The sequence below is a fragment of the Cupressus sempervirens genome, chromosome 1 (assembly GCF_028749045.1).
Source record: "Cupressus sempervirens isolate cs-2001-9-10 chromosome 1, ASM2874904v1, whole genome shotgun sequence".
NCBI lineage: Eukaryota > Viridiplantae > Streptophyta > Pinopsida > Cupressales > Cupressaceae > Cupressus > Cupressus sempervirens.
Genome location: NC_143118.1, coordinates 236,108,841 through 236,253,019, shown reverse-complemented (window position 1 = coordinate 236,253,019; position 144,179 = coordinate 236,108,841). Strand labels below are relative to the sequence as shown.

The following is a 144,179-nucleotide window of genomic DNA, read 5'->3' as shown; positions in this document are numbered from 1 at the left end:
TAGATATCTATGGAGGAGATCAGAATGTTCAGAGAGCAAAGAGAGAAAGCCTCAAAGGAAAGTTTGATGACATGAAAATGGAGGAAGGAGAGAATGCTACTCAATATGGATCCAGAATGAAGGAAGTGGTAAGTGCAATAAGAAGTTTGGGTGCTCCATTGGAAGAACAGACTATTATTAGCAAATACTTGAGAATCCTAATCCCTATTTATGCTATTAGAGTTTTAGCCATTCAAGAGCTAAGGTGCATACAAGGAAACACACTATCCTTTGAAGGAATTGTGGGAAGACTTACTACATTTGAATTGTCTAACTTTGCCAACTATAGACCTGAGAACCATGAATCTTCTTTCAAGGTCAAGTTAACAATAAAAGACACTAAGGAGGTGACATTAAAGAAGAAGAGTAGAAAAGGAAAACATGCATCCAGTGATATCAAAACAAATGAGGAAGATGTGGAACATTTGGAAGCACTACTGGCTAGAAGATTTCATAGAGGCAAAGTTAAATTCAAAGGTAAGTTGCCTATCATTTGTTTTAATTGCAATGAAGTAGGTCATATTTCTGCAAGGTGTACACAAAAGAAAAACTACAAAGAAGGAAACAAGTACAAGAACAAGAGAGAAGATGATAGCAAAGATTATAAAGAAAAAGGCAAAAGATGCTACATTACTAAAGAAGACTCTGATGAGAATGATGATGAAGTAGTGTATGTAGCCATGAAGGATGAATCAAATGAAGATGAAGCAAAAATATTGGTAACCTATGTGAACAAGAATGACAAGTGGATCATAGACAGTGGATGCTCACATCACATGACAGGAGACAAAAGTAAGTTTATTACCTTTACTCAATATGATGGAAATAGTGTTAGATTTGGTAATGATGCTCCATGTCAAATCAAAGGAAAAGGTTCCATTAAACTTATAGAGAAAATTTCATGTGATAATGCATACTATGTTGAAGGACTAAACTACAATCTGTTGAGTGTATCACAGTTAGGAAATGTAGGTTACAAAGTTGAATTTGGAAACAAATCTACCAAAATCTATGACACTGATGGAAATTTGATAGGAAAAGGTGAAAAAACTAGGAGCAATTTGTTTTACCTAGATATGGAAGATGCAACTTATCTTGTTGTTAGACTTGATGATGTGTGGCTATGGCATAAAAGGTTGTGTCATGTTAACTTTGACAATCTGATTAACATCAGCAAAAAGAAGAAAGTTAGAGGTTTTCCTAAGTTAAAGAAGCCTAAAAACACAATGTCCAAACAATGCCAACTAGGGAAGATGAATATATCTAGTTTCAAAAGCAAAATAGACACTTCCAAAGAAGTACTAGAGCTAGTCCATACAGACTTATGTTGTCCAATAGAATTGCAAAGTTACCTAGGAGACAGATACATAATGTTATTTGTAGATGACTATTCCAGGATGATGAATGCTATGTTCTTAAAGAAAAAATCTAATGCATTTCAAATGTTTAAGTGGTATTTGGCCAGAGTTGAGAAGGAAACAAGAAAGAGTCTGAAATGTCTAAGATCAGATAGAGGAGGAGACTTTACATCAAAATAATTTGAGATATTCTCCAATGATAAAGGTATCAAAAGGAAAACATCAGCACCAAGAACTCCACCATAGAATGGTATTGTTGAAAGGAGAAATAGATCAGTGATAGACTGTGCAAGAACATTGATGATGGAGAAAAATGTTACTCTAAAGTATTGGAGAGAAGTTGTAAGTACTGTTGTTTACACCCTGAATAGAGTCCAAGTCGAGAAAGGTACAAATGCAACACCTTTGAATTGTGGTATGGTCACTCACCTAATGTAAAACATTTTAAAGTATTTGGTTGTAAATGCTATATCTTAAAAGATACTAGAAATGGCAAGTTTGATGCAAAAAGTGATGAAGGCATATTCCTTGGATACTCCACTAGAAGTAAAGCATATAAGTGTTTGAATACTAACACTAACAAGATTGTGAAGAGTGCAAATGTAAATTTTGATGAGAATGCAAAAATCCAAATTGATGAGTCCAAGTAACCAGAAGATTATAGATCATTTGTATACTTCTATGAAGGAATGATTGTTGAAGATAATGCTACCAATCAAGTTGGAAATTAGCAAAAAATGTCAATAGTAGCTAAGTTACAACTAGTGAATGTCAAGTTACATTTAGAAGCCAAGTTGCAGAATGAATAAAATGCACATTCTGACTTTGAAAATAGTATACATGAAAGAAATGAAGTACCAAAAGGAGAAGAGAAAAATGACTCTAAAGCTAAAGAATCAAATATAGAAAGAAGGAAAAAATCAAAGTTAGCCAAGTATGTGAGAAGACATCACCTTGCAGATCAAAAAATTGGTGACAAGGATGCCAAACCAATGACAAGAAATAGACTCAGGAATGAATCATGTCTTCTCAACAAGGTTGAGCCCAAAATAGTAAAAAATGCACTACAAGATGATGACTAGTATAAAGCTATGGAAGAGGAGATATATTAGATTGAAAAGAACAAAACTTGGACCCTAGTTTCTAGACCAGCTGATAAGAATGTAATTGGTACTAAATGGGTGTTTAGGAAAAAACTTGATGAGAATGGTGAGATAACTAGAAACAAAGCCAAACTGGTTTGTAAAGGCTATGCACAAGAAGAAGGACTGGATTATGGGGAAACATTTTCCCTTGTTGCAAGAATGGAAGGAGTAAGAACATTACTTGCATTTACTAGTTACAAAGGATTCAAAGTCTACCAAATGGATGTGAAGTCTACTTTTCTGAATGATATACTAGAAGAGGAAGTTTACATAGAATAACTAGAGGGATTTGTTGATGATAACAACAAGGATATGGTTTTCAAACTGCATAACGCACTTTGTGGTTTAAAGAAAACACCTAGAGCATGTTATGAGAGATTCCACAAATATCTTGTGAAGATACGATTTGAGAGAACAGATGACAATAGCAACCTGTATATCAAAGCTAAAAAAGGTAAAGACATTTTGATATTTAAAATCTTTGTTGATGATATAATATTTGGAGGAAAAGATGTTCTATGCAAAGATTTTGCTGATCAAATGAAACATGAGTTTGAAATGTCAATGTTTGGAGAAATTAAATTCTTTGTTGTATTGCAAGTACATCAATTGAAGCATGGGTGACCCAATCAAAATACATCAAGGAGATACTCAAAACATTTGGATTAGAAGACTCAAAACTAGTCAGCACACCAATGGTGACAGGACATAAGTTATCAAAGAATGATGAGTGAGCTGAAATGAATCAGATAATGTATAGATCAATGATTGGAAAGTTGTAATATGTTGTACATAGTAGACTAGACATTGCATTAGCTATTGGAATAGTGGCAAGATTTTTTGCAAATCCAAGAGAAAATCATCTGATGGCAGTAAAGAGAATACTGAGATATCTAAAAGGAACTGATGACTATGGTTTGTACCACAAAAGGAGTAAAAAGTTTGAACTAAGAGCCTACACTGATGCAGATTGGGGAGGTAACATTGATGATAGAAAAAGCACCAGTGGAGGAGCACTTTTCTTAGGAAAAAGATTGATTACATGGACCAGCAAAAAGCAAAGTTTTACCTCACAGTCCACTACAGAAGCTGAATATGTTGCAATTGCTATCAATTACACCAATATTGTATGGATCAAACATTTTTTGCAAGGCATGAAGGAAGAGGTAAATGAGCCTATGATACTTTATTGTGATAATACAAGTGCCATCAACATATCAAAGAACCCTATAATGCATGCCATAACCAAGCATTTTGCAATCAAGTATCAGCATGTGAGAGAATTGGTGGAAGACAAGCAAGTGAAGATGGAATATGTTAGTTCAAAGGAATAGATTGCTGACATCTTCACAAAAGCACTACCTAAAGATGCTTTTGAGTATCTTAGAGGCAAGTTAGGGGTGATACCCTTAGCCAAGGCTACTTGAAGTAAAAGTAAGACTGCCTTGCATCAAATAAGTTAATTGTTGAAATAGTACACATTGATGCAGAGGATACTTACTTTAGGATCATTCCTAAAATAATTAAAGTGCTAAAGTTCCAAATCAGTCACAAGAAAGATGACAAAGGGAGAAATTAAAGAACCTACAAATCCTACACTTGCATAATGAGATGCTAAGATGTTAATATGTCTTTTGCATTGTTGTTAAAAAGGGAGAAGTGAGAAACTGATCAACTAATCAACATTTGATAGAAGAAGAATGAAGCTGATCAGAAAATATGGAAAGAGTAAGAAATGGATAAAGATGAGCAATGCATACAGAGAGAGTGAATGCAAGAAGGAAGAAAGGAAAGAAAAAGGATACATCAGTTAAGAGGGAGAAGTAGAAATGAAGCAATTAGGATAGTAGATCAAAAGAGGGAGACATGAAAACTGATGGTAACACAATTACTTTTTGGCATTTGACTTACTATTCTAACCTAGTTAGCATGGTTAAATATTTTGGTCTAATGGTTGATTAGTTTGGTTTTCCATCACTGCCAATGAGGGAGATTGTTGAAAATCTTATTGAAAAGATCATTAATGAAGAAGATTGATTGAAAGAGGGAGATTGTTGTTAAAAGAATGTTTTCAATCATTATTTTTTAATTGATGTCAAACCTGCTATTTGTAGGAATGACAATTGCTTATAAGATCCAAGTACTATCACTTAGTTGATTGATGAAGAGGATTTAATCAACAAGATGTAACAAGAGTACCTAAGGGAAAGGTTGAGTTATGGTTTTGTAATGAAGTGCAAGGATCAGCTAAGAAAATGGTGAGATGATGTATTGATAACATACTGAAAGATACAAAGGTTGGCCACACTTAGAAACATTAGAAGTATAAGTTGTAAAAAGGTTAACTACAAAGCTTAAACTAAGTTCATCAGTGGGTGTTGAGCAAGCTAGTTGAAGCCAAGAAAAATTTTCAGTTGGAACCAAGCAAATGAAAAATCTAGTGTGTGTCAAGTGAACTTCAGGTGCCGAGTGAAGTTCAAGTGCTAAGCAAAGTAACAGGTGTCAAGCATTAGAAAATCTTAGTAGGTGCCAAGTGAACTTTTGGTGCTGAGCATCAGTAAAAACATAGTTGATGCCGAGTAACATTGTATGTGTTGAGCATCAAGATTTCAATAGTGTTGAGCTGCTGCATTATTTGAAAAGTTGAAGATTTGCCAAATCTAAGCCAACATAGTTGTTACCTATAATTTTGTGAACCATTTGAAGGATAAGGATGATGAGCTAGTGGCATGAAATTTTATGTAAACCATTTTTGAGAAAGTTCAAGAGGATTCTTCATGATATTTCTAGAAGGAACATAATGTGGGCTAGATACAATGAATCCTACCTAATCCATACAAATTAAATTTAAATGAGGGAAGAATCAAGCAGGAAAAGAAGTTCCAGACTTCTGTTTAAGGAGTCACAGACCAAGAACCAAAAGCTACTAGTGTGTCAAATTGTGAAGTGGTTGAAAGGGTGTCAAGGGGAAGGCATCTAGAAGGAAGACCAAAGTACAGAGACTCTGCTTTAATAAGTGGTCAGAGAGAGATGATTGCACTAGTACATTGAGCATGGAGACTGAAGGAGACTAATCTTGAAAGGAGGGCAAGCTATCAAGAGTTGCAAAGACTAAAAGCTAGGCAATATTGTGAGTTGAGAAGTGATTTGAAATCTACAAGTTGAGTTGTATTTTATAATCAAGTCAAAACCCCTTATTGTTACTCTCTAGCAATTATATCAATTAGGGTAAAAGAAAATCTTATGGACTTAGCTTGGTTTAATAGCCATTTGTAAATCCTTTAACAGGGTGACATTCCAAGTGAATGATCTGAAGTCCTCTAACTAGGCCCACTTCTAACAGGGTGTTTAAATCCTTTAACCAAGTCACATTTAACAGTGTGTTGTAGCCTTTAACAGAGTAGGCCTTTCACAAGGCATCACTTAAAAAAGAGTGAGAATTGAGTAGCATGTTACTGATGGTTTTTCCCAAATTGGGTTTCCACGTAAATCACTATTTTATGTGTTGATCTTTTCATGTGTTATGCTTGTATGCTGATTTATAGTAACTTGTTGAATAGGAAATGTCTAAGCTTGGATGAACAAATAGTTTAATGGGCACACTTTACTTGATCAAAGTTTGAATTGGAGATGTTGGACCTTGAATAACTGATTCACCCCCTCCCCCTCCTTAGTTATTCTAAAGCATTTCTAACAACTTCACCATTATATTTCTTTCCATCAAGAGATGTGATTCTTGCAACAATCTTAGATATTTTTCCAACATAGCTTCTTATAGATTCATCTTCCATCATTCTAGAATCTTGGAATGTGCAATGAAAATTTTGTAATCTAACTCTTTTTGCATGTGTATCAAGAGTCAACTATCCTCACCCCATACACCTGAGCAGAATGGGATTGTTGAAAGAAGAAACAAGTCAATTGTTGAAGCAATAAGAGCTATGTTATTTGAAAATGATGTACCAAAAACTTTTTGGAGAGAAGCAGTCAATACAACAGTATACACACTGAACAAAGTGTAGATTAGGAAAGGTATAGAAAAAACATCCTATGAGCTATGGTTTAGTCACTCACCATCAGTCAAATACTTTAGGATATTTGGAAGCAAATGTTACATCAAAAGAGATGATGATATCGATAAGTTTGATCCAAGGAGTGATGAACGTATGTTTCTTGGCTAGTCATTAAAAAGTAAAGCTTACAGATGTTTCAACTATAAAACAAAAACTATAGTAGAGTGTGTAAATGTTAAAGTTGATGAAAGTTTGGCACTAAGGAAAAGATGATGGATTATAACTCTGATGGAGATTATTATTCTAGGATGATCAACAGATGCAATGAATTATTTGTCAAAACTAACAATGACTTGCAGAATAATGTGCAAACTAAAGTAGCAAGAGAAGAACAGAGCATAGTACCTGAAATAAGAATTGAAGCAGCAACTCCTACCCCAAATAGGAATTTGATAAGAAATCATCTTGCTAATCAGATTATAGGAAATAAAGAAAAGGGAGTAATGACAAGAAGTAGAATTAATAAAGAACTATGCCTAATATCTCAAGTAGAACCAAATGCAAATGAAGCAATCAAAGATGATCATTGGATAAAATCAATGAAGGAAGAACTTCAATAGATAATTAAAAATGACACATGGGAATTAGTTCCTAGAGCTAAGAACAAAAATGTGATTGGCACAAAATGAGTATTCAGAAATAAAATGAATGAAAAAGAAGTAATAAGAAACAAAGAAAGACTTGTATGGAAAGGTTACTCTCAACAAGAAGGAATTGATTATGAGGAAACATATGCACCTGTAGCAAGAATGGAAGCAGTCAGAATGTTCCTAGCATATGCAACAAATAAGAATTTTAAGGTATATCAAATAGATGTTAAGTCAACATTCTTGAACGGAGAACTTGAAGAAGAAATTTACAATGAGCAACCAGAGGGTTTTCCTTTGAAAAAGAGAAGGATATGGTTTGTAGACTAAAGAAAGGCTTGTATGGATTAAAGTAATCACCAAGAACTTGGTATGCAAGGTTGGATAAATACTTAGCAAAGCTTGGATTTGCTAAAGGAACAATAGATAGTAACTTTTACTTGAAAGAAATAGAATATGGTTTGTTGATAATTATTGTATTTGTTGATGATATCATTTTTGGAGGAAATGATGAAGCCAGTAACAAATTCTTAGAAGATATGAAGAATGAGTTTGAGATGAGCATGATAGGAGAAATTAAATTTTTCTTAGGATTGCAAATTGTTTAGCACAAAGAAGGTATCGTTATTTCTCAGACCAAGTATTTGAAAGATTTTTTGAAAATATTCAACCTAGAAGATTGTAAACTTATTGGAACTCCTATGGTAACTAGTCACAAGTTATTAAGCAAGGATGAGACACCTACTATTGAACATAAGAAGTATAGATCTATGATTGGAGGATTGCAGTATCTCACTCAGTATAGATCAGATATAGCTAATGTAGTTGGAATTGTGGCAAGATTTCAAGTTAATTCTAAAGAATTTCATTATGCAGCAGTAAAGAGGATATTCAAATATCTGAAAGGGACATCAAATTATGGCATTTGGTATGATAGAAGCAATGATTTCACTCTTTGCACTTATACAAATGTTGATTGGGCTAGAGATAGGGATGATAGAAAAAACACCAGTGGTGGAGCATTCTTTCTTAGTGGAAGGTTGGTTTTGTGGCTCAGCAAGAAGCAAGATTGCACCTCACAAAGAACTCTAGAGGTAGAGTATGTTGCAGCAGCAAACAATTGTAATCAAGTCATATGGATGAAGTAGATGATGAAGGATATTGGAATTACATTCAAAAAACCTATTATCATTTACTATGATAACACAAGTACTATTAACATGTCTAAGAATCCTATTTTGCATTCTAAGACTAAGCACATAGCCATAAAGTATCATGTGTTGAGAGAGAAAGTTGCAAAGGAAGAAATTAGACTGGAGTACATCAACACTAAGGAATAGATTGTAGACATTTTCACAAAGGCCTTACCAAAGGATACATTTGAGTACCTGAGAGGCATGCTTGGGGTTATGCCCCTACCTAGTTCAAAGTAGAAGATGCAAAAGTGCATCAATCTAGGGTACATAACACCATTGTTAGACTGGACTAAATGGTGATGTTTCCTCTATGAGGGAGTATCTATGATAAACAGAGTCAGTCAAGGACTCTTGATGATTGATAATTGGTATGCAATAGTGTCTTTAGACACTTGTGTTGTTTATAAAGTAATATACAAAAGTTGTAAAGAAATAGATTGGCTTGTGGTCGTGCTAATAGATTATCGTAATATCTTTGACATTGATGTCAATGGGGGAGAGAGTGACATGAAAAATATTGGAGAGATTTTTTACTATGGGGAAGAAGTGTTGCAATAAAGGATTTGCATGAAGCAAGATCTAATTAATGAAGAGATTTTTTGTTATTCTGGAACTAGATGTTTTTCATCTATATTGCCATCAATGCCAAAGGGGGAGATTGTTAGCATGTATGATGATGCTATGGGGGAGTATTTATAATTGTGTTTTTCATTGATGACAACATAGTAATGAATTTGTAAAAAAGATTGCCATAGTAGCAGACTATGATTTTTGCATTAAGGATAATATATTACGTATTTGCTTATGCATAGTTATCAGCACATACTACAGTATGTATTTGTCACATGGACAAGTGCGCAGAACCTGAATCGATAGCATATAGAAGATATTGATGATCTACAGAGAATCACATGGAAATAGAGCATTGCAAAAATAGTTCCTATTATATGATCAATACAGAGCATTGTATTTGGAATGAAGGGTTGTGTAGTTAACTAGAGGTAGTACACTTATCACTGATGATGTTAGCAAGTGTGCAGGTACAAAATTCACACGTGTAAAAGTTTGAGTATAACTGTGAGCTAAAAATAATAATTAAATATGTATTTTTTTTAATTAACTTATTGTAAAGTGTGAAACTGACTCAAGGACTTAATATTGAGTGTGGTATAAAGGAAAGATGTTTTCCAAGTTTTAGATATCATCAAGAGATTGATGAGTAGAGAAGAATTGTGAATTGCAAAGCAACAAAGAAGAGTGATTTGATTATGCATGTAAGTAACCTTAAGGGTTACTATTGCTAAATGCAGAGTTCCAGATCTGATTGCATGATCTAAAGGTGAAGAAGTCTGATGTACTAGATAGAAGAAGAAGCAACAGATTGTCACACATCTATTATTCTAAAAGGAATAGTACTGAGATCAATTGGAAAATGGGTTCATTGATCTGATCCTGAAGCCATTTGGACAGTGGGTTCAACTGCCTTCTATAACTCCTAACAAGGATTCAAAGTCTCCTAACAAGGACTCTTTGTACTAAGTGTTGTAACAAACTCCTAATAGGGTCCATCCTCTAACAAGGAATATTCATATTAGTACATCATTTTGTAAGCATCATTCCCATTAGGTTTTTCCCTTTGATCAAGGGTTTCCCTAGTCAACATAGCTAGTGTATTTGTGTATGCGCATCTCTTTTGGTTGTTGTTTACTTTGATTGAATGGTTAAAATTGCTCAAAAATAATAATTTTTTTTAGATACTTATATAGCTAATTCAACCCAACACCCCCCCCCCCCTCTCAGTTATATTGGTGAACTATTATTTCTAACAACATTAGCCTCATGACGTGTCTGAGATTGATCACCTCAGTAAACTCTTATGTACTCTTTCGTGCATCTTGCTTGTGGTTCCTTGACATGCAGTTCTTTTGGCCCACTTTTTTAGTTGCATGTCAGCTCACCCTTGTCTGCATTGGGGTTCTTGTTGTTTCTCATGCTTCCTTGGTTTTATTGATCAACTCTTTAGGCTTTGGTGTTTTATGTCATTTGTATTTTTGAGTTTAGTTGTTTGTCTTTGTTTGCCTCCTGATTCAATGCAGATTGCAGTCTTCCCTACCTAGTCAAGTCCTTTTTCAAAGGAGTTTCTACAAATCAGCAGTTTCCTTTTGATAGATTTTGTGGCTTCTTCATGCTTCAACAATTTTCTTCATTATCACTCTTTGTTCCTATTTTCTAGAACATTCCTCTAGTTGGAGGCTTCTACAATCCTTCACTAGGTTTTCAGCTATCTCTTTTTGGACTAGAATTTTTCCCACTGGGTTTTTCTATTTCTCCATTTCATAGAGATCTTTTTGTGATTGGGTACCTCATCAGCCCTTGTTGCTAGGACCCAAGTTTGCTTTCAGCATTGTATTGTAGTTTCCTTGCTCTTTTTTCATTGTTTGTAATTGCATTGTTGCTCATTCTAAGGGGGGTATTAGAGAAAAAGGTTAACTTAATTTCATTAATTAAATTACTTTTTCTCCTTCTTAAGATTTTACTTTATGCATTTTTTTCTTTCTCTATTTGATAATTAATTAGTAATTATTAAATAGCTTTTACCTTTAGGTTACCCTTTGTAACTTATTAGGTTACCCTTTTCAGGTTTCAATCTCCTTTTATAAGGATTGATCTCTTTGTAGTTCTTCATCTTTTCTTCATTTGAGACTACAACTTGCATGTTTTCAAAGTAAACCCTTGCCTCTTCTTGCCTTTTTTCTTCTCTATGACAGGTTTTCTACATGTAAGTATTTGAGGACTTTGTGGATTTGATTTGCATATTTGCTCAAATCCTTCAAGATACTCCTTAAATTACTCAATAGTTTGTTTGCATTCATCATTCCAAGAGAAAATGGTATCCTTTCTAAATGAAGGAGGTAAAATGAGTTTTTTGATTAGCTAACTTAGAAATAAAGCAACAAATAGCTTGTATATTTCCTTGTAAACTACGTAGCTAAGAAATATTCTTAGGAGGAGGCATATTAATAATATCATCAATCTTTTCAATAATAACTTCTATGCCTTGCTTAAAGATTATAAATTCTAATAATTTACCAGAGTCTACTCCAAAAACACACTTCTTGGGATTCAATCTCATGTTATAACTTCTAATCCTTTCAAATATTTGTCATAAAATAGTATTATGATCTTCTCTTTGTATAGAATTTGCTAAAGTATCATCTACATAATCTTCAAGGATCTTATAGATGTAATCATGAAAAATCAAAGTCATAGTGTGTTGATAAGTTGTTCCTACATTATTTAATCTGAAAGGCATCATGACCCGACAAAAATTCCCCAAGGTATTATAAATACAATTTTAAATTGATCTTTGGGAGGAATAAAGATTCGATTATATCTAGAAAAACCATCCATAAAAGATAAAAAAGAATGACCTATTGTTGAATCTACAATCATATCATTGTTGGGTAATGGAAAATCATCCTTTAAGGATGCATAGTTTAAATCTCTAAAATTAATACACATCCTTATCTTATTTTTCTCCTTTTGAAACAAGCACAATGTTTGAAATCCAATCTGAGTAATCAATAGAATGGATAAATATATAATCCAATAATATTTTAATTTCACTTTTGACTAATAAAGCAATCCATGGATTCATCTTTCAAATTTTATGTTTCATAGGTTTCATATTTGGTTTTAAAACAATATTGTGAGTAACAATATTAGAATCAATACCTGGCATATTTAAATATGTCCCAACAAAAATATCCTTGAATTCAAGTAAAAGGGAACTAAATTGATCTCATTCATCTTGATTCAAACATTTCCTAATTTTTATTATCTTCTCAAGAGTATTCTCATCTATTTGAATGTCAATAGTCTTAGTTATTAACGAATCACTCCATATTGGAGGATCCATTGGTAAAGGAAGAATATTTTGATTACCACATTCTTCAAAATATGCATCTATATTTAAACAATAAGGCTTCCTTCGTTTATTATGAAACTTAGGTAAATCTTCATAAACCCCTAAAAATTCCATTAAAGTTTCATCTTCAAGAAAAATATCCAAAGCAAGTGCTTGATTCATGTCAATGAGAAGTTGGTTAACCAATTTCAAGTAACCACAACATATATGATTAACATTAAGAGGAAAAGTTGATGGTTGTTTATATAGATAAAATCCTAAACCATATGTATGATCATAAATTTCATTATCCAAAGGTACTTGTATACCTTACTCATATTTACTACATCTTTTCCCATTAAATCCTGATTTCTTAAGAAAATGATAACCAAAACCATACCAATTAGCCATTTTATAGATGGATTCCAAGGAGTGGCACATGTCACAACGTCAGAAAGATCAAGTTTTATCATTTCAATCATTTCATTAGTCAATGCAGCAACAAAATTACTTTTTAATTCCTTAGAAAGTGGTGAAGAAATAAAAACTTGTTTCTCAAATTCACCCTATTGCTTCATGAATTCCAAATCAGGGACCTTATATTCTCTAATGCAAGTAGAATTAAAATCCAATGTTCCCCAATCATCCTCAATCAAAGAAGAAGATTGATTTTTTATTTTTGCATTTGAGGTTGTTGTATCTCAACTTATTTTTCAAATCTCTTTACTTGGTTGAAGAGGCTCAGAGATATTAACATATTATACATTTAAGTAAGGATTCAGTGCATCATCGACATGTAATGTATACATTAAGTTGCTATAACAAACTAAACCTTGCCATGAAGAGTTGAAGGAACTACATGCATAGTATGTAACCAAGATCTTCCTAAAAGAAGGTTATAATTGAGAGGTCCAAGCATAACATGAATAGGTGTATTTAGGATGATCAAACCTACTTTAATCGATAAAGTAATAATGCCCAACATTCACTTCACAATATTATCAAATCCATGTATAGGGACATTATCAGGTTGAATAGTAGTAAAATCAGCCTTAATTGCTTTAAGCATCTCCATGCTACAAACATTAAGCCTAGATCCATTATCAATTAATGTTCTTTGAATGATACTCTGATTAATAGAAACATCAACCATAAGAGAATAATATTTATTTTGCACCTCAATAGAAGGTAAATCATTATCAGACAACATAATAGGAGGCACAGAAGGCATAGCATGCATGCAATCTAAAATAGAATGAATGTTCTCTTGATTAAGAGGAAAAGAAGGAATAGTAGATAAAGATTTCTCCAATGCTTCATAATATGCCAAAGAAGTTTAAAGTAACTCCCATAAATATATCTTAGCAAGAGTAGCATGTAATTGATCAACTAAGTTATACTCCTTAAAGGTAGAAGAAAACTTAGGAGCTTGAGGAAGAATGGGTTGAGAAGGTGGTAAAGAAACCAGAATAGTAGGTTAAGGGTTATTCCATGTGTGATAAGCATGTGAAACAAAATTAGTATTATCAAATAAATCCAAAGGATCTCTAGGTTTACCCTTAATTATTATTTGATGACATCCTTTTATCATGATTAAAGGTATAGGATATATCATCTTAGGTTTATCAATGTTACATATAATGGAACATGAAGGTAACCATGCACACACCCTATGGTAAAGGTCAATTGGAGAGGTTGTGGAGGGCAATGAAATAGGAATAGGATCAATACAGATCTTATTCAGGCCATTTTTATCCTCACTACCATGTACCCCATTAGGGAATCTATCATCTTTTACAATAAAAACCTCACCAAAGAATTCCAAACAAGAATCATACATATTGATATACTAAAAGCATGAAAATGTAAATGTTAAATTGTATTTTTAAAGAATTTTTTTTTAAAATAAAAATTTTGAAACATATAAATAAAGGAAATCTAATGCAACTTTTATATCTGAATTCAAAAAGAAAGAGTTGTCAAGTTCACCAAAATGAATAGGGTAAAAATGAAACTTTAACAATGCTTATAAATTTCACCACTATTCATTTATAATTTGGAGTAAATATGTAATAAGTAATAGAAATGCTTGAATTTAGACAAGACAACATGCATACCTTGAAATAGCACCAATTTGGAAATACCTACTTTTTGATGCCTGTGCACAATTTCTAGAAAATCTGCAACCTGTTCCAGACTAGAAATGTCAAGTTGGAGAAAACCTTGAAAATTTTCATTCTTTTGAAGGCAAGTCAACCTTGACCCAGATAGTGGGGCACAATCTTATCCTGGGGAATGATTGTGCCTCAAAAAGTTGACCCTTACTTGCACTACTCTAATGAATTTTTTGTTCATAGATCTCAAAAGTTTGTTGAAAAGGGTATCCAAATCTATACTCCAATCTTCAAATAAACACTTGCATATATCTAAAAATGGGGTTTTGGGGTGGCTATATAGGGTTTTTCCTTAGTCAAATCCCTATTTTGGTGATTTCTGCCTCTGTGAATAGCTGGATATAATAGAATGTGTGTGTGTGTGTGTGTGTGTGTGTGTGTGTGTGTGTGTGTGTGTGTGTGTGTGTGTGTGTGTGTGTGTGTGTGTGTGTTGAATGCATAATGTCAAGAACTAATCTACTAGATTGAAACACTAGCATGAATATGTATGAGAAGGAAATGCATAGACTTGAATAAGAGAAGAAAACATACCAAGCCCCCAACACTAAAGTACTCCTCCCAAACTCATAATCTATAATTTCTACTCCATGATTGTATCTTTAAATGCTTGAATATTGATAATGGTGGATCAAGGAAGATAGGTTCTCTCTTTCTCTAAATAGATGTTCACAATGGTGTATTTATAAAAATGCTTGATATCCAAAATAACTTGATCTTCTATATCATTGTCTTGCAATCTTGCATCTTCATAGTGTCATCATGTTCTCTTGTTATCTCTTGATTCTAGTTGTCTTGTTCTAGTTGTAAATAGATGCAAATGAGAGTCTTTATATAGAGACTTCAAGATAAGACACCTAGAGTAATGTGAGCACCCACAATTCAAATTTCACCTCAAATTATGGTCCAATCAAAATAACCAACTAAGAAGGGAAAATAAATAAATGAATTTTGAATTAAAACCCTTCCACATTCAAATCTGAAAGCTTGACATTGATTTTGGGGCCCTCTAGGACCAAAATTTGAAAAGGGGGATCAAATCCCAAAGAAGGTTAGCGACGACCTCAACACTAACCTAGGTTAGGTTTGACCTTGACCCTACCATAGGTCGAGGTTAACCTAGTTGACCTTTCCCTAGGTCAAGGTCAACCTACAGGTCAAAATCTAGTCAGAGTAGAAAATAAAAGGTTTCAAGGATGCCCAAAAACCTAGAAATGGTACCAGAATAGGACTAAATGACAAAAATAGGCACAAAATATTATAATGCATATAATGAAGGATAGGAGGACCTATTCCTAAATACCTAGAAAATAGAGCCATAAAGAAGGGAAATTAAGGAGAATATTCAAGATCCTAACCCTAATTTATCCTAGAACAAAGGAATCAAGTGCAGAATGTGTCTTAAATGCAAATATATCATGATAAATGTACTAAAAGAGGGTGCTAAACCTACCAATATGGAAGTGCTTGTATTTTAAGATGATACATTTAGTGCTCACTTTAGTTCTGATATGACACTACATGAATATGCAAGCTAAACCAAGAAACATCATAGTAAATAAAAAGATATAGCCAAGTCCTCGATGTAGAGATCTTGCAAAAAACTGTTAGAACCTACAACACACAAGATTAATGAAAATCCATAAATCACCTAAAGCTTATTAAATGACACTTGAGAAGTGCATAAATCCCCTTATGCCCCTTGTTTTGGCTTTCTAATTTTGAAGGGTGAAACAAGGTGATAATGATAACTCTAGACACTAGATATGTAGTTTGTTGAAAAGATCTTTCTTAAACCAATTAGAAGGAGTCATAACCTTCCTAAATTGATTCAAGGATTTAGATATCTAAATCACAATTCCAATTCCAATAATGAGATTGAAAACAAAGTTGTTGAACTCAAGTTATGATGAAAATAATGAATGTCTATCTAAATGCATAAGAAAAAAGGAATCTGAGATTACCATGAGTAAACCCTAAATGAAACCCTAAATTTTACCTATAAATAATGAAAAGGAAGTCATAATTACTCATTCTTACCTTTTGTATATTCTAAAAGAGGAAACAAGATGTCAAGGAGAGAAGAACTTCAAGTGACACACATGGAGCTGCTGTGACAGTGCCTAGCTACTGGACAGTCACTTCCTGAGGTGATTTTGATGTTGTTTGTTTCTATACTTTGTAAATTTTTTATTTCTATAGGCAAGGTTGACCGTGACCCTTAAAGGTTGACCTTGACCTAGTAATGTCAACCTTGACCCAAGAAGGTCAACATAGACTAGCAGGTTTTCACTCATTCTAGGATGAGGTTGTCCTTGACCCAAGAAGGTCGACCCTAACATAGAAAGGTTGACCTTGACCCAAGAAGGTTGACCTTGAACTAGGAAGGTTGGCCCTGACCTTAGTGAGGTTGACCTTGACCTAGTCAAGTTCAATTTGTAGATTTGATGATACAAAATACTAATATGTTGTTTATTTGTGCTTACAGATATGGTTCGTCTCGGAGAGGATCCCTTTGGAGAGTTACTTGTTACCATCAAAGAGAGAATGTTTGAGCTTGATGAGGATGAGATATATCTACTCAAAGATGTAGGACTATACTGGGTAGTCCTCCTACCATAGATCAGGCTACACCAAGCCATGTCATCGACTCTGATAGAGAGGTGGGATGAGGATACATTCTCCTTTCATCTTCCCTTAGGAGAGATCACAATGAAATTAGAGGCTGTCTACAGGATCCTGTAACTTCCAATCCAAGGTGATACCATAAGACCTAGAGCACAATGATTTTATGAGGATATCCTTATAGATAAGGAGTATTGCTTGGAATAGTTTCCATAGATGTGGACCCGATTAGATCATGTCATTCTATCATCCATACTATTAGGACCTACACCTTTCATACAGAGAGTGATGCTTGGTATAGTATCCTTGGTTGTGTTACCCAACTTGAAGGGTACCATATTTTTGACACCTCTTACCCATTTTGTACTGAGGATGGAGAGCGAGAGGATTGTACTCTCATGGGGTTGTAGCATACTAGCTTAGTTGTACCACGAACTATGAGAGAGAGAGCATGTCAATATGTACACTCTTAGAGATTTGGTTGTTTGAGCACTTTACATGTATGCATCCATAGGGTATCACAGTGATAGTAGATGCGAGAACATTGAGAGTTTTTTCTTATCCACTAAAGAATGCCTGGCATTTTGGAGATATCTTGTATTGGAGAGTATTTCTATACTACATTTTGAGTGTGGATATGATATGGAGACCCTACTACTGGATGATAATGGACTAATACACAATTCCAGATGAGATACTCACAATGGTGAAAGCTACTAGAGTGTCATCAGAATCATATAGTGATACCATATTACTATGATAAGGTAATGAGATAGCATGGCCTAGTATAGGGAGTCCCTAGAGTAGTACCTCACTATGTGCATCTGGCAAGGTATTATCAAAGACTCGGTGCCATACGTCAACCATTGACAATAGATATAGAGGATAGTAATGCCAATGATACAAAGGTACCATCAAATTTGACCTATTCACGTATGAGCCAAGAATACATCAGGTACTAGAATCTATAAGGGTCCCACCCCATCTTCCCTAAGGATTAGCGTATAGGTGATCTAGGTGTTTTAGAGAGAACACACTGGGATAATGGTACAATAGAGGAGGATGAGGATATTAGAGATGAGTAGGAGCACATCTTTGAGGGAGATCCCATGAAGGAGGAGAGAGAGGAGGAGAGAGGAAAGGAGATGCCCCTAACTGGTGATATTGGTGCAGATGTACAAATCTATCACATATCACCACTGATATCTCGATGGCCCCAATACACCCAAACAGAGACACCACTGGAGAGGCCTAGACATAGCAAGAGTGGAGGCAGTAGTGACTCCATGCCCCCACCAACTAGACCTTTTAGTGACATCTAGGAGGGAGACCCAAGTATGAAATATGAGATATGATTAAATATGTAATTTAATTTGAAAAAGTATGCAATTAATAAATGTAATTTTTGTTCTATAGCTAGCATAGCAGAGTGGAGGATTTTTGTATCCAAGATTATAAAGGATGCATATCCTACTGACTACTAGCAAGTGAGTGAGAGTCCTCTCTTGGCCACAGAGATCTTGGTAGGCATGTCGATATCTTTATAGTTGTCTAGTGAGAGTTAAGGATGTGTAGAGAAAGGGAGAAGAAACTGATAGCTAAGCTATAGAGTGCCCAAAAGTGCTCACATGGTATGAGCATATCTAAGAGTCATATATGGACACACAAATCTACATCTTTCTATTATAGGCCAGAGAGATCTAGTAGCCATTGGCCATCACAGTGCAATGAAAGGCATAGTGATAGATATGGCTATTGGCCACATATGTATCAGAACTTTAATCACTTTTTGATGAATGAAAAACTTTCTTTACTAATTAGTTCTATGTTTGATATAAAACTTAATAGAAAGAAAGAAGGTGCATAAATGTATTCAATATTTAATAGGTTCCTTAACAAAAACACCATCGATATTAGCAAGTTTATAAGTGCCTAAACCAAAGTCTTCAATGACAACAAAAGGTCTAAGCCAATTAGTGCTAAACTTTCCTTTTTCACCAGGTAAAGCATTCACATTTCGTTGATTCTCATATAAAACTAAATCACCTACTACAAATGTTTGTTCAATTACCTTATGATTATATTTCTTCTATAGAGATTTATGATAAGCTTTTATATGTTCTAATGCATGTATTCATTGTTCATCCAACATGTATAACTCTTGTAAGCATTGTTCCCAAAATGTATCTTTGTCAATTATCCAACGAAATAAAACATGCAAAGAAGGTATTTCTAATTCCAAAGGCATAATAGTATCAGTACCATAAACAAGATTGTAGGGAGAGTACTCATGGTAGTATGAACACTCATTCTATAATCCCATAAAGCATATGTTAATTGAGTATGCCAGTCTTTCACATGCTTGTTAACTATTTTTCTTAGAATCTGCTCAATGATTTTATTTGATGCTTTAGCTTGACATTTAGATTGAGGATAATAAAGAGTTGAAAATTTATGTTGAATTCAATATTTCTTGGAGAATTTTTTGATTTCTTTGTTTTTAAAAGAAGTATCATTATCCGAAACTATCATTGAAGGTATACAAAATCATGTTATGATATTATTAATGATGAAATCACAAATAACATCTGTAGTTGTTGAATGAAGATGGATAACTTCAACCCATTTCATGAATTAATTTGTAGCCATTAGAATGAAAGTATGCCCTTGAGAAGAAGTTGGTGAGATTTTTCCAATAAGATCAAAACCCCAAAAACTAAAAGGCCATGGAGAAACTTGATTACGAAGCACACGAGAAGGAGCATGAATCAAATTACTATGTTGTTGACATTGAGGACATTTCTTGTCTCATTCTAAGTAATTTATTAACTAGAGATTTTCCACCAAAATTCCCTCCACAAGAACCAGAATGAGCTTCTGCCAAAGCTACCGAAATTCCAGTTCTATTGAGACATCTTAATAATAATCCTTTGTAAGAGCATTTGTAAAGTGTATGTCCTAAAATAATTTAACATGTTGCAAGCTTCCTAATACGGTTATGCGTGTTTCATGTTTTTGATTCAGGAAAAGTATCATCATTCAAAAAATGAAAGATGTGGGAATACCATTCATCCAAATGAAAATTAAAACAATCAAAGGTAATCTTTTTAGAAATTGCAGGGTTTCTAAGAGTCTATATAGTAAATTGAAAGTTTTTAGCATTATTTCAAGACACACCAAAGAAGTTGTGCTTTCCATGGCGTTCGTATGTCGATTATCTTTTCTTGGTAATATTTGAATCATATAAGAAGAGAATTGTGAAAGAACATCAAGAACCAAACCTCTATATTGTGTAATTTTATCATTCTTAGTTAGATAACCTCCTTTTATTTGTTCAACAATCAATTGTGAATCTCTATATATTTGCAAGTGTTTGATGTTAAGGGATGAAGCTGCTCATAAACCAGCTATAAGAGCTTCTACTCTGCAATGTTATTAGTACAAGGAAAAGTTAATTTGTAAGGCAAAGGGATTGGCTTTTTGTTGGAGGGATTAAAATAATACCAACACCAAAACTTCTTGTACATTTAGATCCATCAAAATTGAATTCCCAAATATCATCTTGTTGAATAGCTAGAGTATTATCATCAGGAAATTTCATAGAAGTAAAAAATGTATCCGAATGAGGACAAGTAGCTTCAAATAAATAATCTGTTAAAGCTTATCCCTTAATATACTTTTGAGAAATGAAATTAAGATCAAATTTTTTAAGTAAAATCACTCACTTTTCAAAATGGTGAGAGAGATTAGTTTTTGAGAAAAGATGTTTCAAAGAATCAAACTTGACAATCACATTGACCTCATCATTTATAAGATAATGCCTAAGTTTCTGACATGCATGAACTACAACTAGACATTGTCTTTCCAAATCTGTGTATCTTGCTTCATAATCAAATAAAGTTTGACTAATGTAATACACAAGTTGTTCAATGTAGACCTTTAGGTTGTTCAATGTAGAGACCTTACTTCAATGTAATCTTTCATACCATGCTCTTAGTGCTTACTTCAATTCATATAGGATTTTTCTCAGTTTAAATACAAGGTGCTTTTGATTTTTCTCCACAAATCCTTTAGGTTATTCAATGTAGACCTCTTCCTCCACAATTCCATTTAGAAAAGAAAAATTAACATCCATCTGGTAAACTTTTAATCTCTTGTAAGCTACATATGCCAATAGTGTTTAGACTCCTTCCAATCTAGCAACAAGTTCAAAGGTCTCTCCATAGTCAATTACTTCTTCTTGTGCATAATATGTACAAACAAGTCTAGCCTTGTTCCTCACAAATTCTCCTTTCTTATTCAATTTATTCCTAAATATCCGTTTGGTTACAATCACATTTTGATGAGGGCACAACCGAAGACAAAATAAACACAACTAGAAAAGAGACTTTTATTATCAGAAATGATATGCTATTGCATCCATTACAACAAAATAGACTCAACTATATGCCCTATGGGGTTACAATATTATCAGATTCTAGAGAAAAACCCTTCTCACAATACTTTCTCCCAAACTCCCCAAAAATTTCCTTTACATCGCAAGAATTGACCTTAAGTAACCCCAATTAAGTTTAGGGTTAGAAATATTTTTTATTTTGTCATTTGGCAGCCACTTCCAAAACATAAGGTTATAGAAGTCACATTAGAAGTTAGTGCAAAATTAAAATATTCCAAAAATGGTAGTCCAACTCTTGGGAAGCATAAATTTTGATCTAGGACTCCAGTTGACCTCAAACTAGGCTTTGAGGAGTTCTTGGGAAGTCTCTAGGAAACTTAAAACTACAATAACTTTCAAACCATGAAATTTTTTGACCCAATTCTTTTTCTGGAGTGCTTTATATTACAATTACAACCTTTCCTCCAAATTACACCCTCTAATTCATCATAATTATGGCTCTATAAAAAAATAAAAAAATAAAAAAATAAAAAAATAAAAAAACCCATTTTTGTACTAGCACATATCCCTAGGTGTAAAAATACACTAACCTATAAAAGTAATAATGGAAGTATGAGAGTTGGAAACTCTATTTGGCCCAAAGTTGGAAACTCCATTTGGCCCAAATAGGTATCCATAAATACAAATGCATTAAATAAAAACTAATACTAAGCATATTTTTGGGTGATACAAGATTCCCTTACACTACTCGATGCTCTTGCATCACATTTTTGTCTCTAGGTCTCAGTACTAGTGTCCATGTGTTATTCTTTTCAATCTAATCTTATGGCTCGGTAATAGTGTTCTCCAACCAATGCCTTCTACTTCCATCTACTAACTTTTGACACTAATGACAATATGAATGTCCATATGAGTAACAACCTAAACATCTTCATCTCTATTCTTTGGCTCTAACGATTCTCTATAACTTCATGATCTCTATATTAGGTTCTCTTTGCTCAGTCTGCAACATCATATGCTTCCCTTTGGATAATCTTCTCTTTTTAGCTTCTTTGAAAATAATACATCTTTTTTTTTTCATATACTTCATCACTAATTACTCCCTTATCTGCTTCTCTATTGAGTATTCTCCCTTCTTAACTTAATGATACTTCATTTTTGTATACACTCCACCAATCACTTCCTCTAACTCATACATCTTCTCCTAAGGGTATTATTACCCTTATTGATATCCTTCCCCTATGATAGTAATGCAAAAGGTAACTATAAGATTCAATTTAGAAACTTATTAAACCTTGTAGTTATACCTTGTACCTTGCATGTACTAAATATATCTACTTCATCACAAACATTTTTACAACCCTATGATTTCTCCTAAAGAGTGAACTCTTGCATCAACTCCATAAAAATATTATAATCATCCATGAATCAATGAAACATGCATCCTTTCTTAGTGAATCTTGGATAGGGAAAGGACCCCTAACTTGCCTCTTAAATACTCAGAAGCATTCTTAGGCAATGGCTTTGTGAATATATCAACAATTTTCTCCTTAGACTTCACATACTTCAATTTAACTTGTTTTTCTTGAACTTGTTGCCTCAAGTAGTGATACTTAATAGATATGCGCTTTGTCTTTTCATGCTTCAAAGAGTTCTTTGATATGTTGATAGCACTTTTATTGTCATAATAGATAGTAACAAGTTCAAAGACTTCCTTTGCATACCTTCTTACAATTTCTTAATCCATAAAATATTTAAATAATTAATTATAGTAGCAACATACTTATTTGCAATAGTAAATTGGCAAATACAACTTTGTTTCTTACTTATCCATGTAACCAAACTTTCTCCTAAAAAGAAAGCACCAATATTGTACTTTTTCTGTCATCGACATTTCCAACCTAATCAACATCAATATAAACTCTTAGCTCAAAATCAACTTCTTTCTTATACCATAAGCCATAATCTTCATTCCCTTTCAAATATTTGAATATTCTCTATAGTGTAGTCATATGTGTCTCCTTGGGATTGGCTGAGAATCTAGCAACTATACTAATTGTATGTGCAATATCAAGTCTGATGTGTACTACATACTGCAACTTTCCAATCATAGATCTATACCATGTCTCATTTACTTCAACAATGAGGTCCTCCTTCAGTAATTTACATACTGTAACCATAGGGGTGCCAAATGGCCTTGACTCATCCATACCAAATGTCTTCAATACTTCATTTATGTACTTAGACTAAGTTTCCTCCTTTTGTTTGATGAACTTGTAGACCAATTAAGAACTTAATCTCACCAAGCATAGACATTTCAAATTCTTTACTGATTTGATCTACAAATGACTTGTACAACAAATAATTACCACAAAATATTATATCATCAACAAATATTTCTATAATCAATACCTTATCTTCAACTCCACTCTTCAAGTACAAGTTATTGTTGTCACTTATTCTAACAAATCCAATTCTGATCAAATATGAATGTAATCTTTCATACCATGCTCTTAGTGCTTACTTCAATTCATACATGATTTTTCTTAGTTTACATACAAGGTGCTTTTGATTTTTCTCCACAAATCCTTTAGGTTGTTCAATGTAGACCTCTTCCTCCACAATTACATTTAGAAAAGAAGACTTAACATCCATTTGTTAAACTTTGAATCTCTTGTGAGCTATATATGCCAATAGTGTTTAGACTCCTTCCAATCTAGCAACAGGTGCAAAGGTCTCTCCATAGTCAATTACTTCTTCTTGTGCATAATCTTTACAAACAAGTTTGGCCTTCTTCCTCACAAATTCTCCTTTCTCATTCAATATATTCCTAAATATCCATTTGGTTACAACCAAATTTTGATGAGGGCACAACCAAAGACAAAATGAACACAACTGGAAAATGGACTTTTATTATTGGAAATGATATGCTATTGCATCCATTACAACAAAATAGACTCAACTATATGACCTATGGGGTTACAATATTATCAGATTCTCCCAAACTCCCCAAAAATTGCCTTTACATTGCAAGAATTGACCTTAAGTAACCCCAATTAAGTTTAGGGTTAGAGATATATTTTACATTGTGTCATTTGGCAGCCACTTCCAAAACATAAGGTTATAGAAGTCACATTAGAAGTTAGTGCAAAATTAAAATGTTCTAAAAATGGTAGTCCAACTTTTTAGAGGCATAAATTTTGATCTAGGACTCTAGTTGACCTCAAATTATGCTTTGAAGTGTTCTTGGGAAGTCTCCAAACAACTTAAAACTACAATAAATCTCAAACCATGAAACCTTTTGACCCAATTCTTTTTATGGAGTGCTTTATATTACAATTAAAACCTTTCCTCTAATTTACACCCTCTAATTCATCATAATTATGGCTCTATAAAAAAACCCCTTTTTTGTACTAGCACATATCCCTAGGTGCAAAAATACACTAACCCATAAAAGTAATAATGGAAGTATGAGAGTTGGAAACTCTATTTGGCCCAAATGGGTATCCATAAATACAAACACATTAAATAAAAATTAATACTAAGCATATTTTTGGGTGATACAAGATTGCCCTTACACTACTTGATGCTCTTGCATCACATTTTTGTCTCTAGGTCTCAATACTAGTGTCCATGTATTGTTCTTTTCAATCTAATCTATCTTCTCATTCTTAGCATTCATCTAGTCATCATTCTCAAGTGCATCTCTTATAGTTCTTGGCTCAAATTCAACAATCAAACATGTATTATTCTTTAACTTACTTCTTATCATGACTCCAATGCTCTTGTCTCCAATAATTTGATCTTGTGAATGACACCTTCTCACATTATTTTATAAAATAGGCTCAGTTATACATTCTACAACATTATCATCACTTGCTTGGGGCTCAATAATCTTCTTAGGGTGCTCTATCTATGGCTCAAATAATGCAAGTAGTTGCTCGACAACTCTTTGTTGTTGTTGGGTTACTCTTTGTTGTTGTTTGGTGTACCATTGTAATGATTTAGTTAAGTATACGAGAACACTATCAAGTGCATCATCTTGAATATATAGTTTTTTTTTGTAATCTTATGGCTCCTTCTTTCTCTCCTTATCATTCTTATCTACAAATTCATCAATTCTTACATTTGCACTTTCAAGCATTGTGCTTGTCACTTTATTCAAACATTTGTATGTCTTTCTCCTAGTAGAGTAACCTAGGAATATACTTTGAATCAAACTTTCCATTTATTGCATCTTTATGAATATAACACCTACTTCCAATAATTTTGAAATAATTTATATTCAGTGTTTGACCATACTAGAGTTCATATGGTGTCTTATTTGTTCCTTTCTTTAACTAAACTTAGTTGAGGGTGCAAAGAACAATGCTAATAACTTCTCTCTAGAACATTTGTGCAACTTCTTTTTCAATCAGTAGTGTTATAACACAATAAAAAAAGATATATTCCTTCTCTTTGTGTTTCCATTATGTTGTGGTGTCCTCAATGCAAACAACTATCTTTTAATTTTATTTGCAATACAATAGTTAGTAAATTCATCAAACATAAAGTCACTACCTCTATCAAGTCTCAAAAGTTTAAATTGTTTATCACTTTCCTTCTCAACTCTAGCCATGTACCACTTGAACATTTTAAATACATCATATTTAAGTTTTAGAAACATAACTGGCATCATCCTTGAATAATCATCAATAAACAAAATAAAGTATTTATCACCATAATAACTCTCAACTTTCATTGGACCACAAAAGTAACTATGAACCAACTCAATAGTATCGTTAGATGAATGTGACTTGCTTGCAAAACTAGATTTAGTCATCTTACTGAGTTGACATTGTTTACACATAACATTATCAAGTTTATGCAAGCCTAATAAACCTCTCACTTTCTTCTTTCTACTCATTTTAATCATATTATCAAAGTTCACATGCCAAATTATTTTATTCTACAACCATAAATCTTCAACTTTAGCAAATAGGCATGTACTTATAGTAGGATCTAGGTAAAATAGATCACCTCTAGTTTGTTCTCCATTTCTAATTAGTTTTCCATTGGCATCATAGATTCTCACCTTTATGTTCAGAAACTCCAATTGGTGACCTATATTATTTAGTTGTGCAACACTCAAAAAATTGTTTTTCAGAACTTGAACCCCAATATGCATCATCACATTTGATCTTATTATTCAAAATCAGTGTCCCTCTACCTTTCATAGGACATGGAACATCATTTCCAAGCTTAATAGTTCCACCATTATATTCTTCAAACTTATCAAACTTATCAATATCACTAGTCATGTGATGTGAGAAACCACTATCAATAATCCATGGGTTATTTTTATGAACATGAGAAATAAGATATTTTTATGTTCTCATGCCTTTCCTCATCTGAATCTTCTTTCACAACAACATATATGACTTCCTCAACTTCATTTTCATCATTTGATCCTGACTCGGTGTGCTCTTCCTCAGAAATATAGCATGACTTCTTTCCTTTACCTTTGTAATCCTTATTCCTTTGGCATTTATTTTCCTTCTTGTCATTCTTGTCATTCATGTTCTTGTTAGGACATCTAGGAGCAATATGACTAGCTTCATTAAATTTGAAACACATCAAGGGCAGTTTATCTTTGAATCTTCCTTTACCTCCCGGTAGCCTCATAGCCATCAATGCTTCAATTTCATCCATCTCATTATAATACGAATCTGAATCACTCTCATATTTTCTACACTTTTCTTTCTTTGAACTTCCAATAGTTAGTGATGCCTTGAAATCATTCTAAACTTTAGGTATAATATTATCAAAATTACTCACTCAAATGTAGTCAATCTACTAACGAAACCATCAAGAGTAAGAACATTACCAGACATAGCTTTGAATTCCTGAATAGTAGATACTCTAATATCATATGTAGGTAGTAAGGTTCTCAGTGCTTTACTTACAATGCCTTCATCACTAATGACTCTTCCAATAACTTTGATGACACTAACAACTTCCTTGATTTGGTTATTGTATTGCATAATATTTTCTCCTTCTTTCATCTTCATGTCATCATACTTTCCTCTTAAGATTTTAGCTTTAGCTCCCAACACATTCAAATGTCCATCATGCACAAGTGTATGCTTATCACACGTTTCTTTTCCAGTGTCATAGTTTTTGATATCATCAAAATAAACATCAATAAGAGAAGAAGAAATCTCTACCTTTAGACTATTGTGATCTTTCTCTGGTCTCATTTGATCAATAGTCATAGGTGGGGTAGGAGGTACATATTGATTATCTAGATAATGCAATACATTGTCTCCAATGCCTAACGGGTGTAGTCTCATTCTTCTTTTCCATAATGTGAAGTTTTCCTTGTTCAACCTAGGAACCTCCCTCTCATATATCTTCAGATCTTTAGCTCAAGTTCCTTTAAACTTGTATGTTTCAAGCACTCTGCTTTGATACCAATTGTTATGTAATTAAGAGGGAGGAGAATCAGTTATGACTAGTTTTCCTATAGGCCTTAAAACATTTTTCACTATCTTAAACTCTTTATACTTTCAAATCACTATCTTGGTAACCAAATCTAACATTCAACTTAATCATTCATTAAAATGTCAACTTCATATATTGAGTATCAGAGCAAACTTTCAGCTCATATATCAAGTTTTAGCAATAAATAGTAATCATGAAAATAACATGCAACACAATAAGCATTTACACAATTTTTAACACAAGTATTTAACATGGAAACCCTATTAAGGGAAAAACACCTAGGAATTGACAACCCAAAAATTTTAGTCTTTTGAAGTGAGTTGTGTTAGGAGCCAACCTTATAAAAGGTTACAAACATATTCTTAATGTGACCTTGTTAGAGGATTTTTACCAAAGATCATCTAGACCTCATCACTCCTGATTATCTATAGAGTGGTCTGCCTTAAAGAACTTACAAAACATTCACCTAAATGTCACCATACATAGATTTATATTCAAGATTATTAGGTCCACTTGGTTAAGAGATTTTCTGGTGCAATGGTTAGAGAGTAACAATGAAATGATTTATTACGTTTAGCACTATCTTTGCTTGTTCAAATCTCTGTTTCCATCAATTTGTTTCCTTTGTTCATCCTCTTTCTTCCTTCTGCTCTCTTCTAGCTAATCCACTCACTAACACATCAACTTAGCACTTCTCTTGCTTGGTCCTCACAATGCAGTTTTGCTTGGTTATCCTTTGGCGATCACCTTCCTTCTTAAACTTGATCAACAACAACAAATAATGCATTCATTCCTTAAATACATTTTTTTGCCGCTCCTCTAGAATCTTTCGAGTTTTCTTGCTTAATCACAATAGGTAGATCTTCACTCAACTAAGATTCATTGAATCTAGACACTCGAGTAACACTCCGTCACGTTAAATTTTGTGCTTCAATTCAAATCATCAAATATCCTTCATTGGATCTTCATTGAATTTCTCATGTTGTAGATCTCTTAGCCAACTTCATCCTTATCTTTGAAACATCTCAAATAATTTTTATTTTCATCAAATGTCAGCCTTAGATTAATTCATTTCCAAACTGTTCTTCCTTTTTATTACTCAGTTAACACTACATCAGCTTGGTCAATATTATGCTTGGTTAACATTGTTCTTGCTCGGTCAATATTATAGATTCTCCATTTCTTCATCAAGTGCTTAGTGAGAAGTATAGTAGCTCAGTTAATACTATAATTCTTCATTCATCAACCAAATTGTCTTGCTTATATATGATCTCAACACTTAATCAAATCATGTAAAATAATTTAACCAACTTTATACTATCAAAGTCTTACTTATTCAAGTCCCCATTGGATAACATGTACACTTATCAACACTTACTTCATCATTATACATTTTTCAAATCCTCTTCATCAATCAAATGATATGGCACTCTACTAAATTAGCATAGTGTCTCACCATAAGGCTTGACATCAATGACAATAGAACAACTAATATGATGCTTTCACATATATTAACAACATTATCAGTTGGGCTAACAATTATTACTACTTCCCTTGTTAAATCATTTTAGGCACCACAATATTATCTCTATCCCGTTCTTCCTATTACATGACTTAGAGGCTATTGTTATGGATGTTAGAGAGAGGAAACATAAGGGCAACAAAATTGTTATTTTGCATCAAGGGCTTATTCTTCATCTATATAATTTTCATTTATCTACATGTCCTCCTTGTTACATTTCTATGCAAGATGATCATGACCTGCCTAACCCACCTAGTATCATGGGAGGCAATTGTTCTACGACCCCTACCACCATCCACCCTCATCATCTACCCCCTCTAGGACCTTTAAAAAGTAGAAAAAAGACACTGTTAGGGCTCAAGTGAATGCTAAGAAACTCAAAATTGAAGCCCATGTTGATGTTGGACTTGTGGAGTTTGAGGAGGAGCATAATGGTGACTGTAAGAGGTTGGTTAGACTGACAAAGAGTAGGGCTAGGTGGAAGAAGATGACAAATAGGTGGACATATATGGAGGAAGAGGAGTCGAGGTGAGGTGTGAGCACTAAGAAGTAAAGACCCAAGTAAAAAAAATAGTGAAAGGTGTTAGGGATAGGTACATTGAGGAGGAGGATGAGGATGAGGAGACTATACACTCAGAAGTTGCGGAGGTGAAGAAGGAGAAAAATCCTAGCTTGGACTCCACCCATGTGTCTGCTAGCTTCAACATTAACATTGTGAGCTTCAGCTCCCTTGCCTCCCTCACTCCCCCTACTATGAAAGATACAACACCTATGATGGCTATGTCATCGACAAATGCAATGAAAATAGAAAAGGAAAATGTCTTTTTCTAATCCTATTATACTACATGTTCAAAATGTTGACTAGCCTAAGGGCAATTCTATTGGTTGCTAGGAACTGGAAAACAAGGTGGATAAAGTCAGAAATGATATTGAATCTATATAAGTAAAATCCACCTCTTTGGACAAGAGCTTTAATGCATTGATTGAATTCACTGCAAAGGTTATGCATGCAACAACAACTACACAACAACCCCTGCAACATGAGAAAGAGGATGAGACTCTGGAGAGTGGGGATTCAAATGAACTTAATGAATTTCTGGCAAATGACTGGATGAGGATTCTCCTTTTGAGACTTAGTAAAGATGTGGCAAAAAATTGGTTTATTTTTTTTATTCTACTTTTTTTATGGTGTTGTGGATCTAACCCACTTCTTAATCTTTTAGTCTAGCTTGTGTGACCTTTTATGTTTCTAAAATTTTAATTAGTAGTTTTAGGAGTATTTTTACTTCATTAATGATGTTGGATACTCTTATGGACATTTATAGTTTAATGTTAAATAAGTACTTTAGCCTCCCTGCTGATAAATTTTTGATATTATATTCTAGAGTGTGAACTTGTTGATTATTTGGCATTGGATTTTTCCTTTTTAAAATTGAATGCACCATTCATCTATCGATTGACCTATACTTTTATCAAATTTGACATATGCTAATTTATATTGTGAAGAATTAAACCTTCACTCCTTTTTTAAGTTAATAAAAATTGGGAATGAAGATTTAGAAGAATTAAAACTTGAGGACTTTTGGTAGATGTAGAACTAGGAATAGGTACCGTGCAACTTATGACCGTAGACGGTACCGTAGAACTATGGCCCATGCCATAAATTTAAATCCGAACGCCATTTAAAAACACTAAACGGCCATAAACCGAACGGAGTCAGAAATCCGTACACCCGTACTCACTACTCGGACAGCATGTGACCTCCAAATACGTCAGATATCCTGTTTTCTACTGCGGGAGAGATTTTATTGTTTCTTAATGTGGTACAGATATCTGAGAGTATGGTCTTTTTACACCAGTTTTCTTGGATTTAACGAAATAAATATAAAAAATCGTTTATAAGATATTAAATTGAAAACTACGAGAAAATCTTCCGAGTTGATATTGTGATTTTTCCTGAACCCAAAGAAACAGAAACGACTTCCTCAAGAACAAGCTGGAACTCTCCGTAATTTTGTTCTATATTCAGTTGCCAATAACAAAAACTACAATTCAAAGAGACCCATAATTCAGAGCAGAGCACAGAGCGTGCATTAAAGAATTAATTCCTTATGCAGGTGAATTTCTTTACTTTCGAATTCCAATCATCGATTCTTGCATATCTGTCCACAAAAGTTGGGAGAATTTGTTTTGGAGATCATTATTCACTGATAGGCTTTTACAGATCAAAATCGTTGGAATGCCTAGTGGAGGAGCATTATTTAGACAGAGGCACAATAATTCTGGATATTCGTTAAGCGGTGGAGAGGGTTTAGAAGAGGAGGATTCAGCTGCGTCTCCAATGGCTTGGGCATCCTTTTCTTCCTCCTATGGCCGGTGGAATAATGGGCGGTGGCACCACATTAAAAAGCTTATTTGGGCGACTTCAACTACCTTCATTTTATACTTTGGAGACTTCAAGTCCAATTTCATTTCGCTATTGCTCCGAGACAGCCGAATTAGGCGGTTAGTATCATTCATTTTTGTTAATGATTTAATATGCATTGCAGTTATTGGGTCATCTTTTATTTGACAGACCAATTATGCAGACTGATCAGTATTATTGCTTCGTGCTCTTCAATATGTAAGCGTTTTCTTTATGTGCATTGCTTTTGGGTCTTGGCTTTGGATTTGAAAATGATTAAAACATGGGCTAGGCATCAGAACCAATTCACTGCTTTGACATAGTGGGAATGCGTTTCAGAGGAATTTTTTTTCGACAAGCGGGTTTGATCTTGTATCACTCTCAGCCATTTTTCTCGTCCGTATTTCTTGGTAAATCTTGCGTGCAACTATGGACTGTGCTATACGCTTTTTGGAATATGTTTTGCAATTATTTCAAGACATCAAACTGAAATGTTTACAGATTTATTCCTGTTATTCCTGTCATGAAATGTTTACAGAGGATAGTTTGAACCTGGGTTACACCCTTTCTAGTATTATACAGCGAACTCTTTAAACATTTTCTCCCTTTTCATGAACATTCCATTTGGGAGGGCTATTTTTGAGCTTTGATTATGAAGAATGTTTTGAGTCGGTATAAAAACAGAATCACGTTTAAACTGAAAAATTGGGGCTTCGGGTTAAAGGTAAGGAATGTATTCGATCATTTTATACGTTTGCAAGAATCATTAAATAATGAGTGCTACATCGGAAAATGGTAAAATACAATTAGTGTCCCATACACTAATATCTTATCCAGAAACATAGTTCATGGGTGATAAATTACTAACATTATTTGATTTGGAGAAAAACCTTTAGTCTTACATATTTTCAGTTTCAGTACTACAAAATGACATATTTCTGTCTACACAAACACACATATATAAAGCAGAAAAATTAAGAAACGAGACGGGATTGATTGACCTGAACAACAGTTCCACGGACAGAGATGTCGTTGAGAAATGGAATGGCCACTGGATAATGTCAGAATTAGATTTTGTTTTTCCTAAATGTATTTTTTGGTTCTGATTGAACATCAAAATGTTGCAGGTGAGAAATAGTCTTAAGAAATAGCAATTTCTAGTAGGAACACTTTCCAATCCGTTTCTGGTGATCCACATTCTCGATATAAATGGATAAGCTGTTCGGATTCCTGCAATCAACTTGATAGATACTGGTGACCTCAAATATTCTGCTTAGACTGCGGAAGCTCCATGCCACAAGAAACCTTGCAATTTGATTGCCTCTATCCCAGAGGCTGCTGGCTGATACTGGCACAAATCTTATTGCCAATATTTTTTAACCTTGACTATGAGGAAAATGGAGTTTCGTCAAGGTTTTGTGCATTTTCACTTTTGGCTGTGATATCGTTTGGTATCTATCTCAGTGCCCTTCTGTATCTCATCTTCCTGTACCCTGCTTTTGCATGCTTTGTTGTTGCTCTTCACTAGTTTGTGCCTATGGCCCTATTTGATCTAGGTAAACCATCTCACCCATGATGCAGAACTGAAGTCTGATGTGCTAATTCCTGGGTCACAAGGATTGTCCGACATCCAATGAATGATCCAAATCTACTGCTGAAGAGTTTCTCCACAGTCGATCTTCCAACTTGGGCATCCTAGTTAAGCATGTATTTTCATTTGGCTTTGAGCCTCATAAACTCAAAAAGTAAAGACAAATCAAAAGCATTTTATGTTCTAGTCTATGTTACTGGATCTGCCAGGACCTGGTGATAAACTTAGCCCAAGTGTCCCAGGCATGCCCGAGGCAAGTCATGGGCAACTTGTCTACATCTGAGATGTATGTGGGCATGTTTGTGTTACTCGTGCCTCTCCATAGCCATAACCACCCATAAAAGGGTACGATTATACAATTAAAAATAAAAACACTTAATTCAATCCTCCTAGCTGGAATTGGAGGAGGCATATTGAGAATTTGTAAATACTTCTTTGTGTAGGGAAAAGTTGGGCATTGAATAGTCTATATAAGCAAGGCATTTGGCCAAATGATTTATGCTTGTTAATTATCTCATTTCCCTCAAATAGATTGGACATCCTTGTCATTTGTTATGGGAGATTGGAGGATGGAAAATCCCTGATTTCTATCATTCGATTAGCAGATGAAAACAGACTTGGGAAATTTCATTCAAAGATTGCATTGGAGCATGAATGTTGGTACATAATTTGAAGGTCATTGGTGAATTCATTTTTAGTTATCTTTCATTGTTGAATCTCAATAATTTTGGGTTCAAGGCTGTATGGGCAAGGCCAACTCGCAAGAAAATGTATTGTTTGGGCGGCTTCTTTGGTGCCATGGTTGGTAACAGTTGGGCAGCTTCAAAATTGTCCTAAATTGATTTGTCTGGCAGTTAGCACAGCCCAATTCTGCTGTCATTCGGCAGCTGGTATAACACCAATCTTTGTTAACTGCATCGTTGGTTTTGTAAGTGTGTAATTGAATTACTGATGATCTTCGGATTCTGATGTGTTGCAGCGACCTGTCATAGATTTGCAGATTAAATAGATAATATTGTCCTTGCATGTAGCTCTTTTAGTACTGATTACAGATTACTGTTGTGTGTGCTATTGCTAATAATTGTTGTGAGAGCAGTCCGAATTCGCACTGTAGGAAATTACAGTTGTCTGGCCTAATCAATTCACAAATCTTTTTCTGTTTCTCTTGTAAATTCTGAACAAAAAACTAGTGAGACAGTGGGATGCTTGCCACCAATAGTTGTAATCAAATAATTTGTTCCTAACTCATTATTTTGACTTCTGACAATAATTCAGTCAATATTTTGTGGCAACAATATTAGAATTGGAGTTGAATATAAGATAATATTCTACTTGAGATATTACTTACAAAAGGTGCTATGCTATACACCTATGTTCCCCTGAGTTTCTGGTATGGGGATGGCAGGGGATGGTAGGACAGGTTTCTGGGACGGCAATTTTTTTGGCCATTTTGGGGATGGGGGGGACAACAAACAGGGACATTTATATATATATATATAGGGAAATTTAAAAATATACATTGAAATAGTGCAAATATACATGTCATTCATATGAAACTAAGCACAAAGCATGCCATTTAAACATTATAGAACCATAACATACAACATTTGAATGCCATCTAGGAAATAATATCCGATTTTAGTACTCAATTATCAAAATGCATATCAATATCAGTTAACAATATCATAATGATAAACATGATAAATCTGAAAATCAAAATCTGAATATGCCCAAAGCTATAGGTCCAAAGGCTACAGGGCTGCCATAAAGTAATAAGTATCAATGTATCATAATCATGTTCAAGTTTAACATAGAAAAATGAAGCAGATTGCTGCTCCTATTCTACCTCTACCCCCATGGCATCAAAATCGGAGTCCTCACTATCATCCTCCACAGGAAGCGTAGTCTCATCTAATGGAACCCCAACCAATCCTGGTGTTGTGTCATCCTCATCTATTTGGGCCACATCCTCAGGCTCAACATCCCACCGCAAAGCTAGTGTTTGCCTATACTTTGGAGTCTGACGATCTGCAAGTTGAAGAGCATGATGCACTGTCACTAGCTTCGCCGCTCTTTTAGAGGCAAGTCTATTTCTCTTGATAGAGGGGATATTTGAATATGTGAACCAATTCCTCTTTGCAGATGAGAAATTAGCAACTTGTGCAAGGAGGCGAGTGGCAAGTATTTTTAACTTAGGTGTATCTCTCCCATGCTAGGTCCACCATCCAATAGGATCTCTCTGTGCGAAAACAACTCTATTCAACCTTGCTTGTGGCTTACCCAAGTTTGGGCCATGAAGGTTGGTGAAGTCAAGGAATTGTGCACGAAGAGTAGAGGCATCTTGAGCTGAATACATCCTATCAATTGCTCTTGTGAATCCATCCAATACCTTGGGATCATCACACAGGAGGCCCCTTCCACCTAACTGTGCATACCATTTTGGATTTAGAGCAAAGGCTGCCATATGAAGCGGGGTATTCATCATGTTCCACCTTCACGTCACAATAAGCCTAATATGCTTCTCATAAAACCCCAATGTAGGATCTTTTGCTGCAACAATTCTCTTCATCTTCCCCAACATGCTGTCAATAGTCTCATAGATCTCTCCCAAACTAGGAGCGTCAGTATCAATATATCAAATGACATCTATAATGTGTGCTATGATAGAGAAAATATATCTGCAAGATGCAAACAAAAATTAAAATCAAAATTAGAGATTTAAGAAGTTTAAGATTGTTAGCAGGAAAATCAGCAAGCAAAAGACTAACATTAAATTTAAAAATCAGTAACTTACCTCATTGTGGACCACCAACTCTCATCAAGGATCCTTTGCTTTATTGCTTTTCCTTCAGAGGACTTAGAATTAGACCATCGTCCCCACTTTGGATTCACCACCATCAATTAAAGGGCCTCATACACCTCAATCATCCTCTCCATCAAGATGAAATATGTGCAATACCTATAGCAACAATTATAAATTAAAATATTAACAAAGTTAAACATTAATGATTAAAAACATCACAGGTAAGTTTGTAACACTTATAAATACATTTTTAAAATAACTTAAAGTTAAAACAAACTAAAAGTAAACTATAATTACAATTGACATACCTTGTCTCGGCTGGTTTGAGAAATTCCTTCTTAGAGAAGGACTTGAATAGAGCAAGTGAAGTCTGGTGGTTGCAAATAAATATTTGCACTTCTCTAGCTTCTAGCATTGCTCATTTCACCCATTCAATCTTCCCTATGTCTTTCAATGCATTGTTCAAGGAATGAACACAACAAGGGGTCCGAAAGATGTGCCTATAAGCACCCTCTATCATCATACCGGCTGATTTGCACATAGATGCAAAATCTGTGATAACTTGTACAACACTATTCAAATGATATGAGAGTGAGAATTTTACATTGTGGGGGGAATAATAATCAATCTTCACTTCCTATTGTTTGGCAAATGCCTAGATGAAGGCATTTTCAGATTTGATGCATATGGACTTTCATTGGAGAATCTTGTATCAAAGATGCGGAGATAAGTATTCATTAGCTTTGAGTATTACTAATATTATTACTATTTTCTATATCTCTCTCTTAATTGTATTTCCATATGTAGTATAAGAGTTATATGCCTTGACTTTTTCCCTTGTCTCTGAGGATTTTTTGTAGGAAAAAGAATGGTACATTAGGCATGTTACCTAAATGAATACCCTTCCATAACAAGAGGGAGTGTGGCACATCTGACTGAGAGGTTATAGATAGATGATATTTTTCAGTTTGTTTCCAAGAATCTTGGTCATATTGGTTCAGAAGGAGTAGACTATGCTGAGATGGTTTCTCTACTAATCAAAAAGTTATCACAATTAAAGGGACTATGATTCATGGGATGAAGTTCCATGTGAATCAAGGATATCTAGACCATAATATTCCAAGATAGATGGATACTTGTTGAACCAGGGAGCATAATAGTATATTAGAGGCAACCTTGGACAAAGAGAGGGAGCAGATAGAGGATATTTTTTAGATTCAGAGGGAGTTTTGACACCTTATTAGAAATAACCTCAACAAGGAGATCAAAAGGTTAGTGTTTCTTTGTGAAGTAGAAGTTCCAAGTGAATTCACTCATAAAACATTCTTCCCTATGAGAGATAAGTTTGAGGTGAAAACCTTATTCTCTGATATGATCCATGATGGATGTCATGACAACTCCACATGATAGTATCCACAATGACTTAATGTGTATGAGAAACACTCCTGTGTACATCATGAAGAAGTGATGACTTTCAAATGATTATCACTTGTACTTGTAGAAGTTATTGGAAGGTGACAACCTTACAATAACTTATATCATGATATACATTTCATGTAAATGTTGAAATAGATCATGAAAGGCTTTATCTTGTAAATCAACAACTAAGTGTTAGATTTCATTAAATTGAATGCCTATAAGTTGTTTGTATAGATATATGATAGGTGTTTGGTGAATATCTTGCCTTGATATTCTGATAGGCCATTAACGCATTGAGTACTTGGTGAATATCATTTGATTGATGTTCTTGATAGGCCAATACTCATGTTACCTAATATGATATCAAAAGAGTGTTGGGTGAGTATCATGTGTTGATATTCTAATAGGCCAATACCTATATGATATTATATAATAGAAGTCTTTTGATCAAAGATTTCCTTTATGTGATTTCCTAATATTACCAATGGTGTAATATTTATCATATGTTTATCCTTCCTATTTAAGAGGGAGTGTTAATGTTTTGTAGCTTTAGTCGGATAAACCTATGAATAATTATATATGATATAATGTGTTTATTACATATATATTTGTTTTTATATTAATTATATAATTAATGAATAGACACGTCCCTTGAAGGGACATATCTCTTCATAGTCTTATTCTCAATATAAAAGAGAGAGATTGCTGCATTTGAAATATACAAAAATTACAAGTAGTATTATTTCATTTGCAAGAATCTTCTGATTTTAACACATAATAATGTCATTGGACCATGTTTACCCTCATGGAGTAACAAAGACTAATTGCATACAGAAAGTAAAGTACTCAACATGGAATGGAAAGAGAGAATAATAATATTATATTTATTCATTGATCGTTGTATACAAATGTACTCCATACCAACATGTTCCAATTAAAGGAAATGGTGCATACATATAGTGTTCAAGGGGTCACAAGGTGAATTGTTGCGACTGTGTAACTCCCTTGGATGTGCCAATTGTCTAACTACCCAATAACCCGACAACACCATCCCCTCAAAAGAAAAGTTGTCTCCTGACGACTTACAGCTTACAAAATAGGAGACAACTAGCTAAATACATCAAAAACAAAAACTAAGGGGGAGGTTGCATCCCTGAAGTGTTCAACAACCGATGCAGCTCATAGACTTGATCCATGCAGATGCACAAATCCTTTTGTGCCCTCGTGTTGACCTCCACAACATCCTTTGGTAAAAGTGCTGCCTCCATGGCCTATGCTTCCTTCTATGCGCAGGCTGATTTAGCCTCCTCTAGCCCCTTTGCAGCTTTTTCCTTGTCATGCAAGAGTGCTGCTTGCTTTGCCGCCCAAGCTACTTGTTGGCTAGCTCCTCCCGAGCCTTTGTCTCCACCTCTTCGGACCTCTCAGCTGCAACTTTGTCTGCCTCCTTATGCCACTAAGCATAGTAGGCGTCTTTATACGCCACTACTATCTCATGTGCAAGCTTCTCCATGGTGTTGTTGCTTGGTCCCAACTTAGGTTCTGTAAACCCAGTCTGCCAACATCTCTGGTGTCTCTATTGCTGGCCACCCTTTTGCCTCAAAGCAAGAGCGGAAACATTTGGGGTACCTTCGCCATATGTAGACTCGGATCAACTGCAATTTCCTTGTTTTGGTCAAGGCATTATGTCCAAGTACCTGACTTTTCTCCAACACATCCTCTAGAGACCTAATGTACGTCATTCATCTTTGTCCGACCCATAGGATATCCTCTTGTCCTCATGCCAACTTGTTGGTTTGCATCTATCTCATTCCTCCTAGGGAAACGACTTCCACCTCCGGTGTAACCCCCTCATCTCTTAGCACATCCTCGGACAGTGGAATCCCCTTCTCCTGTGCTGTTGCTGGTACTCTAACCAAAACCTCTTCTTGTCTTGGGGATTGAATGGAGGGACCAATGTCAGCAAGAGTGAGTCGAAACTACTGTCGCAAAAGCATATTGGCACAGTCTATCACCTAAGCATTCTCAGCCTCTAGTTGTGCTGATTATGCCATGCTTATTGGTTCGGCCAACAAGGTGGAAGCAATGGTGATGACAACCTCCATACCAATTACCTCTAATTTGACTTGAGGCTGTGGTGATTTGCCCTCACATGTCTGCCTTTGTCTCTTGGTGCATTTCCATCGCACCTTCTAATGGAACTACTAGTTTGATCCTGAGCACTTTCTGCTATTTGATTCTTGGCAGCTGCTTGGGATGGCAATTCTACAATCTCTATTCCCATCATCTGTGGAAAGACTACCTCCATCTCTCTTGTCACCTACTCAGTGACCACTGCCGTGGTCTCAATCATCGCCAGGGGTGGTGTCATAACAATAGGTGCTCTCCTCTTGTCGAATGGTGGGATAGGAGTGGAAGTGATGGGTACCAAGTGTACCGAAGTGGGTAACAGAGGTGCGAAGAGTGACCTAGGTGGGGACACTACATGGGTCATGTCGTCCTTGTCCTCTGCCAGAGTGTTCTCTCCCTTCGGAGCAGTTCCATCACTCTTAGTAGTATCTTCTAGGTTGCTATCAATGTCACTGGTGCCCAATTCTTGCATCACCCTCTTCTAGCCAGCCGTTGTGCCTCCTGTGTCTAAGTGTCGCCAATAAAGTATGAGAGGTTCTCCCTGTGCCAACTTGCCTTTCATCAGTACCTCTAACACATCAACAAGAATTTGGTGAAGTGCAACTTCCAAAAATAATCCGATGGCATGTTGGGGAATGTAAAAAGTGTGGTGCTGCAATGTCATAAACTCCTCCATCCAATTTGCCAAGAGGGATGCCCAATAATACACCACTCTGTTCATGATCCCGTTCATAAATATAATATGTGGTAGAGCAATAATTGAAGCCTTACTTGCTCCTGTTAGCCAACTTTTCATGACGTCCAAGATACAACGCTACGACCCTTCCTTGACTAACTCTCGTCTCATCTTGCCACTCCTTGTGCCTTTTACAATAGAATGAAATTCGTCGACTGTGAGTTCTCGATCAACCAGCTTAACCCAATATTCTTTTCGATCTTGTGAAAGTTTGTGATTTTTTATTGCCACCTTGCGTCCTTTCTGGCTTGGTACACCAAAAACTCTGGTAAAATCATGGGCTTTGAATGAGACAATGATTGGATGTTTTTTGTATTTGAATGAACTTCTGCGACTATACTTGTCATATGATTCAATCATGGTTCGCAGTACCTGCTCAAAAAGCTAGATGAAAAACATTGGCATTTGGATTGCCCAATGCACCTACACTCGTACTAGTATCTGCTTGACTAGGTCTATGTTCGACGTCTCTTATCACCATCGACAACATTCAATGCCGTTCAAGCCCTCAAATTGAACTGTGCAATGGGAAATGTCTTCTTTTTGGGATGCCTGCTGCACCTTAGGACGAATTCTCTGCTTCTTACTACTGGAGATGGCTCCTTGGCTTGCAACGTGAACGCCTAAAGCTAAGGCTTGTGCATAATTTTCCATGTTGGAACTGTCTACTTTCAACTGGTCCTTCCACTGCCGCCTCTTGCATACCTTAAATGTTTCTTGTTTTGTCTTTATAGAAAATGTTTAGTATGGTTTTGGTCCTCCTCATTGCCGTACGTGGATGCAACCAAGTGTTCTACTCCACGCAATTGTGTGCTTAGCTGTCCAAATACACTATGTGGAATTTGCAACCTTTCCTCCAATCATCACCGCAGTCCAATGTTCTTGTCCAATATTCCTTGAAGCCAATCTTCTTTTGCCAACGACCTATTCCCTCTCCGCGACAATCCGTTTCCTTTTCCTTCTCCCCAGGTGTCTCCTTTTCTGATGATGTTCTCTCCGTAGGAACCTTTGTGCTTGAGATTATATTGTCCGTGATTCGTGTATGCCCATGGGCTTTTTCATGGCCCTTTCCATGATCACTTGGTGGCTGCAGTGTTGTTTTTAAGCCTCCTCTCCATCACCACGACCGTTGTCTGAATGTCTCCGCACGAGATTTGGTCTTTTCATCATGAATATATGTGATATGTTGTTCGCAAACAAGCATTGTCTTCTCCATCTACGGCCTTCTCTCCTCCTTCTTGTAGTATCCACAACTTTTCTGTGGTTGGTCTATTGTTTGTGCGTGAAGTATGTGTCCATGGGATGGTTGTTATTTCTTGTCGACAAGGGAAAGTGATGGGTTTGCGGAAATCAATTTATGGGCCCACAAGACTTGTGTGCGGGGCTTGTGGGGCATGGGTGTTGTGGGGTTTGCAGAACATGTTTGCGAGACATGTTTGCAAGACTGTCTTTTTTTTTCATAAGTGTTGCTCATGTCTAATTAATTTTGTGGTTCGGCCTTGCTCCGCCCTTCATTCTATTGGTGATAAATTTTGAGTTTCGAACCATTCACTAAATCCTCTATGTCCCGTCCATTGAGTCCACAACTTAGTGACTCAGTTGTTGCCCACTTGTATTTTGTAGGGTCCTAGCCATTTCACCTTGAACTTTTTGGGTTTGATCTCATTATGCCCATTGTACCTTAGCACCAACTGTCCATGTTGTAACCTTGTCTGCTTCAAATGTTTATCGTGCCATGCTTTATGATGAGTTTGTGCTACCTCGATTATCCATTGCACCATTAGCCATTGCTCGTCTAGCTTATTAGTCTATACAATCTCTCCCGAAGACTTTCCATATCACTGAGTCTATTGTCAATCACTATTTGGAGGCTTGGGACCATAAATTCTGTCAGCACCACCACTTCTTGCTCAAACATTAGTTGGAATGGTGTTTGTTGTGTTGTGACTTTGTACATTGTGCAGTACTCCTAAAGTGCTGATGGCAACTTCTCTTCCCAATCAACTTGCTCCACCTCGCATGACTTGTAGATGACCGACACTAGAATTTTGTTTGTTGCCTCTGCCTAGCTGTTGGCCCTTAGATAGTATGGGCTCGATAGGGTTTGAATTTTTTTAACTCAGTTGTAAGCAGTTGGATCACATGATTGACGAAGTGACCTCCCCTGTCACTGGTCAACTGGATAGGGATGCTATAATGTGATGATTTGCTCATAAATAAACTTCATTATGCTTATGGTTGAGTTATCGGGTAATGCTCATGCCTCCATCCACTTCGTGAGAGACTCCATTTCTACCACAGTGTAGCGGCATCTCCAAGCCCTACTTGGCTTCAGGGGCCCCCACAAAATCTAAACCCCTTTGTTCAATAACTCTTGATATGCGATGGGTTAAGCTGCATGAAATCCCATTTCAAGGGTTTACCTACACCTTGGTAAGTGTTATAGCTGATCATCCACTCTCTTGCATCATTGTATAACGTAGGCCACCATAGCCTTGTGAGGAGTACTTTCCTTGCTGTCATGTTTGGTCCCATATGCCCTCCTTCGAGTCTTCGTGGGCTTCCTGAAGGACACTTTGTACTTCCTCCTCCATGATGCATCTTCTCAATACTTGGTTTGGCCCTGCTTTATACAACAGACCATTAATCAATGAATTTCGTTGTTTGCCTGGTGGCATCTCCCTAGAAAATTGTGAAGTAGATAGATATTTGCCAATGCTTCTGTACCACTCTAGAAGGATGGCTATATGAAATAAATGCACATCTGGGAAGTCATCATTAACTCCTTCGAGTGGCTTCCCCAACCTGATTCAAGATAGTTGATCGACTAAATTGTGGCTCTTCCCCGGTCACACCATGATGGTGAATGTAAACTATTACAATAGCAACAACCATCTGCTCACCCTCCCCTGAATGATGGGTTTGTTTACTAAGTACATCAATGCTTGGTGGTCTACGTAGAATGTGAAGGGCAATGCCAACAGATAGTGTCTGAACTTTTGTACAACATACACCATTCCTAGAGCCTCCCGCTCTGTCGTGCTATAGTTCTTCTCCACCTTTAACAACAGTTTGCTAGCAAGTAGATAGGATGATCTGGGCCATGATCACCCATTTGTGCAAGTGTTGTGCCAATTGCAAAGTTAGACGTGTCCACATGCATGTGAAACTCTTTATCTCAGTTCGGGTATGCTAGAATTGGTGCCCTTAGCAATCTCGTCTTCAATTCCTTAAAGGAGGTTTCTTGCTCTGTACCCCAAACATAGGGTTCCCCTTTTCTTGTCAGCCTATTAAGAGGGCATGAAACGTGAGCAAAGTTCTTTATGAATCTCTTGTAATATCTAATGTGTCCTAAGAATGATTGGACTCCACCGACATCGGTTGATGCTTCCATCTCCACGATCATGCGTATCTTGTTTGGATTAGTTTTGAGTCCTTTCTTGCATACAGCTTACCCTGGGGTACTGTGAACCTACATGTCTTCGGGTTCAACGCCAGCCTGGCCTGACGACACCTTTCCATGCATTCCCGAGTGTTGCCAAATGTGTCTTGTACACTGAAGATAGACTAATCATCCAAGAATGCACGAAAGTTCCCTACAGACATTTTATCAAAGATATGGAGAATTATTCTGTGGGAGGTTGCTGGTGCATTGCACAAATCAAAGGGCATCTAGTTATATGGATAGACATTATCCTCTACCACAAAAGTGGCCTTCAACGTATCCTCATTTGCTATTGATATCTAGTTATAACTAGAGAACCCATTGATAAATGAGTACATTTCATGTCCAACAACTTCTTCAAGTATTGTATCCGTGAATGGGATAGGGAAGGGGTCTTTTATAGTGACAACATTCAAGTAGCGAAAATCGACACAGATCCTAATTTGGTTTGCCTCCTTTTTCAATGATATCACAATGGACAAGACCCATTCACTTGTCTCAACTCGAAATATGATTCTTGCCTCCAACATGCGTTAGATCTCTTCATCAACCGTAGCTACGTAATTCTTGTTCATCTTGTACAGTCTCTTTTGCACAGGTACAACACTAGGCACTAGGGGTATACGATGTACGCACAACTCTGGTGGTACACCCTTTAGGTCCTTGTAACTCCAAGCAAACACATCTTTGTACTCCATGAATATTTTGAATGTTGCCACCTTCAACACAGGATCCCAATCATTGCCAACTAGTATGTTTCGTAGACTCTCTTCATCCCTAAGGTTCGTGACCCGTACGGATGGCTCTTCGTACTTGATTGGTTTCCCTATGTCAAAGTTGTGAGTAGGACTTTCATTCACCCAGGCTTCTTCTTTGTACTCCCCGAACTTTGGTGGAATAAACTCCTCTTCTGCATCCATTCCTTCCACTCCTAGCATATTGCAACTCGGAAATAACTTGTAGTCTTCCATTTGCCAATGGAAGAGTCCGTTCAAGGAATCCAAGTCATCTTCTGAACATCTTTCAAGTTCCAGCACGCCTTCATCATTAGGCTCCATCCAATCTCTTCCCTCATCCCTTCCACCAAACTCTTCATTGAATTTAGATTCCTAAATTGTCTCCTCATTGACCATTTGTGTATGAAGGTCGATAACAAAATTCCTTCCGCTGCTCTCCAATGAAAGTGTGTTTTTCTTCCAATTGTGGTTTGCCCTTGTTGCTACTAGACATCGCCTTCCGAGAATGGCATCATACCCCTTATATTCCAATGAAATCATGACAAAATCTAGTACAAATGATTGGGTTCCAATAGTAACTGGCTGCATCATCAATGTTCCCAAAGTTTTGATTCCATCTTGCACAGAGTAAGTTGAAGGTGGGGCGGCCACAGGGTAGGCTTCCCAGTTTTCTTCCATGTCTCCTCCGGAAGCACATTTACCCCCGACCCACCATCAACTATGGTATCGGTGAGGATTGCCTTGAAGATACCCATCTCAACTACCGTGGGGTACCGTCCATTGATCAATGTGAGTAGCATGGGGTCTATTGCTGATCCTCTTGAAACGGTTGGCTATTGTGTGGTGTTGGTACTTGATAGTGCGGTGTAGGTGTTTAGTAATGTTGTCTTCAATAGGGTGAGGTGTGGAGGTCTTGTATTTTAATTGAAACCTCAATTTGCAATATCTACCCTAGTATGTTATTCTCAACCTCTGTTCATCTAGAGGTACTTGTAGCCACAGGTGTATCCCCCTTTGCTTTCATTGCATTTTCTATTTCCTCTATCACCTCCTGTACTCTGTGCTTCTCTATAAGGGGGTCAGGATACATGGCTTGTTTTTCTTGATTACAAGTGACTGCTAGTACTTCTTTTATGTTGAGTAAGTTCACCCGAGGCTTCGGGCAATTGGCTTCTTCATGATCTCCAGGACCACACCATCAACACAATTTCTTATGCGTGTCGTTCTTCTTGTAGTCTCAGGCGAAGGGGTCCCACTGGCTACACGCCCAACATTGAATCATTGGCTGGCCCTTCGAATCATATTGTATTCGGCTTTTGTTCTCATTACCTCCTCTTCCTCCTTGCCGGTTATTTTGGAATCCACTAGATGATGCATTCTTTGTTTGCTAGTTGGTGGTGGCTGCCCCAAAGGTAGATGGTTGCTCCTGGGTGAAAAGCACTTGTGGCCCTCTTGTCTTTAAGTTATACGGGTAGTCCTTGGTGGAATGGCCCATCACCTGGCAGATGTCACATAATGACTTTTTGTGATGCGCTCCTTTTTTGTGCCCTCTTTCTTTGCACCCCGTGCACCACATTTCTCTTTCGTCATTTTTCCCTGCGCCTCCATTCATTGTTTTGAACTCCTGCCTCATACGTTCCATATCCTTTTGTAATGCTTGTACCTTTTTATTAGATTCATCATCGCTGCTACTATCCTCGTCTGAGGATTCGTCGCTCTCGGATGATGACTTTCTTTTCTTCTTCTTTTTAATGTTTTACTTTCACTTTCTAAATTCATCACTTTGTCATACACATCATTGTATGATATTGGTGGTACAATCCTCATTTTTCATCTCAGAGATGTGTTTAATCCATTGACGAACCATCTCTTCTTTAATTCATTTGTCGATTGGGTTTCCATCCTCTCGAGCAATTCCTTTAACCTTCTATTGTATTTTCAGAGAAACCCTTGATTAGAGGGGAAACCCCAGAGGGGATGACACCCACCAGATAGTGTACTAATATATAAGTTCCTCGTGAGAGGATGTGACCCTATTGAGAGCCAATTACAGTGTGCTTAGTACAACAATCCTTGTTAGGGGACAAATCCTTGATATGAGACCTTAAACCCTTGTTAGAAGGCTCTAACCCTGTTAAAGGTTAAAAAAGAAACAAGTAGGCCCACTGTTTAATTACACAATGCAAGGTGGGAGAATCCCCAAAGGAGATGTCCTAGCCCTCAACAATATAACCACACAACGGAAACACAACACAAGATAACAACAATGCAATATTTGATACTAAATCACAACTCTTTATTCATATAAAAACTGTTTACAAGCAATATGGTCGGCTGTAAAGCCTTCTGAGTTACGACCAAATACAAAAACAATTACAATAATAGTTCTGCAAGATCCCTCAAGATCTAACTCAATCCTATCCTAGCTAGCCCAAATCTGTAACATAACAACAATCTGGTAGAAACCTCCAAGATCTCAACTTGTGCTCGCAAGCCACCAAGCGATCTCCTTGTTTATAAATCACAGCCATTAGCCCTTCTCACAAACTTGCAACTTTACCACAATCCTGCTGTAAATTGCCTCACATTCGGTGCTTTATCCATAGACTTAGGAACACTCACCCTTCAGCTACTCCCAAAATCTCTCCTCTCAAATCGCTGCTCCCAAATTGCTACGTAACGCTAAGCCTAAACACCCTATTTATACTTGCCAAAACGGCTTACAGAACATTCTAGAGCGTTACAAAATAGAAAGGCCGACCCAACAATGGTTTGGACACATCCCAAGACAAGATCTTATCATAAATGTCACAATCGAAATAAATCTCGCAAGTCAGCTTGCACCAAAAATGCAGAAAATACGTCCAAAATGCTGACACTCGACATCAACAAGAAAACTCGGCACATGAAGGATCACTTGACACATGAAGGATAGCTTAGCACACCCTATAGAACTCGGCACACACTGCAGAGTGAGATGAGATAACACACTAACCCGAGTGTTAACATGACGTGGGATAACCTCAACTCAACTTAAACTATAAAATTACAGGCACACGACATTTGCGGAAACTCGACAATGACTATAACTTGGCGACAATTGGCCGAATGAACACAAATGAGCAGGATAACACGTCGACCTTGAATGCTCCTGCAACAGACACCCCAGGTTCAAAAAAGATGTTCTAGAAGCTAGAAGAACATCTTCTGGGATTCAACACATAAATCCCAAACTGGTTCTTCACATACGTGTCCTCCAAGTCTTCAACTTGCACACTCTTTCCCTTGTTTTTCTTCTTCTTCTTCACATCCATCTTAGGTGTGCTATAGGTTTGCTTTCCACATTGATCTCTAACCTTCTCAAAATCTGCCAACTCAACTCGACTGTCAATACTTAGTTTCCTCCTACTGAGCTCTTCATTCTGCAAAGGAATTAGGGAAAACTTCTCGCCACCTTTCTCAACAGTAAACACATTCTTGACACAATCATGCACAACCCTGCAATCATACCGCCAAGGTCTACCAAGTAACACATGACAACTGTTCACATCTACAATATCACACAACACTTGATCCTTATACTGCCCAATTTGGAAATCAACAAGGCATTGCTTCCTCATTTCCAAAGCATGCTCACCTTGCAACCAGCCAATCCTATAAGGATAAGGATGTCTCACTCTCTTCAAACCAAGTTTTTGAACCATCTCCTCAGCAACAAGGTTATTAGTACTACCACCATCCACAATCACCTTGCAGACTTTACCAACAGACTTACAACAAGTCTTGAACAAACTAGTCCTTTGACAAGAATCCCATGTTCTCTGACCCACCATTACTTGCCGAGCCAGCAAATTCTCTCCTTGCTTAGGCTGATTGTCGTGGACTTCAACCTTATTCACAACAATAGCTGTCCTACCAATTAGACATTCAAAAGATCTATGCCCTTCTTTGCCACATTTGACACAATTACCTTTGAACACACCTCCACCTATCCTCCTTTTCTGATCAATAGGTTTTGTTTCACCTTTTGCCCCTGTTTTAGCTTGTGTTGAGCTATCTTGCTTCTCCTTTCCTCGAGGATTTCCTTGATGTTTCCTCTTCATCTTCGCTTCTTCTCTCAAAGCATACTGATAAGCATCCTCAACCGAAGGAATATTCAACATACCAATCTCATCTTGAATATTGAATCTTAAACCATTAATGTAGCAAGCTACCTTCTCCTTTGACAATTCTCTGTGCCCAAACCGAATAGGCAACTTGTAGAACTCCTCAGTATAATCTTTCACAGTCATATCCTTTTGTTTCAGATTCTGCAACCTCTTAAACAACTCAAGTTCATAATCACTAGGAATGAACTTAGCTTTCAATTTAGTCACCATCAATCTCCATCTAGAGATCTTCATTTCACCTTCCTCCTCTCTATCTCTTTGCAGTTCCTTCCACCAAAGAGCAGCATGTCCCTTCAACTTAGTTTGTGCCAATCTCACTTTGAGTGGATCCTCGATATCCTCAAGCACAAAGTAGTCTTCCAATTCACCAATCCAACCAATCAAGTCTTCGGGATTCAAAGCACCTGAAAAATTAGAAACCTCCATCTTATGCTTCAGCTTCAACTGAGATCCAGGTCGAGCAAATTGACCAGCCCTAATTCCAATAGGTTTCTCCACATGATTAATTCTGTCCTCACCACTTGATCCAACAACTTCAAAATCTTTGACAACTTCCTCATAACTACATTCAGTACCCACATGCCTAGGTACGCCACCTAAAGCACTCACAACTTCAGCAATCATGTCACTTTTCATCAATGCAATATCAGATCTGAAATTGGCTTTAACCTCCTCCATCTCAAATCTGAAATCTGCTTTAACCTTCTCTGAGATCTGTTCTTCCATAGCATCACTAAGATCATGAATCACCCTAGGGTCCAATCTTCTTGGAGGCATCTTCCAAGGTTTTCACAAACCCTAAGCAATAGATCCACAAATCCCGGAGATCAATCGGCTTCTCTAATCCACGATCCTGGTGCAAACTGCCTTAGCTTCGGCGATTTGTCTACACGCTCAAGAACAACCTTAGCTCTGATATCACCTGATGTAGTGCAAGGTAGGAGAATCCCCAAAGGAGATGTCCTAACCCCCAACAATATAACCACACAGTAGAAACACAACACAAGATAACAACAATGCAAGATCTGATACCAAATCACAACTCTTTATTCATATAATAACTGTTTACTAGCAATATGCCTGGCTATAAGGCCTTCCGGGTTACGGCCATTACAACAACAATTACAATAACAGTTCTGCAAGATCCCTCAAGATCCAACTCAATCCTATCCCAGCTAGCCTAGATCCATAACATAACAACAATCTGGTAGAATCCTCCAAGATCTCAACTTGTGCTCGCAAGCCACCAAGCAATCTCCTTGTTTCTAAACCATAGCCACTAGCCCTTCTCACAAACTTGCAACTCTACTGCAATCCTGCTATAAATTGCCTCACGTTCGGTGCTTTGTCCACAGACTTAGGCAAACTTGCCCTTCAGCTACTTCCGAAATCGCTCCTCTCAAATCGCTGCCTAATTCTAAGCCTAAACACCCTATTTATACTTTCCAAAACAGCTTACACAACATTCTAGAACATTACAACACAGAAAGGTCGACCCAACAAAGGTTTGGACACATCCCAAGACAAGATCTTATCATAAATGTCGCGATCAAAATAAATCCCGCAAGTCGGCTCACACCAAAAACGTAGAAAACACGTCCAAAACGCTGACACTCGACATCAACAAGAAAATTTGGCACATGAAGGATCACTTGGCACATGAAGAATAGCTTGGCACACCTTGTGGAACTCGGCACACACTGCAGAGTGAGATGGGATAACACGCTAACCCGAGTGTTAACACGACATGGGATAACCTCGACTCGGCTTAAATTGCAAAATTATAGGCACACGGCAATTACTGCAACTCGACAATGATTGTAACTTGGCAACAACTAGCTGAATGAACACAAATGAGCAGGATAACACGTCAACCTCGGATGCTCCTACATCAAACTATGAAGATCAAACTTCAGGATAATAAGTCCAAATCAAGTGAATTGACTGATCTGCAAATTACATACCAAAAGAGTTCCTTTGAAGCTCAACACAATCAACTGATTCAATCTCTTCTCCACTTTCATCCAGGATTCAAGCTTGCATCAACTGACCACATACATTACATACATGATGATTGCCAACCAAGGAAAACAACTTTCCTTTATACCCTCATAAATAATTAATTAGGTTGTCATGTTGAAGCTTCCCCAATGTACAATTAATTACATAGGAGCATGCTAAGGCATACACACCTTCCTATGATCCATTACAAATATTACATTAAGGTTCCCACACATTACAATACAATTATTACATTTTACAATGATGACCAACACGTTTCCTCAACCCAGTTGGCTGCTAGTAAAACATACTGCATGTTTCACAACAACGGCCTTTCCAAAATAATCTCTAAGCCTTGCTATCATGAACATAGCTGTACAAACATGTCTTCTACCACGGTCCAAGCTTGTTGACATTAATTCCACATTACCAATAAGAGACAACAAATATGCTACCAAGTATCTCTGACGTTAATTTTAGTACACTGGCTGCTAGTCTTTATCAAATGAACTATAACTTATCCAGAACCCAACATAGGATCCAGTGAACATAGATATGATATCTATACACATCCTTGTATATAATTCTAAGCTCACATAGCTTAACCTGTTACATGCCAACTTTGTTATCCAACAATCACCCTGCGATATGTAGAATCTTTGTGGTTCCCACACATTACAATACAATTATTACATTTTACAATGATAACCAACATGTTTCCTCAACCCAGTCGGCTGCTAGTAAAACATACTACATGTTTCACAACAACTACCTTTCTAGAATAATCTCTAAGCCTTGCTATCATGAACATAGTTGTACAAACATGTCTTCTACCATGGTCCAAGCTTGCTGACATTAATTCCACTTTACCAATAAGAGACAACAAATATGCTACCAACTATCTCTGACATAAATTTTTGTACACTGGCTGCTAGTCTTTATCAAATGAACTGTAACTTATCCAGAAATCAACATAGGATCTAGTGAACACAGATATGATATCTGTATACATCCGTGTACATAATTCTAAGCTCGCATAGCTTAACCTATTACATGCCAACTTCATTATTGCAACAATCACCTTGCGATATGTAGAATCTTTGTCTATCATGATCACGTAAACATATGTTGTCATAAATGACAAAACCTATCATCAATACAACACATAGACAGTACATTCAGGTGCCCACCAAACCTCTATATCTAACAATTGCTTTGTTTGTCATTGGTGACAACATATGATGAAAAGTCAGCAATCCAAAAAGTAATCTGAATATAAATTTCTAAATTTCCTAAACATGTACAACCTTTCTTACTGTCGGTACTCTCCCCTTAACTTCATTTGCATCTCTTCCTCATTAGGTTCTCTTGGTTTATCTTCTCCCCCTTTGACATTAATGGAAAGTTGCCAGTATACCAAACAACAATTATTAATTTGAAATGTTCCTCCTTTGATGATCATATTCATCAAAGTACCTGCATTGGATCAAGCCAATCTGCAACCAAAAATGTGTCAAGTGTCAACAAACATTGTTATGGTAAAAACATTACACAAGAGCTCTACGAGTAGCTTTGCTCATTGCGATCACTCTCCCTAAATAGCAGTACTGAGCATCACATCCAAATGAATGAATAATGCTTTGAATATACTGGACTGATGCAAAGGTGCATCAATTACCCTACTCTAGGTGGAGACATCACCCAGAGCATACTTATGAGATAGCTACCCAAAGGTGTCCTTAGCCAATGGTTTAGTGAATATATTTGCTATCTACTCTTTTGTACTCGGATTCTGATTTCCTTCTTTGCAACCTTTTCTCTTAGAAAATGATACTTAATTGCAATGTGTTTAGTCTTAGATTGTAAAATAGGGTTTTTAGACATACTAATTGTACTTGTGTTATCACAATACATAATAGGAGGTTCAAGAAATGTAATACCAATATCCTTTAGCATTTTCTTCATCCACATAATCTGATTACAATTATTTGTTGCTGCAACATATTTTTCCTTTGTTATGGACTGAGAAATACAATCTTGCCTCTTACTTAACCAAGATACTAACCTTCCACCAAGGAAGCATGCTTCTCCACTTGTACGCTCTCTGTCATCTACATTTCCTGCTTGTTGATGTGAGTTTTGTTCCACTACAACATGTGGAATCAAATACTTAATGTTTCGAGAAGAAACACCAAACACTCAGTCTTCTGTTGATATAAGGTCATGTCTCGTGCTAAGCTTGCAAAGTAAGATCATGAGATGACTTCAAGGTTCCTTCTTAATCTTGGACTTCACTTAGTTTTATGATGTGATATGTTGGTTATCAGAAAGGGACTTACGCTATTCATCCAATGGATATCAATTCTTGCACTTCTAAAGATTTGGCTTTACAATGTGCTTTGAAAATGCAACATGCTAAAATTTCCCACTCCTAAATAATCAATTAATTATAAACGAAATAAACAATATCTTTCATATTCACACGAAACAATTATAATAACTACTCTACCAATTTAATGAAAGGGATCAATGGCTATAAATAACTAGATCCCAACACAAGGAAAGAGAGTAACTAATCTAACACTATTAACCTACTAACATATCTTCAACTGAAAATGATTTACATAAAGTAAAGTACCTGTTTAAAGAAGATAACTTGAATGTGAAACATATCCCTATCTTGTGCAAGTCTTGGCATTTGGTGTAGAGGAGAAGCATTGCCAGGGGCTTAACCTCCCAACCGTAGACCCTTAAGTATCCTCACACAAACTCAACTGAGAAAGACCCTCCCTACGTGGGATTAGGCATGGAACACCCTTGTCCTGCCATTGAGCATCCTAGTGTTATAGTGTCGGCTAGGCAGCCAGCTAGGCTATGGAGTCCTTTCCATCAACTCATCTATCCAACTGCTAGCAACCTTGGCCTCTAGTGTTCACAGAAGCAAGCATGCCACTAAACCTACCCTGGCCAGGGATTTAAATAGACACTAAGTGCAAGATCACCCACCGCTCAACTTGACAACAAGATTAGTACCCCTTGATTAACATGAGCTGACTTAGTCTACAACACTTGTTAAGTTTATTACTTGTCTATCTTAAGTTCTGATTTCCTCCTTTTATCTTGTAGGTATAACTCATTCTTCATATACTATCAACCTATACTCTTCATCTCGACCTTGTTGGTCATCCTTGATGAATCTTAGTATGCCTTTCTATATCTTTGAACAATCATGGTTCATTTTACTCAATCACTTCCCGACCATTATGGGCTTATGACAAATATTTACATAATGAGTGTATGTTAATTATTATCAGTTCCCTTAGCACACTGAGAGTGCTTCCTCTTATCTCAGAGGCATATTGAGGATGCCCTTGTATAAGTATTGAACGGGGTTAGAGATCCTTCCAATTCTGATTTAAGTTTTGAAAGAACAATCATAACAGTATGTATTAATTAAATATGATCCTTATGCAGGCTTTATGCTATAATCTTATGCAAACAAGGCATTCATTTCAGAGCTGATCATCTGGCTCTATATCATTCATAACATTATTTCTTTCTGAATTCCAAACTAGAACTTTCAGAGCCCTTTAATAATAATAAAATCGTAAGAAAACTTAGAAAGAATGCACGACCCAAAAGAGGTATTATCTCCTTCAAGTGCAAGGAAAACTAGATTGCTTGATATGGCTCCTTGCCTGTAGTTTCCAACAACATTGATACCAATGATTTTTTTGTTGAGGAATATGCAGAATATGCAAGAATCAAAATTGCAATCCCACGACACCGTAGGTGCAATCTTAGAAGAGCCGATGAGGTATAAATATTAATAACAATAAGAGCACGACATAAGATGTGCAATTTACGAGAAAGTATAAAATGCTATAGTAGATATATGCACGACAATGAATGAACAAATTCGCAGCAGAGTAATATGAATATTATCGCAGATATGGAGGACGGGAGTATGAAATCTGTAGATATAGGGAATTCGCCAAAAGTAGCCTATGCGGATGCTTTTGTTAATAAATATGAATCGTATAAGAGAGATCCTTTTACTTGCTCTCATGAACATGCTTGGTTATGAGCACGATGAGGAAGGTGGCAACGTTAAGAGTTACATTCAAGAGCCTCTAAAGAGGCCGATAGCACATGTGGCTATTTCCAAAGAAGAAAAGAAATATTAAATAGGCCGTTGGAAAACAAAGAGGGCTGATGAGATGAAATACAATTAAAACATAGCCAAAGGTTGGAAAATAATAATTCCACTCACAAGTTGTTAATATAAGGATACCACCCTATGTCTATTTATACTCGTATGTGGATGCGCACATGTATATGTTTATACACGTGATCATCTAAGCATACGTATCTTGGGTATATGTCTTATTTTAAGTGGGTGTATATGCTCATGTATGTCTCTTTTGAATTACGCATATATTGTTAGGAACCTGTGTGTTCCTTCTGTTTATTTTGTTAGAGTAGAGTTGTTGGACGCATATGCTTTGTAAGTCGTCCCGTGAGTTTATTTTATTATCCCACATGCATAGGTAGTATTACTTTTCTAGATCGTACCCAGTATATAAGAATAGGTTGAGGCCCTTGATGGGTACGGACGAATTTATTGTATTGAGCTTGCTCAAAGGAGGTTACCCCCTCGAAGTGGCCTGCGATCAGTAGATTTATTTTGAGTTCTGCTATCACTTTGTATTCTGTTATTTCGAGCATTCTCACGATATTGCTATAAGGAGGTTCTTCTCATCTGGTATCAGAGCACTCTCTTGGGCTCGCTGGGTGGAAATTACATCAAATTTTTTTCTGTCGTGGCCTTCAGGAGCAAAAGTCATGGAAGAGGAAATTGCATCCCTCAAAACCAGACTTCAAGATCTGGATGACAAAATTCTGGGTCTTAACTTTCAGCAGTCAGCCATGAGCCGAAACCATTCAGGAGATACTGGGTCCTCTTCTGGCAATTTCCGTGGACCAAAGCTTGATTTTCCACGCTTCGATGGTTCTGATCCGACTGGATGGATCTATAGGGCAGAGCAGTATTTCAGCTTGCATAATACTTTGGATAACCACAAAGTCTCCCTTGCATCTTTTCATTTGGAACATGAAGCTCTTCAATGGTTCCGTTGGTACATCAAGGCTAATGTAGGCCCAACGTGGAGCGAATTGTGCACCCTCATTTTGGAGCGCTTTGGCCCTAGTTCCTTTGATGATTTCACAGGAGCACTCACTAAACTGCGTCAAACAGGCACTGTAAGAGAATACCAGACAGAGTTTGAAAAATTAGCTAATCACACAGAGGGCTTGTCTGATGAATTCTTCCGTAGTTGTTTTGTCAGTGGTCTGAAGGATGCACTTCGCTCAGAAGTCAAAATGTTTCGACCTACTACAATGATGGAAGCCCTTGGGTTGGCTAAGTTAGCGGAAGACAAGATTAGTGCTCTACAACGCTCCAGATCTAATTTTGTTCCATTCAGAAATACAGGTTCTCACAACCCTCCAGTCATACCAGCTCCCAGAACTACTCCGATCAAGCACTTGTCTGAAACAGAGATGCGAGTTAGGCGAGACAAAGGGCTTTGTTATAATTGTGATGAGAAATGGTCTCGGGGCCATAGATGTGTTCAGCAAAAGCTCTATCTCTTGGATGTGGATTCTCCACCGGAACTGGAAGAATATGTAGATGCTCAGGAAACAGTGGATGCTGAGGTTGAGCCTCACCAGCCTGAACCTCCTTCCCCAGAAGCTCCACCAGAGATATCTGTCCATGCTTTGGCAGGAGTCACTACTCCACAAACCATGCGGGTCCAGGGTTTCTTCAAGAAGATCCCTCTTACTATACTCATTGATTCTGGTAGCACTCATAACTTCATTGATCCACGCATAGCCAAACAGGCTGATTGCTTTATCCATCCCTGCTCTAGCTTTGAAGTCATGATTGCCAATGGGGGCACTTTACCTTGTAAAGGGAAATGTCGCAATGTGCGTCTCTCTATTGGAGATTATAACATGCGCTCTGACATGTTTGCCTTACCCTTAGGTGGCTGTGATGTGGTTTTGGGTGCCCAATGGTTACGCACTCTTGGCCCCATTCTCTGGGATTTTGCTGAACTTTGGATGCAGTTTTCAGCCGAGGGGCACCAACACACTTTGAAAGGCTTACAACCAGGGTCTCTCAGCATCATCAGTTCACACCGTATGGAAAAACTTCTTAAGAAGAATTCACATGGTGTCATCGCTCAGCTCCATTCCATTCAGATGCAGCCATCAACAGTCTCTAGCACTCCTGCCGATCTCCAACACATTTTGGACAAGTATTCTGGTATATTTGCTGAACCTGTGGGATTACCTCCTTCTCGTCCAGAGGACCACCGTATTCAGCTCCTTCCTGGCAGTGTTCCGCCCAACATCAGGCCCTACCGCTACCCATTTCATCAGAAGACCGAAATCGAGATACTTGTCCGTGACTTACTGAAGCAAGGTATTATTCGCCCTAGTACCAGTTCCTTTTCTTCTCCAGTTCTGCTTGTTCGCAAAAAAGATGGGTCATGGCGACTCTGCATTGATTTCCGAGCACTTAATCATCTCACTATAAAGGACAAGTTTCCCATTCCAGTTGTTGATGAACTTCTTGATGAACTTCATGGGGCTCATTTTTTCTCCAAGTTAGATCTTCGTTCTGGGTATCATCAAATTCGGGTTAATGAGGAGGATATACCTAAAACTGCCTTCCGCACACATGATGGTCACTATGAATTTTTAGTCATGCCCTTTGGCCTCACGAATGCTACTTCAACATTTCAGGCAGTGATGAATAACATATTTCGACCATACCTCCGGAAATTCATTCTGGTCTTCTTTGATGATATCCTCATATATAGCAAAACTTGGGCTGAGCATCTCCATCATCTGGAGCTTGTCTTGCAACTTCTCTCTGATCATCAACTCTGTGCAAAACTATCTAAATGTGTGTTTGGCCAGGAGGAAGTGGAGTATCTCGGGCATATTGTTGCACGCCATGGAGTGCAGGTGGATCCTACAAAAATAGATGCCATGAAAACTTGGCCGCATCCTAAAACTCTCAAGAGCCTTCGGGGTTTTTTGGGGTTGACTGGCTACTACCGCAAGTTTGTCAAAGATTACGGGAAAATTGCAGCACCATTGACAGCTCTGTTAAAAAAGGATGCCTTCTCCTGGACCCCTGTTGCTGAGACTGCATTTGAACAACTGAAACAGGCTATGTGCAGTACACCTGTTCTCGCGATGCCAGATTTTTCCAAACCCTTCACTATTGAGAGTGATGCTTGCGGCAATGGATTGGGTGCTGTTCTCCTGCAAGATGACCATCCTATTGCGTTCACTAGCAAAGCCCTCTCTGGTAAGAATCTAGCCCTCTCTACTTATGAAAAAGAAATGATGGCTATTTTGCATGCTGTACAGAAGTGGCGGCCATACCTCTTAGGGAGTCATTTTTGCATCAGAACCGATCACCAAAGTCTGAAATACTTCCTGGAACAACGGGTATCCTCTCCTACACAACAGAAATGGGTCAGCAAACTCATGGGGTATGATTATGAGATCACCTACAAGAAGGGTAAGGAGAATATTGTGGCAGATGCTCTTTCTCGCACATTTGATAATCAAGCTTCCCTTTCCACTATTTCTAAGTCCATTCCCAATTGGTTAGCGTCTGTTCAGCAGGGCTATGATAGTGACTCTTCTTTATCTCAAATCATTCACCAGCTAGCCAATAATCCTTCTGCTATACCACATTACTCTTGGGATGGTGCTTCTCTTCGATACAAGGGTCGGCTAGTGCTTCCTCAGAACCCAGCTCTACATCAGGCTATTTTTTATGAACTCCATGCTTCTCCTTCAGCAGGGCACTCAGGCTTCCTCAAAACTTATGAGCGAGCAAGGAGAAACTTCTTTTGGAAAGGAATGAAACAGACGATTCAACAGATGGTGGCTGAATGTGATACTTGCCAACGCCACAAGGGTGAAACGACCCTCCTTCCTGGCTTGCTCGAACCATTGCCCATCCCTACACGGATTTGGACTGATATTTCTATGGATTTCATTGAAGGGCTTCCTAAATCCGGTGGCAAGACAGTGATCTTGGTTGTGGTTGATCGTCTCTCGAAATATAGTCATTTTTGTGCCCTCAGCCACCCCTATACTGCCTCCTCTGTTGCACAAATCTTCATGGACCAGATATTTCGTCTTCATGGACTCCCTTCTTCCATTGTCTCTGATCGTGATGCAACTTTTACCAGTCATTTTTGGACTGAACTGTTTCAGAAAACTGGCACCAAACTGAAGATGAGTTCGGGCTATCACCCACAAACTGATGGTCAAATGGAAATTGTCAATAAATGCTTGGAAACTTATCTTCGTTGCTTCACTTCCGAACAGCAACATCAGTGGGCCAAGTGGCTCCCTTTAGCTGAATGGTGGTACAATACCTCTTACCACACTGCCTCTAAAATGACTCCATATGAAGCAGTCTATGGTCAGGCACCTCCAGTGCTCCTTCCCTACACTCCCAACAGCTCACCAGTCCAGGCAGTTGACATAGTTCTCCGCAGCAGGGATCAGATTCTTCGTACCTTACAGGATAATCTTCACATGGCCCGTAATCGGATGAAACAGCAAGCAGATCAACACCGTTCTGAGCGCTCATTTCAAGTTGGGGATATGGTTTTTCTTCGTCTACAGCCATACAAACAATCCTCCCTAAAGCTGAAAGGGCGTCATAAGCTGGCCCCAAAATTTTATGGGCCTTATCAGGTTCTGCAGAAGATTGGTTCAGTTGCTTATAAACTGGAACTTCCTCCTTCTTCCCGCATTCATCCAGTTTTTCATGTTTCTTGTCTAAAGAAAGTTCTGGGTACCACTGTCAGAGCACAAACTACTCTCCCTGAAATGGATACGGAAGGATCCATTATCCTGGAGCCGGTAGCAATCATTGACCAGCGCACTCGCCAGCTTCGCTCTCGCTCCATCTCTGAGGTCTTGATTCAGTGGCATGGCATGCAACCAGAGGATGCTACCTGGGAACCCCTTCTTCAGATTCAACAACAATTTCCACACCTTAAGCTTTGAGGACAAAGCTTTTTTCTAAGGGAGAGGGGATGTTAGGAACCTGTGTGTTCCTTCTGTTTATTTTGTTAGAGTAGAGTTGTTGGACGCATATGCTTTGTAAGTCGTCCCGTGAGTTTATTTTATTATCCCACATGCATAGGTAGTATTACTTTTCTAGATCGTACCCAGTATATAAGAATAGGTTGAGGCCCTTGATGGGTACGGACGAATTTATTGTATTGAGCTTGCTCAAAGGAGGTTACCCCCTCGAAGTGGCCTGCGATCAGTAGATTTATTTTGAGTTCTGCTATCACTTTGTATTCTGTTATTTCGAGCATTCTCACGATATTGCTATAAGGAGGTTCTTCTCATATATACATAAATATACACACACATATATATACAAACATTTACAAGTATATACAGGTACCATGGTATTGTTATATTAAGACATGTTAGTTATTACTAGAATCTCTAAAGTTCATACCAATATACAAAGGCAACAATTTTGTTTCATTTGATTATTTTATTATCTTATTAAATACGTAGACCAGCTTAGCTCATGCTGATCACTTGGTATCTCCTTCTTGCCTACTCCAATTTTTCCCTTGACCAAGTTGGTTTAGGACCCATACCTATTGGGTCAATGGTAGTTGGTGCCCTCATGCCCTTTCCTTTTTGGACAATGCTTCCCCTATTCGTTGCATTCCTACAAGAAGAAATTTTACCATGGTAATAACATATCTCATTATTTAATCAAATCAAATTTACTATAACAAGTATTCATATGGCATCGTAACAATGAACTAATATTCCAAATCCCATGAATTTATAATGAATAACCAATACTTCTATTTCACGTGAACCATAACAATTAACTAACTAAACCAAATTAACTTACTTCACATGAAGTTCACGATGGCTATAAAGAGCATTTTATTTTTAAGCAAAAATAGGGATGTAACATACCCCTTCCCTTTCCCTTGTGTTTCATCATCCTCAATGAACTTTTCCATTTAACATTTAAAAGAATATTTGAACAAATACGAGGTTTATGTCAATATAAAATTATCATAGTTAATTGAATTCACAATTTATCTATTTCAGTATATAGTTCAAGTTCATGGAAAAAGATGTGGAATTTTTTTGGAAGATCTCATCATAATCTTTCCAAGTAGAATTCCCCTTAGCATACTGGTCCACTGGACGTTGTACTGAGTGGTAAATCGATTTCGCAAGTGGAGCTTACACACCTCGAGTATTCTAAGTGTTTGAATTTCTATAACCACTGGATCTTGCACCCGCAAGAGATTCCAATCAATAACATGTTCATGGCTAGTTATATACTACTTAAAATAAGAAACATGAAACACATTTTGCATTTTGGCAAGGGCCAGAGGTAGAGCAATTCTGTAGGCTACAACATTTATAATTTCCAACATCTCAAAGGGTCCCACATATCTCAGGGCTAATTTGGCATTTCTTCCAAACTTGATAGTACTTTTTTGTGGTTTAACTTTAAAGAGAACCTTTTCTCCCACTAAAAATTCTCTAGGATTCCTTTTTGCATGTGCATAACTTTTGTGTCGGTCATTTTCCTCCTTCAGCCTTTGATAGATTTGAACTACCTGTTCGTCCATCTCTACAAGCATCTCAAGCCCAACAATAATTCGGTCCTTAATTCTACTCCAACTTGTAGGAGTTTTGCACTTATGCTCATATAGAGCTTCAAAGGGTGTCATTTCAGATTGATACGAGATGTTATAGGCAAGTTTAACCAAAGGGAGGTACATCTCCCATCGATACTGTTGATTCATGCAATACACTCTCAAGAGATCTTCTAATACTTGGTTTACTCTTTCTGTCTGAGCATTGGTCTCTGATGGTAAGCTGAATTGGTGTTTAGTTTTGTTCCCAAAGCTGACAATAAAGTTTGCCAAAGTCTAGATGTTATCCTAGCATCTTTGTCAGATATGATCTTTTCTGGAATTCCATGAAGTTTGAAAATCTCTTTTACAAATTTATGGGCAATCTTTGACACACCATCTGTTAAGTTCCCTAGGGTGAAATGTGCTACCTTTGTTAATCGATCCACTACCACTAGGATGGTATTGTTAAAGTTTGTAGCTGCGAATCGATCCACTACCACTAGGATGGTATTGTTAAAGTTTGTAGATGCAATCAAGATCTTTATCTCTCGAAATCTGGACGTTATTACTGTTATTGTTATCTTCAGCTGAAAAGGATACTTAAGTTTAATTTGTAATATTAAATGAAAATGATGTGTCATTCACATGCATTGAGGCATGAATATTTGAAGAGTCATAATTATTTATAGGAGTCATGAGATTCTCAAGAGACTTTCGGTTATATTGTTATATATTCGCATCAAGCAAAGGATATTGTACACTTGAACTTTTATTATCAATAAAATGACCTTTCATTGTGTGGTTGGGTTTTTTTTCTTTATTCTAGAAGGGTTTTCCCAGGATATCTTCTGGTGTTGTTTTCCTCTCCTATGATTTCTTTATTACTGTTTTTTTTTTCTTTAGTTTTTGGGCTCTAGTTTTAACATGGTATCAAAGCTAGGTTTAGATATCAACATCTAGGGAAGTCTTTCTCTCTAGTAATTTCAAATCTCATATGTTCTCTAGGCTATTTGTCTTGCTCACATGTATTTGAGATTTAGTGCCTTTATTCTTGTCCATTGGATTTATGTCTATCTTCTAATTATGTACTGCGATTTTGATGTTTGGTGGACCATTCTTGTCTTATCACTCCTAGCGATGGAGCTTGGAGATTATCTGTTTGGTATTGTTGATCTTATGGATATCTCATTCTCTGTTGAATCAGATCTGGAGTGTAGCAAGGTTGTAAATGTTTTCGTAACCTTCTTCTCATTCACTTTACTCTATATGAAGCATAGCGGCATTTATTATTATTATTTTTTGGTGGTTCAAGTCTCTTGTTATTATCCGTATGCCTTGATTTTGTATGAATTTAATCTCTGTGCTTCTCTTTGTATGTTGTTTTCCATATTCTCGTCTATGATGATTGGGCTTCATCGTGATTTGAATTTTTTGGTCATTATTGGTGGAAGTTTATTATCTTCTCATGTTGTGTTTTTGCAACCCAAATTTCTCTCTTCCACATTTGATGTGGACTCTGCATCTCGAGTCATGATGACTACACATTAGTGTTATATTTCTCTTTTGTCAGTTTCATATCTCCGTTTTCTCACGCCTTGCCACTGAGTGGCGTTTGCGATTTATTACCTCCATTTTGGATGGTCTTTATTTCTTTTGCCTCAAGTTTTCTTGCGGCTGAATCTTTGTGGTGGGAATTTCTCTGAGTTATTGTGGAGCTAATCTTTAGGTGATGGGTTTCTTTGACTTATTATGTATTTTATTTTTCTGTGCGCTTTCTTCACTGTAGGAATTGGATGTCATGGCATCGTAGATATGTCAAGACTCAAGATACTATTTGTTGATTGTTGTGGTTACTACGAGACAATAGTTCATAGTTATTAATTGCTGACAATTCATGAAATGATGTTGGTGTTTGTAACTGTGATCCTCCTACATTCTTTGGAAGCCTTGTCGATTCTTGTGAAGAATAAAATGTCCATATTTATCTGACGGTGACCTATCTTCTTGCCATCCGTCTCCATTCCTCTCCTTGATCTGATTGTGCCAATCATCGTTTTTTTATTCTCTTATTTATTTTTGTCAATGTCTTCGGTTATTTTCCTCTTTGCAATTCAAGTGTTACTTTTATTGGGGGTCTTGAAGTGTCTCTTGTATATTGGATGCTCATATCTACTGCTCATTTTCTTGTCTCGGTTCTTGAGGGTCAGTTCCTGATTTTCATCGTAGCAGTTGGAAGACGAGAGCTATAGTAATGTCAAAGCATGCGTGACTTGTGTGTTAATAGATTGAAAGTATCTTTCCACGTGGTCTTTTGTAAGGGCCCTGATCAACAAGCATTCTGGGGCATTCAATCATCCAGATTGTGAAAAGAAAATCAAAGATAAACTTCAAGATAAACTGTCTAGAGATTATCCTTCATGTGCGACATCTGCTATCTCATCAGGAAAGTCAAGTTCAATAAGGAGAGTGTTGTGCCTTCAGTTGAGTTTTAACATTAAATAGAATAGGTATCCAAGTGTTGAATACCAACAAGTGAGTATTGGGTGTATGCAGCTGGAGTTAAGACCATGATGTCAGTACTATTAGTTAGTTCTTCCTATGGTGTTTTCTGATTTTTGCATGTCATGCTTGTAATATTTAGACAACCAAAGATAAGTCTTTTGTTTTATTGAATCTTATTTCATACTGGAAATAACATAGAGCATTGATCTCTATTTGATTTTATGAGTTATTTAATTGCGAATTGCATTGAGATGATGCAGATTGCATGAGGATGTTGTTTAGTAAATGATACATATTTCTATTCAAATAGCAATTCCATTATTAATAAATTGATCTTTTATCTCTCATCATTGCAGGATGCAACAAGAAAGGCTATAGACCTTGCTTTAATTAAGAGGAAGATCTTAGCTTCAGAGGGAGACTTCATAATTAAGAGGGAGTGCTTATAGTATCCTCTTCATTATCATATATGCTTGTGGTATTTGTAAAATTTGAGACTTAAATGGAACTAAGTCTTGCTATGCCTATTTCTATTCTTGTGTGAATAAATGAGATTGTAAGATCAGCTAAGATAACTCTTTCACTATGCAATAATGAACATCATGTTGAGAGAGTCCATGATGTCATCACGTTGAGAGATTCTGTGATGGGAATTGGATGTCATGTTGAGAGATTCCATGACAGTTCACATTGAGAGAGACCGTGAACAAAGGCTTAGCTGTGAGTCTTGCAAATATTTTCATGTTGAGTAACTCCATGAATATGTGTAATTGTTATGGGGTTTCATGTTGAGTAATTCCATGAATATGAGTAATTGTTACAGGGTTTCATGTTGAGTAATTCCATGAATATGATTAATTGTTACAGGATTTCATGTTGAGTAATTCCATGACTATGAATAATTGCTACAGGGTTTCATGTTGAGTAATTCCATGAATGTGAGTAATTTTTATAGGTTTTCATGTTGAATAACTCCATGAATTATGTTTTGAATTCATATGATCAGAATTTATTATTGACATTTTTGGTTGCAGCTTTGTGTGACTGTTCAGCTAAAAATCTCTCTCTTGCTAAGAGGGAGTGTTAAAGTTTGTAGCTGCGATAGAGATCTTTATTTCTCGAACTCTGAACGTTATTACTGTTAGTGTCATCTTTGATTGAAAATGATACTTAAGTTTAATTTGTAATATTAAGTGAAAAACGTGTCATTCACATGCATTGAGGCATGAATATTTGAAGAGTCATAATTAATTATAGGAGTTATGAGAATCTCAAGAGACCTTCAATTATAATGTGAAGAGTCTCTCTTATTGTTATATATTTGCATCAAGCAAAGGATATTGTACAGTTGAACTTTTATTATCAATAAAATGATCTTTCATTGTGTGGCCGGGTTTTTCCCTTCATTTTATAAGGGTTTTCCTAGAATATCTTTTGGTGTTGTTTTCCTCTCCTATGATTTCTTTATTATTGTTTTTTTAATCTTTAGTTTTTGGGCTCTAGTTTTAACAGGTATTATGTTTGTTTTGGGTCATAGGTAACCCCTGGATGAAATCCATAGTGATTATTTGTCATTTCCATTCTGGTATCTCATTTGGATGCAATAGCCTAGGCGGGTATCGGTGTTCAGCCTTAACCCTCTGACGCTCGAGGCAACCTATTACATACTCGACTGTTTCCTTCTTCATGCCCTTCCAAAAGTAAAAGGGCTTCATGTCAGCCATCATCTTAGTTACCTCGGGGTGCAGTGAGTAAGGAGCGGCATGGATTTCTCCCAAAATCATTTTTTGAATCTCTGAGTCCTTGGGAATGTACATCCTACCTTTATATCTTGTGAGCCCATCTCCTTCTAGTTGGTATCCTTTGTATCTTTGATCTTGAGGATCCCTAAGGACTGCCTCATGTACTTAATATAAAATTTGTCTCTTGGAAGACATTGGAGTACTTGCACCCTAAGTCTAGTATTTATTGTTACCATAGCCGAAATATGTCTTTGCCGGCTTAGGGCGGCAACTACACTATTCTCTTTACCCTTGATATAACTCATCTCAAAATCATAATCCGCTAGAAACTCTAACCACCTCCTTTGGCGAGCGTTTAGATTAGGTTGGGTGAATATGTACATTAATCCATGATGGTCGAATCTGAGCTCAAATGGTTTTCCAATTAGATAATATCTCCACATCTGTAGAGCATGGACAATGCTCGCTCTAAATCATGTGGTACATAATTTTGTTCTTCTTGCATCAAGACACCCCCTAGTCCTCTCGATGCATTAGTTATGAGCACAAAGTGTCCCTCAGGGTGTGGTACTCTAAGTATCGGAGTAGTCGTCAGCTTCTCTTTCAAGTATTCAAATGTTGTTTGGCATTTCTTGGACCCAGATAAACTTTTTCCGCTTCCTTTGCATTGTAGTGATGGAATGTGCTATCCTAGAGAAATCTCTAACAATTTTTTTGTAAAAACTTGCTAGACCTATGAAGATTTTGACCTTAGAAACATTCCTAGGGATCAACCATTCTTTAATTGCCTTGATCATGGCAGGATCTACTGGTATGCACTTAGCTGAAATAATGTCCTAAATACTAGATTTCCTTTTGATAAAAAGAAAACTTAGATAACTTACTATACAACTTATGCTCGCGCAATCTCTGCAAAACTACCTCAAGATATTTCTGGTGTTCCTCCTCATCCCAAGAGTAGATGAGAATATCATTGATAAAAACCAAGACAAACTTGTCTACACAATCCTGGAATATACTATTCATAAGATTCATGAATTTTGTAGGGGTGTGAGTTAGCCCGAAGGGTAGAACTGTGAACTCATAGTGTCCATAGCGGGTCCTAAAAGCAGTTTTGTGATTATCTTCTTTACTGCGAAGCTGGTGCTAACCTGATATAAGATTGATTTTGGAAAATGCTGTTGCTCCTCTCATTTGATTAAAAAGATCATCAATCTGAGGAAGTGGATATCTATTCTTGATGGTGACCTTGTTAAACATTATATAATCTATACATAGCCTCATAGTTCTATCCTTTTTCTTGACAAACAATATTGGGACTCCCCAAGGCGAGACACTAGGTCAGATGAGTTTTTTATCCAATAACTCTTGCAACTGCACTTGTAATTCCATTCATTCAGTGGTGGTCATCCTATATGACACTCTTGATATGGGTTCTGCCCCAAGTACCAAGTCTAGTAAAATCAAATGCTCTAGAAAGAGGTAAGCCATGCAATTTCTTTGGAAATGCATCTTGAAAATTCTTAAGATAAGGATACTTTTCTTAGAAAGAATCTTTCAATATTTCTCTAATATCCCCATCTTCAAGGATGTAATCATCTTGATACATAGTTTCTTGTGGCTTGTTTAGATCTTCTATCCTTATGACAAAGATTTTGCACCCTTTTCTTCTGCACCTCTTTAGTCGCATAGCTAAAATCTATCAGGGTTTTACTTTATGCTTTAGTCCTTGAATGTCACAGGGTTTCCTTGGTCATCTAGGCATTCCATTGTCTTTGCAAGACAATCTACCTTTTCTTTGTGCTCACTGAGCCAATTTATTCCAATGATTTTATCATAGGACCCTAGAGGTGCTACATGCAAATTAACCTCCTTCGAGGAAATTCAAAAACTCTACTTGAGCCTCAAAAAAAAAATTGGTCTACCCGAGACTTTGACTGATTTGCATAATCAACAATGCAGGGTTTTGCCATAAATACAATTCTTTTAGGAAATCTACTAAATAGTTTTGGGGATATAAAGCATTCTGTGGCTCCAATATTAATTAATATAGAGATATGGTTTCCATAAATCTTACCCGGAGTTTCTAAGTGTTAAAGTTGTAGCTTCAATCGGATTAATTCAATTTGAGATAGATTGTTGGTATTGGTAAATCATCATTTCCTATATATACTTATTCATGTAATAATAATATATATTATACAAATTTTTTTATTTAATATATAATTAAATGATGATTAAATCTTAGAGACATGTCTCCTCTCATATTTATATGAGATCCAAATCTGCATTTGGAACACATCAATTACATTAGCAATGTTAGTACATTTGTAGAAAACGATCCATGTTACTCAACATGGTATTAGAGCCAGGCAGCAAATGGAGAATAAGAGAAAATCAAAGACATCTGAAATACTGATTGACTAAAAACATCTTTACTTTGGCCTCATGTGAGATGAACAGTTTAGATGATTCAATCATTAAGGAATCCCGTAGCATGTTGAAATTGATGAAACCCCTATAGCTTTTGGTTGTGACTTGAAGTATCTACAGCAAAATCGACAAAAGTAGCTGTCATTGATCAAGAGTCTAGGATAGAGCAAAGTAGGACTAGTACCATTGAAATCGTGGGTGTTGTTCCTTAAAAAGAGGTAGCTACAGAGTACTTTCATATGTCATTTTTCTTACTACAATGCCCATGGTGTTTTTCTGTCTGATAAGAGCGATGATAAAGATGATACTACCTATAATACAGGCTTTGATGAATATCGTCTAGTTTTGTGATGTTTGGTTGATTGTTAGACGATCCAATAAGAGTATGATAGATTAGGTCACAATATTGTAAAGCTACATGCGATAATTAAGGGAAGGAGGAATAAATTATTAAGAGGAGATGATGACATGGAGAGTAAGGCAAACTGTTGGAAGTCAACAATCTAGTTGTATTGGGCTGTGTATTAATACATTGCAGTAAATAAATGATAATAGTTTCCACACTATGTGATGAATATAATGGAGCCACTCCAGCACTCTCCTTTGACAATAACAAATTCAATTAGACCACCATATGACATGAAACTAGAGCTTCAAATGATATATCCATGAGTATTACAGAGGCTCTGTTAGAATCGTACGCTATGCATTAATGAGCAAATAAAGAAAGACATAAAATTAAATAAAAGGCAACTCTCATGGGATTGACCCTTTATATAGGGTGGTAAACATTCAACACAATCTCATTTAGAAACCCCACCTCCATGTGGACTTCATTGAAAAGGATCAAATCAAAATGCGCACCCCTGTGACAAATTCATGGGCTATGCGGGCATGGAGGGATCCATGGGCTGAATGGGAAATGAATCGATGAGTATTACATGGATACCTGTGAGCGGAGTATCTCATATAGATGGGAATGAAATGGGTGGGCCATCTACTTTAGACGCTTTATGTTTTTTATATTTCATAGGGCCCCATTTTGGGGTGTACCTGTGAATACTTGAAATAAGGCAAACTCAAGACTAGTCATGCCACCTTTAAAAGATGGGAGATTATCAAATAAGAAGGAAAAATGAATACCAATTGCAATAGAGTCGACTAAAATTAGAAAGGGAGACTCGTACTCACTTGTTGGGTGTGAGACCCAAGTAAATACACTTAAGCTACCAGTTACATTAAGATGAGCACATAAGATCCGATGAAGGATTGTAGAAGAAACTCACACAATGGGATGGATAGACATTGTCTATGCTCAGATTACGACTATATGTCTCGTTGGATGCAGGCTGAGTGAGTTCCATTGACAAAATACTTGAGATTTGAGGTTTTGATGTCTTCTTTTTGACCCAGATGCACGTAGATTCAATGCAATGTAGGAGCAGTGTTTGAATGTGTATTCTTTATTAATGAGAAAATTAGTCCTAATGCCATTGCAAACTGTTGCCCCACTTTTCATCCTGTACCCATTTTGCAAAAGTGGAGAGTTTTTGTGTTTTAGTTTGGTCTAGGTATGTCTAAGTCTAGCCTTTCCTCCTTAGGTGAAGATTCTCCATCGGATTTCCCATCTTTCCCTTCTCTCGCATTTGACGGCCGGGTGGGTTTCTCCTTGATGTTGTATGGATAGCTTAGTACCTAATTCGATGGAGACTCTTGTGTTTCATGAAGTTGTTTGCAAAACTAGACTTGTCCACGACTTGTCCGTCTTTTTCCCATGAAAGAATGTCACTCGCGGAAAATTGAATTTTGCCTTCTCCTCTGTGGGTTTCTCGCAGCGATTAACAAATAAGGATCATGGATCAAAATAAGAAGATAAGAAGTTATTTTATGAAAGATCTTTGTTTTCATTGCAGTATTGTACTTTAAGAAACAATTGGGATTCATCATGATGCTTGAAATCAGCTTAAGCAGAAAACCTGGAGATGACTTCTCCTCAGCGGGTTTGCAACCCATGAAGTCCGTTTTCCGCCGAAAGTAATTATGAAGGAATGAAGCAAAGAAGTGGGCCCTCTTTCGACTTTTATAGTCCTTTTGTGGTTTTCTGAACCCAGGGAAAAGGTAAATAAAGCTTGAGCGGAAAATTGAAGATCGCCTTCTCCTTGGCGGGTTCTCAACCCATGAGGGAGATTTTCCGCATTCGCAAAGAGATCAACTTTTTAAACAGATTGGGTCCGCAAATTACACATAAGGCATCTCAAAATGTTAATAGAAACAATCTAATTGCTCTTGGAAAGGTATACTGGACAGAATTTGGATGAGCGAATATTTCCTTACGGAGTTCTCTATTCTTAATTCTCCGGAACTAGGTGAAAAACGGGAAGGTAAGTATGAAATAAAGGAAAGTTACCGTTAGGCCAATGGAAATAGTGAAAAGACATGGAAATGTTCGTTAGAAACTCCTGCATTTACTAATCTAATGGATTTATTCTTTAAGTCGTTCGTGTGGTGCAAACCTTGAAGATTAACAGGTGAATTAGGATTCCTATATAGAGAGAAACATAACAATTTTTCAAATAACTACTTTTTCTTGAATTGCTATGCTATTGAATTGCACAACGTTTTCAAATCTGTTATACTTGCAAATTCTATCCTCTGCGCTTCCTTGAAGTTCAAAGTTTTGATTCACTTCTACCCTAGATAAAATGGCAACCAAATTTGCTGGGTTTGACAGACTTAATGGGATCAAATCCACATTGCAGAGTTTCATAGATACCTCGCTCCGTTTCTATGACATGCAAGATTTTCAAAGGAGGTTGAGGTCGGAGCCAATTCACCCTATAACCAAGAAGCTCTGAGGAAGTGGGTTAGTGGAAACAACTAGGTTTCTGGTGGCAGTTCAAGCTCTTGAATTAATTGTTGAATGTATAAATCACTACAACCCGCATACCAGACAAATTTTGCTGCCTGATCATATAGTTCTAATCTCTATTGATAGGCAAACTGTAGTAAATTACCTCCGAGTTCTAGAATGGGAGGAGTTTTCTAAGTTGATAGTAGGAGGAGCAACGCCTGAGTTCTCCTTGAAGAAAATGGTGTGGAGAAAAGAAATTATGAGGTCCTGGTTCCAAAAGCCACGGGGTGCCAAGAGTAAGGTTCCTAAAACTCTATTCGGCATTGATCTCAAGCTTGAGATCCTAGATATCCTAGTTCTCTTGCATAGATTGAAAGGTGAGGTAGAACCACTTAATTTTGTTGAACAATATTTCTTTTTGATACAAATTATTTGTTCAGATACACAGTATGTTGATTGGGCCTATGAGGTAAGTGAGCATCTGTCCAGGCCCTTAGCACCGTGAAGTCTTACAACACCTTTTACATGTCTTCTTTCCTGATTTATATGTTAGCTTCTCTATAATTGTGGCCAGCTTTCCTAATGAGAATAGAGAACTTTCCTGATGATGTGAAAAGCTATGAATTCTATCCATGTTTGCAATTGCAGAATAGTTATATAGAATATGTCAAGGTTAATGACGCATTTACAATGAGAATTTGCAGGGAACTCCAAGGATGCTCGGAGAGGAGGTTCAACCCAGAGGCAATGGCATCTATTAGTCAGTTTGGTAGCTATTTTATCCAGTTCTCATCCTTCTCATATTTGCATCTTGCAGCTTTCGATGGATTTCCTTTGAAGTTGCCCAGGTATTCAAGCGATATGATCGTGCTGATAGAGATCGTGAAGCAGACGATCCAAGTGAACGTGCTGAGCACAACTTGAAGAAGAAAGGGTATGAATTCCCTATGAAGGTTGGAGCTTACAGTTGCGAGTCTCACTCTGATGCGAAAAATATGCTCAAAGCATTCGAGACTAAATACCAATTGGAGTTATATGAGGTCGTGAGACCCATGTTTGACCCAAATGGGTATGCAAGAGACGTGTTGCAGATTGGGAGCGTGAGCAAACATGTTACCACCGTCGAAGACTATTGGGCAGACTATAGGGATGAACTCGAAAGCAAAGATTGTGCTTTCGTTAGGCTCACAGTGGAGCAAATCAAAACATATGGTATCAACTTTGATGTAGAAGGCTTCGAAGATGATGGCCAAAACATGTATAGTAATACATATTTAACTAAGTTAAGGGGGATTCCTATCAGTTTAGTGCTTTATGTAGATGTTGAGGAGAATTTTGATATCATGATGGCCAGAATCATCAAGAGAATGGGGAAATGGGTTGAATGGACAACCAAGAGGAGCCAGAGCAAAGGTGGAGCCACTCAAGCTTCCCCGGCAGCTGCAACACCTTCATCTTAGAGCGCTACACCAGGCATAACAATAGTTGCCACTCAAGGGCTAGCTCAACCTTCAGGTGGAGGTGATCAACCTCCGGACAAGAATGTATCCATAGCCAAGACCTGTCATGATGGTTCCCTACCAGTCATTGGAACCCAGATTGGTACTGAAGAAAAGAAGAATGAGGAGCCAAAGGATAGCATAGCCACCTCAGTTCCATCCCCCTATGTCCCACCAGTTCCATCACCTCATGTTTCTCCAATTCCTTCTCCCCATACTACTCCAGTTCCCTCTCCTCATCATAGTCCCGTTCAACCAGCAAGTGCTACACTTCTGCAACCAAGTGGTTCTTCAATACAGATAGTAGACTTAGGGGATGGAAAGAGTAGTAGTAGTGAGTCTACTGAGGCTGATGAAGCAGCAAAAAAAATTCCAGAAGTAGATAAAAGTTAGAGTTCTTCTAAGCTCATCTCCCAAGATGCAAAGAATCCTTTCTCTTCAACTGCCGTGACAACCACTCCAGCTAAGAGGGAGATGTTTAGTATAGAATCACTCGGGATGGCCTCCAAGGTGATAGGTACCGACTCTTGGTTGGAGGATACTCTGGAGAGAAAAAGGAAAAGGAAAGATGAGAGCACTTCTGCTAAAGATACTGTGTCTCTTGCAATCCACTCTGGATCTGCATTAACAAAAGTAAAGAAGCAGAAAACCTTGTCCATACTTGGGCAAGATCTAGAAACAGGACACCTGACAATGGAGATTGCCAAGCCCAACAAAGGAGGGAGGATTGAGGACATGACTGCCGATGATTTTACCTTGCACTCTGTGGATCTTGGAGAAGCTAGGCATGACACCAAAGTTTTCTTGTGGAAGTCAACTAATGAGGTGATTGAGGGGCAGTTAGAAAGTCTAAAGTTGTACAAGACCAAAATGAAGGCTGAAATAGAAGAATTGAATAAGTTCATCAGACAGCTAGTCACTCCATTGGTAGCCATCTCCAGAGTACTAGTGACCAAAAATCCTACTGTTGCTGAGTTCAGGCTCTCATCTCTCAACTCCAAGAAGATAGGCATTTTGGTCAGATTGGTAAAGAATGTGGATTGAGAAGCTCAAATCAGAAGGAGCCACTATTGTAGAGCAGATTGGTAATGTTATCTTAAGGTTGGAAATAGAAAAAGATAACATTATATCAAATAGCAATACTTTGGCTGGAGAGAGGGTGAAGTGTGATGATTGCATTTTCCTCTTGAAGATGATCATCCAGATGAAGGCCAAGGAAGCGGTTGAAGCAAAAATCTTGCCAAAGGGAGACAAACCTTTGTTCGAGTGGCTTCAAAGCATGCTGTTTAAGACTGAGATGATCTAGTCCGCAGAGAAAAGGCTTAGAGAAACAAAGGATAAAGTGAAGAAGACACAAGACAAAGGATTTGAACTTATGAAGGGACTACATACAGATTCCCAGACTAGTGGCCAAGGAAAAGCACTTATTGGGATCAATGTCATGAAGGAGAACTTTGCCAAATTTTTGGATAGTTTGTCTGATATATCTTCCCGTAGTCAAAACAGGGTTGCTGAACTCGAGGTACTTAGCGGATGCATACATGTGGCCATAGAGGAACTACCAAATCAACTAAATGCTGTAAAAGAGTTAGCCGGAGAGCATTCCAAATGGCTCTTAAGGTATACCAATATCCACGTGCCTAGGCATGAGGAGCTCATCCCAATCATAGTTGCTACCAAGGCCTATAGAGAAAAAGCAGAAAAGGGGAAGAAGTCGAAGTGATTCACATTCTGCCTTTTCTTTTGTTTTCCTTTGTAATTATTGAAATGTGACAAATTGGTGCCTTGCCATTTGTCAATCTTGAGAAGATGAACTGATTGAACTTCCATTGTAATGGTCCTCTCGAAATTGTATATGTATGAGATTGAAATATTAATGAAAGGTCGGTGAATTTTGGTGTGAAGTACTTTTTGTTGCAGAGACAATTAAATGGTATTTTATATCAATTATTTTCTATTCTAGTTTCTGTTAGATTTAGTCTTATGTTTTCTCTTTTGTTTGAGTTGAAACGAGGAAAGAGGAGAGTTTCACTCCCTTGTTTCGAAGTAACGAATGAATGTGATAGCTAGTGTCATTGTTCATTTAAAGAGAAATCCCTTCAGCATTCTCTGTTTGTTAATCATAGTTCAGATTGAGATTAACTTAGTCCAGTATTAGCTATTACTTAGTTAAGTTTTGTGAATTCATAAGACATGTGGATTCATAAACTTATTTAAATACTCTGAAATTTTTATTTGCCTGAGTTAGATCTTGTTTAGGTCTGGCTTGGTTCTACCTCTTCTGTTCTTGGGTCAAGAACACACCCCATATTAGTTTTAGGAGAAAAACATAATTCATTTCAAATCCATTTCAGGGAGCTGTACCTACCAATTCAAAGAAAAGCCAATTCATCCATAAGTGGCTTTTTAATTTTTTCTAATGAGATATTGTTCCAAGTTTGGGCATTTAAGAGTCATTAAAGAGAACAAATCTGTTTATTAACACATACCAGATAGAAAATTGTTGGATTCATTGATAAAGTGTGAATGTCATTAAAATAATGATCCATCGAGCCATATAAAAACTTAGAAAATCTCAGACCTCTTGTGTATCATTATAATGACATTGGGATAAATACACGAGTTGGATTCCTATCTATGTGGAACATCTTGTCTTAGTATCTAGCTTGGTAATATTAGAATCCTCAACCTTTAAATAAAAAATCCTGATGAAAACCATAATCAACATCCTACTCATCAAATGGATTGGAACAGGACAAAGAAGCAATCTATCTCAATTAGATGGAAGAAAATAGATTACAGAATATAATGGGCACATATGACTTACTCAAGAATCTATCAATGCCTCGGTAACAATGCACCATGACATGGCGAAGAAATGGTGATTGTAGAATTGAAGGCTACTGCATATTCTTTTAGCCACGGATGGAATATTATTATTATTATGAGTGTGGATTGAGTAATAATTAACAAAGCAAGACTAAGATAAAAAATGTTTGAAGGAATATGGTGAATAATGTAACAAATGGATTTTCATAACAAAATAAAGGTGATCTAGAAAGAGTTTTCATCAACTAATTATTGAAACAAAATATATTGAATTCCTTTTCATGAGACATTAACTGATTTTAACTACCAACGATTAACTGAGATAACAAAACTCAATTAAAATAACTGTAATAATGATTAACTGAAATAACTATAATAACGATCAATTGAAATAACTATACTAACGATCAACTAAAATAATTGTATTAATGATTAACTAAAATAACTATAATAATGATCATCTGAAATAACTATAACAATGATCAACTATAATAACTATAATAACAATTAACTGAAATAACGATTTACTATCTTTCCTTGCATACAAGTAAAGTAAATGCATAACATGTGATGAAAAGAAGAACATACGAGAAGTATTTGGCGAGTCTTTAATTGGTTGTGCAAGCCTCAACTTTTGGTAAGAGGAGAAGCATTAACTTAGGCTTAACCTCCCAACCTCGGACCATATTCATCCCCACACAATCTATTAAATAGAAAGGCCCTTTCTACCCCGAGAATAGGCTTGGGATACTTTTAGTCCAGCCACCTGAGCATTTCGGTGTTTAGAATGTCCGCACAATTATGGACGAACATGTCTGAATAACTGGCACTATTGACATCAGTGATCATAAATGGCAAACATGCCTTTAATGACCTTGGCCAAGGTTTTTTGATGGGTTCAATGACCCAATCACCACTGCTCGACTTGACAACAGGGGAACAATAGTATGAACAGGCATGAGCTATTAAATGAAATTAATCTAGAATTGTTGTGTCATGTCTGACTTTTATCTCTATGTTATTGCAGATTCCATCTCACCTCTTCACCTTTTCCATGGCTATACAGCCTGTGAGTCTCAAGTGTTCGAATCTTAGAGCAATCAGCTATCTCTGTTGATCCTCAACTGATATAAGAATATTATATGTTTCCAGCTTATCACATTCTGTGCTCTAAGAAATGTAACTTTAAGTCTTGCAGAATAATACCATTTGATTTTGATATTCAACGGCATAATGAAGATATGATATCATATCATGGATACTTGGCTTTTACTCATCATAAATAGTTCTGACCTAAAGAGGGACTAACCGATGATATTTTAAACAAAGATAATTTGCGACATATTTTGGAACTATATCTTATTCTTATAATATTTAAAATGCAATAATATCTGAAAATAAAACATATTACAATCTCTGGGATACGGGGCAACCACATAACCTGGTAAAATCTGGAAATATAATGGAGTATTGTTGGATGCTATCAATCAGCCCCACCCTTCATAGAAGAACTTTGGTTGCAGATTTAGCATAGTTACTAATCTTATGCTTCAGCAAGGAAAATATATGATGAGTTTATAAGTCACGACAAAGAAATAAACTGAGGGAATTCAGTTGTAAAAATGCAGAGATATTTTGTGAGTAGGAATGCCCATGGTCTCTCATGGCTCCATAATATAAGGAAATATTCGAAAACATTTTGGCTTCCAAGAAGCCGTAACTTAAAAGAAAAGGACTTGGCTTCTTGAATGCCCGTATGCCAAATATGCTTTTCGGGTTCTAGCAAAAATTTGAATAAATAAGGAAAAAGATATGGAGGTTATAAATCAAGGATAATTATAATATATATCTATCTACTTGCACATAGATGTACTTATGAGGTGGCATCATAATATTTATTTTATAAAAATAATATTATGGTGTCACTTTTATTCCTATATCTATGTGCACCTACATAGGTATACATTATAATGATGTGGTGGAAAAGTCAATAAAAAACCATTTGAGGTATGATTGTACCTGATGTTCAAGTTGCTAGGTCCTTACCAAGGCAATTAAAGGTCATACTTATCAACCCAATAATTGGACTAAGTTAGTATCCCATTCCGTTGATCCCGTTTAGCAATGCTTCTCCCTTTCATCTTTTCCTACAATCACTTGTGCAACATTTTCATGATAATAACAAGTTCCATAATAATTCCATAATAACATTTAATATGGATACAGAATTTAATTATTAACCATAATTCCAAAATCAAGCAACTGCTAATCATCACATGACAAACAATGGATAACGGCCATCTTCATTGAACAGTTAACATAATGAAAACAACATTTATATTTAACTACCCTTTTCACATGATTATGAAAGAAAATCTATTCAATTCAATGGCTATACATAAATTTTAAATTAGGTCAAAATTTGGGCTGTAACAAATTATATATATATATATATATATATACAAGAAGACATATATAAGGAAATAAGACTCTGAATAGTACTCTAAAATTATATTGGAAACTACAAAGGGCTGTAAGAAAGCAATAAGAACATCATCATATTAAATGGGAAATAACCCTCATTTGACTTGATTACTGTCACCATAAATAATGCCACCTGGCAAGAAAGTGTCCACGTAAGAAACATCTAAGCATACACAAGGGAAAGCGATTCATTATTGCCATAACCCTTTGAAGCAAATAACTTAATTATATCGCCGCAAGTCAAAGGGATAAAAGGAGTGCCAAAAACAGGAGGATGATGTGGAGATACATTTGATACCTTAGGCATAGTAAATAAGCCATTGCCCCGCTTATCATGTATGACTAACTCACAGTAGGACTCGATTGTTGACTTAGAAGTGGGTCATCATGCCATCAAAACTTGCAACACTAGATTACTTATGAAAACAAGGATTTCATCCTCAATAGATATGGATATCAAGTCATTGGCAGGATTAAAGAAGAGGCTCACACTTAACAAAATTAAATTATCTACCTCTTGGCTGATGTGACACCCAAGGCGATCGCAAGGTGATAAATGCATCAATTCCATTGATCTCATTAAAAGGTAAGTATTGAGGTAAGTCAATTGTGATAATTAATTTGTGTTTGCAAAATGGTAATGATTTATTATCTATACGTGTATTAACATATAAATATTATTGAAAGTTTGAATATATAACACATGTATTTTTATATGTATAATTACATTTAATGATATTTAATAAGTTGATATAATGATTGTGAGATCTAATATGAGAGTATGAAAGATTAAGTTCTATTATTGAAAATATAATAAAAAATACTATAATCATTTATGTTATTGTTAGTAATAGGCAGCATTAAATTTCTAATAGCCAAATTAACATTCTACTATTAAGCTTAATGAATGTTTGGACCTTTAATGGATGAAAAGAGAAAGTTGAAACTTAGAAAGAAGTTGTCATATTTGATGTGATGCAAAAGTGTTCAAGGATATAAGAGTGGGAATTTTACATTGTGGGGGGAATAATAACCAATGTTTCATTCCCACTTAAACCATCTTTAGAAAGGAGATGTTCCATGACTCTCATGAGAAAATAAATACTCGTACTTTTTACATTTATCTATTCATTTATTTATAATCCTATATGTCCTACCAAGAGCTATATACCTTGAGCTTTTCCTCCATGAATGTTCTTGTAGGAAAAAGAGAAAGATTGAAATTCAGAGGGAGGTTGACATTTGAGGCAACCTTGAAAGAGAGGGGGCATATAGAGGATATGATTCAATCAACCTTTGGTGATCTTGATCATATTAATTTAGAGGTAGTAAACCACGTAGTGATGGATTCACCAATGATATAAATTTGGAATACATAGATGCAAGATGTGCGTAATATAGGTTTAATCAAAAGATCAAACAAATACCTTTGCATGAACAAAGGAAATTTGAGTTGTTGTGAGACATTAATGAAGCTTTTAAGAATTCGTTTGAACCATCTTTGAGTCTCTCTTTGATGAATGAAACTCTATGTATGAGTTGTAGATTCATTCATGTGGCACAATTATACTCAATCAAGATATTGGTGTATCGTCAGCGAGTTTAAGAAAATGGAAGGACATGTTTTTTTTCTGCTGTTAAGCTTAATGAATGTTTGGACCTTCAATGGATGAAAAGAGCAAGTTGGAACTTAGAAAGAAGTTGTCATTTTTGATGTGATGCAAAAGTGTTCAATGATATAAGAGTGGGAATTTTACATTGTGGGGGGAATAATAATCAATGTTCCATTCCCACTTGAACCATCTTTAGAAAGGAGATGTTCTATGACCCTCATGAGTAGGTCTAAGGATGTTCTTGCAGGAAAGGAAGGTTGGTACTTTACACGTGCTACCAAATATTGTGCTGACTCAATCTAATGATAGTAGCTCCAACGACGTTGATGATCGAGATGGATAAAATGAGGCTCTTGAAGCAAATATCTTTGATGATTGAGATTATGAGATCCTTTTACATTAAGAGGGAGTATGACACTTCTTCAAAGGCAACATAGGAGCTTAGAAGAGTGATACTTAGAGGGAGTCTAGAAATACATGTGTGTGACCGTATGATTTTGATGGGCCTACTTCTATGTATATCATGAGGAAGTGATGACTTATCGCCAGAAAATCAGAAAATTGATATCAGATTCAGAGGGAGTCTGAGAGCCATCCTTGGGTGAAGAGAGTCTCAAAGGGAGTAACCATAGGACTTGACTTCCTAGGACCATTGTTTAGAGCGAGAATTTTTTAGGTGCAATCCTTTGTGAATGATATCTTCTCTATGAGGAGAAGTTCTTAGTGAAATTCCTTGTAATGCATTATTTTGTGCGAGAGAGAATTGAGGTGAAAGCCTTTGTACCACCCTCTGACTTGGTTCATGGTGGTTACTATTTCGCATATGATATGTAATGAAAGGTTACGATTTTTCATTGACATATATAAACACAAGTTAACCATTGTAAGGTGACGATCTTATAAATGGTAGACTTGATATCATGACAAATTTCATTAAGTTGTTTTTCTAGAGTGCTGGAAGTCATGATAACGGAAGTATCATGATTGGATAGAAGGTAACCATTGTAAGGTGACAATCTTATAAATGATAGACTTGTTATCATGACAGACTTCATTAAGTTGTCCCAAATTGCTGGAAGTCATGATAATGAACGTATCATGATCAAACTTCATTAAGTTGTCCCAGAGTGCCGGAGATCATGATACTTGTCATTGTAGAGACCATGACATTGTGATTTCTTGTTATCTGATAGACTATTTTAAATCGTTGTCCCGAAGTGCTGGAAATCAAATAACTCATATCCTTTTAGGATATAACATATTCTTTTGGTAGGCATCAAGGATTTGATGCTAGTGCACATACCAAAAGAATATAAATATGATGAATATCATATGATTGATATTTCTTGTTGAATCATACTTCGGATTATATTGAAATATAACATCTAAGTTGATGGATTTATGTTGATATCCTTAAATGTGTCATTTTAAAAATATCATATTGAGATGATATCTCTCCATATTCTTGAGAGCATAATGTGTTCTATAAAGCCTCCCTAGCTAAGAGGGAGTGTTAAAGTTGTAGCTTTAGTCAGATTCATTCAATCTGAAATACATTGTTGTTAATGATAAATCATCATTTCCTATATATACTTATTCATATAGTAATAATATATATTATAGTATTTAATACATATATATATTATACAAATTATTTAATATATTAATTAAATGATGATTAAACCTTAGAGACATTTCTCTTCATGAGACACGTCTCCTCTCATATTTATATGAAATCCAAATCTGCATTTAGAACACATCAATTACATTGGCAATGTTAGTACATTTGTAAAAAATGATCCATGTTACTCAACACTAAGGGGCCCAACTGCTGCTCTGCCTGGTGGTTATCAAGGGTTGCATGGATCTTTTGTTGAAAAACAACTTGTTGAGGTGGTAAGGTTGGTCGTGTTTTTTGGTTGGAGATGCTTTTGTTAGGACATTGGTTGGTGTAGTGGTCTCTGCCACATATAAAACAGCCCTTGGTTGGTCCCTTCCTCTCATTTCCCTTATTGCCATTGCTACCGTTGAAATTTCCTTTAGTTTCTTTGCTTTTATTTACCTTGAAATCAGATTTGTCGAGCTTCAAGTTTTTGAAGCTCTTTTTGTGAGCCCCAGATTAAGAATTGGTGGCATTCTAGATGACCTTTCTTTTGTTGTCTCGGATGGAATCATCCTTCTTAACTTTGTGTTCCTAACGAATGACCCTTTCAAGGGCTTCTTCCATGACATCCACTGCTCCCCCAATTTTGTTATTGAGCCCCATCACAAATTTCCTAACCTTGAGGTTCTTGTTTGCTGATAAGAAGGGACATATTTCAATAGTTTGGTGTATTGTTAGGTCCCCTTGCTTGAGGCTCTAAAAGTCCAACAACTTCTGATCATAAAAAGTTTGGGGTAGCCATTGGTTCTTGAAGATGGTGACAATTCTGTCCCAGGTGATATCGATAGTCTTGATGCTCAATTCTATCTTAGTGTTTTCCCGCCAAGTAGTTGCTTCCCCAAAAACTTAGGAAGTTCCACAAACCGCCTTAGATGATTCAGAGAAATTTCTGATCTCAAATTATTGTTCCATTTCTGTTAACCAAGCCTCAACAGCTTCACTGGATTTAGATCCAAGAAATCTAGGGGTTTAATCTTCTTAGTGTCAGTTGACAGATAACTGACTATCTCCTATTTCGTTTATTTTTTGGATGGTGTTTTAAGAGGTTTGGTTTTGTGTGCACTATGAGAAGATAACTCTTTCTCAATTCTAGGAGGGGAGGAGTGGGTATCCTCCTATCCTTGCGCAAGTTGAGTTGTCATTGTATTTATTCTTTTCTCCATGTTCTCCATCTTAGTTTGGGTGTCCCGCAAGACTTGGACCAGTAAGTCCATGGGATTTTGAGGAATGGTCCCACTGGACATCTCATTCTCTACATTGTTTCCGTTGTTTGCCATTGTGTTTGTTTCCTGATATATACAATTGGTTCCTTTATCAATATTATGTTTTCGTACAATGCTCAGGAAAAGAGAGAAGATACAATTGTTTGCTCAAAATAAATTAAATACAAAATGCCATTTGTTCCCATTATTCTTCAATAAACAAATAGAGATCTGTTGCTACTGCAACCATTTTTATTTACGAAATTCCTCCCCCTTCTCTGGCTACATAAAGATACTTTATCAAAATTTTCTTTAAGGGAGATGGACACCCTATTCTTGGGTATTCTATATGTTTCCTTCCTTGGGCTTTTCCTACCCTTTACAAGATACATAGTAGACCATAAGTGGATTTGTTTGTTTAACATTCCATGTTTCAATAAGTTTGTTTATCATAATTGCCTTTTTGGCACGAGTCCACTTGACTCGCTCCTTGATCTGAAGCAAAGAATGGGCTAGAGTTTCATCGTCCCTGGGTATAATACAATAGGAGTAATCAAATTTTGACATGTTTTTAATCATAAAGAAGAATATGGGATGATGAGGTTTCTTTCAAGTAGTCATTAGGGTGTGCATCCTGTTTTCGTTTTAACATTACATTTTCAGTTTTAAATGAGATAGCAGATATATTGTCATTGTATTTATTCTTTTCTCCATGTTCTCCATCTTAGTTTGGGTGTCCCGCAAGACTTGGACCAGTAAGTCCATGGGATTTTGAGGAATGGTCCCACTGGACATCTCATTCTCTACATTGTTTCCGTTGTTTGCCATTGTGTTTGTTTCCTGATATATACAATTGGTTCCTTTATCAATATTATGTTTTCGTACAATGCTCAGGAAAAGAGAGAAGATACAATTGTTTGCTCAAAATAAATTAAATACAAAATGCCATTTGTTCCCATTATTCTTCAATAAACAAATAGAGATCTGTTGCTACTGCAACCATTTTTATTTACGAAATTCCTCCCCCTTCTCTGGCTACATAAAGATACTTTATCAAAATTTTCTGTAAGGGAGATGGACACCCTATTCTTGGGTATTCTATATGTTTCCTTCCTTGGGCTTTTCCTACCCTTTACAAGATACATAGTAGACCATAAGTGGATTTGTTTGTTTAACATTCCATGTTTCAATAAGTTTGTTTATCATAATTGCCTTTTTGGCATGAGTCCACTTGACTCGCTCCTTGATCTGAAGCAAAGAATGGGCTAGAGTTTCATCGTCCCTGGGTATAATACAATAGGAGTAATCAAATTTTGACATGTTTTTAATCATAAAGAAGAATATGGGATGATGAGGTTTCTTTCAAGTAGTCATTAGGGTGTGCATCCTGTTTTCGTTTTAACATTACATTTTCAGTTTTAAATGAGATAGCAGATATATGCACAACATGGAATGAACAAATTCGCAGCAAAGTAATAGGAATGTTATCCTAGATATGGAGCACAGGAGTATGAAATCTGCAAAGATAGGGAATTCGCAAAAGGTAGCATGTGCGGACACTTTTGCTGATAAATATGAATCACATAAGAGAAAGCCCATTTTACTCTCTCTCATGAGCATGCTCGGTTACGAGCAAGATGAGGAAGGTGGCAATGTTAAGAGTTACATTCAAGAGTCTTTAAAGAGACCGATAACAATGCGGTTATTTCCAAAGAAGAAAAGAAATATTTGGAAAATAACATAAAATATAATTAAAACATAGCCAAAGTTTGAAAAATAATAATTCCGCTCACAAGGTCTTAATATAAGGATACCACCCTATATCTATCTATACATGTATATGCATTTGCACAGATATATATAGACACGTGATATTCTAAGCATATGTATCTTGGGTATACATCTCATTTTAAGTGGGTGTATACACTCATGTATGTCTCATTTGAATTACGCATACACACACGCGCATACACACACACACACACATGTACAAGTATATATAGGTACCATGGTATCATTATATTAAGACATGTTAGTTATCATAGGGACTTCTGTAGTTCATATCAATATATAAAGGTAACAATTTTGTTTCATTTAATTAGTTTATCATCTTGTTAAATATGTAGACCGGGTTAGCTCATGGTGATCATTTGGTATCCTCTTGTTGCCTAGTCTGGTTTTTCCCTTGACCAAGGTGGTTTAGGATCCATACCTGTTAGCTCAATGGTAGGTGGTGCTCGCATGCCCTTTCCTTTATGTGCAATGCTTCCCCCCCTTCATCGCGTTCTTATAGGAAGAAATTTTACCATGGTAATGACATATTTCTCATTATTTAATCAAATCAAATTTACTATAAGAAGTATTCATATGACCATAACGATTAACTAAATTGAAAATTCCATGAATTTATAATGAAAAACCAACACTTCCATTCCACATGAACCATAATGATTAACTAACCTAACCAAATAAACTTACTTCACATTAAGTTCCCAACTATAAAGAGCATTATAATTTTAATAAAAAATAGTGATGTAACTAAAAATATAGTTCAACTTTTCCATTTCAACCCCAACTCCAACTGCTAACCTCTACTACTACTTCTGCTTCTACTATGAATGCAAGGAATCATGGATGAATTTGGACTCTACTAGATGTAATCTCCCCAACGACTCTAACTGCCTAGTGCAAGCTTCTAAGAATATGCTCAAATGGTTTTCAAATCAATATCTACCCTCTTTAATCCCATCAAATGGATGCAAATGAAAGATCTAATATCAATTAAAAAAAAGTATTTTCAATCATCGACTTACCGCACAAGGCACCCTTACCATTAGCAAGACGCTAGTGGCCCGGATTTGTTGAGTCATTCAAGTGAACATCCACAATGACTTCCATCCAACTAAAAAACTTCTAAACAATATGAAATGAAATACTAAACTAAGTGAGGAAACATTTAGTGTAATATATATAACTTTCCTTTTTGAACAATTCTTTGACTTAGGCCGGGAAACATTAAGTGTTTTGCAAATCTGACTGAAAGGTGTTAAAAAAATGAAAGTTTGGAGATTTTGGGGACATAGTTGTTTCTGATATAAGATGGACAATGCCTAGATAAGGTTGGAATCCGACCTGGTTTGGCCATTAATGCCCCAAAATCGCAGATTTACGACCCCTCATTCTATTTCAAAACATTAGGATCTCTTGAAATCAGCCTTAACATTGGCAGCACTTTGTATTGAGGGGCAGATCAATGTTTGATTCCCGACCCTCGCGATCAGGTAAATCCACATTGGACTGCAATCTTTTATGTCAAATATACATGGAGGCGAGCTGGAGTTATTTTTAATTTTAATTAATTCTTTATGAGTGGCTAAAGGCCAGGTCTTTTCTCTTTACCTATGCTTATTTAAGTCATTTTCCCACCAAATCAAAAACAAACCAAGCTCTGCAATTAGATAGCGAAGTTCCCCCTAATGAACAGCGAATTTGGACAGTCAATTACCTGTTGATAAGGCAGAGATTTTTCCTTAACAAGACAGCAAGCTGTTCCATACAGTGACAAATCACCTCAAGGCAACAATTCTATAAAATCTGAGATCTGAAGAAAGCAATAATGTTGGGCAAGGTAGGCAGTTTTCTCTTGGTAGGTCCTGATTGGAAGGTAAAATTACTGGATTCTGAAAATCTTTTGGGATGCATTTTATCACTCATTTTTAGATTTTTTTAGTGCACAAGAGGTGGTTAAGCCCTTGTTACGAATCCCAAGGGGAGCACTCTTTTGCCAATAATCTCCCTCTCAGCATTCCTCAAGGGTTTGAGGATTCAAACTTGTGACCAAGCTTTGATACCAATTGTTAGAAAGTAAAGTCCACCAATACAACTGAGGAGGGGTGGGGGGGTGAATCAGTTGTATGCCAACTATAACTTAAACCCAACTTCAATCCAACTTCAATAATGTGAATAATGCCAAGAGATAGAATGTATACAATGATTCAATGATTTGTTAACTAGGGAAACCCTTGGTAAGAGGGAAGACCCTAGTGGGGATGGAACCCGCAATATGATGTACTTATATTTAAGTTCCTTGTGAAAGGATGTGACCCAGTTAGGACTCGAATACAATACAATCAATACATATAGTCCCTGTTAGCTACCACTTGAAGGTGTGGATTCCACCTTTTCATTTGGCAAGCTACCACTTGATGGAGTGGATTCCACCTTTTCATTTGGCGAGTGATTTCTTAAAACACGGCCTTGCTCCCCTTTTTAACACTAGTGATTAACTCAACTCAACATCGACTCTTTAACTCCTTGTTCTCACACTTCGCCAATTTATTGCCATTTTTCAATTTTTTGGACATCTTGATTTTTAAGACTAAGAAGCCCTCAAAAATTAAAAATGTTGGCACTCTACTCTACCACCCAGACCTACCATCAGAAAGCATAAAGAGGCATCCCCATTTGTAATGGCGAGACTATGTGAACCTCACAACATGACCTATACCCCAAAGTACCTAGTGGTGTGGTACCCCTTAAGGGTGTACCTTGTAATGTAGTTTTATATCACACACTAATAGTCCATTACATGCATCGATTTTGATTTCCTATATTTAGGGAAGTCTTTTACAACAACTATTTTTTCATAGACAAGTTCTAACATAATATCATTCTACATATTTTTTTTAACAAACAGACTAATAATAAGTGCTTTCTAAACAACTTAATATTATGACTTAGTTTATAAGACTAACTTAAATAGCCACATTAAAAATAGTTTCTAGCACAAATACCAGCAGTTTACTCCACCTTGGATTTTTTTATGGCTAGTGCATTTGTAAAATTGGTTTTTATAGGGTTAAAGGGGCTCTAATCATACTTTTTCTATGTTTCAAAAGGGCATTTAAATGGATTTTCTGCACCATGTGTCTTTTAAACACTCACTACCGGAAACATCCCAATTTTTTTTGCCAATTTGGGGAAGGCTGAGGACATTTTTGACGTGCCCTTGCATCCCCCAGACATCGCTACTCTGGGGTGGCACTCTTTTTACCTGCATGCATCCTCATGTTACATTGTTCGAAGTTCTCTAGTCTTCAGATTCAGATTAAGAATGTTCAAGTTGACATGTTCTTTGATTCTTGGTTCCAATCAAAATCTTGCTTTGGATGGTATTTAACTCCACAAGCAATATGCGTTTGGATTGGATCATGAATGTTGCTTATTTGACAGTTACTAGGTAATTGAAATGAATGTCTAGTGTTAACCAGAAGTTTATGAACTAAATGTTTGTAGATGTTTCTTTGGATGTAAGGTATTCCTGTTGTTCGTATCTACATTCAATTGCTATGTTTTATAGATGGGAAAACAAATACCACTTGGTCAAGGATGTATAAAAGTTCATTTTGCTTGTCCACAAGTGCAAGTCCAATCAATCTTAGGTCCATAATATACAAGCAAGGAGGAGGTTTGAAATAAGCACCTAGATCATTCCCCTCAAGGAAAGAAGTGTCAAGACTTGATACAGTTGCCCCATTTGTACCATAACAGTTTAGACCAACATCCTCCATGGTGGGGAGGTGTGGTCAGAAAATGGGTTAGAAAATGTGTCAAGATGCAAGACAGCTCTATTAAGAATATAGCTTTATTCAGATTGAAGCATTTGAATTTATTATGGCTATGAACATATGATTGTGATGTTGCTATAATAATATATTCAAATATATATATATATATATATATATATATATATTCATATTGTTAAATACTTTAATATAATTATAAAGTCAAACCATATTAAATATTGTTATATTATAACATGAATCGGTAAAGGCAATCAATGTTTTGAAGGCATTGTTATTGGTTATGAAGAGTCACGATCTCATGAGAGGTTGTGACTCCTGTGGCGTTTGCCACGCGAAAGTCACACCCTCTCATGATATCGTGACCCCTTCCCAAGATATATATGCATTACAATCGGGTGACTGTTCTAACATATTGAATCAATAACTGTGGCATTTATGATATGAACTACAGTCATCAGATTATATATATTACTAACAGTCTCTGCTTGCAGCAATACTGAGATCAGAAATAATCAAGATACTTCAACTTGTATACAAGGATCTGAAACTGTTCATTGGTTTCTGACATTACTGAACTTAGATTTTCTCTAGAATAGATCCATATTCTTTATATGGTATCAGAGCCTAACTAGAGAAAAATTCTAAAGACAAACTTACAATATTCTTTTTCTTATACAAGGCTATTTTCTACCTCATCCAAAATAGTGAACGAAATCGAAGTAGAAGACAGATTGGAAGGGGTAGTAAACTTTTGGAAAATTCGAATAATAACATTACTTGAAGAACTCGAACTAGATTCTTTCATAGAAAATGATATTAAAATGCCTGAAGAAGAATAAGAAAAAACTACTTGGGAAAGACGGAACAATAAAGCTAAAAAAATTATAATTGATGCTGTCAGGCATCATATAATTCCTTCCCTAGCAAGTTTGAAAACAGTGTATGAAGTAATTAAAACTATAAAAGATACATTTGAAATAAACAATGTTAGCAAAAAACTGACATTAAAACATTAGCTTCTGAATATAAAAATAAATAAAGGAGAGACAATGACAACTTACTTCTCAAGAATCTCTGAAATAAGAGATCAACTTGCCACCATTGAAAACAATGCAGATGACGAAGAATTCACACTAGTTGCTCTAAGAGGCTTACCTATATCATGGGAACCCTTCATTCAATGTGTAAGTCGTCCCTCTCTTCCAAAATTTGATCAACTTAAGAATTAGTGCATTCTAGAGGAATCCCGATTAATCTCTAGAGGAATCTGCACAAATTAGGAAGGGAAGATTCAAGCCTTACATACCAACAACAAAAGTAAAGGGAAGAAGAGGAAGTTCAAATAAAAAAGAGAAAATAATTCTAAATATCAAAAGGAAAGGGATCTATCCAAAGTTCAATGCTATTGATGTGATAAACTTGGTCACATTCGAAATTTCTGCCTTGAAAGAAAAAAAAGCAAGCAAACATATCTGAATCTCTTGAAGTTGAAAATCCTCTATTCTTTCTAGCTTTATCAAGAGAATTAAACACAAGCAATAATACTTGGATGATAGATAGTGGAGCATCAAGACTTATAACTAGATTTAGAAGTCAATTTGAAACATTCGAGAAGTGTTGCACAAAAGAAGTCACAATTGGAGACAACTCTACTTATCTAGTAAAAGGAATTAGGACTTGCTCTTTACAAATACAGACTAGAGAAACTCTACAATTAAAAGAGGTGCTATTTGTACCAGGGATAAAAAGAAACCTAATTTCCATTTTGGGTCTCGCTGATCAAGGATATCAAGTAAACTTCAATGAGCATAAAATATTACTATGGCCTAAAACTCCAACATAAAGAATGCCATCAGTATAGGATCAAGAGACGGAAGCCTGTAAAAATTAAACTTTAAAGCAAAACAACAAGCTCTAAATCATGAAGTCCATAACTCTAATGAACTTTGGCATAGAAGAGCAGGACACCTTGGTTTTAGTGCTCTTCCCACCATAGGAAAAATCACAACAGGTCTACCTAACCTCAAATCTGATTACATTAGTATTTGCAAAAGGGTGTGCCCTACGAAAAAATAAGAAAAGATATTTTGCTTGAAGCAAACACAAGTCTCAAATTGCACTAGAACTTATACACACCGATTTGTGTGGACCAATGTCAACATCCTCTCTAGGGGCGTTATTGTACTATGTAACCTTCATCGATGATTACTCCAGGAAAACTTGGAAATATTTTCTAAAACTTAAAGTATCTAATGAAGTTTTACAAAAATTCAAAGAGTTTAAAGCTCTTGTGGAAAATCACACTGGAAAGAAAATAAAAACATTAAGATCTGATAATGGAGGTGAATACACATCTGACATCTTCATTTAATTCTGCATTTCTGTTGGGATTAAGAGGGACACTGCAGTGCCATATAATCCTCAACAAAATGGGATTGTAGAAAGAAAAAATAGGATTATTATAGAAGTAGCAAAAGCCATGATTCATGATGTTACATCCCAATATAGTCGTTGAGGTTCACGTGAAGTCAGTTGACAATTAAATTGGTTATAATCCTGTGAAATGATAAACTGGTTAGTCGTTATAATTTAAGATAACAAGCTAGTTGATCATTTATCACGAATTCATGGAATTGACAAGATGGTTAACCATTATGATTATTTATGATTAAATAATTTATTATGATAATATAATTTAATTACGGAGAATTTCCTTGCAGGAAACACGTCGAAGGGGTGGAAGCATTGTCAGAAAAGAATTAGGCACAGGAGCATCACCATCACTGGGCAGATGGGTTGAGGACCTAGCAACTTGAAACAGGATACATCTGTGGGACTCACATGAGCTATTTAAATAAATAATTTGAGGAATATAAATAATTGAGTTAAAATATAAAACGTACCTCAAGGGATTTTAATTGATCTTTCATCATATTTTATTATTATAATAAATATTTAAATACGTGTTTATAAATATAAAAATGAAATGGCACCATTATATTATAATAACTTAATATAATAATGTCACCCCGTTGATATACTTACATGAACATATGCAAGTATATATTATAATAATAATATTCGAATTATAATCTTCCAACTCTATTCTTTTTTTTTTAATATTCTTTGTTTTTAACCGATTGACACTTGGCATGATAAATTGGCAATAATCAAACTATAATCTTTCCAACTTCTCTTCCAACCATTTTATTTTCTTTTCCCTCTCTTTTTCCAATCGATTTAATACTTGGAATTCGAATGGGCAAATAATCTTTTTAAACCAATGGGAGCCAAGAAGTCACAAATTGTTTTCCTTTTATTGGAAGCCGTGAGAAGAAGGCAAAATATATATATATATATTTCAAATGCTGACTACCTTGTTTGCTATGTTTTTATTTCTTCCGCTTTCCCTTAACACCCGACTTCATATTGTTTTCTTGTGTCGATTCTCTGCTATTTCCAATTTTGCAATTTACTTTCATAGGTATCATCATTTTGCACTCCCTGTCGATACCTTGCCATTAACGATTTATACTTTGAGCAAATAGAACTATATCTTCCCTTGCCGTGCAAGTAATCTGGCTAAGAATCAGAGGTAGTATGCATTGAAGGTGACGTCTCTAGCAACTGGAAAGAGTCAAGTAGATTTCAAGAGTATCGAAGCATTCGGAAATCCTTTTTAGGTCACGAGTTACCATTCTATTATGTTTGATTTCAATAGCAGCTAGCTAGGCATGGAAATCTCTTGCTTGTGATCATGCTATTTCCTTTACTGGCTGAGTATTAATCCCTGCAAATTATGATGAACTTTCTTCTTAACTCTCACGGTTTCCAGAATCATAATAAAGATTGTTGAATTGAATCTCTTAAAGAAGGGTTTCCTAAGTGTAATAAACCCGAATAAAATATTTTGTTTGGAAATTAGAATTCGTTAATATTTTCAATTGGTTTCAAGAACTAATTTTTTGGTCACAGTTGTGATAAGCATACTAAGCAGCAAATCTTTGCATCGAGTAGATCTTAGCAAGTTTGAATATTATCATGATGATATCTTGTTTGAATTTATAGATTGAACTTCTTTAATTAGCCTTGTTCATGGCAGGTGATAACCAAGTAACCAAAGTATGGATCCTTATGTCATTGGATATTAAACATTCAATTTTGGAAATCTTTCAAGAACATAATTATGTAATCACAGATTGTGAAATGTTGGATGTGTGTAATCTTCTTGAATAATTGATAGAGCTGTCTGCTCTGAGAATTCTGAATACCTGGGGCTCACTCGGCTGTATAGCCAAGGAAATGGGTGATGAGGTGAGAGAAAGGAATCCGCAATAACATGAACAATATCAATTATGACATAACAATGTTTATAATTTCTAAAAAAGGAATTATTTAATAGCTCATGCATGAATCCTGTTATTGTAATCTTCTATTGTCAAGTCGAGGGGTGTGGTTAAACACCAGGATGCTTAGTGGATGACAAGATGATCCATGTTTATTTCGAGTAGGGAGGGCCTTTCTTGTTAGAGATTGTGTGAAAAAAAAGTTTGGTTTGAGGTTGGGTGGTTAAACCCCTGACAATGTTCACCTCTCTCCAAGTTGTTGGACGTACAACAGACAAAGATAAGCTATACATTCAATTGTTGTCAGAAACAGGTATTGTTACTTTTATGATGTACATGAAAGATGAAGGTAAGAATAATTGAATTATATCATTGTTATAGTTATTTTACATTTAGATGCGAGAGAGAGAGAGATTTATCTGATGAATTGATATATCAAACTTTCATTTATATGAATAATAAATATGTGCATATCTTCTAATTTTGAGTTATTGCCGCAGTTAAGCTATCAGAAGGAAAGGAATGATACAGTGGTATTTGAGGCCCTAAATGATACAGTGGTATCTGAAGCCCTAATTGTTACAGTGGTATCTGATGCCCTAAATGATCTAGTGGTAATTAAAACCCTAAGTGATACAATGGTATCTGAAGCCCTAAATGATCCAATGGTAATCAATGCCCTAATTGATATGGTGGATTGTGATGCCCTAATTTTATATAGTGGTATTTAACAGTAATCGTCATTTGATTTTGATATAGCGATATTGAATGGTAGTTGTTATATGATTTTGTTATAGTGGTATTTGTGGACTAATTTGGGTGATTGCAGGAGCCTTCTTACAATGGTTTATCGGTTCAAATTTCATGTTATGTGGATTTCAATTTCTATGGTAAATTCATTGACGGTGTTTTAAGTACTTAGTTAAGAAATTTTGTCTAACTGATTTTAACGGTAAATCTCATTCACATGAACATGACTGATATAACTGTCTTCTTATGAAATTGAAGTAATAATTGTATTTTTATGAGTATGTTAGTTATTAATTAAGATCCGGGAAAATTGGATGTTACATATGGTATTAGAGCGCTGGGTTCAACGCTGAAACCTTGGGCCCAATACTGTTTTTGAGAAACTGAAAATGTAAATGTTGAAAAAGATTTATTTTGCATAATAGGATATTACAATCAAATTGGAAAATCACACCGAGAAATACCTTAGAATAGTCGGGAAGGGCTGAGATGATATAAAATGGACAAATGTATATACTGCAAAACCATAAAGATGAAACATAATTAAAAGGATGAAGTGATTGGCAAGTCGAGTGGTGGTGATTGGGTCATTGAACCCAAACAAAAATCCTTGGCCAAATTAATTTATAGGTATATGTGCCATTCTATGATCACTTGATGTCCGTAGACGTTAGTTATATGGGCACTCAAACCACCCGGTAGCTCGGTGGCTGGACTGAAGAACATCTCAAGGAAGCCATTCTAATATGTTAGAATGTGTGGGGATAAGTATGGTCCGAGGCCAAAGCTTGCGCAATCTAAAATAGCTTCTATAACCTTAATAAAATGTTATCAAAATCTATGATGATGGCTAAATATTTCTTTTCAGTTGAATGTTCCCAGCATTTACTTTATGCAATTATATTCCTGTTCTTATGAAATGGTAGTAATAAATTGTTACATGTTTTGAACTTGAACTAAAGGAAAACAAAATTGTGAACCATAATGCTTTTTGATGTTGATTAAATGACAAGATCATTTTGTGCTCCAGTATGGAGTAAACACCCTTGTATAATTGAAACTATCAATGCTTGTTTACAGATGTAAACTTTTGTTTGACTTGAGTTTTTCCTTGAAACATTACACTGACGAGATGGGCATGAAAGCCTAGGTCACACAAATGGAAAAGATGAACTTCCAGATATTTATAGATGAATGATGAGCTACTTGATATGAATCTGATGATTGGCTTCAGATGCTTATGGTCTTGATTAGATGTATGATGATCTTGCATAGCATATCATGTTTTTACCCTTTGATACATTGCTATACAAATATAATACACATGCGATGTTGACCTTACATATTGAACTATTGTATATTGTTTTGGAGATATTCTATCATGAGATGATTATTCTAATGGAATGGTGGGCATGAAGGCCAAGGTTACATAAATAGAAAAACATGGATTTATTAATCTTTTTCAGGCGATCTGTAAGTTTGCAAGGATGATCTACCCATTAATAAGTGTCATATGCCAAATGGTATGTATAAGTGATTTATATTGTGATCAAGTTATGACCTAGAACTTGCTAGTTGAAGGATTCCAATTTTGAATACTTATCTTATTCTCAATTATTGAACCCTGAAAATTCTCTTAAATGAAGATATCAATATGGAATGAAACTAATGATATGGTGAGTGTCTACATGAGTATGATAGGAATATGAAATAGAATCAACTCAGTTGATGCTGAGATGACCACAAGTACAGTAAAGTGAACTCAGGTGAGTATGTGTTTAATTTTATGATATCGTGCAAGTATCTTTCTAAGTTTCTGGAAACATTGATTTAATTTTGAAAAGAAATGATATCATGATGCTATATATACATCTTGTATTTGGAATATTCTTTTAGTGGCTAATTTGCAGAGATCATCGAGAATGATGAAACACAAAGGGGAATGGTATGTTGCATTCCAATTTTAAAATACTCTTTTATAATGTTCGTTACAATTTCAATTTCATCGAGGATGATGAAACACAAGGGGAATGGTATGTTACATCTCAATTTTTGACCTTATTTAAAATATAGCCATTGAAGTTCACATGAAGTTAGTTGACAGTTAAATTGGTTATAATCCTGTGAAATGATAAGATGGTTAGTTATTATAATTTAAGATAGCAAGCTAGTTGATCATTTATCACGAATTCATGGAATTGAGAAGATGGTTAACCGTTATGATTATTTATGATTAAATAATTTATTATGATAATATAATTTAACTACGGAGAATTTCCTTCCAGGAAACATGTCGAAGGGGTGGAAGTATTGTCAGAAAAGAATTAGGCATAGGAGCATCACCATCATTGGGCAGATGGGTTGATGACTTAGCAACTTGAAATAGGATACATCTGTGGGACCCGCATGAACTATTTAAATAAATAATTTGAGAAACATAAATAATTGAGTTAAAATATAAAACGTACCTCAAGGGATTTTAATTGATCTTTCATCATATTATTATTATTATAATAGATATTTAAATATGTACGTATAAATAAAAAAAATAAAATGACACTATTATATTATAATAACTTAATAACTTAACATAATAATGTCACCCCATTGATATACATACATAAACATATGCAAGTATATATTATAATAATAATATTCGAATTATAATCTTCCAACTCTATTCTTTTCTTTTTAATATTCTTTGTTTTTAACCGATTAATACTTGGCATGATAAATTGGCAATAATCAAATTATAATCTTTCCAACTTCTCTTCCAACTTTTTTATTTTCTTTTCCCTCTCTTTTTCCAATCGATTTAATATATGGAATTCGAATGGGCAAATAATCTTTTTAAACCAATGGGAGCCAAGAAGTCACAAATTGTTTTCCTTTTATTGGAAGCCGTGAGAAGAAGGCAGAATATATATTTCAAATGCTGACTACCCTGTTTGCTATGTTTTTATTTCTTCCGCTTTCCCTTAACACGCGACTTCATATTTTTTTCTTGTGTCGATTCTCTACTATTTCCAATTCTGCAATTTACATTCATAAGTATCATCGTTCTGCACTCACTGTCGGTACCCTCCCATTAACGATTTATACTTTGAGCAAATAGAACTATATCTGCCCTTGCTGTGCAAGTAATCCGGCTAAGAATTGGAGGTAGTATGCATTGAAGTTGACGTCTTTAGCAACTGGAAAGAGTCGAGTAGATTTCAAGAGTATCCAAGCATTTAGAAATCCTTGTCAGGTCATGAGTTAACATTCTATTATGTTTGATTTCAATAGCATCTGGCTAGACATGGAAATCTTTTGCTTGTGATCATGCTATTTCCTTTACTGGCTGAGTAATCCCTGTAAATTATGATGAACTTTCTTCTTAACTCTCATGGTTTCCAGAATCATAATAAAGAGTGTTGAATTGTATCTTTAAAAGAAGGGTTTCCTAAGTGTAATAAAGCCAAATGAAAAATTCTATTTGAAAATCAGAATTTGTTAATATTTTCAACTGGTTTCAAGAACATAATTTTCTGGTCACAGTTGTGATAAGCATACTAAGCAGCAAATCTTTGCATAGAGCAGATCTTAGCAAGTTTCAATGTTATCACGATGATATCTTGTTGGAATTTATAGATTGAACTTCTTTAACTAGCCTTGTTCATGGCAGGTGATAACCAAGTAACCATAGTATGGATCCTTATGTCATTGGATATTAGAGTTAAAACATTCAATTCTGAAATCTTTAAAGAACATAATCATGTAATCACAGATTGTGAAATGTTGAATGTATGTAATCTTCTTGAATAATTGACAGAGCCGTCTGCTTTGAGAATTTTGAACACCTGGGACACACTCGGCTGTGTAGCCAAGGAAATGGATGATGAGGTGAGAGAAAGGAATACGCAATAACATGAACAATATTAGTTATGACATAACAATATTTATCATTTCTAAAAAAGGAATTATTTAATAGCTCATGCATGAATCCTTTTATTGTAATCTCCTATTGTCAAGTTGAGGGGTGTGGTTATACAACAGGATGCTCAGTGGATGACAAGATAATCCTTTTCTATTTCGGGTAGGGAGGGCCTTTCTCATTAGAGATTGAGTGGGGATAAAGTTTGGTTCGATGTTGAGTGGTGGAGCCCTTGACTCCCCAAGTTGTAGGACATACAACAGACAAAGATAAGCTCTACATTCAATTGTTGTCGGAAACAGGATTTTTACTTTTATGATATACATGCAAGATGAAGGTAAGAATAATTGAGGTATATCATTGTTATAGTCATTTTACATTTAGATGCGAGAGATGAATTTATTTGATGAATTAATATATCAAACTTTCATTTATATGAATAATAAATATGAGCATATCTTCTAATCTTGAGTTATTGCTGCAGTTAAGCTATCGGAAGGAAAGGAATGATACAGTGGTATCTGGGGTCCTAAATGATATAGTGGTATTGAAGCCCTAATTATTACAGTGGTATCTGATGCCTTAAATCATCCATTGGTAATTAAAGCCCTAAGTGATCCAATGGTATCTGAAGCCCTAAATGATCCAATGGTAATCGATGCCCTAATTGATACAGTGGATTGTGATGCCCTGATTTTATATAGTGGTAATTAATAGTAATCCCCATTTGATTTTGATATAGCGGTATTGAATGGTATCGTTATATGATTTTGTTATAGTGGTATTTGTGGACTAATCTGGGTGATTGCAAGAGCCTTCTTACAATGGTTTATCGGTTCAAATTTCATAGTATGTGGATTTTAATTTCTATGGTAAATTCATTGATGCTGTTTTAAGTTCTTAGTTAAGAAATTTTGTCTAATTGATTTTAACGGTAAATCTCATTCAAATGAACATGACTAATATAATTGTCTCCCTATGAAATTGAAATAATAAATATATTTCTACTAGTATGTTAGTTGTTAATTAAGCCCCAGGAAAACTGGATGTTACACATGATCAAAATCTCTCTATCTTTCTGGGCTGAAGCAACAAATACAACAATCTACATTCAAAACAAAAGTCCTCATGCAACACTAGAAAATATAACTCCTGAAGAAGCCTTCTCAAGAATCAAACCAGATCTTAGTCATCTAAAAATTTTCGGTTGTCCTGTTTACATTCACATTCCCAAAGAGAAAAGGTCTATACTAGAACCTTCTGGAAAGAAAGACATAATTATTGGCTACAATGAAACAACTAAGGGATTTAGAGTATACATTCTAGGGCAAAAGTTTGTTGAAATCAGTAGGGATGTTCAATTTGATGAAGAGATTGGCTTCAAAACGTCTTTAAACAAAGAAGACGAGGAAATTGAAATTCAGAGGGATTTTATCATAGAAGATGATTACAATACTGAGAATTAGAGGGAGAACACTATAGAAGATAATTCAATTGGAAATTTGAGGGAGAGTCTCCTTGAAGACAGAGACACACCTGCATCCAACACTGTAAATGATGAAGTTTTAAATCAGAAGAAAAGACCACTATGGGCAAGAAAAATAACTGAAGAGAACAATGTGGAACCAGATGAAGTTTCTAGAGAAAGTAAGAAAACTAGAAATAAAAAATGGTATGTTGCCTTAGTAACAGAACTCACTAAAAAAGAACCAACTAATGTTGAGGAGGCCTTAAAATGTCAAGCGTGGAAATATGCAATGGTATAGGAATATCAATCCATTCTAAAGAATGATGTTTGGGATATTGTTCCTAGCCCTAAAGACAAATCTGTGGTATCTTCAAAATGGTTGTTTAAGATCAAGTATGCACTAGACGAAAGTACTGAAAAACATAAAGCAAGATTTGTTGCAAAGGTTTTTTTCCCAAAAACCAGAATTGATTATGAAGAAACACTTTCTCTTGTTGCACGATACACCTCAATATGAACGATAATTGCCATTGTTGCATCCAAAGGTTGGAAAATACATCAAATGGACGTAATGACAACTTTCTTGAATGGCATCATTGAAGAAGTTTACGTAGAACAACTTGAAGGATTCACGACACATGAGTAGAAACTATACATATGTAAACTAAAGAAAACACTCTACAGGTTGAAACAAGCTCCTAGGGCTTGGTATGAGTAGATAGACAACTATCTTCTCAAATTGGGATATTTTAAAATTGAAGCTGATTCGAATATATATTTCAAAATATCTAATGTTGACATGTTGATACTCATTCTTTATATTGATGATTTGTTGATAACTTGTGGAGATCACCTTATAGCCAAATGCAAACAGGATCTTATAGCTGAATTGGAAATGAAGGATCTAGGCCTTTTCATTATTTTTGGGGTCTAGAAGTACAACAAAAGGAAAATTATATCTTCCTAAATCAAGAAACGTACACTATAGAGATATTGACCAGATTTGGAACGATGGATTGTAAACCCTTATATACTCCAATGGAAACTAATCTTCATAAACTTAAAATTGAAGTAGGAGATTCAAAACCAGTAGATCCTACTCACTATCGACAAATTGTTGGATCTATTATGTACTTAGTGAACACTCGACCAGATATCTGCTTTGCAACAAATGTGTTAAGTCACTTCATGCGTGAATCCGAGAAGATTCATCTTATGGCAGCCAAGCATATTCTAAGGAATCTTCGAGGAACAATTAGACTAGGGCTGAAGTATGAAAATTTTGAACTACAACTTCAAGGGTATACTAATTCAAACTGGGCAGGTAATTCTATTGATCGCAAGAGTACAACTAGATGCTGCTTTAGCATTGGATCAGCTATGATATCTTGGTTCAATAGAAAATAGTCAACAGTTGCTCAGAGTTCTATGGAAGCAAAATATATAGCAGCTTCCACAAGAGCACGGGAAGTAATATGGCTAAGGAGACTGTAAAGTTTCTTACTAGATTTTAATTTATTTGTAGACTGATGCACAGTATGATCACTAATGCCAATGGATTGATTTGCTTCCAGAATCTATAGAAGTTAGTGCAGTAATAACAGAGATAAAACAATATTATTGGACTCAAAATTTCCTTCGATCCTTTGAAGTGCTTGCATTAATAGATTTCAATGCCTCGTTTAGTTCTGGCAGATTGGACATATCAAGTGGAAGGGGTGTGGGGGTGAATGGCCATGCCTTCGAATGGAGACATGGACATGGACATTCATTCTCACACCCATTTGGAGGTAACTAATCCTCACGATTTGTTACTAACTTACACCAAAGTAATTAAGTGTATTACCAATCATTAAATTTGCGGCCCGATATAAGGGATAGATCGATCATGATCTAAATATCAAAGGAATCAAAAGTAGTTTCGATCATGCCTTAATGATCTCTGAAAATATATGTCATCAGTTTCAAACTATGAATGAATACATTCAGTACATATGTATGCATATATGTATAACAATGTGTGCATCATACTGGTTGTACATATATACATACGTATATGTTAATCATAGTAATGTTAGACCGAAGCTACATGCATTAACACTCCCTCTTAGCTAGGGAAGACAAAGTGTATATATATAAGTTCTCCTACTTTGAAAAGTAATATCCTCAAGATATATTTAAGAAAATCAAGTCTCATGATAGTCGTTCTAGTTATAGTGTGTACACAAATATCAAGTCACATGATATCCACCATAAAGGATCATGGTATATCCATAGATATTAAGTCACATAGTATCCACCATGAGTTTGAACATATTGATCTTCAACAAATATCAAGTCACATGATATCCATCAACATGCTCTTTTAACTATCATGATTTTTCCATGAATATCAAGTCACATGATATTCATCATGATCGTAATCTAATAATTATAAAGTCGTCACCTTATATTATTAGAATCAACATTTCATTCATTGTCACCTTTTAAATAATGAACATAGGTAGGCCCACGAGTCATAGAGTCACACATATGACAAAAGAGTTCACACTTTAAACTTCTTTATACAAATTTACAAAGTTGAGACTCAATCTCATAAACTTACATTTCAACCAAGTCAAGTTTCTTTTTGAAATGATCAACCTTCACTTTAAGAAGAGCCATGGTGAGAATGTCAGCTATTTGATCACTTGTAGTAATATATTCTAACTGAATAGCTTTTCTTTACACCATTTCTCTTACACGGTGGTAAGGAATTTCTATATTCTTGGATCTATCCTGAAATATAGGATTTATAGATAACTTGATACAACTTTGGTTATCATAGTTAACAGCGGTAGGTTTCATAGGCTCAGCAAACAAGTTAGAACAACTTTTGAAGCCACATTGCTTCTTTGGCTCCCATTGTTGCTGCAATATACTCTACCTCAGTAGAACTCTAAGCAACTGAAGCTTGCTTTCTGCAGATCCAAGAAATCATAGCTAAACTTAAGCTTAAACATCCTGATGTGTTTTTCCGGTCTTTTACACTTCTGACCCAATCAGAATTAGTATATCTATGTAACTCCAAGCCGTTATTCTCATATTTAAGTTCATATCCAATAGTACCTTGAAAATACCTTAATAAATGCTTCAAAGAAACAAGGTGAATCCCATGAGGTTCACTCATGAACTGACTTAATGCATTCACAACATAGCATATATTAGGTTGAGTATTTACAAAATACATTAAGGACCCAATTATCTATTTTTATAAAGTGGGATCAACTAGCCTGGATTCAACATTTGCTTCCTTTAGCTTGTGTAAGTTGGTTTCCATAGGTATAGACATAGGTCGACAATCCCACATTCCAAATCTTTTCAAAATATCAATAATATACTTTTTTTGATGTAGAAAGATATTCCTAGACTTTTGACGTACTTCCAAAGCAAGAAAGTAATGAAGAATTCCTAAGTCCTTCATTTTGAATTCAGAAGCCAAATCTTTCTTACACTGATTAATGAGATGTTCTTCCCTTGTAATCAGAGGTTCATCAACATAAAGAATCAGAATTATCATATCACCTTTAGCCACATTCTTGGTGAATCCAAGACTTAAAAGGTATTTGTCAATCCTTTCATACCACGCTTGGGGAGCTTGCTTGAGTCCATATAGAGCCCTTGAAATTTACATACATAAGAGGCAACATCATGAGTCACAAATCCTTCAGGTTGTTCCAAGTATACTTCTTCCTCAATTTTTCCATTAAGAAAGACAATTTTTACATCCATTTGATGGATTTTTGAACCTTTAGTTGCTGCAATGGCTATTATAGCTCTAACTGAGGTATACTTGGTAACTAGTGCAAAAGTTTCTTCAAAGTTGATTCCTTCCTTTTGAGAAAATCCTCTAGCCACAAAATGAGCTTTATGTTTTTCAATGCTGCCATTTGCAGCATACTTAATTTTGAAGAGCCATTTTGAAGACAACAAATTTTCCCTTAGGTCTAGGAACTATACCCAAACATCATTTTTTCAGTATTGACTCTTCCACCGTTGCTTCATTCCAAGCTTGATGTTTAAGTGCTTCTGTAGTTCTTGAAGGTTTAGGGTTTGGACTCTCACACATGAAAGCATTGTATGTCAATTTTCTAGGTCTCTTGCTTTTTCAGAAAGTCCCTAAAGGTGCTGCAAATCCATCTCCTTCCTGTATAATTTTCCTTGCCCAAAGTAGCCTTTTAGAATGATCAAGACTCTCTTCTTGAGTCTTAGGAAGGACCTCGGTTTCATTTGAAGTCTCTTCAGGGTACTCCCTTTGAATCTCAGGAGCAAGAGCCTCTTCTTGGGATACATCAACTATATCTAGTTCATCAGAAGTTTTGGCTCCTCTAAAGGCAACGCTTTCTTCAAAAATGACATCTTTGCTTAGTTCTATTTGTTTTTGTCCTGGTATGTAGACTCTGTATCCTTTTATTGTTTCACTAAAACCAATAAGAATTCCTTTTTTTCCAGAAGGTTCTAACTTCGTCCTTTTCTCCTTAGGTACATGAACATTCAAAGGACATCCAAATATCCTTAAGTGACTGATTTCAGGTTTCTTTCCTGAAAATGCTTCTTTAGGGGTCTTATTGTCTAAATATGAGTGAGGACATCTATTCTGAATATAGACTACTGTATTAGATGCTTCAGCCCAAAATGACATACTTAAGTTTTGATAAAAAATCATAGCCGTAGCAGCTTTTACAATAGTTTCGTTTTTCCTTTTAGCAACTCCATTTTGTTGAGGATTGTAGGGGATTGTGAACTCACTCTTAATCCCAGCAAGTTTGCAGAACTCTTTAAATATTTCAGAAGTGTACTCTTTCCCATTATTTGTCCTTAGAACTTTAATTTTCTTTCTTGAGGAGTTTTCAGTGATTGTTTTGAATTCTTTAAATTTAGAAAGAATCTTTTCAGATTCTTTGCACTTAAGGAAGTATATTAATGTCTTCCTTGAGAAGTCATCAACAAATATCACATAGTACAAGAACCCTCCTATAGATGGTAAAGACATGGGTCCACATGGATCAAAGTGCACTAGTTCCAACACATCTTTAGTTTTGCTTAAACTACGAGGGAATGAATTTTTAGTCTTTTTCCCTAAGGCACAACCTTTGTAGGATTCATGGTGAATATGGCTTAATTTGGGCATTCCGGTTACTAACTTCTCCATGGATGTTAGGGCATGAAAGTTGATATGACCTAATCTTCTATGCCATATTTCATTTGAATCTAAAGTCTCATGCATAAGTGCAGAGTTTGTTTTAGTGCATAGCTCATTTAATAGTCCTTGTCGTACTCCTATTGTTAGAGCCTTCTTTAAGGTTGAATTCTTAGGCCAAGCTAGTACCTTACCTTCCATGAATGCAATTCTATATCCATCATCTTCAAGTGCAGATATTGATATTAAATTCCTTTTAATACCCTGTACATAAAGAACTCTAGAAAGCTGAATAGAATTTTCAGATTTCAATTTGATGGTGTAGGTCCCAATTCCTTTTACAAAATGTGTAGAATCATGACCAATTGTAACTTCTTCATTTGTCTCTATTTGCATGCTTTCTAGGTTATCCTGATATCTAGTGATGTGTCTTGAAGATCTGCTGTCAACTATCCAAGTGTTAGTTTTGGTTGAAATTTGACTGGACAATGCTGAATAGAAGGCATGTTTCTCAGATTCATGTCCTTCATTTGATTTTTCAGATTTGGCAAATGAACCCCGAGGTTTAGATTGATCGGGACAATTTATCGCATAATATCCACATAGATCACATCTGAAACATTGAATTTTAGACAAGTCTTTCGTTTGTTTAGACTGTCTTTTTCCATGAAAGTTTCTTTTCCTTTTGTTGTTCTTCTTCTTTCTCTTCTTATGAGAGCTTGCGTTAAGAACTTGAACATCTTCATCTAAAGTTTTGTGTTTTCCCTTAATCATTAATCTCGATTCTTCTTGAAGACAATCAAATCTTAGTCGATCTAGTTTTGGGATTTTAGATCTAGCACTTATGCCTTGAACAAAAGATTTCGAAGAATTTGGAAGTCCTGCTAACACTATTAGGGATAATTCTTGGTTGTCAATCTCATAACCGACTGCAGATAATTGATCTCTCAAATCAGTGATTCTCATGAAGAAGGCATTTAGAGTTTCTCCTTTATTCATGCTGATATTAGTCATTTAAGAGCAACTTTTTTGCTAGTGTTATTTATTAAGAATGCATTTTCGAGAGCTTGAAACATGTGATATGCTGTTGCATGTTTTGCCACAATAGCCACAATGTGATCTCTAACACCATCCACGATTATCTTCATGGCTTTCTCATTATTCTTGATCCATGATGTTTTCTCTAGATCATCTTAGGTTCTTCCTTATTTTCTCTTACAAAATATTCCAATTTCTTTTCTTTTAATAACATCATCATACGAAGTTTCTAGGATTCAAAGTTATCAACACTTGCAAGGTGGTGTTCGAATCTTAATGTGTTTGTCATCTTGAAGAGAAAAGATACACTGCAATTTAATGTGAAATTTGATCTCTTAAACTTAATGAGATCTCTCCTTAACAAGGCTCTGATACCATGTAAGATTTCTTACCAAATTTTAATTTATTTGCAGATTGATGCATTGTGGTGTTGTAGGTATGATCACTAATGCCAATGGATTGATTCGCTTCCAGAATCTGTAGAAGTTAGTGTGGTAATAATAGAGATAAAACAATATTATTGAACTAAGAATTTCCTCCAATCCTTTCAAGTGCTTGCATTAATAGATTTTGATGCCTTGTTGACTTTGGGCAGATTGGATATATATCAAGTGGAAGGGGTGTGGGGATGAATGGCCATGTCTCCGAATGGAGACACGAACATTCATTCTCACACCCATTCGGAGGTAACTAATCCTTACAATTTGTTATTGACTTTAACCAATGTAATTAAGTGTATTACCAATCATTAAATTTGCGGCCCGATATAAAAGATAGATCGATTAGGATCTAAATATCAAAGGAATCATAAGTAGTTTCGATGATGCCTTAATGATCTTTGGAAATATATTTGTCATTGGTTTCAAACTGTGAATGAATACATACAACACATACATAGCATATATGTATAATAGTGTGTGCATCATACTGTTGTGTCTGCCTAACCCAACCTGACCTAACCCAACCGATTGGGAGATGGAGATGGATGGCTGCGCTGACCTAGATAAAGACGGAGGTCGAGGTCCTATCACTCGACAGTCCAATCCCCAACCCTCAATCAATAAGTCAAGTGGGCGGTTGAGGAGGCCAACATTTCCGCTAGGCTAGGCCCCCTAGGAAGGTCCCTACTATTCGCCAGGGGCTCGGTTTTGTGGCCTTACAATTATATGGGCTTGATTGATTAATAATGTTTTGATCCCAACGCGATGGTTGATGCGAGAAAAGGCCGGTGGGTCACCGACCGGGCGAAAAAAAAGCTAAAGTTAGTGTTGTCACTTAGGTTTGCACCCTTGTCCAAGGCCTATGCGCGAGGACAACCTAGTGAAACATGGAAACAACCTCCAAGTTGTGGGACTTGAACTGCGAGGTTGAGTCTCCGGAGAAGGCCGGCTTCCTCTTACTGTCAGGGCGCGCCTATCTATTCTCAGAAGGAAAAGGGAGAAGGAGAGCACTAAAGCAAATCTACCTAGTCTAATCTAAGGCGGTGATGCACCAAAACAGAGTGTTCAGACTCATTTCTGCCCATATATGCACTACAGAACTAGGGTAACATTCAAGGTCATACATTCATTCAGACTTATATCAACCAACAGCCACATACAGATCAGGAGACCGACTGAATAACACCAGGAATAGAAGATTTCACTTGTATATTATTCAATAGGCCAAAGATAGATACAGTATGCAGACCACTGATCTCAACAATGCATCAACGAGAGGCAAAACGATACACATACACGTTGATGGCTGAAAGAGATGATACAGGATGTTTATCTAGCTCAGAGACAAAGGGATTTTACAACGCAAGTCTGCAAGCAGCAGCCGAGAAAATCAGGAAGAGTTGACCCTTACAAAATGTACAAAATCTGCCTTTATAGTTCAGGTGTAACTGAGATCTTTTTGGCTGCAATGACCCTGCAACTACCTGCCATTGAGTACCATGGAAGACAATCATGGAAAAAATCTCCAGAAAATTTTATCTCTTTCGCCAATAATGTCCTGAGAAGACTGAAAACGGCGTCATAACTGCACTCCGACCTGGTAGATGGATCAACGGGTAGGTGGAGTGTCATTCTGTGTTTTACATTTACTCTGGTAGGTCGAGATTGATCATGGAGATCAGATCGCATGACAAATCGATTATCCTCGCCTCCTGGTTCATGAATTCGTCGAGGTCAAAAGGTCAACCGGGCTCCCTATGCGTCAACTAGGCCGCGCAGGCCAATTGCATTTCTTTATTTCGCCACCTGGAGGTCCTCCTGCGTTCGACCACCCTTCATTGGACTAACCGCGCCACCTTGAATACTCTCATGATGGTGACGGTTACACTAACTGCCAACCGCCATCCTAGACTGCGCCGACAAGGCACTGTGTCGCCAACATAACCCTCGGACATCTCCGCCATAGCGCGATGGCGCCTACCGTCGATCGGCCTCGATCCAACGATCATGGAGACTCGTCATTCTGCAAACTCTTCCCTTGTAAATCACTAGGCCCGCGGCACATGTGGCACTTCCCCATTGGTCTGACGATCGCTTAGTCCTTACTGCGCCAGCTGTATGAAACATGGTTCCACCAGGACACGTGGCGCACGGGCGCTAACTCGCTATCATAAAATTCACGCAGTTTCTCCATGGCGAGATAGCGCCTGCCGCTAATCCCTGTAGATCTGACGGTGTAGAATCCACCTCTGCAACGTGCTGGTTGCGTCAAGAAACTGGTCCCACGACATGTCCGTGCCCTGACCTGGCATATGTGGCAATTCCTGATTCGCCGTGGACCCTCCAATCCGCGACTGGGCCCATCCTATTTGGCACCACCTCAGCGATGCATCCTGGCGAGACTTGACCCCACCGACACGTGGCAAAAGGGCGCCAAGTCGCTATGCTAAAAACCCCGCAGCTTTGCCATGGCGAGATGGCGCCTGCCGTCGATCCTTTCCAATCCAACAGTCACAAAACTCTCCCTCCTGCGACCCTCCTTTTCTCGTGATTCGCCGGGCCCGTTGATACGTGGCGTCTCCTCGTTGGTCTGTTGGTCACTTAAATCTAATTGCACCGGCAGCATGGAATGTGGCCCCGCCAGGACAAGTGGTGCACGGGCGCTATGTCGCCGATGTTAGCTCTCGAGCAGTTCTTGATAGCGAGACAGCGCCAGCCGTAGATCCCTGCGGATCCGACGATCGTGAAGGCTCGCCATTCGTGCTGAGAGTACTGGGCCCGCTGTACGCTGTGTGCCGACTCATACACATGGCACCTCCTTATTTGGTTCGATGAAGACTAGTTGGCAACCCAAGACCTGATCCGCAGAGCGACCACGTGTCAGCTAGGCGCCATGTCGCTATGCAGAAATCGAGACCAAATTCCCATAGCGCCATAGCGCCCACTGACAGCGTGCCTTGAGATTTACACATGTCCCCATTTGATTCGCTATCTTGACGCTGGGCTGACAGATTGCATTGCAGAGTACCGACGGGACCCATCTGCCTGATCCTTCCTCGCCACGGTGAACTTTCCGTTTGGGCGCTATGTCGCCATCGAAAAATGCATTGGTTTTCCGTTGGCGCCATAGCGCCTCGCCGTGTTTTTGAAACCTCCGGGCCGTGAAACTGTTTGCTCACCGCCACGAAACCTCTGACTTGCCGTACTCTGCGACCTGCGACCGGACCCTAAATGACACCTGGCAATCCTTGGTGAGACCTGGTCCTGTCGATCCACATGGCGGATGGTCGCCATGTCGCTATGATAAAATCCGCACATCTTCGCCATAGCGAGATGGCGCCATCCATTGATGCGACCAAATCCGACGATCGTGAGGACTTGTCGTACCTCATGCTTCCGCCCTCCATGTCGATACACCTGGCATCGCTTTGAGACACGGCCCCACCTGACACGCGTCACCAGGGCGCGATGTCGCTGTCATAACCCTCGCGCAACTCCTCCATAGCGCGATGGCGCTTACCGTCGATCCGAGCTGATCCGACGGTGGTGAACGTAAGCCCCGACTGTGTTAGCTATGCCGACAGGAACTCTGACCTGGCACACGTGGTTTCTCCTGATTCGTCGCCACAACACCTGATTCCGTTGGTCATCAAAATTCGCCGTCGTGACTATTTCCGCCGGGCGCTATGTCGCTATGGAGATTTTCCGGCCGATATGCGATAGCGACATAGCGCCAAGGCATCAAAGAACTTTTCTGACCCGCCGAACGCCGGACCCACCCCTGCAACATGTCGACAGGGCGTCATCGCGCTATCATAAATATCGTGCATTTCCTTTATAGCGCGATGGCGCCAACCTTCGGTACTGCTTAGATCTGACGGCCAGAAACTCGCGGGTTGTAGCATTAAATACTAATTCGAGACTAACCGTTGTACGAGCCACGCATTCAAATTTAAATCCTTGGCGATAAAACCAGAGGTAACACTTCTGGTGACTCGCAGGGGGCATGAGCTTGCTCAATGCATGACCAGTGCCTGAGAATGATCCATTGGGCCATGGAGTCGAAAAAGAGGGCCTGGAAGGTACGGAACCGAGAGCTGCAAGGAACCCTAACCCTAAATGAGGAAATCAAAACATTAAAAAAACCCTTGAACTCTGGCTCTGTCCCTGCGACTTGGAAACAAAAAACAGGACCTCCCCAGCAACCTGAGACTTGTCAAAACTTCGAGAACTGGCGACTCAAGAAGTGAGCCATGTGCATGCGCACTTATTGCAACAGGAACGAACAGGAAGCAGCTAGGCTAACTATGTACATGGATTCACAATCCTTCAGAAACAGGGCTTCAAATGGATCCCATTGACTGGAATGGGCAAAATTTCACCATTTGGCCTGCTTAGCTGGAACGCATTGGCCTGTTTGCAACTGGAGATCAGATAAGGGCCACTCCATAGTGGATCAAATTTGGAGTGCCTTCCTGGTTTTGCTCTGTCTGAGTCCCACTTGAGAACTAAATCTCCTTCTCTGAAGATTCTGGCCCTTACCTTCTTATCAAAACTCTTCTTCATCTGCTGCTGGTGTATCTCCAGGGTTTGCATAGCTTTGTTTCTCTTTTCTTCCAGTTCAATCAACTCTGCCATTCTCACTGACATGGGACTATTTTCAACCAATTCCAGCTGATGAGCCAACTCCAAGGATGGGAATTCCAACGAGATTGGAAGTCTGGCCTCCCTACCATATACCAGCACAAAAGGTGAATTTCCAATAGATCTCTTGGGTGTTATCCTATCAGCCCACAGAGCAGTCCTTAATTTTTTATGCCAAACCCTCTGACTGTCTTCTATCGTTCTCCTTATGATTCTGATTAGATTTTTGTTGGAAGATTCAGCTAAACCATTGCCCTGCGGGTAGTAATTCGATGATGTGCTCAGATAGATATTGTGACTCATTGCCCATATACAAATCTGGGTTCCAATAAAAGATTTGGCATTATCTGAGATGATAGTAGAAGGAGCTCCAAACCTAGGTACAATTCCATCAAGGAATTCAACAACTGATTGCTCTGTAGCATCCTTCAAGGCAACTACCTCTGTCCACCTAGTGAAATAATCGGTAGCAGCCAAGATCCATTTGTGACCTGCACTAGATGGAGGATTAATGGGGCCTATAAAATCCAACCCCCACTGGGTGAAGGGCTGATCCACCTGAATAGGATGAAGAGGAAGAGCTGCAAGTCTCTGTTTGCCTGAGAAAAAGGCACATTTCTCACATTTTCTCACATACCTATAACAATCATGGAACAGAGATGGCCAGTAATATCCAGCCCTCATGATCTTCATGGCGGTTGTTCTTGCAGAGAAGTGGCCACCATCAGGACCATCATGAAGTTCTTTAATCATCCTCTCAACTTGATCTTCTTCAATACATCTCAATAGGGTCCCATTAAAATCCCTCTTGAATAGGATATCATCAATCACAACATAGGGAATGGATTGCAGTCTATATTGTCTTCTTTTAGCTCTGTCCAATCCCTGAGGGTATCCATTCCCTGATAAAAAGTTCCTCATGTCATCCATCTAGCTCCTTGGGGCATTAACATTTCTTTCCTCTTGCTGCTCTGTAATTACCATAGCAGTCCCTTCATCTGAATCCTGACCTGATAACATTTCCTTGCATAATCCTCTCCCTCTTACCAACTTGGTAATTTGAATATCAACATCATATTCCATTACCCTAGTGATCCATCTAGCTCTCTTTTCACCGATGTCCTTGCTTAACAAGAAATCTTTTACACTCGCATGAGGCACCAACAAATGGATTCTATTGTGGGATAAGAGGTGTCTAAATTTCTTCAAAGCTCTAATGATTGCAAGGGCTTGCTTCTCAATAAAGTTATACTTATCTTCATACTCCTTGAGTCCTTCACTAAAGAAGGCTATGGGCTGCTCCTCATTCTTGTCATTTGTCTGAGTCAAGACAGTAGAAACACTTGACTCACCACCTAAAGTGTAGAGGATGAAATCTTTCTCAAAATTTGGGTTCATGAGAGTGGGGGCTGAGGCTATGGCTGCCTTAATTTCTTCAAAACTCTCCTTCCCCTCCTTGGTCCATGAGAAGACCATATCTTTCTTAAGCATGGCTGTGAGGGGTTTCACCATGATGGCAAGATTAGGAATAAACCTTCTTACAAAATTTATCCTACCAAGGAAACTTTGCAGCCCTTTCTTGTGTTTAGGGAGGGGAAGGGCAAGTATGGCTTTTGTTCTTTCTGGATCAATGGTCAACCCATCCTTAGATACAATGTGTCCCAGTAATTTTCCTTGGCTTGTAGCAAAGACACATTTGGCTGGGTTGAGGGAAACCCCAAACTCTCTACATCTTAGAAATACCTGTCTCAAATGATCAAGGTGATCTTTTACATTCTTGGAATATACAGTTATATCATCAAGGTATACTAAGACAAACTTGTCGATTAATCTTTTCAAAGCTACCTCCATTGCCTTTTGGAATGTGGCACCTGCATTTGTTAGTCCAAATGGCATCTTGCAATAAGCATAGGTGCCCCATTTAGTAGTAAATGCTGTCTTATATCTGTCAGATTCTTTAACCAACACTTGGTTATAACCAGAAAATCCATCAAGAAAAGAGAACCTCCTTGACCCACTGACCTTGGACAGAATTTGCTCCATAGAAGGGAGAGGATGGTGATCTTTAAGGGAAGCCTGATTAAGATCCTTAAAGTCCACACACAATCTGATTTCTCCATTCTTCTTCCTTACAGGGACAAGGTTAGCCACCCATGATGAGTGTTTGATAGGAAAAATTATGTTAGCTTCAATCAACTTGGATAGTTCCTTTCTCATTAAGGGTTCAATCTTGGGATTCACTGGCCTCTGTTTTTGCCTTACTGGTTTGACCCTATCAACTAAATCTATGGTATGCTGAAACAAACTAGGGTCAAACCCCTTTAAGTCATCATATGACCAAGCAAACACATCATTAAATTCTTGACATAGATGAATGAAATTTTCTTGCTCAGCCTCAGAACATACCTTCCCCATGTTAAGAGATTTTCCATCAGCAATAGTAACTGGAGCATGATCATCCTTTTCTGCAGCTAGATTTATTCCTTTGCCCCTTGTCTGATCATCAGGATTAAAGACACTCTCCAAGGTAATGAGACCCTTGGGCAACTTGTTGGAACTAAGGTAAATGATCTGATCACCATACTGATCTTGTAGTCTTGACTGATTTTTTTCTGAAAATTCTGCTTCATTCTGCAAGAAACTCACAATCTGCTCATCAGACTCAAACACCTGCCAATGAGTGTTATTATCAGGAACAGTAGGCCTTACTACCACCCTTATTTGTTGCTTCTTCTCTTCCTCAAGATTCCCTGGCACATCATAAGATGCACCCACTGCTGCAAGTCTATCAGCATATTTGTTTTCTTTCCTAGGAATGCTTTGGATATTAAATGCTTGGAAACCCTCAAGCAAATCCCAGACTCTGTGTTTATAAGACTTGAGTAGGCCATTTTTGGTGATATTCTGATTTCTCACTTGGTTCACTACCAACTCACTGTCTCCATATACTTTCAAGGCTTGAATTCCCCTCTTTTGGGCAAGTAGGAGACCTTGGATCAAAGATTCATACTCGGCCACATTATTGGTACAACTGAATTGGAGCCTAAAAGAGAAGTAGTATCTTATTTGTGCAGGAGAGATCAACATAACACCAGCCCCTGCTCCATTTCTATTCCTTGAGCCATCAAAGTACATATTCCATATTCCACTCATGTCATCATTAGCTCCAACAAGATCAGGAACTTGAGCCTCCTTCTCTATTATGCAATATGTACTAAGGCCTGTCTCAAGAGTTTCCGACATAGGCTCAAACTGACATGTATTTGCCCACTCATCTAAGAAGAAATCAGGAATCTCTACTATGGAGGTGGCAGGCTCATTTACTATGTCATTTTCATCCATCTCCAAAATGGGGCAATTCATATTAATGAAGTTGGGAGTGTAGGGTTCAGTGTGATGAAGGGCTTGAGGTTCTGCTCTAATTGAAACGTTGGCCCCATATCTGGTCTTAAATGACATATAAGACCAATCAGCAGATATGAATCCACCTATTTGGACAGTGAAGTCTCTTGAAAGACAGATGGCAAAATAGGGCTTGACTTCAGCAACAGATATGTCTTGAATCACAGTACAACCAGGGCATGCATGTAGGGCCATTTCCACATTCTTAAGGATGCCTACGGTTTTGACAGTACTCCCATCTAATTGTAACACATCCCTAATAATGGGCTCATATTTCATTCCTAAAGCATCAGCAACACACCTAGGCATTATTGAGCTGCTAGCCCCTGAATCTATCATGCAATTATGGATTAACTTGCCCCCTATAATCAGAGAAACATAGAATGGAGGAGGTCTAACCTTTTTATTTGTCTCCACGTCACCTGATGGTTGTACTAAACTAATGTCACCCTCCATGGTAGATGACTAATCTTTGGGCTCAATCTTTTCCAATTCTTGCTGCAGCATCCTTTACTGCATTGGTATGGTGGCAACTGCATCCCACATGGAAATGCTTACATTGGTTTTCTTCATTTGCTCTACCACACTCAAGGGTGCATTAGGAATTTTGGCGGAAACTTTGGGAGCTGTACCCATGAGAGGCCGAGATGAAGCAACATAGGGATCACTTGCATCCTCCTTTCTTGGACCTTGCCTTTTCTGTTGTGAAGTGTTTGTCTACTCATTTGCTTTTTGTGTATGAGGTATAACACTCGAAGTTGAGGCCTGCTCAGGAGAAAGGGGGGCAGTATGTTCCATAGCTCTCCTCTTGCTTCTTGTGTTATGAGCAACGGAATCCTGGTTTACATTACAATGCTCCTCCATCTGGTGATTCATAAAAGAGCAATCACCCTGCCTCTGAACATATGAGGCCTCCTTGGGATGATCTTCCTTGTGTGATTGCTTTACTGCGGACTCCTGGATAGTTAGGGCCAAATAAGATTCTGCTTTCTGACATAGGCAGTAGGTATAAGAATAGTAACATGAAGGACAGAAGTCTTGATCTTGGGCTAAGTTATTTTGAGGAACTAAAGCTCTACTCTGATTTGAGCTTGAAGCAGCAGCATGACTATTTTGCCTATTCTGATCAAAAGAGCTATTCCAACGATTAGGAGGCCTACCACCACTTAGAGCCTGATGTTGTAATTGGGGGGGCTTGCCACTTTGGGCTTGCTGCCTTTCTAAGGCCACCACCTTGTTACTCATTTTTTGTATTAGAGAAAAACTATCCTCTAATCTCTTCCCTTGGTCCTTCAACTCCTTCCCCTGCTCTTGCAATTTTTTATCCAGAGTCCTCTCTCTTTTATCTGTATTCAGCACTAGACCTTGGAGCATTTCCTTGAGTTCCTCTATTTCGTTTGAGGATGTGGAAGCTTGGGGAACTGGAGTAAGGGCTTGTGACGTAGAAATTGTAGGAAGAGGGGCTATTGCTGGTTGGTGGTTGGGAACATCAGGAAAGAAAGGCATAGGAGGCCTTGGAGCCAACTTCCCACCTTGTATTAGGATATTCTCAGCTTTTATAGCTATCTCATAAGCATTCGGTAATGTATCTCCTCCCATAGTTTGGATTGTGGTGGCAATGTCACTGTTGAAAGCTCTAAGGTAATGCAAGAAGGCATTACCAGGGGTAGGTTTCACTATAGTAGGTATTCTATCCCATGTCTTTTGGAATCTATAATTAAAATCAGTCATACATTCATGGGGGGCTCTTTTTATTGTAGTCAGCTGCTCTAGTAGTGACAAATGGTCACTCTTATCCTCAAAATGTTTGCATAATCCTACTCCTAGTCCATCCCAATCAGTTATGGAACCATGAGCTAAGCCTCTATACCACTATAATGCTTTTCCTTTTAAAGATGAGGCTAGAAGTCTGACGGCAACATCATCTTCTGTAATACCATGAATATTGCAGACATTCGCTACCTCTTGGATATGCTCTAAAGGGGAAATAGAAGTTTCACCAGTAAAATCAGGTATACTTTTTAGTGCAGACACTGGTATATCATGTCTTTGGGCTAACAACAGAGGACTTCCACCATTAAAGGTGGCAAAAGCATGAACTCTTGGCTGTGCCATATAAACAAGTGTTCTATTGATGAGTGTTGATGGCAATCTAGGTTGAGTTTGAACAGTAGGGAGAGTAGATACAGATCTTACAGGTATATCAACTGTTATTCTACCCCTAACTGGTGATAATGAAGTTCTAGTCCTTCTTCTCCTAGGATTTGAAAGAGAAAGCTCTTGATATTGAAATTTACCTCTAGAAGACGCCCTTGTTTCAGTCCTGGGCATGAATCACTGCAAACTTGGTCTGGAACCAGACTTTTTGATGTTTAGAGTCGCCAAGTACTTGAAGAATCAGCCTCTTGAAGGCTTGAAAACTGAAGCCAGCACTACTTCTTCAGCATTTATCTCTAGAATTCTTTCTTCTTGACACCAGTAGACCTGAAATCTTCTGATATGGGTCCCACCGGGCGTGCCAAAAACTGTTGTCACTTAGGTTTGCACCCTTGTCCAAGGCCTATGCGCGAGGACAACCTAGTGAAACATGGAAACAACCTCCAAGCTGTGGGACTTGAACTGCGAGGTTGAGTCTTCGGAGAAGGCCGGCTTCCTCTTACTGTCAAGGCGCGCCTATCTATTCTCAGAAGGAAAAGGGAGAAGGAGAGCACTAAAGCAAATCTACCTAGTCTAATCTAAGGCGGTGATGCACCAAAACAGAGTGTTCAGACTCATTTCTGCCCATATATGCACTACAGAACTAGGGTAACATTCAAGGTCATACATTCATTCAGACTTATATCAACCAACAGCCACATACAGATCAGGAGACCGATTGAATAACACCAGGAATAGAAGATTTCACTTGTATATTATTCAGTAGGCCAAAGATAGATACAGTATGCAGACCACTGATCTCAACAATGCATCAACGAGAGGCAAAACGATACACATACATGTTGATGGCTGAAAGAGGTGATACAGGATGTTTATCTAGCTCAGAGACAAAGGGATTTTACACCGCAAGTCTGCAAGCAGTAGCCGAGAAAATTAGGAAGAGTCGACCCTTACAAAATGTACATAATCTGCCTTTATAGTTCAGGCGTAACTGAGATCTTTTTGGCTGCAATGACCCTGCAACTACCTGCCATTGAGTACCGTGGAAGACAATCATGGAAAAAATCTCCAGAAAATTTTATCTCTTTCGCCAATAATGTCCTGAGAAGACTAAAAACGACGTCATAACTGCGCTCCAACCTGGCAGATGGATCAACGGGTAGGTGGAGTGTCATTCTGTGTTTTACATTTACTCTGGTAGGTCAAGATTGATCATGGAGATCAGATCGCACAACAAATCGATTATCCTCGCCTCCTGGTTCATGAATCCGTCGAGGTCAAAAGGTCAACCGGGCTCCCTATGCGTCAACTAGGCTGCGCAGGCCAATTGCATTTCTTTATTTCGCCACCTGGAGGTCCTCCCGCGGTCGACCACCCTTCATTGGACTAACCGCGCCACCTTGAATACTATCATGATGGTGACGGTTACACTAACCGCCAACCGCCATCCTAGACTGCGCCGACAGGACGCGTGTCGACAAGGCGCTGTGTCGCCAACATAACCCTCGCACATCTCCGCCATAGCGCGATGGCGCCTACCATCGATCGGCCTCGATCCAACGATCATGGAGACTCGTCATTCTGCAACCTCTTCCCTTGTAAATCACTAGGCCCGCGGCACATGTGGCACTTCCCCATTGGTCCGACGATCGCTTAGTCCTTACTGCGCCAGCTGTATGAAACATGGTTCCACCAGGACACGTGGCGCACGGGCGCTAACTCGCTATCATAAAATTCATGCAGTTTCTCCATGGTGAGATAGCGCCTGCCACTAATCCCTGTAGATCTGACGGTGTAGAACCCACCTCTGCAACGTGCTGGTTGCGTCAAGAAACTGGTCCCACGACATGTCCGTGCCCTGACCTGGCATATGTGGCAATTCCTGATTCGCCGTGGACCCTCCAATCCGCGACTGGGCCCATCCTGTTTGGCACCACCTCAGCGACGCATCCTGGCGAGACTTGACCCCACCGACACGTGGCAAAAGGGCGCCAAGTTGCTATGCTAAAAACCCCGCAGCTTCGCCATGGCGAGATGGCGCCTGCCATCGATCCTTTCCAATCCAACAGTCACAAAACTCTCCCTCCTGCGACCCTCCTTTTCTCGTGATTCGCCGGGCCCGTTGATACGTGGTGTCTCCTCGTTGGTCTGTTGGTCACTTAAATCTAACTGCACCGGCAGCATGGAATGTGGCCCCGCCAGGACACGTGGTGCATGGGCGCTATGTCGCCGATGTTAGCTCTCGAGCAGTTCTTGATAGCGAGACAGCGCCAGTCGTAGATCCCTGCGAATCCGACGATCGTGAAGGCTCACCATTCGTGCTGAGAGTACTGGGCCCGCTGTACACTGTGCGCCGACTCATACACATGGCACCTCCTTATTTGGTTCGATGAAGACTAGTTGGCAACCCAAGACCTGATCCGCAGAGCGACCACGTGTCAGCTAGGCGCCATATCGCTATGCAGAAATCGAGACCAAATTCCCATAGCGCCATAGCGCCCACTGACAGCGTGCCTTGAGATTTACACGTGTCCCCATTTGATTCGCTATCTTGATGCCGGGCTGACAGATTGCGTTGCAGAGTACCGATGGGACCCATCTGCCTGATCCTTCCTCGCCACGGTGAACTTTCCGTTTGGGCGCTATGTCACCATCGGAAAATGCATTGGTTTTTCCGTTGGCGCCATAGCGCCTCGCCGTGTTTTTGAAACCTCCGGGCCGTGAAACTGTCTGCCCGCCGCCACGAAACCTCTGACCTGCCGTACTCTGCGACCTTCGACCGGACCCTGAATGACACCTGGCAATCCTTGGTGAGACTTGGTCCTGTTGATCCACGTGGCGGATGGTCGCCATGTCGCTATGATAAAATCCGCACATCTTCGCCATAGCGAGATGGCGCCATCCGTTGATGTGACCAAATTCGACGATCGTGAGGACTCGTCGTACCTCATGCTTCCGCCCTCCATGTCGATACACCTGGCATCACTTTGAGACACGGCCCCACTTGACACGCGTCACCAGGGCGCGATGTCGTTGTCATAACCCTCGCGCAACTCCTCCATAGCGCGATGGCGCTTACCGTCGATCCGAGCTGATCCGACGGTGGTGAACATAAGCCCCGACTGTGTTAGCCGTGCCGACAGGAACTCTGACCCGGCACACGTGGTTTCTCCTGATTCGTCGTCGCAACACCTGATTCCGTCAGTCGTCAAAATTCGCTGCCGTGACTATTTCCGCCGGGCGCTATGTCGCTATGGAGATTTTTCGGCCGATATGCGATAGCGACATAGCGCCAAGGCATCAAAGAACTTTTCTGACCCGCCGAACGCCAGACCCACCCCTGCAACGTGTCGACAGGGCGTCATCGCGCTATCATAAATATCGTGCATTTCCTTTATAGCGCGATGGCGCCAACCGTCGGTACCGCTTAGATCTGACGGCCAGAAACTCGCGGGTCGTAGCATTAAATACTAATTCGAGACTAACCGTTGTACGAGCCACGCATTCAAATTTAAATCCTTGGCGGTAAAACCAGAGGTAACAGTTAGTTGAGAGCGGCTTCCTACATTTGCACCTTGCATAAAGAATAGCATCACATAAAGCCGACCGTGTAGTGGTGTAGTGGCCCATGTAGTGGCACATATATACATACGTATATGTTAATCACAATAATGTTAGACTGAAGCTACATGCATTAACAAAAACTTTTATATGGACTATTTGGAAACCACTGGAATCTGCTACAATTCAATGTGACAATCAAAGTTGTATTAAATTATTAGTTAAGCCAGTATTTCATAACAGGTCCAAGCATATAGAAATTCCTTACCATTATATAAGGGATATGGTGGAAGGAAATGTTATCAAGCTAATGTACATCAGTACTGAAGAACAAAAGGCTGACATCTTCACTAGACCTCTTGCCAAGTTGAAATTTGAGTATCTTAGGAATAAACTTGGTATATCTAAACTATAATTCAATATTATGTAAACTTTTTATTGAATATATAATAAAATCAATATTGCAATATTGTGGATGTGTTGTGGCAAGAAAGATGATGATCCTTCTTGTGGTTAAGGTCACTATTGTAAGATGACGATTTTATCAATAGGTTGACTTGTTGCCATGTGTCTATAAATTGGTTGGAACACATGATGACGGATGTATCTAGATTGTCTACAGTTGGGTTGAAATTCTGAGATGTGTTAAATATCTTGATACTATGTTATTACCAGGAATAGTGATAACGGTTGTGTCATAAACAGTGAAAATGAATGAAATTCATTTTGAATCGGTAGAGGCAATCAATGTTTTAAAGGCATTGTTATCGGTTATGAAGAGTCATGATCTCATGAGAGGTTGTGACTCCCGTGGCATTTGATATGGGAAAGTCCCACCCTCTCATGATATCATGACCCCTTCCCAAGATATATATGCATTACAATTGGGTGACTGTTCTAACATATCGAATCAATAACCGTGGCATTTACGATATGGACTACAGTCATCAGATTATATATTTTACTAACAGTCTCTGCTTGCAGCAATACTGAGATCAGAAATAATCAAGATACTTCAATTTGTATACAAGGATTTGAAACTGTTCATCAGTTTCTGACATTACTGAAACTTAGTTTTTCTCTAGAACAGATCCATATTTTTTACAAGCTCCTTGACAAAGAGGATCACATCTTTGAGGAACACTATCATTGAAGGAATTGGTTGTTTTACTGCATAAAACTGATTTTGTATAGAACCCCTGGTTCTGATAGGGAGCAATTATGTGACTGCTGGTTCCAAAAACCAGGAGTTTTATAATCATTTTGGTAGTTTTATAACTGCCTGTCTGATGAAATTACAGTGGTGGACTTGGACATTGAAATAGCTGGTGGCATTTAAAATTCCAATTATCTATTTATATCGCTGGAGGAAATTTGACTGTAGATAGGTTGTAGCAGAGCAGAAGTGGAGCTGTGGGAGTTAGTTATTGTTACCACGAGAAACTGGATGTTTTTGCTTCTTGTTGAGATGCCCAAGATTGTAATTCAGATTGAAGACAATGGATGAGGAGTCCATTAAACCTAATTTGTTTCTTGCTCATGTTCCTTTTTATTTGAATGCTATAATATTTCAATTCTCTTTTAAATATGTAACTAGCAAGCTATAGGAGCAAATATCCATCCTAGTTTATGAATTGAGAATATTTTGATATGAAGTATGAAGGTGTGCTACAAATAATGAAATATCTTATCTTTAACCTGAGTACTATTTTGTTTTTTGGATGGGTACTAGTCAATATGAAATTAAATTAAAGCTGTAGTCCTGGGTAAAGTTCCTGAGCTTTTATTGACTAATATTCTTGTCAGATGCACGTAAATTCAAACTGGGGAGAGTTGTATAGTCTCTGATTGCAACACTGTACATGCAGTTCTACTATTGGTGTTTTACTGTTAGTTAGCTGTTAAACACATTTTTACTTCAAGTCATATTTAAGGTATTTGTTTTTGCTTTGTTTCGGTGCAGAACAGCATTGAATCTTGGGTTGATGTGTATAGCATGTGAAATCATTATTCTAATATATCTAGCTTTTTTGAGAAGAGACACGGTCAAATTCGATAACAGATGGGAAATATCATGTCCTACTGCTATGCTTACAGTGATTGTAATTGGATTCCTAGCATTCTTCCTGTGAGTCGTGCTGTTTTTCACACAAAATTTCTTTAATGCATAGTACTTGGCATCATTACAATTATAGTTTTAAAATAGTATGCAACTTGAAGCCTGCATGAAATGAAGCTATTTGGTTGACTGCTATTCACTGCAGGCTTTGCTTGGCTTTGTGGCCAATCTGGGGATTCCTAACATTGCCACTTTTGGTAATATCCCTCTCCGATACTTGAGCTTGATTAAAAGAGAAACAGCTTTTTAGTTGCACTTGATTATTATGTAACATGTCCTCTTGTTTGAGCATATGTTTGCACTTTAACTACATACTATAATTGTTTTCTTTCCTTTGTGGCAGTTCACATTATTCTGGGTTCTTACGCTTTTAGCTACATTTATTGCATCATCTGTAAAAACAAAATCAGCCTCAGACATGTTCCGCCTGGATTTAACCGATTACTTGCTTGGAATATATAATGAGAAGTAGCTGCAGATTACTGTAAGGAAAAATGATGTGGAAGTGTGTCTAAGCCTCGATGCATGACTCGGGATAACTTTTCACTTATATTGCAGGCAATATGCACTAAGTGCAAATATGTGGTCTGAACTTGTAGCACTGACAGTGGTCCACTTTTCATTCTGAGTGACGAGTGTGGATCAGAAGCTCCTCCTCAGTATGCAGGATACTAGATGGTCCTTTTCAACGAAGAATGCTTACATGTTAGATGTGTTATTGTCTATTACAGTAGTAGTCATTGTCTTCACATGTATAAGACCTATTCTACAAGTCACAAGCTGCCATAGTTCCTAATTACTATACTTTTGCACTCTTCATATCTACCTAGGTGTTTTTCTGGGTGGCCTGGCTGGCATGGTATCATGGTTTGACATATGGCTGGATTCACTTGGCAATATATTGAATGCGATTCCCTCCTTCCACCTTTTATTTTCCTGTATTTTGTTGGCTTTTCACTTATTATGCTTCATGACTTTGAGTACTTCTTTGATCCATCTTTCAATAACTTCATTACGAAAGTGAAATACAGGTTTTGAAATACAATTTTTTGAATACTAATAGCTAGTTGCAAATACAGGTTTTCTCGTTTTGAACTTCACCTTGCAGAAATTTGTTAAACCTAGATCTTGGATATGAATTGTTTCTGCCAAAAAGGATTAGGATTTTATAATCGATTTATGTTACATGAACAAAACTGGTGTTTGCTCCTATAGGGCTCCTCTCTTCTGGAATAGATGTTCAGTTGTGAAGTATCACTTTAAGGGTTCTTGAAGTAGAGACAGGCCTTAAAAGGATATCAATAGATGAAAAAGGAATAACTTGAGAAATTATGTTTTATATTGTAAAGATGATACTTCAGCTTAGTAAATTACTTATGAGAAATGGCAAGTGGGAAAAATCAATAAGAAAATGAGTATTATGATACTAGAGCAAGTTGTTTTGTGAGATCATAAATTTTTGAAGTAGTGAAAAAAAAAAATTGTGGACACATTGCTCCCTGAAGTCTTAATGGACTTCCAGGTTAGGACTTTCTTCTCATGTTTAAATAGTTTTCAAATAATTTATTGGGATTTTGAACAAGATTACATGATGATTATTATAGGCCTTTTAAATTAAACAAGAGGTAAATGAGAGAGACAAAATATGAAATTTGGGAAAAGTTGTCAGCAATAACTGACGTGTGATACTTTCAAAGGTAGAGCAACATATTCAGAAGTACCAGGGGAGAGCCCTTGTTTGATGGGGTAACAAAGTTAACTGATGGGTGATACTTTTAAAGGTAGAGCAACATATTCACAAGTACCAGGGGAGAGCCCTTGTTTGATGGGGTTACAATTTTGTTAAAGAGTTCTTAAGAGAATGAAAATTGCAAATCAACTAGAAACACATGGAAGAATATGCATTATGTCATGGCCAATTGCTAACAAAAGCTTTAAGTTTGTGTATTGCATTGTGGGTTGTGTTGATGTGAGTTTAAGTCCACTACAAGACATAGAATCAAACACTTAATGATTCAAAGTGAAACATCAAATACTTAACCCTCTCCTTATATAAAGTCACTTCTTATGCTAAGCCTACAAATTAAGATTACAAGGTGACTTCAAGGTTCTCTCTATTGCAGGCACTCGCACAGTGGAAATAATGTGATTTGTCGGATCATCATAGGAACTTGTGCTAATTTATTCAAGACTTGTCAACTTAACTCTAATGACTTTGTTATGAATTGAAAATGCACTTTGGGATTTCAACACTTAGGTTCTAACTTAACTTCTACTACTACTTTTACTTCTAACTATGACTGAAAGAAATCATGGATGACTTGGACTAAACTAGATGTAATCTTGCCAATGACTCCACCCATCTAGTGCAAGCTTCTAAGAAACACAAATATTTTTCTCTCTCTATTGTAGGCACTCGCACAATGGAAATAATGTGATTTGTCGGATCATCAAAGGGACTTGTGCTAATTTATTCAAGACTTGTCAACTTAACTCTAATGACTTTGTTATGAATTGAAAATGCACTTTGGGATTTCAACACTTAGGTTCTAACTTAACTTCTACTACTACTTTTACTTCTAACTATGAATGAAAGAAATCATGGATGACTTGGACTAAACTAGATGTAATCTTGCCAATGACTCCACCCATCTAGTGCAAGCTTCTAAGAAACACAAATATTTTTCACATCAATATCTCCTCTTCAATCTCATCAAACAGATGGAAACTAAAGATTGAATATCAATTGAAGTTAAGTGTTATCATTGATTCACTGGACAAGGCACAATTACAATTAGCATGAAGCTAGTGGCCTAGATTTGTTCGAGTCATGCAAGTAAACATCCACAATTACTCTCACCTAAGTAAACTACTTCTAAACAACAAGAATAAAATCTTAATCTAAGCGAGAGATGTAAAGAATTTTACAATACTCCAAGATGTTCATATGCATTTCCCATGAAGACCAACGGTGAATAGAGAACAATTTTAGTAGAACTTTGGCAACAATTCTTGAGCATAACTCCTACTCTACTCTAAAACTCGTTCCTTACAAATGAGGAGGCCTAGGTCTTTTATAGTAGTCTCTAGTACAATGAGTGGCTAAGATTGATTTGAAATCAAGCGGGAAGATAATTCTGCATAAGCTCTAATTAGGGTTTCCATAACCATAGCTACAAATATTGAATACCTACACAATTACAATTGAGCACCATCATGTGGACCAATTAAAAAAATTCATTGTCTTCATGGGCCAATAAGAAAATAGATTATGACTAAACACTTGACAAGATGCACTAACAAATAGGCTAATGAGAAGGGAGCACTTATTGAAGCAAATTAAGAAACAATATGCATGCATTGGTAGCAACTTCTCCTACGTGGTCTCGCTTCCTTCATTTTACCAAGTTATCGCTTTACAAACCAATTAGAATATTCAAATGCAGCCAAGAACCAATAAAAAAAATAGGGCTACTATGCCACCTCATCATGTTAACATCTACGACAAACCACCACTTGTAAATAATTGAAATTTTTCGAATGATAATTGCAACAAGACTTAGAAAATCATCACAAACTTGTCATTCTTAATTTCCAATAAGAACAATTTAATGGGGTAATGCAAATTTGATTGGAAAAAAAATTAATCTAATACCTTTTTTTATGACTTATATCCATTAATTTCATTTCTCATTTGTTAAAACAAGAGTTGTTTTGATAATTTCAATGCAACAATGGATTGAGCAATTAATTAATTTTTAAAATCAATCCATATTTTGCAAAATCAAGGTAAATTTAATCTCTTCCCAATTTAAATTACCATTTTGCAAGAGGCAAATTTTAATCTCATCTGAATTTAAAACCTTTTTGTATTATTCTTTATTTTTGTTTTTGTTTTTTAAGAAATTTTCTCTCAATTTTTTATTTTTTATGTTATTCATATCTTGAAAATTTGAGCATTTTTCACAATCTCCCAATAAATTATAAGATTTCAAAATATTTCATTAAACTCAAGGAGAGGTAGGGTGGTTTTGTGCTTGAGATTTTGTATTAATCTTGAAGTGGAAACCACTAGCTACTTAAGCAAAACCATCAAATGCTAAGTGGAAACCACTAGAGAGTTCGGCAAAACCATATATAAACAAGTGGAAACCACTATCCACTTGGACATAACCTTTATGCATGAAGTGGAAATCACTCATGACTTAGGCAAAATTATACTAATTTTTTGGTGGAAATCAAGGGTGACTTGGGCAAGGTATAACCAATGTGCAATGAAAATCAAGGGTGACTTAGGCAAGTGCAACCAATATGCATATGAATTAAAGTGGAAATTGACATGGACAAGTAGACAAGGTGCAACCAATGTGCAGTGGAAATCAAGGGTGACTTAGGCAGATGCAACCAAAATGCAGTGAAAATGAAGAGTGACTTAGGCAAGTGCAACCAAAATGAAGTGAAAATCAAGGTTGACTTAGGCAAGTGCAACTAACGTGTAGTGGAAAACAAGAGCGAGTTAGGCAGGTGCAACAAACGTGTATACAAATTGAAGTGGAAATTGACATGGACTTAGGCAAGTACACATTTTTCGCTTAGTTTTTGTTTTAATTTCTCAATTATTACATGTTACCAAATCTTACCACTTTTTTTCCCAAATTTTTTTAAGCCAATTTTTTTCCAATTCAAGTTTTCCGCACTTGGCTAGATTTTGCCATTTTCCTATTTTTTGACATTTAGCCAAAATTTGCCATTTTTTTTTTAAACTCGACTTTTGGATGGCTTGAATTGTTTTTGAATCATTGCCAAAATTGATCTACCATATAAATTTAGAATGAAAGAGCTGGTCCCTATCTGCAATGGGTTAGTGGTGTGAAAACCTCACAAGTAGGCTACTAGTTCATATTCTTGTTTATAAGATGAAATTATTGAAGATTATGAACATATTCTAAGATGAATTATTGTAGATCTAGATGCATAAATTATTGAAATTTATGAGATGATTTCAAGCTTCATAAGCAAATTTGTGGAGGTAGATTAGATCGAATTTAAAAAGAAGATCAACTACTTCTCTCATATCCTTTTAGAGGTTGGTGCCTTATATTTACAGAGATTGGTGTATCTTGATGAGTTAGTGCTTAGTTGTGAGGTTTGATGTCTCTAATGGGTTGGTGCCCATGAATCATCTAAAAGGTTTATTAGATTTCAATGTATTGTTAATGTGGCTGATAATGTTTTGAAAAGTAAAAGTTTGTTGTAAGTACACCACTAAAAGGGTTGTGTGGTTTGGAGGTTGCTTTTGATCCTCTTGTTTCGAGATAACACAATGGTATTGTCACTCAATTTCCTATAAACTAATAGCTTTGAATTGTCTAGAGTTATATAGTTGTTTGAAGGTATTGAAGACATGATTTGATGGAAGTGATATGTTGTAATCTCATACATATGAACACGTTACATGTTTGGCCTTTTTTTTAGTCGTATTTTTTCTTTCAATAGTTTCTCCACATAAATCTTGTTTTGTAAGACTTTTTTTGTTTTGTGTCTAACCTATTTTTACTAGTCTTGTTGCCACTATCTTATGGTGAAATAATGTTCATTTATTTGATGTTTTATGTTTATACAAGATTGTTATCTAAAACATGTTTTAGTGACTTCTTTATGCATAACAAAGAAGATGAATATCTATAAATTTTAAAAATTAAGGCAATTTAGTTTTAGATTGACATACAATCATAGCTTTCCATTATATAATGGTCTAAGCTTTGTACATCAACCTATCTATTTGGGTTAGAGAGACCCCTTTTCAAGAGCTATCACAATTAAAACATAAACCTTTTTCTATCTTCACTTCAATTCTTATGAAGTCAACCTCACGAGTTGAGGATACAATTTTGTTAAAAAATCTTCTCTTTTATGTTGCTCGAACCTTCTTTTATGGTAATGAAAAAATCTCTTTTCCCTTTCTCGCTAGGCAAAAATTCTTAAATATAAAGTTAGTTGTAAAAATGCATACCTTGTGATATATGGTAATGGAAAATTATTGAAATTTGAGGATGGTACAAAGTGAATCAGCAAGTGCAATCAACATAATAAGGAAGGAGATGGTGACTTGGATGAAGAAAACATGAGACACTTAAGGACATAGATCATGGTTACGTTAGGAGAAGAGTTTTTTTGGCCTCTTTTGCTTTCACAAACAAAATCCCTCTAGGATGGGGCAATAAGAATGCTTCTCAAAACATGATAGATCAATGTCAAATATATGAATGGAAATGATCAAATTATGGGAACCCTATGCATGAGAGGAATCTGAATGAGGACACAATTTTGGAGGGATGGATCAATTAAATATTGATCCTTTAGTACAGCTACAAAGTAAGACAATGTGTATTCCCACCAAGACCTTGAAGATCAATTAGAGCATACCAAAAGATGGTTTTTTTGTTAAATGGCTTTGGAGAAGATAGGATAAAGAAAATGGAAGAAAATTTGGAGAGATGGGACAATGGGGAAAGCTCTTCCAAGCGTTTTCTTCATTATAGAGGTGTTGCAAGTTCTATATCAAAAAGGGAGATTATGGAAGGATGTTTGTGGATGATGGAGGATTAGGGTTCTTCATCAATGAATGAGATCTTTTTTTTAACCTAATCAAATAGAAGATGGAAAAGACTCCAACTTGGGTAAGCTTTATAACATTCTGAGTATTGGAGTAAGAACTTAGGGTCATAGGAGAGGAATTGGGAACCTTTGTTAAGATAGATAAGGATTTACTGGAAGAGATTAATAATGCTTATGCAAGAATGTGTGATAAATAAAGATGGATTGAGGGTGATGCAAGCAATTAGAGGCTTATTAGAGGCAAACCCTTGGAAGAAAAAGATAGGAATATAAAGTGTATGATTAAGGGGAGAGAGAAGGGAACTTGATATTGATAAAATCCAATAGGGAGGAAGGGAACTTTGATCCTTAGGGAACGTTGACAACTTGTTTTTGAAGAAACATGAATAAATGACTAGGATATGGATTTTTTGGATAAGGGATTCATAGGAAATAGTACAATCCTACTACCAACCAAAAAATGTCAAGGATCTAGTAAACCTAAAATTAAAGGGTTCAAAGGATAGACAAATATTTTTTAGGACTTTTATAGTAAAAAACTAACACCTAGGTTGGAGAGAGGAAAAGACTAATCTAGATACTAATATGGAAGAGGTGATACATGAAACTTTAATGATCTAGGGGATAAGATGAGTCAAATATCCCCTTGTGTAAGAAGGGGATTGGAGTGTCTACTTCTTGCAAGAAGATACATTAAAAGTAAGGAACCGACTAGAAGAAGACTAACAAGATGTATCCAAGATGTGTAAAAAGAGGAAAATTAAAAGAATGACTAATCCAAAGAGGTGTTTCATGGATGGATATGTAGAAGAAAAGATCGAGAATAAAAGATTGCTAAGATTTAAGATCTCCAATGGTAATGAGGTTCATATCTTGGAATGTTAAAGGGTTCACATGCCCCCCAAAAATAATAGTTTTATTACAAGAAACCAAATCAACCAACACTGAAGGAAATCTTTTGTAGAGGAAATTAAAATAATGGAAGGGAGAGCGGATGCAATTGGATGGTGCCTCTAGGGGATTACCAACCTTTTGGAGATAACAAGTGGGTCTTTTAGAAAATATTGAAAAAGGTAGGCATTGGATGAATTACAAGGTAATAAGGTTTTCTTTGGATCTACAATTTATCTTCAAAAGATTATGCAAACTAGTTTCTTACATAAGAAAGATGTAAATTTGGTTAGAAATTGTATCAAGTCTTTATGACCTTGTCTTTGGATCTTGACATGATTGTGGGGATTTTGACAAAATCCTCCATTATAGTGCAAGATGAAAGGATTAAATGGGACCTCCAATCTTAGTGGACTTCAGAGCATGAGTGGTCAAGGGCCATTTGTTGGAGATTCTTTTTAATAATAGAACATATATGATCTACACATGGACTTGAATTTCACCATAGAGAAACAAGATAGATATATTTTGTAGAGGTAATCTAGGAATATTTCCCTTTGGGTTTATAAGTGTTACACTGTCCAGATTGGGTCATTTTCCTATTCATTTTTGCATTAATGGGGATGAGAGGATTGCTAAGTAAACACGTTAAATTAAAAATTATATGGTTCAAACAACCATAATTTTTGGAGTTGATTGAGAAATGGTGGAGTGAAGTGCATGTGTAGGATTCAAAGATATCTAATATAGTTACTAAACTAAAGGCAATCTAACAACATTGGAAATAATAGAATTGAGTGCACTTTAAGAACATTTTCAAAACATCAAAAAAAGCTTTTGAAGAGAAATTGGAAGCTTAAAATAATGCAATTTTAAACTTGGATATGGATCACTATCATTTTTTACAAGAAAAAACCTAGCACGGGTGAATATGAAGTGTTTACCGAAAGAGAAGAAAATCTAGGAAGTTATGGATCAAAGATGGAGACAAGAACTCTAAATTCTCCCATAACCAAAACAAAGAACTCAATTTCATGTAATTAAAAAAAAATTTATTGATGGATGAGACAATATAGGAAGATCTTGACACAATTAAACTTGCAATGGCTAGTTACTTTTGTGAATTTCTCATGACAAGAATGACTCAAATCTTCAAACCCAAAGAGAGAGCTTGGAAAATGTTTTATAGTTAGTTAGAAAGGAACAAAATAAGTTGTTGACAATTTTTTTCGAAGGATGATATTACGAGGGTATCTTTTCAATTTCATCTTGGCAAAGCCTCATGCTTGGATGAGTATCTTATATTATTTTTTGATGTAGGAGCATCCTAGGTGCAAGGGAAATCTTGCATCACCCAAAAATATTTTATTTTCAGTCTTTTCTATTTTAATAAGGACTAGTAGATAAAGTGGTTACTATTTATGAGAACTTACTATTTTTAGTAAGTTTTTCATACAAGCTTGGAATGTTTTCATTTTCTACAGGAAGGTTCATTTTAGAGTTGTAAGCCTACCATAAAAATCTCATTGCTCAAGCATTATTATCAGAGAAGTTATTGTGGATTTTCGGTGGAAAAATTTGTAGAAAAATCTTCAAGCTCATCGTTGGAGGCCATAGAGTGCCTAGATGAGGTCCAAAAACTCAACAGAAGGGCACTAGTGCCATTCCAAGCCTATAGATCAGGAGCTAGCATTTTTGAAAAGTGGTTATAATAGCCAATCAGAGCAACAGTTCGTGAGTTATGGCCTTCAGAAGTTGGGCTACCAAAATTTCTAAAATAATTTGTCAAAGATTTATTTGGTCGACTCTATGTGTATTGTTAGGGTCTGCCACCCCTAGGTATTAAGTTTGAGCATCTAGAACTTTCCCAGGTGGCATAAAACTACCTATTTAAGAAAGGCTCGAACATTGTCTAGGGGAGCTCTGGGTGATAGTTCACAACTTGTCTAGCAAATTATTGTACTGAAGGCACCCATGTGGGTTAGCATATTGTACTTATGAATTCTGTAATTCCACATTTGCGATGCAAATAAGAAGTCCATATTTTGTTCTCACATTTTCTGTTGTTTCTATGTTTCTATTATGAGTTTATGCTATTAAGGGGAGCTCCCTGCATCATTTTTCTAGAAATACTTGGATTTAGTTAGTAAGGAGATGAAAGAAGTCATTTAAATAAAATAGCAATACTTTCTTAGCTCTTATTTCTAAAAAGGATGAAGTGGTTTCATTAAAAAATTATAGACCTATTTCACTCTAATTTTTTTTGATAAGATGCTCATTAAAGAAGTTATCTCAATATACATAAAAAAAGATTCTTCTCAACATTATATCTAGGGTAAGACTGTCCAATTGATTGAATATGAGAATGTTGTTCTGCACTACCAAATATGTGGGTATTTTGGCCATTTGTTGATGACTTGCAATACTTTGAAGGACAAACAAAAGGTGGACTTGCCTAAAATTGTTAAAGACTCTACTATGTTAGGGGAACCTTCAGCTACTCTTTTGGGAGTAGTTACTTGTTAGAAATGCTTTAGAATAATTGAGAGGGGGGTGAATCATTTATTCAAGGTCCAAATGTGCTAATAAAACTTTTTCACCAAGTAAAATGAGCCCAATTAAACTGTTCATTCATCCAAGCTTAAACTTTCCTACTTAGCAAGTTACTGTAAAATCAACATGCAAGAATAACACATGAAGAATTAACACATAACATAGTGATTTACATGGAAACCCAATTTGAGAAAAACCAATAATAACATGCTACTCAATTCTCACTCCTCTAAAGTGATGCCTTGTGAAAGGCCTGCCCTATTAAAGACTACAACACACTATTAAATGTGACTTGGTTAAAGGATTTAACCACCTTGTTAGAAGTGGGCCCGGTTAGAGGACTTTAAAACATTCATTTGGAATGTCACCCTATTAAAGGATTGCCAAATGATTGTTAAACCAACCCAAGTTCATAGGATTTTATCCTAACTGATACAATTGTTAGAGAGTAACAACAAGGGCTTTTGACTTGATACAACTCACAACTTGCAGATTTCAAATCTTTGTTTAGCTCACAGCATTGCCTGGCTTTTGGTCTCTGCAGCTCTAACAACTTGTCCTCCTTTCAAGCTTTGTCCCCTTGAGTCTTCATGCTCGATGTACTAGTGCAATCTCCTATATGGTCACTTATTGAAGTAGAGTCTCTATGCTTTATTCTTCCTTTTTCTCGATGCCTTCTCCTTGACACCCTTTCAACAATTTCAACCCAACAACTCTTGCTTCTTGGCCTGTGACTCCTTAAATAAAAGTCTGTAATCCTTTTCCTTCTTGAATCTTCCCATTCTATCTTTTAGTTCCAATGAATTAGGTAGGATTCAATGAATCTACCCTATATTTTTTTTCCTTCTAGAAACATCATAAAGAATCCTTCTAAATTTTCCCAAAAATGATTTACCTAAAATTTTGTTCCTCTAGCTCATCATCCTTATCCTTCATCTAGTTCACAAAATTCAAGGTAACAAACTTGTCGGCTCAGATCTGGTGAATCTTTGACTTTTCAAATAATGCAGCAGCTCGACACTATTGAAATTCTGGTACTCGACACCTACTATGTTACTCGGCACCAACTACATTTTTTAGATGCTTGACACCTATTATGAATTCACTCGGCATCAACTAAATTTTTTGATGCTCGACACCTATTACTTTGCTTAGAACCTGAACTTTCTCAGCTCCTTCTGTATCACTTTGACACACACTAGATTTTGCATTTGCTCAGCACTAACTGAAAATCTGCTCAACATGAACTAGCTTGCTCGGCACCCACTAATGAACTTAGTCAAGCTTTGCAGACAGCTTTGTTACAACTTATACTTCTAAAGTTTTGAAGTGTAGCCAACCTTTGTATCTTCAGGTGTATTGTCAATACATCATTTTATCAAGCTCTTAACTAATCCTTGTACTTCATTGCAAAACCATAACTCAACCTTTCCCTTAGGTGCTTTTTGTTACATCTTGTTGGTTAAATCTTCTTCATCAATCAAGTAAGTGATAGTACTTAGACCTTATAAGCAATTGTCATTCCAACAAATAACAGGTTTGACATCAATGACAAAACAATGATTGAAAGCATTCTTTATCAACAATCTCCCTCTTTGCAAACAATCTTCCTTCTTTGATAATGATCTTTTCAATTAGATTCCAAGAATCTCCCTCTTTGGCATTGATGGCAAACCAAACTGATCAACTAAGTTATCAAAATGCTAACTAAGTTAAAATAGTAAGTGAAATGCCAAAAATAAATTGTGTTACCATTGCTATTTTCATCAGTTTTCACATCACCCTCTCTGATCTGCTACCTTGATTTCTTTTCTTTTGCTTCTCCCTCTTAGCTGTTGTTTTCTTTTTCCTTCCTTTTTGCTGTTTCTTCTCCTTCTGCATGTCTAATCAGTTCATGTATGACTCCTTTTTTGTAGCTTCTAGCTTTGATCAATTCATTTGTTCTTAACTACTATTGCTCCTTCTTACATTTTGTTCCTTTAACTATGCCAATTCTCCTTCTGCACATTATTTCTTCCTCTGTATGCATTGATTAGTTTCTGCTATTTTTCTCCCTCTTTGACAACAATGCTACTCAATTTTATAGCTTTATGCCAATTATCATCTTGCAGTGCATCTTTCATTGTTATGGGCTCAATCTTGCTCAAAAGACATGATTCATTCCTTAGTCTATTCCTTATCATTAGTTTGGCTTCCTTGTCACCAATGGTTTGTTTAGTAGGGTAATGTCTTCTCACATACTTGGATAGGCTTGGTTCTATCCTTCTTTCCATGTTTGATCTTTCAGTTTCAGAGTCACTGTGCACATCTCTTTTTGGTATTTCATCATCTCTCTCATTTGTACCAATATTAGAATTAGAATGTGCATTTTCTTCATTCTGTAACTCAGCTTCTAAATGCAGCGTAGTATTCATTGGTTGTGACTCGACTGATATTGAAATTTGTTGCCGATTCCCAACTTGATTGGTAGCTTCATCTTTAGAAAACATTGCTTCATAGAAATATACAAAGGATCTATAATCTTTTGGTTTCTTGGTTTCATCAACCTGAGCTTCTACATGCTCATCAAAATTTACATTTGCACTCTCCACGATCTTGTTAGTGTTAGTATTCAAACACTTAAATGCTTTGCTTCTAATGGAGTATCCAAGGAATATGCCTTCATCACTCTTTGCATCAAACTTACCATTTCTAAAATCTTTAAGAATATAGCATTTACAACCAAACACTTTGAAATATTTTACATTGGGTGAGTGACTATACTATAATTCAAAAGGTGTTGCATTTGTACTTTTCTTAACTTGAACTTGATTTAGGGTGTAGAGAGTTGTACTTACTGCTTCTCTCCAGTACTTCAGAGCAACATTCTTCTCCATCACTAATGTTCTGGCACAGTCTATTACTAATCTATTCCTTCTTTCTACAATGCCATTTTGAGGTGGAGTCCTAGGTGCTAATGTTTGTCTCTTGATTCCTTTGTCATTGCAAAATATCTAAAATTATTTTGATGTGAACTCTCCTCCTCTGTCTGATCTTAGACACTTCTAAATCTTCCTTGTTTCCTTCTCAACACTTTTGAAATGCATTGGATTTTTGTTTTAAGAACATGGCAGTCATCATCCTAGAGTAGTCATCTACAAACAACATTATATATCTGTCTCCTTGGTAACTTTGCACTTCTATTGGGTCACATAAGTCTATATGGACTAGCTCTAATACTTCTTTGGAGGTGTAGGTTTTTCTTTTGAAACTTGACTTAGTCATCTTTCCTTGTTGACATTGTTTGTACATTGTATTTTCAGGCTTCTTCAGCTTAGGAAAATCTCTAATTTTCTTCATTTTTCTGATGCTAATCAGATTATCAAAGTTAACATGACATAACCTTTTATGCCATAGCCACACATCATCAAGTTTTACAATTAGACAGGTTGCATCTTCCATATCTAGGTAAAACAAACTACTCCTAGTTTGTTCTCCTTTTCCTATCAAATTTCCATTAGTGTCAAAGGTTTTGGCAGTTTTGTTTCCAAATTCTACTTTGCAACCTACATTGCCTAATTGTGACACAATCAACATATTATAGTTCAATCCTTCAACATAATATGCATTATCACATGAAATTTTCTCTATAAGCTTAATGGAACCTTTTCCTTTAATTAGACATGGAGCATCATTTCCAAATCTAACACTATTTCCATCATACTAAGTAAAGGTAATAAAATTACTTTTGTCTCCTGTCATGTGATGTGAGCATGCACTATCTATGATCTACTTTTCATTTTTGTTCACATAGGTTACCAACACTATTGCCTCATCTTCATTTGACTCATCCTTCATGGCTACATATACTACCTCATCATCATTTTCATCAGAATCCTCTTCTTTAACAATGTAGCATTTTTTGCCTTTGTCTCTATAATCTCTGCTATCATTTTCTCTTTTGTTCTTGTACTTGTTTCTTTCCTTGTAGTTCTTCTGTGTACACCTTGTAGCAATATGACCTACTTCATTGCAATTCAAACAAATGATATGCAACTTACCTTTGAATTTACCTTTCCCTCTATGAAATCTTCTAACCACCAATGCTTCCAAGTGTTCCACATCTTCTTCATTTGTGCTATTGTCACTGGATGCATATTTTGTTTTTCTATTCTTATTCTTTGTTTTCACCTCCTTAGTTTCTTTCAATGATATCTTGGCCTTGAAAGCAAATTCAAGATTCTTAGGTCTGTAGTTATCAAAGTTGGACAACTCAAATGCAGTGAGTCTTCTCACTATACCTTCAAAAGTTAGTTTGTTTCCTAGTAGACATCTTAATTCTTGTATAGATGAAACTCTAATAGCATAGATGGGGAGCAAGGTTCTTAAGAATTTTCTATTAACAATGTCATCTTCTAAATGACTGCCCAAACTTCTTATTGCACTTACTACTTCCTTCATTATATAAGCATATTGAGCAACATTCTCACCTTCCTCCATTTTTATGTCATCAAACTTTCCTATGAGGCTTTCTCTTTTTTCTCTTTGAACATTTTGATCTCCTCCATAAATATCAATCAAGGCTTTCCACATATTGAATGCAGAGTCATATCCCTTGATGTCATCAAATTCAACATAGTTGAGGGCAGAGACAATCTCCAGCATTGCCTGATTGTGCTCCTTCTTTTTCTTCATATCTTCTATAGTGGGTATAGCTGGATTAACATGTTCTACTTCAATTGAGGTTTGTGCATAGTCACTTATTGATCCAAGGTGAAACTTCATTAGACTTTGTCAAGTAGTGAAGTTATCTCTATTGAGCTTGGGAGCTTCTCTCTTGGACATCTTGATCTTCTTACTTCTAGCACCTTTGAAACTAAATCAACAGATGGCTCTGATACCAATTGTTAGAAATGCTTTAAAATAACTAAGAGGGGGGGTGAATCAGTTATTCAAGGTCCAAATGTCCTAATAAAACTTTTTCACCAAGTAAAGTGAGCCCAATTAAATTGTTCATTCATCCAAGCTTAAACTTTCCTACTTAGCAAGTTACTGTAAAATCAACATGTAAGAATAACACATGAAGAATTAACACATAACACAGTGGTTTATGTGGAAACCCAATTTGGGAAAAACTACTAGTAACATGGTACTCAATTCTCACTCTTCTGAAGTGATGCCCTATGAAAATCTTGCCCTATTAAAGGCTACGACACATTGCTAAATGTGACTTGGTTAAAGGATTTGACCACTCTGTTAGAAGTGGGCCTAGCTAGAGGACTTTAGAACATTCACTTGGAATGTCACCCTGTTAAAGGATTTACAAATTGATGTTAAACCAACCTAAGTCCATAGGATTTTACCCTAATTGATACAATTTTTAGAGAGTAACAACAAGGGATTTTGACCTGATACAAATCACAACTTAACTTGCAGATTTTAGATCTCTATTTAGCTTACAACATTGCCTGGCTTTTGGTCTCTACAACTCTAATAGCTTGTCCTCCTTTCAAGCTTTGTCTCCAAGAGTCTTCATGCTCGATGTACCAGTGCAATCTCCTCTATGGACACTTATTGAAGCAGAGTCTTTATGCTCTATTCTTGGCCTATGACTCCTTAAATAAAAGTCTATAATCCTTTTCCTTCTCAAATCTTCCCGTTCTTTCTTTTAGTTCAAATGAATTAGGTAGGATTCAATGAATCTACCCCATATTTTGTTCCTTCTAGAAACATCATGAAGAATTCTCTTGAATTTGCCCAAAAATGGTTTACCTAAAATTCTATGCCTCCAGTTCATCATCCTTATCCTCCATCTGGTCCACAAAATTCAAGGTAACAAAATTGTCGGCTCAGATCTGGCGAATATTTGACTTTTCAAATAATGCTATAGCTCAACACTATTGAAATTCTAGTGCTTGACACCTACTATGTTACTCGGCACCAACTACATTTTACTGATGCTTGACACCTACTGTGGATTCACTTGACATCCACTAAATTTTTTGATGCTTGGAACCTATTACTTTGCTTGGCACCTGAACTTGCTCGACTCCTTCTATATCACTTTGACACACTAGATTTTGCATTTTCTCAACACTAATTGAAAATTTGCTCGACATGAACTAGTTTTCTCGACACCCACTAATGAACTTAGTCAAGCTTTGTAGACAACTTTGTTACAACTTATACTTCTAAAGTTTCTAAGTGTAGCCAACCTCTGTATCTTCAGGTGTATTGTCAATACATCATTTTATCAATGTCTTAATTGATCCTTGTACTTCATTGTAAAACCATAACTGAACCTTTCCCTCAGGTGCTTTTGTTACATCTTGTTGATTAAATCCTCTTCATCAATCAACTATGTGATAGTACTTGGATCTTATAAGAAATTGTCATTCCAACAAATAGAAAGTTTGACATTAGTGACAAAAAAATGATTGAAAACATTCTTGATCAACAATCTCCCTCTTTGCAAAAAATCTTCCTTCTTTAATAATGATATTTTTAATCAGATTCAAACATTGCTAAACGTAAGAAGGATAACTCAGGTGGGAAGTCACCAATGGCATGCCTCGAGCATGGCAAGGTTGAGGTAGCCAATAAGCTAGTTAAGGTATCGAGTGAGGAAGTGAAGAAAGGGATGTTTATGGAAGAATACTCATTTAGGAAGGAGATAGATGATTTATTGAATTCCCCTATGGTAGGAGAGGGTATGGTCGATCATGCCCCGGAGGAAGGTGAAATCAGAACCCTTGGTAGTGACCATATGGTGTTGGTTGAGGACCACAAGGAGGTGGTCCCTGCTAGCAGAGCTTCTACTAGCAGTCAAGTGAGCTTGGTTAGAGAGCCTTTGGTGGCCTTGGATTCCCTAGCTATAGTTCATACCATAGTGTTGGTGACTCCTACCAAGAATTCCCTACCACTTATGGTGGTGGTGGTGGGGGGGGGTGGGGGGGGGGGAGGTTCTCCTAACAATGGGGATCCTAATACATTAGGCCACTGGAGGATCTTTACCTCAAAAAGACTTAAAATGGTGTATCCTGAGGAAGCAACATCAAAATTCATGAGAAGCATTGAGGTGGATGAGGGAAAGTTGACTCCCTCGGCCCCATCCTCTATCCAAAAAAGTGTTATAGGTGAGTGGGAATTCCCAAAAAGGAAAACTAGAGGTGGCAAGAAACTAGATGTGGACGTCGCTACCTCAATGGGCCGTCATAACAACAAAATGACTTGTACAAAGAAAAAAGAAAGGGAGGTGGCTAGTGGATTATAGTTTACACTGGAGACAATTAAGAAAGGTAAGAAATGAAATTCCTCTCATGGAATATTAGGGGGTTGAACAATGCCCAGAAATAATATGCTCTTAGACAATGTATCCTTTCAAAAAGAGTTTATTGTATCCTCATTTAGGAAACTAAGATGACTGATCAAAATTTTACTAAGTTGGTTGATAATTTATAGCTTGGGGCTACTTTCATCCATTTGGAAGTAGAAGGGGCTTTGGGGGGCCTAGCTACTATGTGGAACTCCAATTTCCTAAAGGGTAGTGAGATCCATAGAGAAAAGAACTACATGATTACTGAGTTTAGCAATGACATAATGGTGTGGAATCTGGTAAACATTTATGCCCTGAATACTAAGGTTGGTAGAAGGGAAGTCTCGGAAAGGGTTGGAAGAAAGGTACAGAACTTGAAGGACAAAAGCTTGATGTGTATGGGGGACTTCAGCTCCCCATGTTACCCTTCATAAAATCTTCGAGGGATCAATGAATTCTCTGAGAGTATGCAAGATCTTTTGGATTTCATTAACACCTGTGACCTTGTAGATGTGGACCTGTAGGGTAACCCCTTTACTTGGTCCAACAATAGGAAAGGTTGAGACTTGATCCAAGTTAGGGTGGACTAACTCCTATTTTCAAGAGAAAGGCCCCACATCATCCCCTCATCCCTGATAAACCTCTTAAGAACTATTTTCAACCACTCCCCAATTTTGTTCAATTGGGAGCATGTGATTGTGAGTGGTCCTAAACTCTTTAGATATGAAATCATGTGGCACTCCCATCCCGATTTCAGGAATAAAGTGGAAGAATCGTGGAACATCAAAGTGGATGGGATTGCTATGTTCTAACTAACTCAGAAATTGGATAATGTTACAATAGTTGGAGGTTTATTGAGGAATGAAAAGGGTGATGTGTTGGTTGCCTTCTTAGGACATTTGGGCTAGGGAACCAATAATGTGGTGGAGGCTACTATCTTACTTTGGGGGCTAAAATTTGCTATGAAATTAAAGGTGAAAAGACTAACCATAGAAGGGGACTCTAAACTCATCATTACTCTATTCAAGGGAGTACTCAACCTGGTTGGGCCATGCATCACATATTGGGTAACATTTGGTAGTACCTCACTACCTTGGATCATTGTTAATTACAACAAACCTATAGGGAAGGCAATGTAGTGGAAGACACCTTGGCTAGTTTGGGGCATGATTTGGAGAACCTAAAAAGCTGGAAGAGTGTTGAGTCATTGCCTAACTCCATAAATTCCCTAAAAATACTCCTATAAATCAGGTTAAATGACCTTCCAATTTTGGAGAAGGAGCCAATTTGGTGGAATTACTGTCATTATGATAGTTAAGATCATCTTGAGTTTGACAAGACATTTCACAAGGTTTAATAATGTGGATCAATTCATGAAAGGGCACAAAGAAGGGGATGCAATTAATAATATTGGCTTTAAAATTAGCAACATCATTTTTTAGTGTTATGACAGGATTATGGAAAGAAATCACATTATGACTAAGGCTATATCTTTAAGGTATTATGTGTGGATTTCTTACACTCCCTGTAATGATACTTTAAATTGATTAGTACATTCTGGAATCCGCAGTCTTGTGAAGCATAGGAAAAATCTTTTTTTAAACTATTGGTTACTCCATTTCTAGTCCTACCTTCATGATTTCCTAGGTGCAAATGAGAATTACTGAAATTGAGGAAGGGGCTATCATTGAGGAAGATGTTCACATGGGTGGGGACCTAAATAGGTTGGAGCCCACTAAAATAGAGGATTTCTCCAAAAGATAGGCCACTTGGATTTTGTTGAAGGAAGGAGGGTTCATCCCCTACATGCAGGCTATGGCAAGCCATGATGAGAACTATTCACAATAGTTTTTTGCTAGCTAGAAGGATAGGCATGTGACCATAAATGGCATTATGTTTTAGGTGAATGAGGAGTCTATTGCTGTGGCGAAGGGACTAGACATTACTGGTAGGAAATGGTAGAAGGTTACAAAGGTGACGAATGAGGCAAGTATGACTAGTTTCTTTGGAGGCGATGATGCCTTGAACTGTTTCCATGGTGGCTTTAGGAGGGATAAACTGTCAGAACCCTAGGATGAACCATTTTCGTATCAGGGAGCTTGTTTGCATTCCTTTCTTTTTAATGCACACACTTGAAGAGATTGTGATGGATGTTAGAGAAAAAAGGAGGAAAGGGGCCAACTTCACTATCCTTCACCAAAGGCTCATGTTTTGCATTTTCCAATTTCACTTTGCCCTTTGTTCGCCACATGTGATTGCAATTGACAATGTCCTGCCCTCTAGGGCTCCCCTGTGCTTGGAATTTTTGGGTGGTAATTATGCCCCCACCCTTTAGCCTTCCCATAGCCAAATTGCTATTAAGGGTAGGAAGAACAAAATGGCCTTGAAATTGATTGCTAATAAGAGAATTAAAATGGATAAGAGGGTGGAGGTGGAAATTAGAGATTTCGATGAGGAATTTGGTGGGGGTAGAAGAAGGTCAGGAAGAATCACTAAGACCTATGGAATATTTAAGTAATTGGATTTTTTCTCTCAAGAGGAGGAGGAGGATGACACTAACTCAAAGGAGAGTGACAAGAACTGGGGGGATGACCGGGAGAAGGGGAAAGTTAAAATAGATAAAGAGGTGGAGAAATGGGATGACACCCTAGATGGTACTTGGGATTTTGAGATAGAGAATCCCATCAAGGACCCCTCTCTTGACCCCACGCATTTCTCTACTACCATCACCCGACCTTTAATTAGCAACTAGGAGAAATCCAAAACCATGATTGACTCCCCTGACACCATCTCCTCCCTAGTCAAAAAAGATGGTTTGGTAAACCTAAAGGCCCCCACTAACAATCTTGTGGTGTAGGATGATAGAAAAACTTTGGTGAAAGTCAAGGCTTTAAAGTTGGGAACAGAGGAAAAAGGGGAGGTTACTCGCAAGGATCTCTAGGAGCTCAAAGATAGGTGCAATGCTATGGAGGAGGGATTCTCCCTATTCTCAAAGTTCACCCTAAAGGTGACTCATGTGCCTCCCACTATTCTTTAGCTGTTTTCCAATGCATCAGATAAGGATAGCCTGTAGAAGGAGGACTCAAAGATTCTCTATGGCTTCCTTGCTGAAGATTGTGCCAAGGTGCTACTGAATGGAAAAATAAAGAAAAAAGATGCCACTTGGCAGCCTTTTGTTTTCTGCTATGTTTGGTGCTCTACTAGTTGACACTCTCCATCCTTTGGTGATGGTTTTATTTTTTTGGTTAAACTTATTTCTGGGCTATAGCTGGTACAATGCAATGACCACCTATATGCTTTTTGTTAAACTATTAAACTTTGCTGGTCATAAGGGTTAGATCCCTAGTACTTTTAATTACCATTATTCGACTACTTTTTTTGATGTAAATCCTTAAGGGTGCTATGTGTTGTTGTCTATTGGTTGTTGGTTGGCTTTTAGTTGGTTGTGTCACCACTGTTGTAATGGGCCAGCCCCCTAGTTTTGGATGCTTTTGTATCAAAAACATTATATCAGAGAAATCAATTGACTTTATCTATTTTATATGGAATCATCATCATAGCACATAAACCTCTTTCTCTCATTCCAAAAAAAACCTATTAGGGGGTTCTTATTAAACTAGCTATTAAGAGGCATATGATTAGATAAATTGGAGTTTTCTAATACCAATATTATTTTTTTCTAGATTTCCTAGATCCTAGTTAGATTGGATATTTAAATAGATTTCTTGCCCAAGGTATTGAGTTATAGTAAAAAATTTTCTTGAAGGTTTATTTGGAGCCTCAAGGGGTATTAGGAAGGCATATCCCATTCCCCTTCATTTTAATTATAATGGTAGAGACTTTAGGTAGATCTCTAAACAAAACAAAACAAATTAGAAGATTAGGAGGTGTGAAAGTAACTAATGTTCTTCTACCCATTTCCCATCAATACTTTGTTGATGATACTCTACTCTCTTCGGTAGAAAACCAACACGAGGAAAGAAATTTTAGGGAGATTCTTGATTTGTATTATAAGGGTTCTAAAAGAGGTTGGTATAGAATAAATTATAATTTCTCTTCTTTTTTACATTAGCTAGGAAGGCGAAAAAAATCATTATGATGTTGAGTTTTAAGATGAACAATTTTTTTGCACTCACCTGGAATTTCCTTTGGATATGTTGATGTTTTGGTAGCTTTAGTAAGATAAATTTTTGAGATCAAAGAGAAATTAATATAATTACAATGATATTCACACACACACACACACACACACACACACACACACACACACACACACACACACACACACACACACACACACACACACACATAGAGAGAGAGAGTATTATAATTAAGTTTTTCATTATATTAATTATGTTGATGAATACACATGTGCCATGAAGGGATATGTCTCTTCTCTTGGTTTATTCATCATATAAATATAAGAGGATGCTGCCATTTGGAAAACACATAGTAGACATTATGGCTGTGTCATTACATTTGTAGTGATGCTCTAAAAACTAACATGGTATCAGAGAAAGGTTGCAAACATAAACAAAAAAAAATCAACAATAAAAGCTATTGCCAATAATAGTGGACAATGCAATGCAAAATTAAATTAAAATGATGAGTTTTATGTGAATGTGATTGAGGATGTTGGCTCTCTATTACTAGCAGTGGAAGATTTGAGACTATTGTTTGACCAACAATCTTAGATTGGGCTCAAGTTTGATTAGAATGACGTGTCACTGGTAGATGTCTCATTACCATGGAAGATGATATGAATGAATGTGCTCCTAGTAGTAGAGGAAAATAATAATAAAAAATTCTATTTGTTGATAATAATTACTTAATATGTCTCTCTACTATGCTCTATTATTACAGTCATCTTTGCTCTCAAGAACTCTGATTGATTAAGCTTGAAGTTGTGCGATGTGCTTCTTGGCTCTATAGAGCCTAGTGCCTTTTCATGCTTATTTGCGAAAGAGTTTTTCAGACTTGCTACTATTTTCTAGTTGCATATTTGTTATTCTACCGAGATGAGGATTTCTCGTTGCACATAACAAGGTGGTTGTTTACCAAAAAAAGAAGAAGAAAAAATAGGGGATTGTTGCTTATTTGTGAAAGTCAGTCCATTAATCAAAGTCTTATAAAACATAAACATAGTTGACACTTCCAAGTCATCATTATGTGATGAAGAACATTTACGTCGGACGAATAGATATGCTTTCACACATGTACAAATAATGATGATTTCTGATTGGTTAGGCCCATCATTAAAATGCCCAATACAAGTTCATTTACAACCAAAAACAAGGTGTTGTGGGAACTTGGTGAGGCATCAAAAATCAAGGAAAGGAAAAGATGGTGAATCAAATTATAAATGAATTCCACATTTCATTGTACAAGGAAATGGAGTCCTAACATGCTATGTTTGCAAACACAAATGAAGCATACCTTAGTTCATTCATATGCCACATGGAAGGCCTAATTATGAGGCTTGATTAAATATCAAAGATGACAGCCAATGGCTGCGAGGAAACATATATGCACCCCTAGCTAGTGTTAAATAATGGAAGTCTTTTATACTTCCATTGAATAATGGTGCATATATGTTGCATTGTAGATGGTGCCAATCTGATACCCCCTTGATAGCGAATTCAAAGAAAGGACTGTAGGTCCCACTTGGAGATTAGTCCATTAACTAAGACAAATCAAGCATCATGGAATGGGTACTATACTACA

The 144,179-nt window shown here is 36.9% G+C and overlaps 1 protein-coding gene across 1 annotated transcript; it reads left to right on the top strand.

Moving 5' to 3' along the window:
* The first annotated feature begins 31,260 nt into the window (after positions 1-31,260).
* Positions 31,261-122,030, top strand: LOC149577032 (testis- and ovary-specific PAZ domain protein). Its single transcript, XM_089825475.1, has 5 exons — positions 31,261-31,619; positions 31,727-32,007; positions 120,944-121,108; positions 121,245-121,296; positions 121,443-122,030. Exons 1-5 carry the CDS (start codon positions 31,614-31,616, stop codon positions 121,569-121,571), a joined length of 633 nt encoding a protein of 210 aa, XP_089681601.1. The 5' UTR covers positions 31,261-31,613; the 3' UTR covers positions 121,572-122,030.
* The last annotated feature ends 22,149 nt before the right edge of the window (positions 122,031-144,179 follow it).

Excerpts from the sequence above, each read along its gene's own strand:
- LOC149577032 (XM_089825475.1), top strand. Across the intron at positions 32,008-120,943 it reads CGAGACAGCCGAATTAGGCG|AACAGCATTGAATCTTGGGT; the intron begins GTTAGTATCATT and ends GTTTCGGTGCAG. Across the intron at positions 121,109-121,244 it reads GGATTCCTAGCATTCTTCCT|GCTTTGCTTGGCTTTGTGGC; the intron begins GTGAGTCGTGCT and ends TATTCACTGCAG.